The sequence below is a fragment of the Crinia signifera genome, chromosome 4, assembly GCF_055691185.1.
Source record: "Crinia signifera chromosome 4, ASM5569118v1, whole genome shotgun sequence".
In the NCBI taxonomy this organism is placed as follows: domain Eukaryota; kingdom Metazoa; phylum Chordata; class Amphibia; order Anura; family Myobatrachidae; genus Crinia; species Crinia signifera.
In genome coordinates, this window is record NC_139220.1 from 103,119,037 (window position 1) to 103,233,642 (window position 114,606).

The following is a 114,606-nucleotide window of genomic DNA, read 5'->3' on the forward strand; positions in this document are numbered from 1 at the left end:
TGGCTGGACATGCACTCAGCCTGTCACAGCTGAGCTTGCCCCGGCATTGAATATAATATACCCCAATATATATGTATAATATTATAAAGGTTAGCTGAGATTTTTATTTTAAAAAAAAATCTTCTTCACTGACACACTAGTAGTACTGTACTTTGTACCTTTAGTTTGGCTTTCAAATTATTCAGAAGCTTCAAGCTTGCTTGAGAGTGACTGATAAATATACTAGTAGCTGCTGTCTGTGCCTGGCCTGTCTGTGCTGGGGCTGGCTGTGCCTGGGACTCGGAGGTTGGCTGGTGGCCAGGCTGGGCTAGTGCCGAAATTGAACTGACCTGCGCCATGCCGATACAAAAAGTCACCGCGCCATCCAGACTTGGACATGCCTGCTGTAGGGCATGCAGTGGGGAGTGTACAGTGCATGTTCACTGCTGTGGGATATACTGTATATGAGAAGGTAAGCAGCATATTGCATGCAAAATTAGTCAACTTATATCTGAGAATATCAGGGGCAGGAAGTAATGTAAGTCCAGTGGTGGTATGGGATACTGGCCTAACTCTGAGTTTTTTGTTGTTGTTGTTTTAAAAGGACAGTCATTTAGAACAGTGGTTCTCAACCTTGGTCCTCAAGGACCCCCAACAGTGCACGTTTTCCAAGTCTCCACACAGAATCACAGGTGAATTAATTAGCTCCACCTGTGATCTTTTAAAATGTGTCAGTGAATAATGAGTGCACTTGTGCAACTGCCAGGAGACCTGGAAAACGTGCGGTGAGGGTGATTGAAGACTGGAAAACATTGAGGGTCCTTGAAGACTGAGGTTGAGAACCACTGATTTAGAAGACATGATCTTGCAACCCATTACTGACCTAATTCAGCAATGGAGTTAAACTCATTCCAACATATGTCATTATGTACATGGACATATATATGCACCAATTACATGGTCAGTATCCTCAACTAAAATGATTTCATAGATGTTCATGTATTTTCTGGAATGCCATTGTAGCCCTAAATGATATGGCAGAGTAAAACAAAAATATCAGAGCTAAGTGGGCACTAGATTGTACTGGGCACCAGAGGGGGGAAGAAAACCCAAAACATTACATTTAAAAGCATGGCCATGGAAGAATATACATTTACAAAGTCATACCATGGCCTACTCTATTTATTGTTTCCAACCAGAGAGGTGTTTCTGTAATTTCCCCTTTGACAATTTGTTATGGCTGTAATGCTGCAGCCAAGCACTGTATACATGCCTGACCCTGGCATTATCAGGGTGAATGGCTCAATAAACATCTGCTATATTAGGTCACCTAATATGTATAAAAACTGTAAGCCAAGAACTATTGTTTTAATAACTGTAGCAGAGCATATGGAATTGTATGATCAGTAGAAAACAACAAAACAAAATCCTGTCCGTAACATCTGCCCACCTCCCAAGCAGAATAGCCATGAAGCTACTTTCACCATTGCTCATGGATTGGATGATATTCATGATTACAGTGCCTGGGACTCGGAGGTTGGCTGGTGGCCAGGCTGGGCTAGTGCCGAAATTGAACTGACCTGCGCCATGCCGATACAAAAAGTCACCGCGCCATCCAGACTTGGACATGCCTGCTGTAGGGCATGCAGTGGGGAGTGTACAGTGCATGTTCACTGCTGTGGGATATACTGTATATGAGAAGGTAAGCAGCATATTGCATGCAAAATAAGTCAACTTATATCTGAGAATATCAGGGGCAGGAAGTAATGTAAGTCCAGTGGTGGTATGGGATACTGGCCTAACTCTGAGTTTTTTGTTGTTGTTGTTTTAAAAGGACAGTCATTTAGAACAGTGGTTCTCAACCTTGGTCCTCAAGGACCCCCAACAGTGCACGTTTTCCAAGTCTCCACACAGAATCACAGGTGAATTAATTAGCTCCACCTGTGATCTTTTAAAATGTGTCAGTGAATAATGAGTGCACTTGTGCAACTGCCAGGAGACCTGGAAAACGTGCGGTGAGGGTGATTGAAGACTGGAAAACATTGAGGGTCCTTGAAGACTGAGGTTGAGAACCACTGATTTAGAAGACATGATCTTGCAACCCATTACTGACCTAATTCAGCAATGGAGTTAAACTCATTCCAACATATGTCATTATGTACATGGACATATATATGCACCAATTACATGGTCAGTATCCTCAACTAAAATGATTTCATAGATGTTCATGTATTTTCTAGAATGCCATTGTAGCCCTAAATGATATGGCAGAGTAAAACAAAAATATCAGAGCTAAGTGGGCACTAGATTGTACTGGGCACCAGAGGGGGGAAGAAAACCCAAAACATTACATTTAAAAGCATGGCCATGGAAGAATATACATTTACAAAGTCATACCATGGCCTACTCTATTTATTGTTTCCAACCAGAGAGGTGTTTCTGTAATTGCCCCTTTGACAATTTGTTATGGCTGTAATGCTGCAGCCAAGCACTGTATACATGCCTGACCCTGGCATTATCAGGGTGAATGGCTCAATAAACATCTGCTATATTAGGTCACCTAATATGTATAAAAACTGTAAGCCAAGAACTATTGTTTTAATAACTGTAGCAGAGCATATGGAATTGTATGATCAGTAGAAAACAACAAAACAAAATCCTGTCCGTAACATCTGCCCACCTCCCAAGCAGAATAGCCATGAAGCTACTTTCACCATTGCTCATGGATTGGATGATATTCATGATTACAGTGGCCATGTTGACATTCATCATATCCGTATCACAGAAGTGCGGTGAGGTAAAAGGATGAAGAGGCACTATAGCTAGTACCAGAGACAGATTTAAAGGTCCTAATATACTACTACGAGGTATCGCCTTCCACAAATTCTGCCAAATCCTTGTGGTAGCCATTGCAGTCTTCAGATTTGATACGTACAGGACCTTGATCAGAACCAGAGGTGAAACACATGATAAATCATGTAAAAAGTACCTTATCAGCCTGATCGGTCAAAATCATGTGGAAAAAGGGCCATATTATATAACTGTATGGGCACCTTTACACTTAATATAGGAATCCAAGGGCTCATGTGGGAAAAACACAGGTGAGTTATGGATATGTGGTGAGTTTTGATCAGAGATGTGCAGAAAAAAGAAGCTACGTTTCCCCATTCTGGCTTTTTACCAGGGTCTGATCAACCAATAGGCTGATCAGGCTGCAGCATGGAGCACTGGGTCCTCGGGGGATGCAATAAGCTGTATCTACTACCGTGAGCCACTGCTGGCATGAGCCAGGTCTCTGTAGATTCCATGTGGGCGGCATGGAATCTTCAAATGTCAGCCACGTTCTAGGAGAGAACTAGAAATCCTACTAAACCTCTAGCTTCAATCAGGGAATGGCAATGCATCAATCACTACCTGGTAGTCCAGATGTGCTCTAAGCAGTAACACTTGGCTAGATTTGCTGCCAAAGGTACATCAACAAAGTATTGAGCAAAGGCTGTAAATACTTCTGTGCATGTGATTTTTTTCTATTTTTAATAAATTTGCAAAAATCTCCAATGTTCATGTTCTCCTTATGGGGTATTGTGTGTAGACTTTTGAAAAAAAAATTTTTTTATTTATTTCATTTTGGAATAAGGTGTAACATAACAAAATGTGGAAAAGTGAAGCGCTGGGAATACTTTCCAGACGCACTGTATATCTCACCTGTTCATAGTGGCTGCAGTAGCTCCAGTGCGGTCTTCTAGTTTGCAGCAGTTACCTGAAGGTCCGTTGCAGTGATAATATTTTAGCAGTGTCTTTCACCCACTAACCCAAACAGCACACCCACACTTCATAGCTCTAACCATCAGCAGCCTCAGACTGATGACATTTCACATGCCGCCAGTTCAGATGTCAACATTGTGAACATGTCAACATTCTGAGTATGTCCACATGGTGGTTGTTGACAGTATGTATCATGTCAATATTGTGGCGCTGACATTATGAATTTTTACATGGTTACTGCTGACCTTGAGACCAGACACCATCACCTACACTTACCTGTCAGGACACACACACACCTATCCTTGGAATTAAGTGAAGCAGTAATTTTCTGAAAAGCTAAGGAGGTACAACTTTCCATGGTGAAAAATAAAAAAATAAAAATCAGTGAACCCTTTCAGTTGAGATACAGTATAAGGTCAAAAGAAGAAAGTCTACTTTAGTGAATATTTAGCATATGCATTTCTAAGTACACTAATGCACAGAATATAATGAATGTGAGAGAGAGAGAGAGAGAGAGAGAGAGAGAGAGAGAGAGAGAGAGAGAGAGAGAGAGAGAGAGAGAGAGAGAGAGAGAGAGAGAGAGAGAGAGAGAGAGAGAGAGAGAGAGGTGTCACGTTTCAGATTAGTTCCATAAATGCAATGTCATGTATACAACATATTAAATGATGCCCATTTTCAGGGCAATTTGGTTGCCAAGACAACAATTCAGAGGGCCTGTTTCAGAGTTGGACATACATGTGCAGACACTTGTAGGTCCAAATCTGAAATTTCCCTCTTGCAAGGTTGGGTCAATATTTGGGTCAAAAGATGCATAGTCAGATGTTAGCAATATCTGATCTGCCATGGATTGCTATGAGAAGCCTTTTTGGGTCCACATTTGCTTTTAAATTGCCACCAATAAGGGCTGAACAATAGAAATGGCAGTATAAAAAGGCAATCTATAATTGTGGAACATCAGAGATATTTGTGAAAGTTTCTAGATTTTTAACTGTAACATGTTTTTCAGAGGGGATATTCAGCAGTAAATCTAAATATTACAAATAGGCTAGTTTTCTTAGAAAAAGTTTATTTAAAAAAAACAAAACCAAATAACCCAGTGCAGGTAGGTGAAAATCCCCCTTAAATATTTAAAACGTACATTGTTCCTGTGGACAAGTTAAATACCATTAGAAAAAAAAATAAAAAATAGACATGACTCCATTATACCTGTGTCCAAAATGTCATTTAATCTTTCTGAATGAAAGATTTTCACAGTATAAAAAGTAAATAAAAACACAGCAAAGCCAATATACACTTGGCGAACAGAACATTAATTAAATCAAATGTCGAATCCAGAGAATTGGACTGGTTTATCCACAAGGCCAGTCTCACGGTTTATTCGACCATAGCACCAGCTGTCAGATAAAAATACCATAAAAAAAAAAAAGAAACAAAATGCAACATTATTTCTGTCTCTCTACTATAGCCGGATACATTGTTTTGGTTGATTAAAAAACGCAAGGGAAAAATACACATTGCAGATGAAATGGGACTATTAAAAGAGTTAAAAATGATCAAATACCTCCCCACTGCACCTCATGGAGAGCTTCATATAAGATGCACAGTAGAGAAACAGGAGTGCTACAAGCACTGGAGACAAGATTTGTGGATATAGGAATATACTTAAGTCATTTGTGGCTTCTGTCCTTATAAAATTACAGAGAAACAGGACAGTCCGTTATATCTAACCAGTTAAATGCGGACAAGCTCTTTATGCATCAACTCATTTCATTGCACAAATAGTTCAACTTTTTGTTCTGAAAGGGTATATTATTATTATTAGTGAACTGTGGATTTTACAGGACTGAAGAAGCAGGCGAAGAATAAGTGAGCATTTTACACTCCACTGCTGTACTGTTTTTATGAAGCGATAAAGGGTAGCAGTATAATTTGTAACAGTTCTCAGTACACAGAATGTCCGCTGTGAGGATGGCCTTTTTAGTAAAAGTATGTGACTGTGTAGACATATCTACAAAATGTAAAAAGGAGGGAAAGACCATCTTAGACCAAAACACAGGAGGGGGGGGGGGATCATCTGGCTTCCATTTAAGAAAAAAACAAGTCCATATCAGCAACATCAAATATTTAGCAGTTAAATCCGTGGTCATGCCCGGTATTCAAAAGGTAGATTGGACATTTAGGAACTGATCACAAAATGCAGTCCTCTCAATGTTCGTGTCGAAACATTAAATTCCTTTTTTGTCCGTCATTTGTTCAGATAAAAGACTCCATGCGGTGACCTACTTTTTATGCTAGGTGAAAATAAAGTAACCCAAGGCAATCCAAACTTTTTTTTTTTCTGAGAGGACATGCAACGATCAACAGTGCCATGCCTAATCTGGAAAGTGATGCTGGAGGTTACTAAAATAACTTCAGCAGTGAGGGCCAGGTGGCAAGAGCTTTAAAAACATATTTTGTCATCATCTTTGCTTTAATGAAAATCAGTTTTGATGCAATGGTAAAACAACTTTGTGATTTTGCAAAATGGAGTAGAGGGTAACCAGAGTGCAGATGCATGGGATAAGGGGTAGGGGTCTGTGACTTAGAACAGGAGGGAAATGTAGTAAGAGTGGAGGCATCACGGTGATACACTGGAAGTGGTTTTCTTCAGGCTAAAGTTAGTCCAGTTTACAGCCACTTTCTGGCGTGTTTGCTTGGCAGAATCCAGGCAGAACCTTGGAAGGAAAAAAAAATGATATGGCTGTATACATACATACATATATTTATTTTTAAAGAAGGCTGCAGAACTCAGGAGTTTGGTTTCAGTAGATTATATGCAATTCAACGGTACATGTTGGTTAATACCGACGTTTCAATGCTATGGAAGCATTTTTCTCAAGGTGGACATGTACCCATACTGGCTGCTTTATTTTTACACTGCAATTCAATTTCAGTTTAAACACACCTCACCCAAATGTAACTCTTCTCTGCAACTCCCACCTGCAGTGCACATGGGGCCTTATTCAGGTTCACTCTCTGAGGCAATTTCCTTCTCAAATGGACAAAACCATGTGCACTTCAGGTGGGACAGATGTAACATGTGCAGGGAGAATTAGATTTGGGTGACTTATTTTGTTTCTGTGCAGGGAAAATACTGGCTGCTTTATTTTTACACTGCAATATAGATCTCACTTTGAAGTAAAACCCCCTAAATCTAATTCTCTCTGCACAAATTACATTTGCCCCACCTGCAGTGCACATGGTTTTGTCCATTTGAGAAGGAATTTGCCTCTGAGAGTGAACCAGAATAAGGCCCATGGTTTTGTCCACTAAAGGAGTTTGCTTTTGCAAACCAACCAGAATAAGGCCCTATGTCCCTTGGTTCACTACGATTGGTGAGGACAAATTGGTGAGAACACCTACTGTACACATAAGAATATTCCTTACCCCAAGAAACACGGTGAGAGATTGTTGATTTCAGTGCAAAACATCTATAACTATACTTGTTTTTTGTTGATTTCCATGTATAGATAGATAGCTGGCAGGCCTTGTGAAACGCACAAGATGGCATACACAGTATAGTGTAGTAAAAAGTACTGTATGTACCTTTTATAGCAGGGGTGGCCAAACCTGTCCTCAAGATCTACTAACGTTGCATATTTTCCAGGCAACCTGTGGATCTATAGAAGGAATGAATGCAGCAGGTTTGAAAATGTGACAGTTGGTAATGACTACAGCTGTGCACCAGCCAGGTAACCTGGAAAACGTGGACCGTTGGTAGATCTCGAGGACCGGTTTGGCCACCCCTGTTTTATAGAGTGTCCTTAGTGAAATCACATAAGGAGCACTACTACAGTGTAAACATAATGTGTAACGGACACTACTAAGTAATCTCTATAAAGGGTTATTACTGTGTGATGTGAAATAAATAAGGCACACTACTGTGTGGAGTAATGTGAATATGGGGCTCTACGGCTCTACTTTGCAGTGTAATGTGAATAATGTTTCACTACAATGCAGTATAATTTGAATCACGGGTACTATTGTGTGGCCACACACATTTCCAATTAGCTAATGCTGCATGGGGGGGGGGGGGGGGGTTGCACTGTCACTATTTAGAATATGTATGTATATTGTTGCACCTGGGCCCACCTCTCGCTAGTTTCACCATTGCTAACAAGGAAAGTAAACAGTGCATATTGCAATCTCACCTCTTGAAATACTCTACTTCTCGATCAGTCTCATCCATTTCCATGCTATCCACATCCTTTGGAAGGAACACATCATCTAGGAGATCAGAAAATGATAAGCTTACAAATAGCTAATAAAAAAAACCTTTTAACCCAAAACCAAATTTTATATACTACAATTAAAGAGAGATGGTACCATTTGAAGCATCTTCTGATACAGTAATCAGCATTGAGGCAATGTTGAAACTTACCAACAGAGATACTGGGTTTATCCATCTTGTTTCTACTTCTTCTGGATTTACCTTTAGCCCCACTACTGGCTTTTACATCAGTCCTCTGAAATCCTTCTGGTTCACTCTTAAGTTTATCTGGCCTTAAATGAACAGGATTCACAGTAACTGGTCCTTGTCTTGACAAATCCTCTGTTTTTTGAAGTAGTGGTCTCGACTGTGTTTTTGCTCCTTGCAGAGTTGTTTTGTCCACTGTAGCCTCTCCATACTTTTGTGTCTGGAGGATTTGCTTTTTGCTTTTCTTCGTACGACTTCCAACTACAGACTGTTCTTGAAGTCTCTGATTTTCAGAGCTGCACAAAATGTTGTCATCTGAGACAGTTGCAGAACTTTGCCCAGATTCTGAGTTCTTTTGAGATTGAACCCATATCATACGGGAAAGATTAGGAACAGCACTTAGCCTTTTAACACCACCATTTTCTGCAGATTGGGAATGAATATTGTTTTCATCTTCTGAAAAACTTGCATCCTGACTCTTTAAAACATCAAGCGTTAGAGGGGACAAATCAAGATCAATCTCTTGGAGATCAGAAGAACCATTAAGGTGGGATAGCAGATTTTTCTTCTCCAGCACAGCTGCTTTTTTGGGAAAGTCATTGACATCAAGGTTTAAATCATAGACACTAAAGCTGGCCCTAATGGAGTCTTTGATGGTATTCTTTATTTCTTCAAGTCGGCTGGTAAGAAAACTGTTCACCCGCTCCAGCTCAATTTGAGGCCATTGGAACAACTTTTCCCCAGAAGATGGAACTCTTGAGTCTTCAACAGATGAACCATAGACATCAGATAATTTCTGAGCACCAGCCTCCAGAAGGGCCTTCTACGAAGAAAAATATATATATTGTATTAAAATAGTATTAAGACTCATAGCAAACATGGGACAGCTGACACAATTATGTTTTGGAAATTAGATCTTGAGGCCCACGCTACACACATACCACATACATACAGATAGATCAGATAGAGGGGGGGGGGGGGAGAGATACACAATTCCAAAAGGAAAGAGGCACTTCTTTGATCTATATCACATCCATATTTACTAGTGTTTTTATCCAAATCAATTACGGTAAAGAGTCTTAACAGGGGTGGAGGCCTGTGTTCAGCCTCATAGGCCTAGCTACATAGAGGTTCTAGTTCATGGCACATACCTTCTTCTTAAGCTTGTGTCGTGCCCTCTTTGCAGCTTTGTTGCTACTGGTTGTCTTGGACTCTGTACTATTGATAAAGTCTAGGAGTTCATCTACATCACGGTGGTCCACTGCTTGTTCCCCGGAAGGGTGTCTTTTCTGCGGCACCTCCTCTTTCCTCTTGGTCAATCGTGATCTAAGTTTCTCACGCATCTCTGGATAATTCCGACTTGTAGGTGCTGGAGGCGGCTGAAGAGACAGGGTCTTTAATTGAAAGGCTGTTTTTTGCTACTATGATTATATATTACTGTGAGCTCTGAGCCCATTACATATTTAATAAAAAAGGGCCTTTATACAAGTGCGAAATTGACATTATACTTCAGTTGTTACAACTGAAACTTTTTTTCTTCTAACCTTTAGCAGCTTACTGCTCACCATTGTAGGTTATTCACTGTACTTGTTATGCTGACATTTCAGTAAGAGCTGAAACAATGGGGTGTTCTAAATCATATATATTGCACTACCAATAAGCTTATATTCCACACCACACACTAGGGCTCTCCAATAATGCAGGACGGATTGGATATCATGCATTGTAAGCGAAGGGGTAATTTGGCGCACTAGACACGGAGGAATGGGAGGTGTGGAGAAAGAAGGGGTTTTAAAAAGAGAGTGAAGAGAAAATGGTTACCCGCGAGTAGAAAACCCCTTAATAGTTACAAAGAGGTTTCAGAGCAAATGCAACAATGAAAGCTCTGGCCAAGTACAGTGGCTCCCAGTGTATTGACTGCACTACCTCATGCCTTTCTAAAAATGCACAACCCTGTGACAAATAGGAACAGGATTGCACATGCTCCAACCAAACCATGGGGTAAATGTATTAAGCAGTGATAAGGGAGCGTGCACATACTGAGATCTTTGCTTGTTTAGTCAGCAATCTAGACAAATTGCTTAGAAATTATGCACCAATACCTCCATGTGCACACCCCAAAGCGGTGGCGATGCACGTTCCCACACTTCGCTATCGCCAACTCATATCTTCTGTGCATGCACAATCTCACATCACTTAGCAGGGGTGTGTTGTTGTTTTTTTCCCCTTAGCACGCATTGCCTAACCTAAATTGCTTAGCACACATCACAAATCTCAACGTGTGTTGTGTATGAGTGGAAAAGTGAGCCAATGGAGAAGCTGCCCATGGCAACCAATCAGCTTCCCATGGCAACCAATTAGCTGCCCTGTATTAATTATAATATACAATATTATAAGTGTTACTTCAATGCTACTTGGTTACCACTGATTCATATATTTACTACTATATCCCCATTTGCAACATGATTTACTTATCAAGCATTAGTTTCATAGTAGGAACTTGTGCCTCACCGTGTTGTGGCCAAAGAACTCGCAGTAGCAGCAGTCACAGAACTTGCCATCTTTCTGGTTAGTGGAGGAAGACGTACATGAAGAACTACGCTCTGAGCTGCTGTCTTCATCTTCCCCCAGACCCTCATCACCCTCACAGGACTGTATGGCTGAGCAGCTGGAAACATTTGAAAATTTGCGTCCTCTACATGTTGAATCCCTAAGGTATTAAGATTAACAATTAGACATGGTAGTTGCCCAGCAACTTCTAGTTCCATATTTTAACTAGACAACAGAAGAGAAATACAGTAAATATGACCCAATAGACACTACACACCAAGCTGTACTTATGGGTAGTTCATTTAGCACTAGCTATGACTTAATTAACTAATATGAACTGCCTAAAAAAGAAATTTGGGACAGAAAAGTAGACTATAGTCAATGAAAACTTAGGGCATTTCACTCTTAACAAATTGGGTTTCTTTCAGTTACCTGGTAGTGGTCCCTGGAGTGCTTCCTCCCTGAAGTGCATTTGTTCCACTACAATGCCCATTACAAGGATGACTACAGGCAGAGAGCGGTGGGGGAGTTTGGTTGACTTTCAGAAGCGACTGGCAGGATGCTGCTGAATTGCTTCCTCTGTGAGCGCCAGAAGTGTGGCAAACCGTGGCTTTACATGGTGTGGTGTGAGGTGAAAGGCTTGTTGCCGAGTAAGGGGCTGGAATGTTAGAGGAGGAGAGATGTGGAGGTGGAGGGCTGTGAGGTGATGTAGACTGCTGTGAGGAGAGCCCTGTTGGACTGTTCGGAGGAGCACTTGGATCTGAATGGTGGTGATGCTCCAAAGAATAGGCTTCTATAAGAATAACATTTGTAAAATTTAGTCATGCAGGTTTTTGCAAAAAGGACACAACTCTTGTTATATCATGGGCAAAACCTTAACACTTACTACTCACCTGGAGATGATGGTCTATGGCACATGCTTTTGAACGGTTTGGGAGATTTACAGAAGTTGAGTGAGGTAGGGAGTGTTCCTGTGGTGGCTCCGGATGAACTATATGGACACACCTTTAAACTGGAGAGCTTGGAAGTCTTGCTACCATGTTCTGGTGACGCTGGAAGCCCACTGCCTTTCTCACCTGGGGAATAAATGGACTTTGTTCAGTGAGGTTAAAAACGTAATATGTTTTCATGATCAAGACGAAAAAACTAAATCTGCAATTCATCTGGCCATCAGGTAGATACTAGATATTAAGTAAAGGTCCAGCAAGTTATTTGAAGGGCCAAAAAACAATTATGGTAGACGATGGTTTTAGATTTTCTAAGACAACAGTCATGTCAATCCAATTTACTGCATTTAGGAAGAGCTAGATTCTTACACCAAGAAGGGAAGAAGTTGCACACATGGATTTGTTATTAGTGAGCGTATCTGTGAGCAATTTGTAATATAAAAGTTGTATGTTATGCACAATCTATGTAATGGACTAGTCTCAAACTGGACTATAAAAAAATAATAAGCAAATAACTGATGGGAAAATTCTCCAGCCCCCTAGTCAAACTATTCTTTCTTTTTTTAATAAAGATCAACTGCAGAGGCTTTAAAAATGGCACTGGGTAAAAAACAGAATGGTCTGGACTCTGGAACACCGGACCAGATTTCTGCAGCAATCTTGCCCACTGTGGATATAGTAGAGTGCTTTCCAGTCTGTTACTGGGGTGACAGGGAGAGATTACAGCCTCACTGTATGATCCCGAATATTACGGTATTTAACCACATTCCCCGGTTCATACAGAAAGGCAGTAAATAGGAGGTATTTATCTTATGAGACAGTTGGTACATAATAGATCTCCAATATACCAGTTTGGGAAAGTAGACGAATGTTCTACAAGGGGTGTTCATTCTAGCACCCGCTATCTTTGAAAATCCATGCAGTTACTCTTCCCTGCCTGGGGTGTCACTGTCTGCTGTAATGCTTCTAGCACAGTATGGTCTGTATATCAGCACTGATAAGCAAACCAGACCTGTGCTAGAAACACCACAGCAGACAGTGACACCCCAGGCAGGGAACAGGAACTGCATAGGTTTTCAAAGATAGCGGGGGCTAGAATGAACACTAAACAAAATATAGTGAGTGTAAAAACATAGCTCACACCTCTCGTCTGTTACTGAATAGCACTGTGCAGGTTGATCAGAAAAGAGACTTAACCTTGATGTGAAGACAACTTGTCCTAAGAAAGAATATATTCTAGTGCACTGTTGACCTAGAACTCCAAACATTTAATGATGGTGGATATAACCAGAGAAAACATGACCGGGTTTATTCCCCACTCCATCTTTCCCATCACTCTCTCCGGTATCACTGTGTGCCTGTTGACATTGTTTACATGAAAGACTATTATGACCTGGTCTAGATTCTCGAAGATGAAACGACTTACCAAAAAGTACAATTAACTTATTTTTAAACTGGTATAAAACAAATCTATGTCTTTTTATGCACCAAGGAGCTTCCCTGCTTGAACAGACCATCTGTTCCAATCAGTTGGCGTTAGTAACTTGCATACCTAGGTATGCAACACCTCTATCAGACATAAGGGCAGATGTGCTAAGCTTTGAAAAGCAATGAAGTGGAGAGAGAAATAATTCCAGCCAACCAGCTCCTAATTGCCATTTTTCAAATCATGTATATAACTTGACAGTTAGGAGCTAACATATTCCTTCTTTTTCTCTCTCCGAGGATTAGTACAGTTGCCCCATATTATATCCCCCACAAGCTGGATAGTAAGCTCTATACTGTGTTAGATACAATACAAAGTCTAGGATTTGTAAATGTTCAATACATTCCCTGCACTTTGTGATGTACTGAACTTCAACTCTATCTTACACCACAATATATGGAAAAAAACCAATACCAATAGAGAACATATTAACCTATATAACAAAAGGTTAATACTGCTCCTCTCCTCTATGGGGGGATTAATTCAAGTTTGCTCAATTCAGGAGTCCACAGCTGCCAACATTACAAGACACTGTACTGTTGTACCATCATTTTGATGGGCTGGTAATTAGTGGTTTATAAATTAATGTAGAATATTAATTAAAAATAAACCTATGATAAAAGGTGTTATTTGAAGTACAAATAGGGATCATCAGGCATCAAGACACAAACTCCATGGACTGTCATCAAGGTTTAATATAACAACTTCAAATTGAACTGAACAAGATTTATAGGTGGAATCTTTTCAGACATCAAAATATTCCCACATATACATCTCCCTATGACTTTGTTAATGTGTGATACATAGAAACATAACTGAAGTCTGCAGTATTTTATTGCAAGTGGGAACAAAGCCAATTGTACTGCTTATTAAACTTCTCTCTGTAAAAGATAGATATAATGGGCATACAAAAGGGCCAAAAGCAACAGCTTAACTAGCTGAGGAGTACCACACTACCAATTAAAGAACAGAAGATACAGGCAAATGACTGGGCTAGGAATCAGAGATGGTAAGACTGCAACGGTCTTGGTTGTTGTGTGGTAGTGTACAATACAGAAAGTAGAGTAGGTTGTCTCATTGGTTAATTCTGCCCGGCACATAGCTATGGACCTTCAAGGAGGTGTATGCAGGTAATAAAAAAATGGGGTGTTAAGCATGCTACGAGGAAGAATTCAACCCAACCTGCAAAGGAAACGAACTTCAACTAGTAGAATGGGTCGGATTCCGAGATATACGCAAAAATTTGCAAATGTAGCGGCTGCAAGGATTTGTATTGAGATGCCCACAGGTGGCTATTCATGCTGTTCTGCGCTCCCTTGTGTCCTAGACTCGGGCCTCTGCTCAGCAGTCTGCGCTGTGATTGACTGAGCAGCAGCCAGCTGGGAAATAGTGCACTGTGGGGGTCACTACCTAAGATGGGGAGAGTCGGGGGATCAGCACGAGCGGTAGTGGGCACTGGCAGCTCAAATAAATAGTGACACTACAGAAAGGAGGGGATGAGAGGGGAGAGGAGTTATGATAACACTTACACGGAGAAATTGGAGCCGACAAGTGGTTTTGAGGAAAGGGGACAGGGCTGGCACAGGTGGCTTTGAGAAAGGGGGACAGGGCTGGCACATAGCCTACCAACCATCTAGGTGCCCCCCCTCTTAATAATAATAATAATAATAATAATAATATACTATAAATCGCTAGAATCTTATTGGTTGCTATGGGAAACATTTCCAACTTTAAAAACATGCACCCGTTTAGTAAATACACCCCTAAGACTCTCTTATGGTACCGTCATTTACACGGCAAAATGTGCCTTGTAAATTATGGCTCCTTTAAAAAAAATACTCGGGAGTTCCGTCAGCATCCCACAGAGCTGCCAAACTCTGAGGCTATTACATTTGGCCGATGATGTTAAACATACATATTTACTAATACAACATGGTACCTGTGAGTTTCGTTTAGAAGATCCAGCGGTGCTTGGCCTCCTGTGGAGTAATATTGTTTAGTTTGATTTCTATGGGATAACAGACACTACTACTACAAAGCTCTGGGACTGCCTGGCCAACCGTCTCCTACTGCAAATGGCATTGTATGTGACCTTCTCTGCGGTGTTAGTTAGCGCTCAGGATCGAATAAATTAGAACGGTGTGCAGCCATTATGCAGGCCGCTTGGTTAAGATTTTGTTATAGGGAGAAGCAGGTAACACTTTTCTACTATTCTGTCCGTGTTTGCAATGACTTTAATGGTGTGTACACACGGTGAAATTTGCACTTCCATTTTGACTATATAGTCAAAATCGAGTCGGTATCACATGGACATCGAATTGAGGTTGAACATGTATTTAAGCTTTCAATGCTGATGCGTGCTCCAGTTTAGCCAAAATCGAATAGTCAGACAGAGCAGCCAAGATTTAAGATTAAGTACATACAGCCATGATCAATGGATCACAGAACACTATTACTGCAAGCTGCCCACTAGAACACTACTCTTATTTAAAAAAAAAAAAGTTTTACTGGTGCCCCAAAAGATTGCACACAAAAAACAGACATTTCCTGGGAATTTAGTTTAATGAAATAAGAAAATTTAATCATATTTTTAATTTAGTAGTCTGGATTTTCAATTGCATCAAATCTTATGCAAAAAAACGGGTGATGCACATAGGTTAACTTAAAAGCAGGCACTTTGTGTAGTATTACTAACTCGCTAAATGGTACCATAGGGAGGATCCTTCAAGGAAGAAGGACTAAGGGGCAATTTTAGTGCAATTTATAATAGAACCGTAAGAGAAATGCATAAAGGCAAGCAACTAAATGAGCTTACAGCTGTCCGTAAAATATACCACAGAAACAGCCAGATCATTGGAAGACATCCATGCAGGACCGTTTCATATGAAAAAGCCAAGAGCAAAAAGGACAAAGTGAAGCACTGGGATTATTTTCATCTGCAAGAATATGTAATAAGGCTAATAAGGTGAGGTATACAGTTTAGGATCAGGAGACATAACGCATAACTTTACAAATGGCTACACCTTTAGCGAAATTCATATAATAAGCCAGAATATTTAAAAAAATACCTTTAAAACACTGTAATTAAATTATTATCTACAGATTTCCTTCTGATGCATTTGAAGGACTGCTGTACTAATTATCCGCATTGTTTACTAATTAGCACAAAATCTGTACTATGTACCACATGTGGCTTCAAGAGTATCAGGACAGCCATCAAAAGGGTGGGGTGGGGGTGTGAAGGACTGACAGGACTGCACTTCTAGGGCTGGACACTTGGACAGAGAAGGTAGCCTGCCCACTGCTACTGGCACGCTCCAGCCCTACTGAAGTATTGCACCCTGGCGCATGATGTCACACTGAGCCACTGTGAGAGAGAGGAGGCACGGCGCAGGAGAAAGGAGAAGACAGAAGAATTATATGGTGCATCACACAGGGGCTGGTTAGATCAGGCAAAACTGGGCTGAAAAGATCCCGCAGGGCTGGAGAGACAGAGAGGTCAGATAGAGAGAACCTGGGGATTGCTGGAACATTACTAACTTCAGCTGTTTCCACTGTGCAGATAATGTGATTTGGCCTATTAGGAGAATTATTAACCTCAAACCTGATTGCCGAGATCTATATAAAGTCTGACGCAACAAATACATTCTCAGAACAAATATTGTTGGACATAACTGAGCGAACATCGGAGTTTCAATATGTAATCACTACTTTCACTTGTTTAGGTTATAAGAGATGTAACAAAGGACCTTATTCAGGTCTGTTCGCAAGGGTTTATGCGTTCGCACGAGGGCAATGCTTTTTGACTGCGCATGCGCTGGGTGCGTGCGCCCACCCATGATGTTTGCAGGGTGCATGCACCCATCCTTTCAGATGGAGGGCACGGAGGGGGAGGGGGCCTGGGGCGGCAGGCTGGCCACTTAGCATATGGGAACCCCCAACGTTTCATGGGGGTTCCCATGAGAACGCTTGTCGTTATCATGCTAATGCAGCCATGACAAGAGATGCGGGGGGTGGGCAGCTGACATCACCGGATGTCAGCTTCCCTCCCACTTCCTCCTGAACGTGCACGCATATGTAAGGTTTCTCAGAGCAACCTTACATAAGCATGCACCTGCCACATCTTTTGGTGATCAGCAACCATCGAAAGATGTGGGAGGTTCCCACTGGCATGCGAATGGATGTTTATGTGAGACATCCATTCGCATGCTGCGCGAACGTAAGAGAGAGAACCAACCAGCTCTTTTTTTTCAAATGCAGCCTGTATCATGACAGTTCAAAGCGGATTGGTGATTGGCTGGTACTTTTTTCCTCTCTCCACATTATAATTCTCCAAGCATTGATTTTTGAGAGATATAGATATATATTTATTTTTTTATATTTTACACTAAAGAATCAGTACCTATATTTGGAATAATGTACTCATTTGTTCACCTTGTCCTTACAGTATTATGCTGCATACCAAAAAGTATTCACTAACCCAGTGGTTCCCAAACTGTGTGCCGTGGCACCCTGGGGTGCCTTGGGGGACTTGCAGGGGTGCCCTGGGTTGATGGTCCAGGACCAACTCAAGTTCTTTATATCCAATATAATAGTAAAATTATGGACAAACAGAAGTACATTTTGTCCATTACAACATAACTAATCCTAAGGATGAGATATAAACACAATTTATTTAATTTAATATTTGTTTCTGACTTTCTCAATGAGAAACCTTTAGCCTAGGGGTGCTGAGAAAAAATTTCTGATGCTTCAGGGTGCCGTGAGTCAAAAAAGTTTGGGAACCCCTGCACTAACCAATATATAGAATAAATCATTCATCCTCCTCCATTGGGTTTGACCTAAAAGCATGTATCTTCGACGTGTCATTTATGTGCACATTTTATGTACAAAATAGAACCTTTATTATACTCTGGTCACTTGATATTTATAGCAAATTAGTGAGGTGTTCTTTTATCATTTGATATATATGTCAGTATACAGCCTGCACATTCACCAGCCACTTACCTGCAGACCCAGCACCTAGGCTCCCATTAGAGTGCTGTGAGTTCCAGAGCCCGGACAGTTTGTGAGCAGACAGAAAGGAGCTGGGGTCCCAGTCCCCAGAGTTGCCATGGCAAGAAGAAGACGAGGAAGATGAGGAAGAGGAAGAAGTGGAGGAGGAAGATGAGGATGAAGAGGACGATGAGGAGTGAGAACCACCACCACAGGACTGGGACTTGCAGGATGTGTGTGACAAGGACACCTGTTAGAAAAGAAGAGTAAATAAATTAAGTGGATTGTGCGGCAACAGAAAAGGATTTGGAATTGAAGCCAATATATAAACTTTCCAAGAAAATAAAAATGACTAGATGAAGGGCCGGATTCAGATTTACACACAATGCAAAATGTACACAACGGGGAGAAGCCATGTTGTTCTGTAGGTGGGGCAAATGTAACGAGCAGAGAGATTTAGACTTGGGTGTGTTCAAACTGAAATCTAAATTGCGGTGTAAAAATAAAGCGTTCTAATATCTGCGAGATATTAGACAGCAGACAGTATTTACCCTGCACAGAAACAATATAAATGCGTCGCTCCCCATGTACCGCAACATGGAGTGTTCAGACACAAAATGACTTGCTTTTTCGCTTCACTGAATCTGGCCCTAAATCCACAATGCATATTCAAATGTGTAGTCCAGGTCCTGTCACGCACTACCTCACTGGGCACACATATTGTGTAATGTGCACCCAGCTTAAGAGAAAAAAGTAGTTTAAAATACACATAACTATTCTTGGTTGTCATAAGAATCATAAATGTGCAAACAATTAAATATTCCTAGCAGTTCTATATTCTTCTTTGACACTTACAATTAGTAACGTATTTTCAAGCCGGTAAAACAGCTGGCAGCGCCTAAGATGGGCAATTACTTTTTCTTCCCTATTTGCATGTTTTAACTTTAATCCTTTACAATTCCCAAAACAATTCTCATTATGGCTAGCTAAAAATTGTAGTCGGCAGTAAGAAGCTTGCGAGCAGGGCCTTCATACCTTTGACTGTCTGTAAATATCCTGTTTGTTGTATCACAGTCTCCTATTGTAGAGCACAATGGAATATGCTGCGCTATATAAGAAACTGTGGTACTTATGTAATATCTGGACTCCCGTTTTTCTTATGAGACTGCGTCCCCTCGAGGGGGTCGCTGCGCTCACCACGCTTCGGGCACGGTGGCTCGCTGCGCTCGCTATATAAAATCAACTCCATGCGTAGTTGGATAGTAGGGGTATGAAAAAATGGGGTGCATTTAACATGGGAGTCCAGATAATACATAAGTACCGAAACTGTTAATAAATAAATAAATAAATAAAAACTCCACAACTGCCTGTAAACAGCCATGCTGAAGTCACATGAGTGTCCTGGTTTCTTTCTTATGCAGATATGGGGGTGGGGTTGATGGACATCTTACTAACTGCATTATTATTGGGAAACCACATTTTGGCCATGGGATGCAATTTGTCAGTCTACATATTTCACAGTTGGAACCAGGCACAGACGTATAGGCTTCCATTGGTCTCAGACCCAAACTTCATGAACACCATGATATATCAATGGGGCTGATATATTAAGCCTTAACAAGAGATAAATGCAAGGGTGATAAGGAGAGATAAAAGCCCAGCCAATCACCTGCTAACTGCCATGTTACAGCCTGTGTTTGAAAAAAGTTAGTAAGGAGCTAATTGGCTGGACGTTTATCTCTCTTTGGGGCAGATGTACTAACCCCCCTTTAGTGCTTCTCAAATAAGGGGTCCCGCTTCTCCTGCATAACGAGGAGAAGCAGGCACTCGTTATTTACTAATGCATTAACCCCCTGCAAGCCGATAAGGAGAGCCGTTATGCCCAGCGTTAACGGCTCTCCTTATCGGCTCCCCCGCGCATGCTCAGTGCGCTCCCCCCCAATGGGAATACGCCAGAGCTCTCGCAAAAAAACGCGAGATCTCCTGCGCAGCCCGAGCCAGAAGCAGGGCTAGTGTTGTTCCCGCAGTGGGGGAAAGGACAACGCTAGCCCTGAGCTAAACACTGGGGGGGATTGCAGGGGACGGCACCACCGAGCGTAACTCGGTGGGCTGTCACTAGCGCATGTTAGGTGCGCTAGTAATAAATTAGGAAAATCGTAATCCCCCCAGTTAACCAGCGTTAAGTGCATCTGCCCCTTTATCACCGTTGCATTTATCTCTTGTTAAGGCTTAAAATACATCTGCCCCTATATTACTTGCTTCCAAGAATTAGAAATTGCAGCTAGACCATGGATACTGAATTGGTAAAGATCCTGGGGTAAATTTACTAAGATGGGAGTTATATTGAAGATGGGATGTTGCCCATAGCAACCAATCAGAGATTCTACTTCTTTAGCACCTTCTAGAATATAAAATATGGAACCATTGGAAAAAAAAAAAAAAATTGAGCAAGCAGAATGTGATAAGTGTGTGAGTAAATAATAGAACACTGATATTTAATAAATAAAATAGGACGACAGGCAGCACAAGCTGGCAGCGGCCCAGAAGAAGCTCTTTAAGAAGCGTATGCTACACAAAACACTTTGGTGCTTAAGTGGACCAGAAAACCCTGTAATACGAAACCCACCGGCAGAGAAAAAGCCAAATGCCGGGAGTAAATTGACGTCACTGGCCACGAAGCTGCACGGAAATCTACGATTGGCAACAAGGTCAGTGCGCATGGGATATTCATTTGACATGCCATCTAAAAAGGGCATTAAACATACATGTGACATTCCCTGAAAGGGCTTTATTTAATAAATAAAACCATAAAAAATGCATAATCAATGTTATATTATTTATTTACAGACTTGTTACATTCAGAGCGCTCTATTATTATTTTTCCAATTGTGTGTGTGCGCGCGAGCTATATACACACACAAACAAATAAATTATATTAAAAACTTCCTCCGAGTGCCGCGGTTTGTTTTTTTTTGCTACTATCTACAGTCTCCAGAAGGCACCGGGGGTATTCTGTACCCAGGTGGGAGAGTGCCGGGCTGCTACCAGGATATTATATATTTTAAAAAGAGCTGCTTAACACACACAAGCATGGCTAGATCTATAAAGGTGTGCCCAAATGAAAAGGAGACGTGTGCTGTAGCTGCGTTGTATCTAATCGCAGTGGGTTAATGTGTTTGCCGACAGATGGCGTGTCGTTTTCCCCAGTTGCGCATGTAGTGAACGGCTTCACCTCAGTTTCTTAATTCATGGAAAGTTGTTTTGCACAGTCAGATACATGATGGATTCCTCAAGATCAGCGCAAAGAGCGGTTATCCAATTTCTTCTCGCAGAAGGCGAGCATGTTTCAGATAAATGCAGTGTACGGAATGCAGCGCCTCACACGGTGCACCATAATCCGGTGGTGTTAGCATTATGAAGCGGTATGTGAAAGAATCAAGGACTTGCCATGGCCTGGGGCAGGCGAATGTTGTCACCAACCCTGCCATGATTTCACCTGTGGAGAATCTCATTCATTATCCTCCATAAAGCCTCAATATCTCCCCATGTGATTTCCATATCTTCGGCCCCTTAACCCTTTTAAGTCCCATGTCTAGTCAGGCTCAACAGCTCTAGCGCTAGCAGCAGATACAATGGTGAGCCACTTTAAAATAAGAACATTAACATTGTTAGGGGATTAACATTCAGGGGATATTCAATCACCAGCGAGCATCTCCCGACGGGGGGAGATGGCCGCCAGGCCCTATTCAATGTGGTCTTCCTCTACAGCATTGAGCAGGGGATCTCGCAGAACGAGCCTGACTTCACAAGCAGTTGGGCTTGTTCCGCCAGGAATTGGCGAGTTCACGGCCGCAGCGCGACTATTCCCAGTCTCGTGGCCACACCCCCTTCTCGCCCTCCGTGGCAGGCGGGACATTGAATCTCGCCTGCTTGTTCTCGGTCGAGCGGACTGAGAACGGGACTGGGTCACTGCTGTGGAGCCAGCTCGACAGCTGTGACCCCCAAATTGAATACCCCCCTCAATGTAGACCATTTTTGAATAATAATAAAAAAATTACAATAAAAATTTAAACCAGACTGTTTGAATTGCAAAAAAAAAATTTGGACAGCAAAAGGTTAAAAATACAAAACAAACGAAAGGGTACTGCTTTCCTAGCACGGCGCCCAAGATCTAGATTGTATGTGTGGGGCTGATATCTCAAGCATCTCATGCATCCTATGTGTTTGTGCGGCATAAGATGCATGAGAGGATGCAATTTTTACATTGGAATCAATGTAAAAAGGCCCCAAAACCCCAATTTTAATTGCTAACCCCCCCTCATGGGTGAAATGCCCCCCCCCCCCATTGTTAACGCCACCCCACTATTGACGCTAACCCGAAGCGTGGCGAGCACAGCGAGCCCTGCGAGGGGACGCGGAGTACACGACGTGGATAGTGGGGGTATGAAAAGGTCGGAGGACGCGTACCGCTGCGCTCGCCACGCTTCGGGTTGGCGTTGATAGTGCTGGTGGCGTTAACTATGGTTATTGGGGGCTCACTATTTTTGATCTCATGGATCTCATGCATCTTATGGATGCATAAGATCCATGAGATTAAAAAAAAAATCGGGTCCATCGCGTTGATTGTATGCCTTAAGTACCTTAAGCTTAAGGCATACAATCAATGAGACGGGCGCCGTGCTAGGAAAGCAGTACCAACGAAAGGCCAATGGTTCACCTGTGACAAGGAAGTGCAGGACACCGTGGAAACTGGATCAGTCAGCAATCTAGGAGTTACTACACTGAAGCCATCCACTCCCTTCCTACAAGCTGAAATCAGTGCATCAATGTCAATTATGTGTAGTTGTAATGTTACACATAAACTGTAATTAAATATTCTTTACATACAACTGTAGTCTCCTTTTCATTTGAGCACACCTTATATATTTAATAGATTCAACCAAATCAGACTCTATTATCTACTAGAAGGTGCTCAATAATAAAATCTTCAAAACAACTCTCATTAGTAAATGTTCCCCTATCCTTTCTGTTAATGTGAAAACCAGTTCTTAAAATTAATAGGGAGTTATGCATATGTAATAGTTACTGATTTTGGCCAATATTTCTGACAGATGGAAATATTGAACGTTTCTGACAAGATTAGGTCGAAATTTGAACTTTTTAATGTCAGGTCTGTTTTTCCGACATTTGAAGAGTCCGTAAATTAGCAAAAAAACAGACGCAAATAGACTAAAATGGCCACGAATACGACAACCCAGTGGGCATATTCGACAATGCAGATTACACTTTAAACGAAGATAAATCTGCACAGCCGAGTCCCGGACGAAAATGGCCGCTATTGAATAATCATGGCTGATATTTCCAGCTAACGGAAATATTGGCCAAGTTCGAATGAGTTTTAATTCTTGAAAATGAGGGATGGAGGTGGTTGTGAATATTTCTTGCAAATGGGGGGTGGGATTTTTTTTTGGTACTTGTGAGTTATCCGGGCTGCCGATTTTTTCATCGCGCCCGAAATCGTGGGCATCGCGTCGGTCGTGGCCGTTATAAGGAGCCGCGACGCGATGCCCGTGATTTCCCATAGACAGTAATGTTAAAGACACGATGGACCCGATTTCCCATAGACAGTAATGTTAAAAGACGCGATGGACCCGATTTCCCATAAACAGTAATGTTAAAAGACGCGATGGACCCGATTTCTTATAGACAGCAATGTTAAAATAAAATGACAATGTGAAATGGGCCAATATGGCCATTTCACATTGGATATGTTTAAAAAAAAAATGTTTCATGGCCCCCCACCACCGTTAACGCCACCCCGCTATTGACGCGAACCCGAAGCGTGGCGAGCGCAGCGAGCCCGCGTGGGGCGGCGGTACGCGTCCTCTGACCTTTTCATACCCCTACTATCCACGTCGGCGTGGAGTTGAGAATAGAATAGTGTGGCGAGTGCAGCGAGCCCGAAGCGTGGCGAGCGCAGCGAGCCCCGCGAGGGGACGCAGACACCTGTGAAGGTATCCGCTGCGCTCGCCACGCTTCGGGCTCGGTGGCTCGCTACGCTCGCCACACTATTCTATTCTCAACTCCACGCCGACGTGGATAGTAGGGGTATGAAAAGGTCGAAGGACGCGTACCGCTGCGCTCGCCACGCTTCGGGTTGGCGTCAATAGCGGGGTGGCGTTAACGGTGGTGGGGGGCCATGAAACTTTTTTTTTTTTTAAAACATATCCAATGTGAAATGGCCATATTGGCCAATTTCACATTGTCATTTTATTTTAACATTACTGTCTATGGGAAATCGGGTCCATCGTGTCTTTTAACATTACTGTCTATGGGAAATCGCGGGCATCGCGTCGCGGCCCCTTATAACGGCCACGACCGACGCGATGCCCCCAATTTGGGGCTAAATCGCGGGCATCGCGTCGGTCAGGTGTCCTTAAGTTAACTAAACTTAAGGACAAAATCGGCAGCCCGGATAATTCACAAGTACCTTTTTTTTTTTTTTTTTTTTTGCTTATTCATTTCAGCTACAAATGCAGAGTAATCACTGTTAGGGCAATCAATGTGTTATGGAATGATAAGCAGGCTGAGAATGAGAGCACTGGATTACAGGTTACCATTAAGTTCTGTAGCAGAGGCAGACATACATGAATATTCTCATCTTTTAGGATGCCAACGATAAGAGTATGTTCTAATCAGATCTCTTTAATAAAGAAAGCTATGAGATATGTATATAGAGAGAATATTGTGAGTGAGCCACACGGATCTATGAAACGGTTAGCATCAGGCATATTTTTGCCAAAGATATATCCTATTCGACCAGAATAAAGGATGCACGGGCAGACTCTGCTGATTAAAAATTGTAATAGAACTCTAAAGTGTTTTCCAGTAAAACACTGTAGTGTTGCATTATGTATGCAGATATAACCACAGTCACATACATAATATAGGCATACCCCATATTTTAATCAACATGAGCTGCTTGTGCTTCCTTTTTGAGTTTTACAAAGAATGTGCTTTTCAATGGAAAATGTTGCACGAAAAGCTGGCTGACGTCATATGCCCGCCCCTGGCACACTTGTCCCGTCCACATTCCCATGGGCAACACCCACCCCCGCAGCCATTCACTCCTGGCCAGTCCCAATCCCTGCGAACGGCTCCCCGACTATGCAAGTCATCGAATCGGTTCTCAAGGGGGAGCTGCACATGCACATAAAAGACCATGCACATGCGCAGTCCCCCAACGATCGGAACTGGGACGAATTTGCCCCATTCCCAGGGGATTACAAATCGCCCCCTAGATTTCTTGTATGAACACAAGGAGACTTCAGTGCTGTATGGTCAAATATGATAACCGATCATTTTTCTCCATTTTTTTTTTTTTTTTTTAATCAACCAATGGTCATGATCGGACTATACAATTTAAACCTTTTTTTTTGGGAGGGAATGTCCTGTTTTCAAGTAATAACACATGGGATCAGGGATAAGTATCTGTATCCCATGTGTTATCGCAACTCTTAGGGCTACTTATCGGGGATTATACTGCATGTGCCTGAGGCACCAGATGCATAATCCAGAATAAATGCTGAGTATCGTGGTTAACAATAACCATCGGTGACTCAATTAGCTACAGTAAAAACTTTAAGCTTCCAGTAATGTTTACAATATATGCAATGGTAGTAAAAACTGGATATATTGACTCTAAGGAAAGTTAAAACAGGGAAGAGGCATTTAAAGATTTACTCAGTGAAAATAAATCAGGTAATCTATAAAGGAGGGAACTAATAAAGCACATTTTCCATACAAGTGGCAATAAGTAATCCAGCCCACGAGCCTGATAGAAAATAGCATTGTTTTAGAAGGCATTGTGGCCATTTTAAATTAGGAATAGATCCCATCATTTCCTATATCATTATTTGTGAGGTCGTTCACTCCATGCATCATTAGAATGAATAGAAACCCTGATATTATTGATACATTATTTGACAAGGAGATCAGGAGGTTAACATGGGAACGTCCACGTACGTAGACACAGGATCTAATGTCATCAAATCTGCTGCAACGTTGCAATAAAAAACTCCCACAATATAAAACATTATACTAGGCCATTTAGGGATTCAAAGGAATCCGAGTGAATGTAATGTAAGGCTCAGTCTAACACCTGCAAAGGGTAGTGATATGTTAATATTCCAGAAGAATATGGAAGTCTGGAAAAAAAACAAAAAACTAGCAAATATGACTGTAGATGCCAGCGTGATATTTTACAAGCTGGCTGGACAATATAGTGAACCAATAAATGCCTGATGGGTTGTATGAAGTCAAAGGCCAACCACAAAGTGTTGGTTCCTTGTTATACAGTTATGTGGTTTGCACACAGAGCATCCAATCAGATTTGTTTTGCTTGTTCAAATTATAATCTGACCATTCACAGTGAGTGTTTTGTTGACCACATGCTAAGCAGACTTATGTGTCTAGCCAGTTTCTCATCACATATTCCAAGAGAACTTTAAGACCACATAGAACAGACAACAAAATCATAATATGTACGAATTGAGGAAACAGATATGAAAAAAAGGTATGGAAAATAGTGTGTTGTAGGTCAGGACATTTGTGAAAGACAGGAACCTCACCGCTAATGTTTGTTCTGCCAGTGTCTGACTCTCTTCTTCCTCCACACTTTTCCGGCAGCTCTGACAGATCCACAACGGCATTTCCCCGAGAAGGTTCTGTGCCAGTGAGGGCATAAAGGAGGCTGGAATCTCATCCATGGGAGACAGCAACCCATTGTTAGAAGCAGAACCCAGCCAATCTTTCCTCTCCCGATGGCACAACAAGCAGCATGTCTGTACATATTCACTTGATGAAGGCAGTACCTAAAACAGAGCACATTTCATTCAATGTGGCAAAAATAAACAGAATAGGCTGAAGTTACAATATGGTTCATCATTGCAGCAGTCAATGAGGTACTGGAGATAGTTAATATTCTTTACAGGTTCCAATTAGCAATGAAGTAGCACAAGTAATGGGAGCATAAAGCTGCCACTATACAGACATTTCTCAGCACATATGAACTATAATAACATACATAACCGATACAGATTCCAAGGTACCTAACAATTTCAAAATAAGGGGCAGATGTATTAAGCCTGGTGAAGTGAGAGTGGAATGTGATAAAGCACCAGCCTATCAGCTATGTTTGAAAAATGACAGCTAGGAGTTGATTGGCTGATGCATTATCAGCTTTCACTGACTGAATACATCTGCCGGGATGCGGTCAATTTGCCGGCGGTCGGGATCCCGGCGTTCAGAATCCCGACACTGGAATCCCGAAACTTTCTCCCTCCGTGGGTGTCCACGACACCCATAGAGGGAGAATAAAATAGCGTGCCGAGCGTAGCGAGGCACCGGGCCCGCTGTGTGGCGAGCGCAGCGAGCCCGCAAGGGGGGGCGATCCACGTCCCCCCCATGTCGGGATTTCGGCGGTCGGGATTCCAGTGTCGGGATTCCGACCGCCGGCATTACGTATCGGATCCCATCTGCCCCTAGGTTCTTTTCCCATGATGTAACTCTGTAAAAATTTAAATTTTCTCTGAGTTTTCAAAAGGAAAATCCTGTATTCCTTTAGGTCTTTTTATCTATTTATATGTCAATATCATATAATAAAAAACATGTTACATGGAGCTAGCTCACAAGATTCTTACAAGAGATTGTGTAGACAAGTCCCCTATAGGTGGTGATAAATTACAACCTGATCACTCAATCTTCTTCCTTTTGTTATTAAAATGTTTTTTTTTATTGAAGCAACATGTGCCTGGTCCACAAACAGTTCATCAAATAATACAAAAGAACAGTGGTTGGAAGACAGAGTTTACACAATCAATAACATTAATTATTAGAGTTCACGCTATCTTTGAAAACCCATGCAGTTCCTTTTCCCTGCCTGGGGTGTCGCTGTATGCTGTGGTGCTTCTAGCACAGTGTGGTCTGTATATCAGCACTGAACTGCAAACCAGACCTGTTCTAGAAACACCACAGCAGACAGCAACACCCCAGGCAGGAAAGAGGAACTGAATGGGTTTGATGGCGGGTGCTAGAATGGACACTAAATTATTATCTTTATGCAGAACAAGATTTACAAATAATAATACAGCAAATCAAATTACATAAAAGTGTATATCCGATAGCTTAAAATACGTCAAGTTTTAAATAGTTTGGTGCCTCGCCTTCCACCCGCCACAACCCTCATGATCATCAACCTTTAAAACTTTAACGGATAGTTAAAGAATCATTATGCGATTGCAATGACATCTACCATCAGAACTATGGGGCAGATGCATTAACTTGCCCTTAACGTTTGTCAAATAACAGGTCCTGCTTCTCCTGCAGAAGAAGCGAGCACCCATTACTGCCGAATGTATTAAACCCCCCCCCCCTGATAAGAAGAGCAGTTATGCCCTGTGTCAATAGCTCTCCCTATCGGCACCCCAGACATGCACATTTTAAAAAACTATTCTTCCCCCCCCTTCCTGGTGCTTGATGATTTCAGCACCTACCTCTGCCGCCGTCACCCGCCAAGCATTATGCCGGGTGGGGATGCTGTGTAAAAGGGGTTGTACCTGGGTCCAAAAACCCAGCATCTTGGTGTAATAAGGGAATAGGCTAGGAGCACTTTTAGTTTTTATTATGTATAGGATGCAATATAAATATGACTAGTAAGATGTTTATACAACACGAGTTATGTATGTGGCACAAACAGGGTCTCTGAAAGATATTAGTGAGCCTATTATTACTTGCCATGTTATGTTAGCATCGGTGTTATCCAGTTTCCATTACTAGGAAATATAATGGTAAGCTCCCTTTTTCCTCTAATAAACCTGACCAAAGTAATGGGCACAATGCAAAAAGTAAAGTTTTGCTCATTTTAGCTCGTCCCCTCAGGCGGGTAGTAAGCTGAATGCCAGGACACCTCTGAACAGAGAAACATTTGAATAGCTCCATTGGACACCAATAACTGGCTACCGACACACACACACACACACACACACACACACACACACACACACACACACACACACACACACACACACACACATATATATATTTGAATTCAACCGTTAGTAATATAGAGGTCAAGTTGCAAATAATTTACTAGCAGACTAGTAAAACGTAAACAAAGACCATAATAAGTATGTGCTATAGAATTAAGACAAATGATCAAGTTTATTATTCCAGGAGCCCTGTAGCTCACTGTTATGCTGGAGAATGTTAGATCTCAATGGTGTTTAGTCAAGAGATTGTGTGCCGGACGGCTCCCCGACAGTCGGGATTCGACAGTCAATACTACGAGGCCGGAATCCCGACTGCTCCCTCGTGGTGGTCCACGACCCCCATAGAGGGAGAATAAAATAGGTGGTGAGCGCAGCTCGCCACCACGCCCACAGCGTGGCAAGCCCGCAAGGGACTTCATTGCGCTCCCCCCGCTGTGCAGTCGGGATTCCGACGTCTGAGTAATGACTGTCGGAATCCCGACTGTTCGGGTAATTATACCACACCCACGAGAACTAGTATTCTCCAACTTAACTTTTAGGTGGGGGGGGGGGGGGGGGGGCAGGGGGGTCATGGCCGTTGTTAATGAGGACCACCCTCGTCTGTACATGCCAAGCAAAGAAGGGGTCATTAATGTGTGGAGCCATTTGTTTTAACAGTATCTTTTTTTCTTGTGTCCTAGCATAGAACAATAATTACCGGTATTTTAATTACAGGTAGAATAACCTGTAGTATTTACACATATGTAGAATGCCCTAAGGCAGTGTGACGAAATGGCACCGCTCCAAAACAGTAGGAAGTACATGATTAGTGTGAGGATGTTAGTCAAGGGGGTGTGTAACGCATCCAGCACATGTTGTGAGGGTGAGAGCCGAGGTAACAGTGGATAGTAATGGGGTGTGTGCCACAAGAGTGTTTGGTGCAAGCAGTTGAAAGAAGGGTTGTAGAGAATTTTTTTTTTTTTAAAGCAAAAAATAAATATATCAAATATATATTTATTATGTATTTGTAGGAGAACCAACTAATAGTGTGTACACACGGTAAGATTTGGCTTCCAATGTTCCCAATATAGGGAACATCGGAAGCCAAATCGCATGTTTTTTAGGGCTTGCGAGCCCAATGCGCAATCCGCAGCCAGATAGAGAGGGCAGGCAACACTATATAGTGCAGATATGCACTATATAGTGTAAATTGTGCCCCTCTAGCATGCCGTAAGATGCGAGTCCCGATGCGAACTGAATGCATCGGGACTCGCGTCTCACGGCATATCCTGCTGTGTGTACACACCTTAAGTCTGCAGGTGGACTACTAACACCAGCATCTAGAGACACTGTATTATATACAGAAATAATGTAGGGATATTCTGAATTGTTTTAACGTTAATTCATGTATTACATGTATTTTATATACAGACATCATCTCTTCCTTGATTAGAATATAGAAGAGTTTAGAATGATGCTTTTAAACAAGGTATCCTACACATCACGCTGCCAAGCAACAAATGACCACAAACAAATCTGACCAAGCACCTGCAGCCTGTGAGGACTAGAAAGGTATGAGCGGTATGTAGAGGAGCTGCAGTATGGCAGAGGGATGGTAGACAGAGATGCTTGGCATGGGGCAACCAACCCTATGCCAACCATCTCTGTCTACATAGGAATGGCAGGCAGAGAGATGGTTGGAAGATAGTTGGCATGAACCAGATGGATGATTGGCATGGGTTCAGAGGGATGGTACTGCAGAGAGATGGCAGCAGGTATGCATAACCTGAATGTAGGACCGGTGTCACGTGTACTGCACTATGCAGCATGTATGGAACCAAAGAGTACATGCTATTAGGAGGGCAGGTAGGAGGGAGGGGGTGTGGCAGCTTACCTGTCCACCTTTGCCCATCTCTTCCAGACTCTCTCCTGGATCTGTCTCTGGTCCATCACAGGCAGGAGATTCTTTCCCCGGCCTCTGCTGACCCACTCCTCGTTCTCTCCGTATGCTGCTCTGCTTGTTCCGCCGCCTAGTCATTGCTCGCTCCTCCACACAAGTCCCTCTATACACAAAGTGCACTCCGACGCCAAATATAATTCCCAAAGACAAAAATACACAGACCTGTACACCTTGGACAGGACAACAGCCAATATGGCGGCGTGCTGGGGACAATTACCACGCCCCTTGCCAGCAGGGTAAAGGTTAAAGGGCCGCTGGCATCCAGTATGAACTTGATGTTGTAGTCGCCATCTTTTGTACTGGCAAGCTACCATGGTTCAATTACGAATAAGCAGGGCAGAGACGAGCACCACCATCTTTGTTGTGGGAAAAGATATCTTCGTTATACAAAAAAAAAAGAGCAGGGCGGGGAAAATTAGAGTTGCTTTGAGAATAGATGACAGTCATACAGAACACATTTTTGAGACATGCTTAGCTGAAGGAGCTGGTAGAGTAATGTTGTGGGTTGGCAAACTTATTTAAGCCAGTTCAACACCAAACTAGTAATTTGTCCATTTTGCTCGGAAAAGTTATTTGTTCTTCTTGAACTGCAAAAAAATAAAATAGAGTTAACACACATTGCAGTGTGTAGAGGTCTAAATCATGATCTATTAGTTACCAGCATAGAAAATAAAATAAGTTTCCAAATGATAAAAAAAAATTTCAACTATAAGTTATTTTACTTTGGTGGCAAAGATTTAAATCAGATCACATATTTGGGTCAGCAACTAGGTTTGTGAACACAGGTTTTTTTTTTTCCCTTTTATTTAAGTGTAGCTGTCAAGAAATAAAATGTTTTATGTACCTGTTCATAATGAAAAATAAAATGTATGCTGGGGATATACTTGCCAGCTCAGGTACTAAGAAAAAACCAAGACCCGGACACAACAAGCTTTGGAATGCAGAGTTTGATGTCCGGTCCGGCATTCAGGGGAGATGCGTGTGATGGCTTTCACCAGGGACATGGGGAAGGGGAGATTACAGCCTCTCCGTATGGGCTAGACCAGGGCTGGGCAACACCGGCCCTCCAGATGTTGATGAACTACACATCCCAGGATGCTTCGCATTAGTTTTGCTATGTGGCCATGCTGAAACTGATGCAAGGCATGCTGGGATGTGTAGTTCATCAACATCTGGAGGGCCGGTGTTACCCAGCCCTGCTCTGGTTTTTATTACATCCCCGGACCATGCAGGGAGGCTGTATTCTCCCTCTTCTCCTCTCCCTGGTGATCGGTGTTACAGCAGCCCCACCGGACAGGACACCCCCAGACCAGAGACTACAAGTTCCAGCATGACCGATATTGATGCATGGTGCCTGTCCAGTCTGGTTTTTACCCATACCCATCTGCTCACCAATTCTACTCCTTCCTTACCTCACTAAGGGGATGATTCAGCTTCATTCACTATTAAGCGAATATAGCCGCGTGCCAATGTTTTGGGGACTGCGCATGTGCGATTATGCACATGTGCAGCCACTTCGGCGATTATCACACTCATCGAGGCATTTGCATGGGAAGGGGAGGGAGGGGGGGGTGCGGCATCAGGGAAACAGCCAGAGTTTTATGGGTGTTTCCATAAAAACACTGGTCGTTCCCCTTGGAATTGCCTGTGTGCGCATGTAGGTACGCCAATAGATTGAAATCATGAAATCTCTTAAATCACAAGGCCTACAGTCTTGAAACTTGGAAAGTAGCTTCTCCTTAGGTCCTAGGTGCTTGCTAAGAACCGGTTTTACAAATGTCACTGTCCATCCGCAGAAATCGCAAAATAAAACTCAAATCATAAATTTGCCATTTTCTCTCTCATTATACAGCCCGAAAAAGACAAGTGACACCATCTTCCTTCAGTGTGCAATCCCTGTGCAGGTGCGAGCACAGTAATGATAATCAGTGGGGATAATAATCACCAGTGACAGCTCTATGACGTACGACAGTGGAATCCACAACCAGAGATAAAATGCAGTTATCCCAGGTGCCATAAAGCTGGTACTACCATGGTAGACCCACGCACGCAGCCAACATGCTCCTCCACTGACACTTTCCATGCCAGGTAGTCACCCGTACCCAGCGGTTGTTCCTCCACTGGATCATAAGCAGACACGTCTTAAGTCACAGCTATCCCCACACTTCCCCATTGGCTGAACAGAGGAGCCTGCTCCGGATTGGAGAGAATGTTTCTCGGAATTCTGCTGTATGGGTGGAGGGGAAGGTGTGTGCGGGCATCCGCCCCCTCCATTCAGGGGTTACTGTCACACGCCCTGTGCTGTGCATCACACACCTGCACTAGCCCACATGAGCGGTGTCACTGCTGGGGGGATGCCAGGGGACCATGTGCCATGTTCTCTTCACATGTAGACGTTACATACATGCCCCTGGAAACAGGTCCTCTGATCTCTATAGCATTAACTGCCAACCATGCCATGACTGCATCATTGCTCACTGTCCACAGGTTGGTCTCAAGTGCCTACTTTAGTTCAACTTGCCACAACGGGTGATATATATATATATATATATATTGTGAGCACTTAATTATATCAACTAGGCATAATTATATCTATATTAATCCCCTTAATACTTTGCATTTCTGTATATACACTACATCACGGGTGTCTGCGGCGTATTTGCTTAAGCCACTGAAGGGGGACACACCAGTTTATCTTGCCTCTGGGCAACTGGAATGAATTTATGCCCCTATTCCCATCACTTTGTTGCCCCTTGTATCGAGGATTAGCTGCCAGCTATTGTTGAACTATGGCCTTTAATCGGCCATAGTATATCAATGCTTTTGTCTGTGCATGTGCCTGATCCGCAGAGCTTCCCAATTTTGTTTGCAATTTAAATAAAAGATATTAGCAATTTATGGGTTATCCTAGGCCTGGGGTAGCCAACCCTAGTCCTCGAGAGCTACCAACAGTGCATGTTTTGCAGGTCTCCTGACAGAATCACAAGTGAGCTAATTAGAGTGCAGCTGTGCAGCAGCTAGGTTGTCTGGAAAATGTGAACTGTTGGTAGCTCTCGAGGGCTAGGGTTGGCTACCACTGTCCTAGGCAGTGACTAGGAGGTAACAGAGCGATAGCTGAAGTGTGGCACGGTGACATTGTGTTTTATGTGTCAGGTGCATGTCGGGGGCATGTCTCTGGCGTATACGGGATAGCGGCTCTGAATAAATAGACAGAGTAGCTCACATAGGGGCTTATAAAGATGCATCTATCGGTATTTTATCATCTACAGATTCTAGCAATGGGCATCTCAGGCCTGAACAGTACAAATCTCTTAGGGAAGGAATTAGCATGAAAATACAGAGATGAATGCAGAAAAAAACAAAGTTTCGACCGCTTCTATGCCTTACATAGAACCAAGCCAGGGCCGTAACTAGGGGGGGGCTAGGGGGTCACGCGCACCGGGCGCTGGAGGGTGGGGGCGCAAGTGTGAGGTCACGGGGATGGGCAGCGGGGGTCCAGGGACTGGTGGGTTAACTCCGGCTCCTACTGGCGCTGCCGGGCGGTAAGCAGGTTTTGAAAAGACTTGCCGGACGCTGATTGGCTGAATTCAGCCAATCAGCGTCCGAGAAGTCTTTTCAAAATCTGCTTCCCACCCACCGCCCGGCAGCGCTAGGAGCCGGAGTTAACCTTCTCCAGTCCCCGGACCCCCACTGCCTGTCCCCAAGGCAGTAATTTGGTGTGGGGTTTTTTTTTTGGGGGGGGGGGGGGGGGGCGCGACCAAGTGACTGCCGACCCGGGCGCCGAAACACCTAGTTTCGGCCCTGACCAAGCACCAGCATTCCATTCCATTCACCAACTGGCAATGCATTCTGGAACATGAAATTCCTAACCGCAAACAAAACAAATTAAAGTTTAATTGAATAAACCCATGTTCATCACTTTATTAAAAGATTAAATACAGGTTGAGTATCCGGGACCATGAGCATTTTGGATAAGGAATTTTTGCTGATCTTGTAATAATTTCTTTTTCATACTTACCTGGTCTCCCGGCGGCCTTCGGAATCCTCCTCACCTCCCAAGGATGTATTGTGCAAGTGCACCGGTGACGTCACAGATTCGCCTGCACAATGCATCCTTGGGACTTGGAATGCCGCTGAAGAGGACTCCAATGTCCGCTGTGGACACCGGGGGATGAGGTAGGTATGAAAAAAGAGGCGTGGGGGTGTAAACGAAAAAAAAAAAATATTCAGAAAAACAATGGTTTTTGGAATATTTAGTTTTTTCAAATATACAGATAAAGGATTAATTCATGCCAATCAACTGTAATGCAGTTTTTTTTCTATAAACAAAATTGTGCAGTAACAGCTATATTAATACTGATTGTAATCAATTAATTTGCGGAAGGCTCTAGGAATAAGGACCCTGCATGTCAGTACCTTTTTCTCCAGAATAAAAAATCTCTAAATAAAAAAAAATATTTTCCTCTTGCTAATGCGTTACCACTGTACATACAATATTTTAAAGATTATACAGGAATATTTTACATTGTCATTTTCTTGTGTTTTGCATTTTGTGAGCATTATGTTGTCCTATATGTGCATTTTGGCACACATGCCTAGTCTATAAAATCTTGTGTATCAGTGACTTCATGCTAAGGTTAAATGGGAATTTGGGTTTAGAAATGAAATCCCCATTGTCTGTTAATTTGTATCATTGTTGGTCTCCTACCCAGGGAGCTCTTTGCAGGCATTTCAATGTTCTTCCTTGTTTGAGCGGTTTACTGCAGGCATCCAAAGACAGAAAATTATCCTTTCTGCATAACAAATATGACCATTCTGCATAACAAATATTTCTGCAGGTGGAAATAGTGGGTGCCGCCTATTCAATGCGGCCATTTCTGACGTTATTGAAGGCAGGTTCCAACAAACCAGATCCGACTTTAAATCAGATTGGAACTGTTTCGTCAGAAACGGCCTCGGATTGTCAAATTCATAACCGTTTTTCGACAACCTGTGGTTGTTTTCGCCGACACGCCCACTTTCCGACACTTAACAGTCGGAACATTGAATTCCGCTGTCAAGCTGAATGAAGAAGGGTCGGGATTCCAACACTCATAATCCTGGGTTGAATATCGCCCTAAGGGCTGTTTCACACAGTACGGTTCCTGCCGCACGGTGAAATCCCGTACGGTCAGGGAGCCGCGCCGCACTCAGAATTTTATAATGGCAGGGATGGCCACAGCCCGGCAGCCGTCCCTTCCAGTGGGGGGATCCGGCTGCAGCCGTGCGGCCGGGCCGTGGCCGTCCCGTGTGAATGGACACAATAGTGTCCATTCACAACTGCTGAGTGCGGCACGGCTCCCTGGCCGTACGGGATTTCACCGTGCGGCAGGAACCGTACTGTGTGAAACAGCCCTTAGGGCTGTTTCACACAGTACGGTTCCTGCCGCACGGTGAAATCCCGTACGGCCAGGGAGCCGTGCCGCACTCAGCAGTTGTGAATGGACACTATTGTGTCCATTCACACGGGACGGCCACGGCCCGGCCGCACGGCTGCAGCCGGATCCCCCCACTGGAAGGGACGGCTGCCGGGCTGTGGCAATCCCTGCCATTATAAAATTCTGAGTGCGGCGCGGCTCCCTGACCGTACGGGATTTCACCGTGCGGCAGGAACCGTACTGTGTGAAACAGCCCTCAATGTTCGATGTTTAATAAAGAAAGGCTTACAGCAACACTTCAGTAAAAAAACAAAAAATAACTCTTGTGGTAAATATACAACATAGCTGTATTTATACATCAAAAAAATAAACAATTGTCTGTACTTTATTAAACTATGTACACATGAGAGCACTCTCCATTTGGAGACAAAATAGAAGAGTCACATACATTGGGGCATAGTCAATTGAGAACAATTTTGAAAACCCTGCAACGTAGAGTTTTTCCTTTTCGATTATGAGAGAACATGGTATGCAAAAACATTCCAATTAGGGGGGGGGGGGGGGGGTGTGTGTACACAACAGGGAAATCTACAACTCTATCAACTACCTCAGTGGAACGATGGAGGGAAGATGACCTGGAGCTGCAGAGATCACCACGCCAGTAAGCAACATTGAGTTTAAAGACTTTTATTTGGGGTTCTGGTTCTGTTCCAAAATATTGTGATGTTGTTATTCTTGATACCCTTTGAGGACGTATGGTTATAGGTTTTGTTTGATATAATAATCTTGACACTGTGATATGTTGTAAATGGAGGTTGCGGTCTTGATCTATAGATACCTTTTTAGTATGGTTAGCCAACAATTTTGGTTCTAACAGAGTTAAAATATTCAGACACATTTTAACCAATGAAAGATACAGATAGGGTGCACTGCGCTCACCTTTTTGTCAGTTGTGTTTAGGCGCTGCTTTGTCTTTAGGGTAACCCAAACCCTTTTTGTTCATATTTAGGGGGGTATTCAATCTTCGGGTCACGGCAGACGAGCTTGCTCGCCTGCCGTGACCCAGTCCCGTTCTCGGTCAGCTCGACCGAGAACATGCAGGCGGGATTCAATGTCCCGCCTGCAGCGGGACGAGAAGGGGGCATGGCCGCGAGTTGCGGCCGGGAAGTGACGAGATGCAGCCGGCAGCTCGTCACTTCCCGGCTGTTCTCGGCAGAACGAGCCCGACAGCTAGAGATGTCGGGCTCGTTCTGCCAGGAAACCCTGTTCAATGCTGTCGGGGAAGACAGCATTGAATAGGGCCCGTCGAGCATCTCCCCCACGGGAGATGCTCGACGGCGATTGAATATCCCCCATAATGTTTGGAGAATGGACGCAAGCGCTGCCTGTATTCAAATGAAAATTTATTTTGTGTGTGTGGTGGTAAAATTATGAGACTGAGGGTAAGTATCACTTTAAATTCCACTTTACTAATTTGGGCAAAAAATAAAATAAAAAGTAAAAGAAAAAGTGTGGAAAAATTGGTAATGGGGGTGTTGGAAAGTTGGGAAAAGTGAGCTGTTATAATGGTCTGCTCTGGGAGGTTTGATGGTTCCTCTTAATTGGTGTTTTATTCACGCCTATATGGGGTTCCCCTTAGGGAAATTTTTGTCACAGTATCACTGTGGGGTTTTTGAATACGATGGCAATTCTGCTGCAGTCAATGCTGGGGGCGAGCTGTGAAAGCGAGCAGGGCTGCCTGCTCGCTATCACAGCTCGCTCTGAGTATTCCACTAACCCCCTGCATACTCCGATTCCCCCTTGCTCCGTTTTTGGTGCGAGGGTGAATCGGCGTATGTGGCCGCAGAAACAGCGAGACTCGCGGCTAAATGCAGCGGGCTCCCTGCATTAGCCGCGAGCCTCACTGTTTGGGGGAATCCTCGCCATCCTGTGACAGCGAGGATTTCCCTGGAACATAGAATAGGGTCAGCGGCCAGCGAGGGTGTTAAACAGCAAGGATCACCGGTTTTCTGCAATCCCTGCCATTTAACCCCTCGTCGCCAGCCGCATTGAATAAGGGCCACTGCCTTCGTCTGCACTTGATGACACTGGAAGTGAATAACTAATTTGCTGGTGCATAGAAAGAATTACTGGCCAGTAGGTCAACCTTATGACCTTCAAGCCAAGTGTCAGAATACAGATGTAAGTATGCAGTGCAATAATGGTCTCTGCTCATGAGAAAGTGGAAAATGGGCACAACTTATTACAGGAAATTTTCTCTGCCTGAAAAAAATCTATTGAGCACATTAGGAATGCTGTAAAAGATGTAGCACTGGGTAATGATTTTGCATTGCGACCATATGGTGGAGGTATCATTTTTTATGTAGTCAAATTCCAAGTGTCTGTGCCCTTCTTTCCAGTACAAGGTTTATGTTCTTCATTAGGAACATACATAGTCCGATGTATCAGTTCACGAACAGCAGAGACATCATTCACATCTGCAATACCAGACAAGAAATAGGTCAATTAAATAAATAGTACATTAATGGATGTGATTTGCACCCAGGGGCGTAACTATAGCACGCAGCCCCCGCCACCGCGGGGGGGGAGCTGTGCATGTGGGGGCGCCGGGGGCTGCGGTGCTATAGTAACCCCCCCCCCCCCCCCAATCCCCCGCAGACTTACGTATCTTGCTGGTCCCGGCGGCTCCGTTCTTCTGATGAGGACCACAACAAAATGGCCGCCCCCACATAGCAAACAGTTCTCTGAAACTGTCTGCTGTACGGGGGCGCCATTTTGTGGTCATCCTCAGCAGATGAACGGACGGAGCCGCCGGGACCAGCGCGATAGGTAAGACTGCGGGGGAGGGGGTTAGCATAGGCGACGGGGGTGCTCGACGGGGCGGCGGCAGGGGGTGGGTATGGGCGCCCTCCCCCCCTAACGGCGGGGGGGCGCCCAAAACGTAGCTACGCCACTGTTTGCACCTGTAATTAGTAAAAGCACTATTAAGATGAGGCTAAGTTACTACAATTATACCAGGCTACACAATTACCAGAACATAAAGTGGAGGTCATTATTAAACACTGATAAATGCATTGGGTGTTTTCACAAGCCTGACGCAAGATGAAAAATGCATTTCTTAAACCTTCGGCCCTCCAGTGGTTGTTGAACTACACATCCCAGCACGCCCTGCTACAGTTTTGCTATTTGGCCATGCTAAATCTGTTGCAGGCCATGCTGGGATGTGTAGTTCAACAACAGCTGGAGGGCCGAAGGTTCCCCAACCCTGTCTTAAAGCAATGGAGACATCCACGTTAACATACAGTAGATCAACCAGGTAAAAGGCTTTATGTAAACTTTTATTGTCTATTTTAGATCTGAAAACAAAAAACAATCATTTTAAAGTTACATTGTAATTTTAATAAAACTATTACAAATACACATTTGTGTACTCAGCATGCTCATGAATATTTCTGTTTTCATTGGTTAACATTATTAATAGAATCAGGTTTATCAAGTACCTATGGGGGAACTTTATTCTAGCATTCCCTTCATGGAGACCAGAACCTCCAACACATATCCCTCTGGAGGAATGGTGCCTGCTGAGCTGATACTTGCCACCTGCTCACCTAGATGAGCCTCTCATTGACAACCGTGTTAACCCCCAACATCAACTCTCTCCATTGTTCCCACCATTCCTCTTACTCGCTGGCCTATTTACGCCATCACTATTGCTCTCCAGATTTTATGCCAGCCCCTGCTTCTGTCAGCCCCTGCTGCGCTGTCAGTGTGAGGAACTTCTCAAGGAAGCCTCACACTGTTTCTGCCTAATTAAGATATACAATTAATAAAAAAAATAAACACCCTAGCTCAGTGGTTCCCAAACTGTGCGCCTAGGCTCCCTGGGGTGCCTTGGAGCACTTGCAGGGGTGCCTCAGGTTGGTGGTCCAGAACAATTCAAGTTATGTATGGCCAATGAAATAGGGAAAATCAGTGCTTGTTGCTTCCAATTAAGAATATGTGGGTAAACAGAAGTGAATCATGTTTCTCACCACATAAGTGGACCTAAGGAAAACATTTAAATCACAACTAATTTAATGTTTTTCCTGAAATCAGTAACCAACATTTGGCCTAGGGGTGCTGCGAATAATATTCTGATACTTTAGAGTGCCGTGATTCAAAAAGTTTGGGAACCACTGCCCTAGCTACTCTATCTCCTGGCTGCAGCAGCAGCCCTTCAGCATAGCACCCACTCCGGTGGGCACCTAACACGAACTGAGGAGTCAGGGATGCAGAAGGGAGGAGCCTGCCTCTCAAAGCTTTAGCATAGGTGCCTGGCTCCTTCGGACCCTCCTACATGGTTGAGCTGTGTCACCAGGATAGATGAAAGAGAAAATACTATAAAAAGAATAAAGACTCTAGAAGCCCAATCCCCCCCCCCCCCCCCCCATAGTCATATGAGATTAGGAATGAGTGGTCATCACAAAAAGTGCAAGAAAATCATTAAAGTACACCTGCACAACAAAGATGAAATTGTTTAAATATTTCTAAAATAAATGGTTCCCTTACCCACATGCAGTTCACTGAGAAGTGATGTCAATTGTTCATTTTCCTCCAAGACTCGCAAAAGGTTTGATGACTCAATCCTCTCTAGTATCACAGACCAATATACGTAAATCTTCTGGTTGAAACCCACATAAACCAGACAAGGACTATTCTGACCTTCTCTGCAGGCGTAAAGTCCTAGTGTGAACAGGATTAGAACCATAAGAAGACAAACATTTGCAGAAATTCACTTATATACAATGGCTGAGAGTTTACTAACCTGCACAAAAAGCACTGACATTCTCCTCCACCTGGAAGCGCAAGACTGTGCGGTTGTGATCAATGATATAAGTTTGTCCATCCCAGGCACAGGCAACAACTTCCTCTTGTCCATTTCCCTGCAAGGAGAGTCACAAACAATGGTGACACCAAGGAGTTTGTCTTTGGATTACATCTAGGGAATAGAACAGAGCACAGAGAAGCTAGGTGACTGAGAATTTCTATGCGGAGAGCTGAAATACAAATACTACTAAACATAGTAAATTAGTCCTCTATCAGAGCACAGCAAGAGATACACCAAATTCCTGTTACATTTCTGTGTTCATGTAATCCTCAGTGCCATCTTTCAGGATCAGGATTACCTTTTGCATATTATAATATATCTATTTAATGCTGAATAACTTTATCCGCTCAATAATTTATTGTGCAACCAGGTCCCCAATGTATAGTTGTTAAGTAAAATTTTCCCGAGACCTAACTTCTTTGAAAGATTTCATTTAGGATATCTATAGAAAAGAGCATTTGGGTGAGGCAACAGCTAGAAATGAAACAAGTTATCCAAAGAAGCCACTTGCAGCCATCATAATGGATGGATGCATAAACCACAGACCCATATGACTGGTCCCACTATAGGAGCTAGACAGGGAGCACCTAGTGAGAACGCCATGCACGGTTACAAGATAGTGAAAGTGAATGCAAAAATGTTAAGAGATGCAAAAATCAGTCTAAAGCAGCCCATACACGCTGCGATCCGGGCTGTGCGTTCTGTGCTTTGAGGTGCGCGCTCCCGCGGCACCTCATCGCACAGTACAAAAAGTATGTGCTTGCACATACTTTTTGTACTTTAGTTCTCATCACATTGCATCGCATTGCATGCACAGGCAATGCAATGTGATGTGATCCCTGCTATTTAAGCCCACAACGCAAGCCCGCATCGGGGCGTGTATGGGCAGCTTAAGGCCGGTATGGCCAAACCAGCCCTTGCGATCTACCAAAGGCCCACGTTTTCCAGGTCACCTAGCTGCTGCACTGCTGTAGTCATTACTAACTGTCACATTTTCAAACATGCTGCATTCATTCCTAATATAGATCCACAGGCTGCTGACCAATATGAACTGATGGTAGATCTTGAGGACATGTTTGGCCATCAAATTACACATCTGACATAAATAGGGATTCGGTACTGGGAATCATGGCCGCAGATATGCTGTTACATTTAGCAAAAATCTCAGATCTAATCACTCCTGCCAATATAAATATTACACTGAAAGATATAAATCACAGCTTTAACAAATGTACTTTTAATATTATCCATCCCTCAGTAATAGACTAAAGCGGAAGAGGAAGCAACCTCTGGTGGCTGAAACCATGGCTATCTAGTATCTGCAATTTTACTCCAGACCCTGCAGAATCTCCCCGACTTTGTAGCTTATTTTTAAATTCGATAATTTTTATTGAAAATTTTTACATATTACAACTTATACAATGCAATAACAAGAAAAATTGGAAAAATAGAAGATGAAAGAGAGGGAGAAGAAGAAAAAAGAAAAAAAAAAAAAATGAAGGCAGAAGACAAAATAACATCTGGCAGTGTGCAGCACGGCCCACCCTTTAGTGCCATCATCATTTACATACATTCTTTAGGTTTTTTATTTTTTACCATCTAGTCTGGAGATACCTTGGACAAACATATTATCAAGGAACAATAAACGCATTTATTTCCCAGAACCATGTAATGTATTATAGGATTTGGATTGTTGAATAAAGTATGACAGCCCATCTTGTGTGTTTATAGAGTGTCTACTTGTGTATTGTTAGTCAGAAACATGTGATTACATGTTCCCACTCAGCCCGTGCCCCATGTAGTGTTACCTTACCAAATATACGTTCACAATGCTCGATAGAGCCTAGTCAGACTGACGCATGAGGGGCGAGTCAGCCCATCGGTCCCATATTTTGTGATAAGTTTTTTTGGAGCCCCTGGCAGCATATACAAATTTTTCATGTCTGATCACCAGGTTAGTCAAACCCGTCCACTCTCGCAAGGTAGGACCCTCTGATGCGAGCCATTTTCTAGCCACACATACCTTGGCAAGTGCACATAGGTTGGTCACATATCTTAGCATATATTTATCTGGCCCGTCCACCTCTAATAGTGCCAGAATACATAGTCGTGGGGTGAGAATGTCACGGGGAACACCCGTGGAGACAATAGAGGAAATTATTTCCTGCCAGAAGGATGTGATTATTGGACAGCTCCACAGCAGGTGCCAAAACGTGCCGCCTGGGGAGCTGCACTTAGGGCATCTGGAGTCAGTCCTACCCCCCATCCTGCACAACCTAATGGGAGTCAAATAAACCCTATGCATCACATATAATTGCACCTGCTGGTATCTAGAGGATGTGGTGGAGATGCGCGGGCTGCTCAGTGCTGTCTCCCAGTCCTCATCAGTAATGGGGCCCAGATCCTGCTCCCACGCCTCCTTAATGGAGGGCAGGCCAGGGGCATGGTGCGCCGCAAGCAGGGCCGCATAGAATCTGGAGACAGCCCCAGGGGGCCCCGTCGACGCCAGCAGACTCCTAACAGGCGAGCCGCTGAACGCCGGGGGGTCACCAGGGAACTGTGTCTGACAGGCATGTCGAAGCTGGAGGTAGCGGAAAAAGTGTATATTTGGCACCTGGTATTCGTCTTTAATTTGTTGGAAAGATTTAAGTATGTTATTTGAATAAATTTGGCCAATCGAGGTGATGCCCCATGTGCCCCAGAACTCCCTAATCTGAAGGCCCTGTAATTCCGGGAATGCTCTAGCGCCATCCAGGGGGGTGTCAGGGTCATGTCCCTTTGTCGACAGGAGTCGACCGGATTGTCGCCACACCAGGATCGCTTGTTTAATTATTGGCATCTTTATTAGCTGTACGTTGTCGCTTAGCAACAACTGCAATGGAGACATACCTGGCAACCTATTTGAAATGAGTACTGTGGGCAGCAGGTCCGCCACGTCCTCGCCGACCCAATCCACCAGCTGCGCCAATTGCGCTGCGATATAGTAGAGACGGAAGGAGGGGACAGCCATGCCGCCACATTCGCGTGTCATTGTAAGGGTATTAAGCTTAATACGTGCCCTCTTGCCGGCCCAAATAATAGAAGAGAGCAGGCTCTCTATCTTCCTGAATATCTGGAGGGGTATATATATCGGGGAGTGTTGCAATATATATAGGAGCTTAGGCTGGGCCGTCATCTTAATAAGGCTTATTCTCCCTGAAACGGTTAGGGGCAGCTTCCCCCAGACTGCGATCCTAGAGTGCAGGTAGGCCAGTTGGGGTTGAACATTAAGGGAGACGTACTGGGACGGTGTATTAGAGATGCGGATCCCCAGGTATTTAAAAGAGTTAACCCACTGGAGGGGAAGCTGGATTGCGGGATTTGCTGGGACGTCCCCTGAGAATGGTAGAACACAGGACTTATCCCAATTAATTTTTAGGCCAGAATAAGAGCCGAACGTGTCAATTATTTCTAACAAGGGAGGCATAGAGGCAGCGTAACTGGAGATGAATAGCAAAATGTCATCCGCATATAGCGCAATTTTTTCCTCCAGTCGTCCCACCCTAAACCCCTTGACCGCTGGTGACATACGTATCAGGCAGGCCAGGGGTTCCACCGCGATAGCAAACAGAGTGGGCGATAGGGGGCATCCCTGGCGTGTTCCCCTCTCTAGATTGAATGAGGAGGACACAAACCCATTTACAGAAACCCTAGCTCGCGGGGAGGCATACAACATACGAACCCATCTAATATATGTAGGGCCAATCCCCACTTTTGTCAGGGTATGCCAAAGGAATTCCCACTCAATTGAGTCAAATGCCTTGGCTGCGTCTAGTGAGACCACAATTGAAGTGTCCGCATCCCCGCGTGGGTTCTGCAAATGGGTATAAAGCCTACGTACGTTGATCATGGTGGACTTGCCTGGCATAAAGCCAGTCTGGTCGCTGTGGATAATTTTGGAGATCACCGTGTTGAGGCGAAGTGAGAGTATTTTGGCAAGAATTTTTATGTCTGTGGGGATCAGGGAGATGGGCCTGTATGACTCCACTAAGCATGGATTCTTATCCGGCTTCAACAGTACCACTATATTTGCTTCGAGCATGGATTGAGGCAGGGAGCCGTGTGTAAACACCTCATTATATAAGTTCAATAAAATAGGGGCATAGAACGAAATATGTTTTTTGTAGAGGTCTATAGGAAGGCCGTCAAGGCCTGGGGCCTTGCCAGCTGGGAATGATCTGATGGCTATCTCCACCTCCTCCACCCGGAGGGGCATATCAAGAGCCTCCCTGTCCTCCGATGTCAGTGAGGGCATATCAATTTGATCTAAGTAGTCCTGTATAGCCTGGGCATCGTAGATCAACTTGGAGCTGTATAGGGTTTGGTAATAGTCTACAAATTGACCCACAATATCCTGGGTGTTTGTGTACGAGACTCCCTGGGGGGACAAGATCCTGCACACGGTGTTACTAGATCTTTCTGAGTTAGCCAGCCGCGCCAGGTAGCTGCCGGGCCTGTCCCCAAATGCATATTGAGAGTGTCTAGTGTAAAGCAGTTTATATTTGGCTTTTTCCTCAAGGCACTCCACCCACGCCTCCTGTGCAAGTAGCCACTGGCGCCTGGACGAATCCAGGCCATCCTTCAGGTATTGTTCCTCCCTATGTTGGCATGTGGATTCTAATTCCATTTCTCTCTGTTTATATGATTTTTTAAGGGCAGCTTTTTTCTGTATCAGTGAGCCTCTGGTGTGGGCCTTGAAGGCATCCCACACCACTGCTACCGATGCCGTGTCTCTGTTTAGTTCCAGGAACTCCCCCCAAGCACCCACCAGGTCTTCTCCAGTGCCTAGACCCTCCAACCAGAACTTGTTAAGTTTCCAAAATGACTGGCCTCTGTCGCCTCCCAGCTGAACATCAAGGGTCAGGGGCGAGTGATCGGATATGCCTCTGGGTTCATAGCCGACAGAGTGGACACCGGGGAGGAGGGATCGAGACACCAAGGCCAGGTCAATTCTAGAGAAGGTGGAGTGCGTGGAGGAGAAACACGAGAACTGTTTGGCAGTGGGATGTCTATGTCGCCATGCATCCTCCAGACCCATGCCCTCCACCATTGCCCTGAACTGTTTGTGTCCAGACCTCACCAGCACTCTGGAGGCGTGGTGTACATCTAGTGTCGGGTCTAAGATATTGTTATAGTCCCCCACGCTAATGATGGGTGTGTCAGGGCAGTCTGCAACAAATTCTGCGGCCTGTTTAAGTACTTCGGCCGAATAAGGGGGGGGTACATATATGGCAAGCAGCAACAGGGGGATGGAGTGTACAGCGCACAGCAAAAACACATATCTGCCCCACTTGTCAGTCTTAACCTTCTCCACACTAAAAGGAACATTTTTGCGAATCAGGACTGCCACTCCCCGGGAGGAGGAAGTATGGGACGAGTGGTATACCCCGCCAATCCATGGCTTCTTAAGTGACATAACCTTGGTGCCCATCAGGTGTGTTTCCATCAGACATATTATATCAGCTTTATATTTACGAATTTGGTTAAACACCAAGGAACGTTTAATTTTGTCATTGAGACCACGGACGTTCCATGAGGTGATCCTAACTACGTTGGGAGCCATAGAACAGTTCTAAGGTCAGAATCGTAGTCTAGCAGCACATTGAATCTGGTTCTCCACAGACTCCAGTGTATGCATAGTAATATTAACATTGGGTTACCGCATGCACATAACATAATAAAAGAAAAGAAAAATAGAAAGAAAGAAAAGGACAAAGACAAAATACTCAAAGAGGACCAGCTTACAATCTGAGTTATCCTACAACTACCCCAACATCCCCCCACCCTGCATGTCTCCCGGAACTTTGACATACTTGGATCCCTGAACTATTAAGTCCCTTGGGGAAAGGAAAAAAAACCCTTTCCTCTCTTAAGCAGTAACAGTTAACTAAACATTTCTAATAAACCGTGGGCAAAGAATATAATGACTATCAGGGGCAGGTTGCAGACCTAGCCCACCTACATTTATACATACGCTCTTTCAACACAGGATTAAATCTGTCGCAGCACAGATGGTGGAGTCCACAATGTTATGTAGTGACAGTCAGATGTTTAGGCCCAGCAGCAACTTCTTAGTAGTATAACGGGTAGTAGAAAGCCAACACACTCAGGCATCATCCAGCACGGCCCGTCTGGCCGGTCTTGTGGTGTCCAGCCATACTGATGCCTCCTTTGGGGTAGCAAAAAACTTTGACTCGCCGTCCACGATGACCCTCAGCCTTGATGGAAACAGCATGGAATAGGATAGATTGAGATCTCTCAGGCGTCTCTTGACTTGAGCATATTGAGCCCGACTTTTCTGCACCTCCACCGCAAAGTCTGGGAATATCGATACCCGTTGACCATTCCAAGTTAGTGGACCTTTGGTGCGGTTTACTTTCAAGACCATATCTCTGTCTCTGTAATGGAGGAGCTTAGCAATGAGGGTACGGGGGGGGGCACCCGGTGGAAGGGGGCGCATAGGAACGCGATGAGCTCTTTCCACAGAGAAAAAGGGAGAGAAAGTATCCGTGCCATAAGTATCCCGGAGCCATTTCTCAACAAAGGCCTCAGGGTGTATACCCTCCTCCTTCTCCGGAAGACCCACTATTCGGATATTGCTTCTCCGTAGTCGCCCCTCCATGTCCAGCAGCTTGGTCTGAATGGAGGCAACTTGCGAGGATATGTCAGAGACCCTGTCGGTAAGAGGCGAGAATCTATCTTCCAATGTGGACGTACGAGCCTCCACTTCGCCCATTCTCTCCCGGACCCTCTGTAGGTCATGATGGATGATGGACAGGTCCGACTGAACCTGGCCCATCTTTTCTGTCAGCCTCTTTTCGCTGGAGGTCACGGCCTCCAATACTTTTTGCAGGGCATCTTCAGGACCCTCAGCTACCGGAGGTATTGAGTGCTGTGGGGAGGGTGCACGGGAGGAGGACTGATGTGACTCATCCGTGTCTGGTGCCTCTGAAGCTGTACGTGGGATTCTTGCGAATTTTTCCAGCTGGGCGGCCGCCGAGCTGCGGTTAGTCTTCCCCATGCTGTCAATTGAGGGCAGGAGACTCCGCGGTCCCGCGAGCTGTGATCGTAAGGGGCCTAGTAAATGAATATACTGGCGTGGGCTGTGGTTGCCTAGGAAGGCTATATGTGTGTGGATGACAGGCACACAGGAGAAAGGAGGATATTCAGTCTGTCGTGTGCAGTGTAGCCTGTACTTTGATGGCAGATGGGCTGACTGAAGCGCAGAAGCACAGGAGTACAGGAGGCCCAGGCCAAATGGATGGTGTGTAGCTAGGCCTCTGGGGCACGCTTTGCAGCGCAGTTATTACTCACTGTGCTCTCCTGTGCCTGTCTCCCCCGCTTCTGTGTGTTGCTGCTGGGAGCGCCCGGCAGCACTGACTCTGCCTCTCCCAAGATGGCGCCCGGGTCACAGCGCCGGGCCTGGAGGGTCCCTCACTCAACCCCGCTGTCTGTGGGCTGCTGTCCGCTGATGCCAGGCGGCCAGGCAGGGGGGGCCGCGCCGTCACACGATGTTAGAGACGGGCGCCGCGACCTCTCCCCCTCCCAGCGCGATCCAAGATGGCGCCCGGACCCGGCCGCCGATGACTGGCAGGGAGCTGCGGGGAGCAGACAGTGGTGCCTCGAGGTAGCCGGCGGGTGATATAGGGCTCCGGAGTGCCGGGGGGACTCTATCCACCTCCTCCTTCTTCCACCGCCAGACACTCCAAGCCGGGGATAGCGGGTAGCAGCTCGCCTACCTCCTCACCAAGATGGCGCCCAGACCCAGATCCAGCGCCGGGGGGAGAGCGCTATGTATCTCCAGGGGTCGGCGGGCGGACACTGCGGGATCTTCAGGGGTGTCAGGAGAGCCTGCTGCCTTCTCCACCTCGACTGCCAGGTATTTTTAACAGTTTTAGAGCGGTGCCAGGATCTTTTTAGGATTTTCAGGGCAGGAGCTGCAGAAGCACACAGCCGCTCACATGCCCAGCGAAGCCACGCCCCCCGACTTTGTAGCTTATTACACAGCTCTCTGTGCATCCTTACTGATGAAAGTATGTGACTGTGTGGATTCATTCTGTGGATTAGCGAACCACCTGGGGTAGGATACACAGTCCCAGGATTACGCAGAGTAAAGCTGGCCATACATCAGAACCATATCTGGCCGAATGCACGATTTTGACAGGTCCTGCAATTGATTGTTTGTACATCATGAGGTATATTGGTGCGATGCGCAGACCCCATTGTCGATGAATCGCTCCACTGAGCACACGTACTGCGCGTATGATCAGTTGGGATGACTTGCGGTCAAAAGCAGATCATATGTGTTTTATAGCACATACGATCGATCTTTTGATCGGGATATGGTCATTTGGTCTACAGTATGTTGGTCGACACAATTAGGTCGACAGGTCATTAGGACACGAGCATTAGGTCGACAGTCAAAAGGTCGACATGGGGTTTTTCACTGTATTGAGCCAACATGTGCCGACAGGTGGTATTTCATGCCCTACCATCCACTAAAGCATGGTGGGAGAATAAAACAGTGTGCTGAGCGCAGCAAAGCTCTGTGCCGAAGCATTGCGAGCGAAGCAAGGGGATGCTGTGCACTTCAAACTGTGTCCATGTCGACATTCGGGTCAAAAGAACAGTGAAAGTTCCCATGTCGATCTTTTTGACTGTCGACCTAATGCTTGTGTCAACCAAATGTCCTGTCGACCTAAACCCATGTCGACCTAATGGTGTCAACCAACATACCAAACGATCCCAACCCCTTTTGATCAATCATATGACATGCATCATATGCAGGTCATCCTGATGTATGGCCAGCTTATGGGGTAAATTTAATTCTCTGATAGCAAGCTTTGAGCAGATCTGAAAGCTTGCCATCAGGGTATTCTACGGCCTTCCTTTCTCTCACGATTTCCACCTCGCTGGTTCTTTTCAGCGAGGTGGGGAAACAGCGAGTGCGCTCATCAAAATGGCGGGGCTTGCCACAAAATACAGTGGACTCAATGCAATTGAGGCAAACCTCGCCGTTTAAGGGGATCCACGCCGTCCTCTGACACCGAGGATTCAGAGGACTGCGAGGATGGCTTTTCCTCGCCGTACAAAGCGCCTCGCTGCCGCATTAAATTCACCCCACAGAGTCTGCATAGTTTCTAGCAGAAGTAAAAAAAAAAAGGGAGAAAAACTACTCTTCACTAAAAAAATCAGAGAATATTTGTAAAGCGCAACAGAATCTGCTGCATTATATAAGAACTGTAAACAAAACAAATAAAAAAAGATGACAGGTAGGAATTATGCAACTCACATATATGATGGGAAATGTTGGTCATCCTTAACATCACCATCAAAATTTAGATCCATGTAATAACTGTTCACAGTTTACAATTAGACAAAGTAATGCGTATCACAAACGAAACAGAAATGTCATCTGTCTCACCGTCACATCTAGTTTCTCCAGAGCAAAGAGCTGATGATCAACTTGAACTGACCATAGGAGCCTGTCGGAGCCTTGCATAAGCTTCAGGGTGCCTAGAGGAGATGTAATTGAAGAAAAATATGCTGTTGTACATCGACCAGAAGAAAAACACTTCTTTTATAACAGAATATAAAATTATTTTAGACACCCTGCCTGATACACATGTCATTTTAGCAAGAGATACACTAATTAACTCTTTGGGCAGTATTCAATGAGAAAAGTTCTCCGTGTTTTGTGGAGAATTTGTGCTTTTTTCGCCTTGGACGGAGCATTTTGCTCTCCAAAAGCGAGCAACCCTATTCAATGTGAAATGTTCTCCGTCTTTCTAAGTGATTTTCGCCGTCTCTCTCCGTGTAGAAATTCTCCATCTTTTGATGGAGAGCTGGAATGTGAACTTTTAATCTAAAAGGGTTTTGTATTTAATTTTGGTGTAAAAAAATCAGGTTTTTTTTTCTGTGAAGGGGCATGTTATTTTTATTCATGTGCTTATAGCACATGATTATATATTTAATAAAAAAATATATATTTTTTTTTTTTTTTTTTTTTTACACAGTGCAGCCAGCAGGGGGCCGGAGCGCTCGAGCCGCTCATTAGATATTCATATATTCACTGCACCCGTATGCACGTTCGGGTGCAGTGAATACTGGGTCCCCCGCTGGCTATAGGGGGGGGCAGCCTGTGCTGCCTGGGTCCCAGGGGGGCCCCCTACCCTCACATATGTTCTGGGGCATCCAGGGAGACTTTAATCTCCCTGGATGCCACGTCCCACGGCTCCCTGTCAGCTCCCTGCCGCGGACGCTCGTCCGCTGCAGGGGTTAAGACTCGCCGCGAGTGGCGGCGAGTCTTAAATACGTTGAATAGTGGGAGCAGGAGGCTCCGGAACACGGAGAGTGCATGGCGAGAGAAAAAATCTCTCGCCATGCACGGAGAATTTTCTACGTTGAATACTGCCCTTTGAGTGCCAAAATCTGTGAGAAATGTTAAAAACATCTGCTAAAAATGCCAGCGTAGCTCACATTTGTTATATAAATTTAAAATAAAAATGTTGTGTAAAAAGAGTAGAATTATACTCACCGATAATTCCTTTTTCTTCCTAGAGATCCCATGACAGCCACACATTGGGATATTCCCTTCCCCCACTAGAACAGACAGGATTGGTTTCTCTTGGGACCGCCCACCTTGGGTATAATGGACCCCTCCTCCACTTCCCCTGCATCTTTTGAGTGTCTCCGTCTCTTGGTCCCTAGAGAAAACACATCAGAAACACAAGGGAGGGTAATCAGTGGCTGCCATGGGATCTCTAGGAAGAAAAAGTATTATCGGTGAGTATAATTCGACTCTTTCTTCTACGATCCCCATGGCAGCCATACATTGGGACATACCCAAGACAATAAACGGGAGGGTAATATGCATGTAAAATAATCTTTTATTATAAAGAGGCATTCAGGAAACCGCCTCTTGGAGTACATGCTTCCCAAAGTGGGCTAGAGAAACGTCAAGAGCATAGTGATTCACAAAGGTGTGTACGGACGACCAGGTAGCCGCTTTACATATCTCCGTCACCGACGCTTTGGCCTTATTTGCCCAGGAAGTAGATACTGCCCGCGTTGAATGTACCTGTACAATAGGAGGTACCTTCTTGCCTTCTTGTTTGTAGGCTGTAACAATAGTCTCTCTTATCCATCTGGATCTAGGCCCTTATTCTGGTTCACTTGCAGAGGCAAATTCCTTCTCAAATGGGCAGAACCATGTGCACTGAAGGTGGGGCAGATGTAACATGTGCAGAGAGAGTTAGATTTGGGGGAGTTATTTTGTTTCTGTGCAGGGTAAATACTGGCTGCTTTAGTTTTACACTGCAATATAGATCTCAATTTGAAGTAAAACCCCACCCAAATCTAATTCTCTCTGCACAAGTTACATCTGCCCCACCTGCAGTGCACATGGTTTTGTCCATTTGAGAAGGAATTTGCCTCTGCGAGTGAACTAGAATAAGGCCCATAGTCTGCTTTCCAGGTTCTTTTCCTTTCCTGACACCTTCTGGAATAACGAACAGATGTTTGGTTGCTCTAAAGACCTTAGTTCTTTCCAGATAAATAGATATCACTCGGACAAGATCCAAGGTATGCCAGGCTTGTTGTTCCTCATTTTCAGGTTTAGGATAGAAACTGGGCAGAGTGATTTCCTGATTGAGGTGAAAGACTGACACCACCTTGGGCACAAATTCTGGGTGAGTCCTTAACACAACTCTGTCAGGGAAGATAACCAGATAGGGTTCTTCGATCCATAGAGCTTGCAGCTCACTCACTCTTCAAGCAGAGGTAACTGCTACTAAAAATACTGTTTTCCAAGTTAAGAGTCTCAAAGAACATTCCATTAGGGGTTCAAACGGACATCTAGTTAGGACCGAAAGCATCAGGTTTAGATCCCACGGTGCCACTATAGCCTTGACTGGTGGCTGAATCCATTTCATAGCCCTGTTAAATCTCTTTATAAGTTTTTCTTCCGCTAAAGATCTATCTAACAGTACCCCCAGTGCTGATATCTGTGATTTAATTGTGGCAGGAGCAAGGCCCATCTGGAAACCTTCGTAAAGAAACTGTAGCACCCTATCTGTAGTTATGGAGGAAAAGTCACCTCTGAAATGACCCCAATCAATAAATTTGATCCATGTCTTGTAGTACGCTAGAGACGATATGTCCTTTCTAGCCTTCAGCATCATTTCCATAACCTGGGGGGACAGGTTATGTCGTTTCAGTATCTTCCGTTCAATCTCCATGCCTTTAGTGATAATGTCATGGGCTTTGGATGATAAACCGGACCCTGGTGTAGCAGATCCACTCTGTCGGGTAGAGGCCAAGGTTCTTGTACTGCCAACTTCAGAACATTGACGAACCACGGTCTTCTTGGCCAGTAAGGTAGTATTGCTATCACCTCTACCTGGTCTTCTCTCATCTTCTTCAGGACCTTTCCAATCATAGGGAAGGGAGGGAATATGTATCCCAGTTTGAAGTTCCACTTCACTGAAAGAGAATCTATTGCTAGGGCCTGCGGATGAAATGATTTTGAAAAGAAGCTGTTCACCTTCTTGTTCCCAAAGCTTGCCATCAGGTCTATTTCTGGGATGCCAAATCTTCTTTCTATTTGGGAGAATACTTCCTGGTTCAACTGCCACTCTCCTGGGGACACTACTTCCCGACTCAGGAAGTCTGCCAGGGTATTCCTTCTTCCTGGAATATACACCGCTGTCATAGATTTTAGGTTGTGTTCTGCCCAACACATTATCTTCTCTGACATGCGCATCAGTTTTATACTCCTTGTGCCCCCCTGATGGTTTATGTGGGAAACCACAGTAACATTGTCCGACATAATTCTTAGATGGGAATTGCTGATTTCTTCTTTCAGACAGCCTATTGTTTCCCATACCGCTTGCAACTCCCTCATGTTCGATGAGTTCTTTGCCTCTTCTATTGTCCATATACCCTGGACTGATCTCCCTTCGATATGGGGCCCCATCCGAAGAGACTGGCGTCTGTGGTTACTATTCGAAACACAGGTTCCTTTAGGCTGGTTTTCCTGTATTCTAGCCCTTGTAGCCACCATATTAGATCCTTCTTTACTTACTGCTGTAATGAGATCAGGTGTTGATAGCCATACCCTCTCTTTTGTAGAGGAATGAGTAGCCATTGGGGTTTCCTCATTCTCCATTGCACCCAAGGCACGATTTTGATGCAAGACGCCATCATACCCAGTAATTGGGTGGCCATAATCAGAGGAAATCTCTCCTTTTGTAGTAATATGTTGACTAAGTCTTGTATCTTTCTGCATCTCTCTGGAGAAAGGGAAATTGAGAACTGCTGAGTGTCTATCATAGCTCCCAAAAACTGTATTCTCTGTACAGGTAGCAGCTGACTCTTCTCTTTGTTTATGACCCAACCTAGATACTGCAACAGGTCTATGGTCATATTCACATTGGTCTCTGTCTCTGTTAACGACTCTCCTGCGATGAGTAGGTCGTCCAAGTAGGGCCATACTTGAATCTTCTGCATCCCTAATGCTGCAATCACTGTCACTAACACTTTGGTAAAAACTCTTGGTGAAGTTTTCAGCCCAAATGGTAGACAAGTAAATTGAAAATGGTGATTGGCCACTGAAAACCTCAGGAATTTTCTGTACCATCGATATCGGAATATGGTAATAAGCATCCTTTAGATCTATCGATGCGAGGTAGTCTTCCCTCTTTATCCCCATCACAATAGAACTCAAGGTCTCCATCTTGAACTTTATCTGTTTTATATACACATTCAACTCCCTTAAATCTAGAATCGTTCTGAATGACCCATTCGGTTTCCGTACCAGGAATAGATTTGAATAGAAACCTTTTCTGCGTTCCTTCTCTGGTACTATCTCTATGGCCCCCGTCTGTAGGAGTTGATCTATCTTTAAGAACAGCGCTTTTCTCTCTTCTGAAAGTTCTGAAAGTTCTGGTATCCTTGATTTCATGAATCTGTGACAGGTGGGGATTTTCGCGAATTCTATGCAGTAGCCTTGTTGAATTATGTTTAACACCCAGGTGTCCTTTATCATCCTTTTCCAACTTTCTGTGAACAGCATTAGTCTGGCCCCAATCTTCTTCACGTGAAGATAGTCATAACTTTCCCTTTTGGCCCCAATCTTTCGCTGGTTGATATCGGCCACGAAAATTCTGTCGAAAGGACTGCCTGGAGGTATTAGCATTCCCTCTTTTGTAATAAGTCTTGCCAGGGCGGTAGGTCTTCGCCTCTCTATAGGCCTGTTTAGATGAGGCAGGAAAATTGAAGCGATTCCTTTTTTCTTGCGGTAACCGAACTGATTTTCCCCCTGAAATCCTCTGTATCATAGTGTCTAATCTGGAGCCGAAGAGGAATTTGCCTTCAAAGGGTAAGTTTGTGAGCTTATTCTTCGAATTAGCATCCGCGTTCCAAGGCTTAAGCCACAGAGCTCTTCGTCCCGTTACACCTGCTGCCATAGCCTTGGCTGCAAAGGACACACCGTCTAGTGAGGCTTCGCACATATAATCGATGGCTTTCTGCATAACTTCTAAATTCTTTAGAAGGTATTGTTTTGATATCTTCTCCTCCACATCCGTTCTCAGGTTGGAGGCCCAAAGTCGAACAGCCCTAGCTACAGAGGCCATTGCCACGTTTGTTTTCAGGGAGCCTGCGGAAGCTGAGTGTACTTTACGGAAAGAATTTTAAATTTTTCTATCCATGGCATCTTTGAATGCCGCAGCATCCTCAACCGGTATAGTAGATTTTGATATGATTTCCGCCACTGCTGCATCTACCTTGGGCATGGTGCACCACCCAAGTGGCTCTTCATCTTTAAACGGGTACATTTTTTCTACCCTATTCCCCAAGGTAAACCTCTTATCGATATTGGTCCACTCCTTGTTTATCATGTCTCTAACCATCTTGTTAACCGGAAAGGTTCTCCCTTTTTTATCTCTATCTTCATATAAGGGGTCTCTGGTTTCCGAGGTGGAGGCCGCTTCCTTGAAATTCATGGCTTTGTATATATTTTTCAGCAGGTTTTCTACAAGCTCTAAATTAAATGATCTGACATCTTCTAGTTCACCAGACTCTTCTGACGACTCCTTAGCTTCACATTCAAACTCATCAGATGAATCTTCCTCCGGCGTAAACTCGGCTTGCACTCTAGACCTTTTAGTCGATTGACTCTGTGCAAATTCATTCTTAGAGACAAAATTCTGTTTCATCCATGCCATTAACTCCTTAAGCATTTCCGACTGTTATGGCTTCATAGCCACTTTAGACTGTGCCATTTCACACAATTCACACACTGATTTCTTCTGACTTGAAGCAAAGGTCTGATCACATGTCATGCACACTGCTTCTATAAACTTTTTCTTTGCTGTCCTCTTCTTGTGTACAGGAGAGACAGGCACACTAAAATGCAGAGAAACGGGGGGAGGTGGCCTAGCGGGCTTGCTGAGTGCACGCATCTTAGCACAGCTCCCGTTGCCCAGCTTTCCCAAAAGCCCTAAAAAGCCTTTTTTGACGCTACATACCCCGATTCTTCCCTACACCCGGTCTGCAGACTCACCCGTCCCAGCTCCGGTCACGAGATCTGACGGCTGCATAGTCGGGACGCACCGCTGAACGCTCCCACAGGCTGAGGCCTGGGGACTGTGCTGAAGCCGGGGGCTAAAGTTCCGACCCCACCGCCGGAGGCGTACATCGCGGAAGATCCTCTGTGCCGCCCTACTCACAGAGAGGCTTGCCACCTCCTGCCCTGCCACAGATTACCCCCGCAGACATACCTTAAGGCTCGCCACCCGCCACTGACGGCTGAAGGACTGTGCCCCGGCGAGCGGAGGGGAGACGCGGCTGGAGTCTGGCCTGAAGCGCCAGCCAGGTGAGGAGGGAGCCAAATAAGGGGTGGAGGGCTGAAAGTGACCCCACAGGGAGGCTGAGACGTCCGGGTGAGACTGTGCCCGCCGGACCCCACAAACATAACGGCGCGCCCGCCATTTTATGCCTCTCCATCGGCAGGCCCTGTGCTGCCCTATAAGAACTAAGCGGGCCCTATTCCCCAGGTCTGTAAGAGGCACTAACAAGCGAACTGGGACATTACAGAAGAGGGGACCACAGCACAGCTGAGGGGAGGTGCCCCAAAGACACAGGGGTCACCTCACCTGAGATTAAGATCCTACATAACAGGGGATTGTAAAAGAAGGACATTCTGCTCTGCTTCCACGGGCATCCCCATTACTTAGGCTATCCTGGATCGCCATCTAGTGGGGAAAGTGAATACAACACCCTGATATATTCTTGCTTTGAATCATCCCATACCTCTTTATACAGAACTTGCTTGCAGACCAATTGTGTATTGGATAATTCTGCTTCTCAAGGAGGATACCCCTCAATAGACCCTTACTCACACAGACATACTTTACAGGAGTGCCCCTGAGTGGAGCCTTCAGCCCACTGTCGACAAAACCATCTTAGCAATAATGATCTGACAACAACAGAGACCCGCAGGCCATGACCCCCTAAGCACCCATACAATATGGGGTGGTGCAGTCGCTAGTCTACCACCAGGCTAATCATACATCACAGCTCCTCCAATGGTACAGTACATTGACAAGGCTATCCACACGTCCACCTTCTTCTAAATATCCAGTCCACTTATGGGGAAAACCAAAAGAAGCTCGCAGGCACCGGTGTCTAAAAACCAGAACGACAGTCAAGCTCAACCCAATATCTTCCGATATCTCACGCAGGGTTCTGGGACCACTACCGACGAGACCCAAGCGCCATCAGGCCGCTCGCAGTCACCACAAGACCCCCTTCAGATGGATTCCCTAACGAATCCTTCCGCTTCACAGAACGCAGAGGTCACGCTGACAGAAGTCCTAACATACCTCCGCACCCTACCAACCAAAGCAGACCTCCCATCCAAGAAAGATTTTCTTGACTTAGAACAGTCATTACGCGAATCAATTAAAATAGAAGTCTCGACAATCCAAACCGACCTGAGGCAGACGACGCAACGAGTCTCAGACCTGGAAGATCAAACCGAAGACATTGCCAACTATCAGGACAAACTCTACGAAATCGCCGCCACGCATGCCCAAGAACTGGCAACGGCGTTTAGATGATATCGATAACAGAGGGAGGAGAAACAACTTACGGATAAGAGGCCTTACAGAGGATATTCAGGGCCCGGGCATCGTAGACGCGCTCACGAAAATCTTCAATGAGATAACTGGCGCCATACCAGATAATCCCATCATTTTTGACCGAGCTCACAGAGCCCTGAGACCCCGTGGGCTGCAACCCGATAAACCCAGAGATGTCATCTGTCGGCTACACTACCACAGAGAGCGAGAAGACATCCTAAATAAGGCCAGAAAATTAGAATCCATTGAATTTAACGGCGACAGAATCCAAATATTTCCTGACCTCTCATGGAGTACCCTCCAACAGCGACGCCTTCTCAAACCCCTTACTGATCTACTTAAACAGAAGAACGTCAGATTTCGCTGGGGCTTCCCACTGAGTATTCAGGCATCTCACGAAGGTAAACTGGTGACTTTACAAACTCCAGAGGACTTGGACTCATTCTGTAGAGCTCTGGGTATCTCCAGACCACACCTCTCCGAATGGATACAACTAACAAAACGGCTGGACCCCCCCCACCCTCCGCCCGGTCGCACGCACTGGCATAAGGTGGGCGAGAATGCCGGTGCAGCTATACCTATTGGACTGACCCAGCCTGACGCAGTGCCTTGAAAACGCACGGAGATATAACCAATGAAAGAGAGTTGAGTTGTCTTATTTAACTGTTGCGTTCCTAGTTATAAGTTCAACCTATTGAAAGGGTCTCTGACCTCCTTTGTTACTGTTAATGTTAGGACACCTTGGTCCCTTCAAAATACTCATAGGATGTACTAGGTGATTAGGGGAAACTTCAAATAAATCATTAGCAGTATGACGGTACTTAAACCGTTCAAACCCCCCTAGACCGCGACACCTAGGCCCTCTTTCCCCCCCCCCCCCAACGGTACAGGAGAGGTTTCCCTGTTTGAATCTCCCTGTAGTAAAAATTCAGGTTTTCCCCCGATCCCACTAACTAAGGAATTACCGGGCACCGTCTTAACCAACACCACCAGTTCCCCTCCTCCGCCTCCACCACGCTCTAATGAGCTGTGTCTCGTAAACTGAAAGGGGAAAATTAATAAGTGAACCCAGCCCCGAAGATCTCCTTTCCCTAGTGGGAAAACACACTTACTAGAAATGGATAGCCCTTAGTTAGAATATTCTGTGTACCAATAAGTGCTATAATGTTAATTATTTGATATAAGGTTTTTTTTTTGTTTTTTTTGCTCTACCCACGCCTGGTGGAGACTGCGGGCACTTACCCCAGTTCGGGTGAGCCACATTTTCCTTGGACTATGATGCCCGACGCTGGCATCACCAGTTCCAACAGTGGTTTAACACTTTTCTTGTTGAAAATTTGTAAATTTCTAACTTTTTCAAATGTCTCTTTTTTCATTCCCCTCTCTTTCTCCCCCCTCTCTTCCTCCCCCCCTTCTCTCCCTACACCCAGGGACCGCTCCACCTCAAAACATCTTGGTAGGATCTGGACAAGGTATGTAAACCAGTGCGCTAAATAACCTTAACATGCCGCAACCCAACACAGTGTCACTTAACTTTTGTTCCCTAAATGTGAAGGGGCTTAATGTGCCAGAGAAAAGGTCTTCTTTAGTTAGAGAACTCAGAGCCAAAAAAATTGATGTGGCTTTTCTACAAGAAACGCATTTTAAATTGGGTTCCTCACCTAGATTGACCAGCCACCACTACCCCCTAGTATACTCTAGCAGTAACTCCATGGGGAAGTCCCTGGGGGTCTCCCTGTTACTATCTCGCAGAATACGGCCCACTGACATCACACACCACACCTTAATAGAGGGACGTTGCCAAATACTGAAATGCTCAATATCCTCACAAAAATATACATTTGTGAATGTGTACTTTCCCAATACAAGACAAAGACAATTCTTTGGTAGGATCCTACGTCTTATTGAGCCATTCAGAGAAGGTTGCCTCATGATAGGTGGGGATTTCAACTGGTCATTAGACCCTCTGTTAGATTGCAACCCAACCCCTAGTTCCCTGCGTATACGGGACCATCGAAAAATTAAGCAACTTTTACACGATCATCAATTGATAGACGCGTGGAGGATTCTCAACCCCTCAGCTAGGGACTACACTTTTTTCTCGTCCCCTCACTCTGTTTATTCTCGCTTAGATTATTTTTTGGTAGATCATCAGTTCCTCCAATATTTTACATGTAGTGAAATTGGCCCGATCACCTGGTCAGACCATGCCCCTATCTACATCACAATGAAAACCCCATCCCCTTCCCCCCGCCCTTGGACCTGGCGATTTAATGAACTCTTCCTCTCCGACGTTAGATTCAAAACGGAACTAGCCACAGCAATCGCTGAGTATATCACCAACAATGATAATGACCTAACATCCCCAATAACGATAGGGGAAGCACATAAATGTGTGATCAGGGGAAAGTGTATACAGCTGGGGTCCTTAATGAAGAAGGAGAGGGAGGCAAGGAAGGTGAAACTAATCGAACAAATTAAATCCTTAGAGACTTCCCATAAATCCACACTCTCTCCAGACACGTTAAAAGAACTAACCGAAGCCAGATCAATGCTCAACCAATTAATACGAGATAGAACTAAACTTGAGCTGCGCAAGTGCAGGCATAAATACTACCTCTGGGGGAACAAACCCAGCTCCATGCTAGCGAGGGCCCTAAGAGACCAAAGAGCTCAGGCTTACGTACAGAGTGTAACAGACGCGGAGGGGAAGAGGGTCCACACCTTCTCCCAGATAGCAAAAGCTTTTGAGGAATATTACACTCGGCTGTATAATTTAAAAAGCGACCCCTCTCCATCAGACAAACTCTTACTTAAACAAAAGATCAACAAATATTTAGCATCTGTACAATTTCCAAAACTCTCTGATGCAGATCTGACCTTACTGGAGAGACCATTTACTATAGAAGAGGTAGAACAGGCCCTGTCCAACACCCCCTCTGGAAAAAGTCCAGGCCCAGACGGGTTCCCGATAATTTACTACAAATCTTTCAGTTCGTCACTGATGCCCCTCTTCCTAAAGGCTTGTAATGCCATTTCAGGAGAGAAGTTTTTCTCCCCGCAAAGAGGCCCATATCTCTATCATCCCAAAAGAGGGAAAGGACCCAGCTCAGTGCTCGAGTTATAGGCCCATCTCACTTTTAAATACGGACCTGAAATTATTTGCCAAACTTCTTGCCTTAAGGCTTGGACCCCTTCTCCCGGAGGTGGTACACGGGGACCAGGTGGGCTTTGTTGCAGGTAGGGAAGCAAAGGATAACACAACCAAGGTGATTGACTTAATACACTTTGCGAAGCTTGGGGAAGCTCACGTGGTCCTCCTGTCCACTGACGCTGAGAAGGCGTTTGATAGGATAGACTGGACCTTCATGGAAGCCCTCCTGGAACACATGGGAGTGGGCCCGAGCTGTCTCCATCGTATAATGGCCTTATATAGCACCCCCACGGCACGGGTCCGGGTCAATGGAGCCCTATCGAACCCAGTCAGGATTCGGAATGGCACCCGCCAGGGCTGCCCCTTATCTCCCCTAATCTTTGTATTATGTATGGAGGCCCTGGCGCGTGCGATTCGGATGAATGATGACATTAAAGGTGTTCGGGTCGGCAGACACGAGCATAAACTGGCGCTATATGCGGATGACCTACTGGCATCCATCTCGAATCCAACCACATCGCTGCCGTCGCTGATGTTGGAATTCGAGAAATTCGCACTTCTATCCAATTTCAAAATCAATTTTGCCAAGTCTGTAGCCCTGAATATATCAGCCCCAGATGGCACAGTGGAAGGTCTAAAAAAGGCCTTCCCCTTTCACTGGCATCCAACGCACATCAAATACCTAGGGGTTTTGTTGTCCAAAGACAATTCAAACCTGTACCAGCTCAACTTTGTGCCCCTGCTCGCCAGCTTGAAAACCTCAATTTTAAAATGGTCAACACTTAAACTATCCTGGCTGGGCCGAATTAACACAATAAAAATGAACATCCTCCCAAAAATACTATTTCTGCTACAAGCCCTCCCAATTACAATACCCCCCTCCTACTTTAGGGAACTACAAACTATCGTAAGTAAATTCATTTGGGCGAATCGCAGGCCTAGGATATCCCAAAAAGTTCTAGTCCAAAGTCGCGAAAGAGGTGGCCTACAACTCCTTGTGGAAATGTCCAGACCTATACCATCTAAACAGTGGCCGGCTATTGAAGGTCACTCAGTAGGGGTATCCCCAAAGGTTCTCCCGTGGCTACGGAAGATCCCACTGGTAAAGCACCCCACCCTGACCCCTACACTCTCCTGCTGGGGCAGGTATAGGTATCTGCACTATTTTGACCCAGGCGTGACGCTCCTTACTCCGTTAATTAATAATCCTGAATTCCCTCCGGGATTCAATTTACGGAATCTCTATAATCGCTTTTCAGTGGAGATGTCCCACCTGGGTCAATTAGTAGATAGGTCTGGCCTTCGTTCCTTTGAGGACTTGCGTAGAGATTTTGACCTCCCGACAGGTCTCTTTTGGTTCTACCTCCAGATCAGACATTATATCTCCTCCCTCCCTAAACGAAAGCAAGGCTGGGAACCAACTCCCTTTGAGTCGCTAATACTGTCCAGGGAGACCCCAAAACACTTGATCTCTAAATTTTATCAAATATGTCTTAGCAACCTGCCAGACCCAATGCCTGCGTATACAGGGGCATGGCACAAGGAGCTGGGCCGAGAGCTGTCGGGGGACCAATGGAGTAAAATATTCCAATTTGTTTCCGCATCCTCCTCTTCTACCCAAACACTAGAAACCCAGTATAAGATACTTTCTCGCTGGTACAGATGCCCTTCCATACTACATAAAATGAATAATGCCCTCTCGGAGCTCTGCTGGAGGTGCGACCAACACACTGGTACTCCCCTGCATATTTGGTGGACTTGCCCAGTTATCCAAGAATACTGGCATCAGATCCATACCGTCTCAGAAAAGATCATTAATCTCTCCCTCCCTTTCAGCCCCGAATTCTGGTTATTCAATTTTATGGATATGCCCATCTCCCAATACAAAAAATCCCTAATTAGGCATCTAATGAATGCGGCTAGAGCGGTCATTCCCTGCCACTGGAGATCCAACAGGGCCCCTCCCATTATGCACTGGTTTCGTAGAATAGATCTATATATGTCAATGGAGGACATGTCGTCCTTCCTGAAAGGTACACCCCAGACATTTACTGCTACTTGGTTGAGCTGGCTCACCTATAAAGAATCTGCAGACTACTCCCACCATACCACACAAAGTCAGATCGCCGAGACGTAAAGTCCCCTGGGTACAACCCCTCCTCCCCCCACACCTGACCTCCCTCATCCTCCCTTCTCCCCCCCTTTCTCTCCTCTTTTCTCCACTCTCTCTTTGATACCCTTATTTTCTTTATAATCTGAACATCTTATTTTAAGGACTAATTACATTGCCAATACTTATTTGCTGACTATGTCTATATTGTCTATTGCAAAGCTAATACATTTATTTTTGTAACTGTCTTTAATGTTTACATGGCATTGTTGCATTACTAAGATGTACTATGATTTTCTTTAATAAAACTGATTGCACAAAAAAAAAAAAATGCAGAGAAACTACACTCAATATCTAACTCAAAACAAACAATACTGATGCCCAAAACCAAAGGGCTTACCTCACTGGGGCATCATCTGGCTTCTGAGGAGAAGGTGCTTCCATGGTAAATACTGCAGCGTTTCCAAACAGCATGCAAACACACCAACAAAACTGACGCCATCACAAGAGCCATTGCCGGCTATTTAACTGTTCCCTGTAGGTCCTATGAACTTCAGGACGGTTAAGCGGAACCAAAATCACTGCCCAGTGTTTCCGGTGGGACTGAATTCAGAGACGCAACTCCGGCGTCTGTGAGCGGAAGTGACGCGTTACCGGCACTTCCGCCCCTTCTGCCTTAACTTCTAGCGCGTGTAGCCGCGGCTTTCCAGCGGGGCTGCCGCACTGTCTCCCAAGCAGACCCGTTTCTTCCGGACACCATTCAGCTGTGCCTTGATGTTAGACCAGGTAACTGCCATGGCAGGATACAGCGTGCAAGGAGACGAATACCGCTGGCCTCCTGCACCTTCTTCTCCCCGGGGAGCCACCCCATTCAGCTCCGTGCTGATCCGAGGTAACCCTGTTTAAACAAAAATAAATCTGTCCTACTCTGTCTACTTCTAAACGGAGACAGGAAAAAAGATGCAGGGGAAGTGGAGGAGGGGTCCATTATACCCAAGGTGGGCGGTCCCAAGAGAAACCAATCCTGTCTGTTCTAGTGGGGGAAGGGAATATCCCAATGTATGGCTGCCATGGGGATCGTAGAAGAAAAGATTATATTTCCTATATAAGGTAAACATTACAAGTCATTATCATGAATACAAATGTTTGCGTGCCAATTTTCACACCTATTTTGTCAAACTCACTTGACACTCAAAAAGAGGATTTTGGTACTCACCGATAAATCCATTTCTCTGAATCAGCAGGAGACACTGGAGATTACATCGGGTTTAGAGCTGGGAATGCTGGGAGCTAGGCACTACTAAATTTGTTTCAGGGCAGGCTGGCTCCTCCCCTCTAAGACCCATCATACCCCCAGTTAGGAAATTGTCCTACTCGAGGAGATGGTAACAAAAAAACATAATTATACACTTGAATATAACAACTTGCATACAACAGTCATATTTAACTTTTAATGAACAGACCGGGCCTGAACTGGCCCCATAACCAACAGGATCAAGAGCTGGGAGGGCGTCCAGTGTCTCCTGCTGATTCAGAGAAATGGATTTATCGGTGAGTACCAAAATCCTCTTTTCTCTCTCATGCAGCAGGAGACACTGGAGATTACATCGGGGAGGTACCAAAGACCGTTCCCCGGGCGGGTGAGCTCTGTGGATCCTGCAACACCAACCGACCAAAGTTTGTCGCCGGTGCTGCAAACGTGTCAAATTGGTAAAAGCGAACGAACGTGTTCACTGATGACCATGTGGCTGCCCTACAAAGCTGAGATGCTGAAGCCCCTCGCCTGGCAGCCCATGATGTGCTTACTGACCTGGTTGAATGTGCTGTCAGCACTGACGGCGGAGTCTTTCCTGCATGAATGTATGCTTGCCGAATGGTCAGCCGAATCCATCTGGCCAATGTTTGCTTAGACGCTGGCCATCCTCTGCGGAAAGCATCGTATAGGACGAACAAACAATCCAATTTCCGGATCTGTGCGGTTCTTTTGACATAAATCTTTAGAGCTCTAACTACGTCCAGGGAGGATTGAGACGTAGGAGCACCCTGAAAAGAAGGGACCACGATTGGCTGATTTATGTGGTAAGAGGACACTACCTTAGGTAGAAAAGACGGGTGAGTCCTCAGTTCTGCCCTGTCTTCGTGGAATACTAAATACGGCGCTTTGCAGGATAGTGCACTCAGCTCGGACACACGCCGTGCTGATGCTAGGGCGAGCAAGAGTACTGTTTTCCAGACCAGAGATTTTAAAGGAACTTCTTCCAGAGGTTCGAACATCTCTGATTGTAGGAATGCCAGGACTAAATTTAAGTCCCACGGCGGAGCCGGTGGAACGAAGGGCGGTTGTATCCTAAGAACCCCCTGTAAGAAAGTTTGAATTTCCGGAATGAGGGCCAACCTCTTTTGGAATAGTATCGACAGTGCAGAGATCTGTACCTTAAGTGAACCTAGGCGGAGGCCACCGTCTAGGCCTCTTTGAAGGAATAGTAAGAGCCTGGATAATTTGAATATCCGAAACGGCCACCTCTTGCTTGTGCACCACTCAGCATACGATCTCCAAATGCGATGGTAGTGAGCAGCTGAAGATGGTTTACGCGCCTTCAACAAAGTGGGGATGACTGCCCTTGGAATCCCTTTTTCCTTCAGGACCTCGGATTCAATAGCCACGCCGTCAAATGGAGGGAGGCTAGGTGTTGATGATGGAATGGTCCTTGTAGCAGTAGGTCGTGTCTCTGCGGTAGAGGGTATGGTTGGTCGGCCAGCAGCTGTTGGATGTCCGAGAACCAACTTCTCCGTGGCCAAAACGGAGCGATTAGAATTGCCTGTGTTCTTTCCCTTTTCAACTTCTTTAGCACCTGTCCCAGTAAGGGCAGAGGTGGAAATAGATACACCAGGCTGAACGTCCACGGAATTGCCAATGCGTCAGTTGCTATGGCCCTTGGATCTCTTGTTCTTGCTACGTACCTTGGCAGGAGGTGATTTTTCCTTGACGCCATTAGGTCGACTTTGGGAGTTCCCCATCTCTCTGTGAGTTCCAGAAACACTTCGGGGTGTAGTGACCACTCCCCCGGGTGTAGATCCTCCCTGCTGAGAAAATCTGCTTCGAGATTTTCCACCCCCGGAATGAATATGGCTATCAGATGTACCTGCCAATTCTCCGCCCACTGGAGGATTCTGGTGACCTCTGTCATTGCTTGTCGGCTCTTTGTGCCGCCTTGTCGATTTACGTACGCTACTGCTGTTGCGTTGTCTGATTGGATCTTTACAGACTTCCCTTGAAGGAGATCCTGTGCTGCTATTAGAGCGTTGTAGATTGCCCTTAGTTCTAGAACGTTGATCGACAATAGACTCTCTTCTGCACTCCATCGCCCTTGAAGTCGAAGGTGGAGTACCACTGCGCCCCACCCTCGGAGACTGGCATCCGTTGTCAATAGGGTCCAATCCCATATTGCAAATCTGCACCCCTGCCTGAGATGGTCGGAGTGGAGCCACCTCAATAGGGCGTGGTGGGCTCGAGTGGATAATTGGATCTGTCTGTGTAGAAACAGATGTGATCCCGCTCCTTTCCTCAGTAGGTCTAACTGGAAAGGCCTTGAGTGGAAGCGCCCCCACGTTATAGCGGGAAAGGCTGCCACCATCTTCCCTAGAAGCTTTACACACAAGTGTAGTTGTACCCGACGGTGACTCAAAGTCTGTCGAATGAGCCTCTGTATGTCGCTGATCTTGTCGTTTCGGCAGAAATACTCTCCGCTCTCTTAAGTCCAGCCAGAGTCCCAGGAACAGGATCCTCTGTGTTGGTCGGAGCGATGACTTCTTGAAGTTGATGATCCAGCCCAATCTGGTAAGGGTCTGGACCGTCAACAGAGCATGATGTTTCAGCACTGCTGGAGATGGTGCCTTGACGAGTAAATCGTCTAAATACAGTATTATAGTGACCCCTTGGTTCCGGAGGTACGCTATAATGATCGACAGTGTCTTTGTGAAGACCTTGGGTGCCGATGATAAGCCGAACGGCAGGGCCCTGAACTGAAAATGTTCCTTTCCTATAGCAAATCGCAGATATGCTTGATGAGGCTTCCATATTGGTATATGTAGATAGGCATCCTTGATGTCCAGCGAGAGCATGTACTCGTTGTGTTCCAAGGATGCTATGACGGAGTGAATAGACTCCATCTTAAAGGGTTGGTAAGCCACCATCAGATTGAGAGATTTGAGATTTAAGATGGGTCGTACTGACCCATCCGGCTTGGGCACTACAAAGAGATTGGAGTAGTATCCCTTGCTCCTTTGAGTAGAAGGCACTGGGATGATTACCTGTGCAGCAAGTAAGGTGTCTACTGCACTCTGGAGTGCCATCCTTTTGTCTTGCGCAATGGGGAGAGCTGTAGTGAAGAATCGAGTGGGGGGAGGAAAATCGAATTGAATCCGATAACCCTCTGAAATTAGGCTGCGAATCCAAGGGTCCTCCGTTAGAGAGAACCACTGGGTTCTGAAGTCCAGTAGCCTTGCCCCCACTATAGACTCTCCTAAGAAAGCTGGCAAATTGTCATGCCACTGGTTTTTGAGTCTGCTTGGGCTCTGTACGGGTGACAGTGGCCTGAGGTCTACTTCTGGCACGAGTACCTCTTGTGGAGTGGAAACCTCGCCCCCTTCCTCGAAAGGAATTCTGTGGGCGAAAGGAATTAAATGACTGAAAAGACGGCCCTGTGTATTGGCGTCTAGCAGGTGGAGGTGCTGTTGGCAGGAAGGCAGATTTTCCACCTGTTGCTTGGGCTATCCATTTGTCCAATTCTGGGCCAAAGAGGACCTCTCCCGTAAACGGGAGACCCTCTACTGCCCTTTTAGATTCAGCATCTGCCTGCCATGAGCGGAGCCATAAAGCTCTTCTGGCGGATATTGCGTTTGCTGAAATGCGTGCGGATATCAAAGAAATATCCCGCTTCCCCTAAATAGTTAGCTGACTCTTTTATATGTTCCGCCAGTTGTCTTATTTCTTCTGGAGGTATGCCTGAGTCTAGTCCTTCTATAATCATGTCCGCCCACTTGGCATTGGCCTTGTTTACCCAGGCGGAGACAATAGCTGGTCTGAGTTGAGCCCCAGCTGCCATGTAAATAGTTTTAAGGGTGGACTCTAACTTACGGTCTGACGGGTCCTTTAAGGAGCATGCGCCTGGGACCGGTAGAGTAGCCTTTTTTGATAATCTGGACACCGATGTGTCCACTGGAGGCGGGGTCTCCCATTTTCCTAGGGCAGAAACTTCAAAAGGATAGACTACTGGAAAACGTTTCGGAATTTGGAAACGTTTGTCAGGCTGTTTCCATGCTGCTAACAATTTATCCTGGTTTGGACAGGGGAAAACTATGGAGGATTTCTTTGTTTGTCCAAAAAGGTCAAACTCCTGTGGTTCTGGAGCTGGATCGTCTGGTAATTTTAACACCTGTTTTACCGCCACAATAGGAGCTTCCACTCCCATGTGTGTGGGTTCAGGCTCAGGTTCTGGAAGAACCTCCTGTACCTCTTCTTATTCTCCTTCCTCCATTTCATTATAAGGAGCATGATCCTCCTCTGAATCACCCTCCCCTTCAGAGTACACAACCTGTAGAGGACGCTTTTGTCTCACAGGTGCTGTTCTCTGGGGATTTTGCATGGATGTAGCCAGGGTGTCTACAGATCTAGCCAGAGTAGCCACCCATGGAGGTTCTGCACTACGGTTTTCTGCTAATTCAGCAGATAACCTTTCCATAGTACCTGACAAGAGAGCTACCCATTGTGGTGTGGGTGCCTCCCCTGAATCACCTGCTTGGGAAGAAGGTGGAGAAACAGTGCAGGCTTTACATATATTTGTCTTTCCATCAGCAGAGTGCTGTGTAAATCTAGCATTACACAAAGTACAAATATATAGCTTCTGTGAAGCCTTGGTGCTTGATTTGCTGGAAAAAGAGGGGGAGGAAATAGTAGAGAAAAAATATGGGTGCACACTGCAGATAGCTTTAATTGACGTCCAACTGATGCTTACACGTTTAAAAATTAACCTTTATTTGACATAATGTTTAAAAAAGAAGTGTACTAATTACACCTTCTTATTAGAATAATAGAAAAGAAAGTGCAAAAAAAGTTTTGAAAAAGTGCTTAAAAAATCGTGATAAGGATGCTCTATTCTATTGTAGCTGACCCCTTATGTCTCCTCTCTCTTTTATTTTGAGGGGAGGATGCTATTTAGTGTGTGTTTACTAATTTAATCTCTGACCTTAGTGTCCTATCTGTCTGCTTCTACTATATTTGTCCGTTTTCCAGCAGACTATCTGATGCTGCTGTGTGAGCAGTGTCCCGTTACAATGTTGCCCTTTTGTGTGTAGGGAAACCTTGTAAGGGATGTTTGGATACAATTAAATGTTGCTCCTGGTCAGGATGTAAGTGGTATTTTTATATTCTTCACTTTCCACTGCTGGTTCTTTATTGACAGTGCTTATAGATATCGCAGTTTCTCTGATTTCATGTGGTAATTATACCAATTCTTATGGGGATTGAGCCTGTATGTTACACTTCTAGTTCGTTTTATTACAGCAATATTTTACAGTATCAAATAGCACCAAGAAAGGGAGTTATTATTTTATGGGCAATCTGTATAGGTATCAATATATGATTCTCAATTATCCCACAGCAGCGTCTCTGCAGCTGCTGGGGAGAGCAGGTGTACTTATTCTCTTCTGCCAAGTTATTGGTTCATATCTGAAGCCCCCCTAGGTGTTCTATTCTGGAGGTGTCCTATCGTGGCTGATTTTGCCAGGGTAGTCACTCGTTTTATTGTTTGCCGTTTCTTCTATTTTATTTGCTCTGAACGAGCAGGCTCTCTTGTTCCCTCTAATGTTTTATAGTTTGTGCAGATCGATCTCTTTAACTGTGGATTATCTGTTTTAATATTTGGATGTTAATTATAAGCACTGTTGGTACACACTATCCAATCTCTGCTTATACAATATTCATATACCTCCTGTCATATTGCTGCAATGCATTTACTTTGCTTTTATGTAATAAATTTGGTGGCAATCTCTGCTTTTATGTAATATATTGGTGGCAATCTCTATACTGTGTCACTCTATGCTGTGGATGATTTATGTTATACACATCCGATCTTTAATTGGTGACACACACTACCCGATCTCCCGTTCATACAGCTTGTGTCTGCCCCTTCTTGAATTTTGCGGTGCACTCGTTTTACATTTGGTGTGTTCACGGGTTAGTGGTGATCCTTATATAATGTCACTCAGTGTTTTAGGTATTTAGTAGTACACACGCTTCACTCTTTTCTCTGCAGTTTATGTATAGTCACTTTTAAGTATTTAGCGATGCATTAATGGTACACACTAACCAATCTTTATTCATGCAATTTATTCACTTCAAGATTCTATGGTGCACTCACTTTACTTTCAGTGTATATGCGGGTTGGTGATAACTTTCCTATTGTATTACTCAGCCCTGTCACAATTTAACAATGTGAAGTCTGAGAACGATTTATCCCTTTCTTCATAACTTGTTTTATTAGCAGACTGGCTTCATTGAACTCTGTTCATTATTGGTATACACCTTTCAGCCCCGTTTTATACCATAAACTGTGCAATCGCTATTGGTTATTTGGCAGTGCGTGTTCCTAGTTTTATTTATAGTGACTTATATGTGTAGTCTTCTATTGTGCTGTATGTCTACACAGCTATAAACAGTTAGAGATTGCTGCGGTATATGTTTAACACTGCAGCCGCTCCACACGTGCAGTGTATGAACGCTGACTGTTTTTTCCGATGCTGACAATGCAGTACCAGCGTGCCAGTACGATTCCAGACAGTAGCTTTATTCAACACACATAAGGGGTAAATTAAACATTCTCAGCATTATTCAGGTAATATTCCTGTATTTAGAGCTATCCTATATCACGCGCCTATGCGCATTTCACCGGTCGTGCCGGCTTCCTCAGGGCAAAGGAGGAAGCCGGCACGACCGGTGAAATGCGCATAGGCGCGTGATATAGGATAGCTCTAAATACAGGAATATTACCTGAATAATGCTGAGAATGTTTAATTTACCCCTTATGTGTGTTGAATAAAGCTACTGTCTGGAATCGTACTGGCACGCTGGTACTGCATTGTCAGCATCGGAAAAAAGGGATTTTTGTAAGAACTTACCGTTCGAATCCCTTTCTCTGATATGGTCCTGGTGACACAGCTCAACACTGGGATGTAGGAGGGTCCGAAGGAGCCAGGCACCTATCCTAAAGCTTTAGAGGGTAGGCTCCTCCCCTACTGCATCCCTGGACTCTTCAGTTCAACTTTCAAAGCCACTGGAATACATTAACTCAGTACAAACACCTGCACATTATCTGCACATTTTATAACAGAAACTGTTAACTTTTAACCATTTTAACATGAACATCATGAAATTCTGGCATACTTACTGAGCGTAAGGGAGGGATCGCTGTGTCACCAGGACCATATCAGAGAAAGGGATTCGAACGGTAAGTTCTTACAAAAATCCCTTTTTCTCTTTCAATGGTCCTGGTGACACAGCTCAACACTGGGACGTTCCAGAGCCGGTCCTTTGGGAGGGTACGCTCAGGTCTGCAGCTCTCAGCACTGCTCGCCCGAATGATGCGTCCTCCGACGCGAACTCATGGAATCTATAGAATTTGGCAAATGTGTGAACAGATGACCAAGTGGCAGCTCTGCAAACCTGCTCTGCTGTGGCCCCATGTCGAACCGCCCAAGAGGTGGCAACTGACCTGGTGGTATGCGCATTTATTTTGGCCGGTACTGGTCTACCCACTTTGGTGTAAGCAAAGGCTATCATAGACCGCAACCACCTAGCAATAGTCTGCTTAGATGCAGGCCAACCAATTTTGTGTACGTCATACAATACCAACAATGTGTCAGTCTTCCTGACACTCTTCACTCTGTCCACATATATGCGTAAGGCACGCACAACATCCAAAGTTCTCAATTTGTCCCTTTTCTTAGAACCCTCTGGGGGTTGAAACACAGGTAGAACAATCTCCTGATTTAAATGGAAGGTAGATACCACCTTCGGTAAAAACTGAGGCACTGTTCTTAAAACAGCCCTGTCATCATGAAAAATTAAGAAGGGAGATTTACATGATAAAGCTCCCAACTCTGAAACTCTTTTAGCAGATGCTACTGCTAACAAAAATACTAGCTTCCACGTAAGAAACTTAAAGTCAGCCGACCTTAAAGGTTCAAAAGGTGCCTTTTGAAGGCATTCCAAAACCAGTGATAGATCCCAAGGAGCTACTGGTTGCTTGTATGGAGGCTTCAACCTGGATACTCCTTGTAAAAAAGTTTGAATTTCCGGCAAAATGGCTATCTTTTTCTGGAAATAGATGGACAAGGCCGAGATCTGCACCTTCAGTGACTGAAGGCTTAGGCCCGATGAAAAACCATCTTGTAAGAATTCCATCATTCTTGATAGCTTAAAATGAGATGTATGAGCTTTTCTTCTCTCACACCATCGAATGTAAGTCTTCCAGACTCTATAATAATTTGCCGAAGATACAGCTTTTCTGGCCTTTATCATCGTCTGTACTACTGCGTCAGAAAACCCTTTTCTTTTTAAAATGATGGTTTCAATAGCCAGGCCGTCAAAATCAATCGATCTGAATCCAGGTGATTGAATGGGCCTTGTCTTAGAAGGTCTGGTCTCAGAGGTAGACGCCATGAGTCCACAGACAACCTCTGAAGCCTCGAGTACCAGGATCTCCTTGGCCAATCTGGGGCCACTAAGATCACTGGAACCTTCTGCCCTTGTATTTTCTTTAGAAGTCTCGGTAACATTGGTACAGGTGGGAATGCATAAAGGAGATCTCCCTGCCAGTGAATAGTCATGGCATCCACTGCCTCCGCTAGTGGATCCCTTGTTCTGGCATAGAACCTGGGCACTTGACGGTTGATCCTGGATGCCATCAGGTCCACATCCGGAGTTCCCCACCTCGAAGTGATTTGGTGAAACACCTGAGGGTGTAAGCTCCATTCCCCTTCCTTGAGCTCCTCCCTGCTCAGGAAGTCGGCTTCTATATTCTCTATCCCCGGGATGAATATAGCCGATACAGCTGGAACATTCTGTTCCGCCCATAGGAAGATTCTGGACACCTCCCACATGGCCAATCTGCTGCGTGTACCTCCCTGGTGATTCAGATACGCCACAGCTGTGGCATTGTCGGTCTGAATCCTCAAAGGGAGGTTCTGTAACCTGTCTCCCGCCAAGGAAATCACTTTCCAGACAGCTCTCAGCTCCAAGATGTTGATTGGTAACGCTGATTCCTCTGCCGTCCACAGGCCCTGAAGCCTGAGATCCAGGACTACTGCCCCCCAGCCCCTGAGACTGGCGTCGGTAGTTACTATCAACCAGTCCCAGGTCTGTAATGACCGACCCCACTGAAGTGAATCTATTTCTGTCCACCACTTCAAGGATTCTCGGGTGTCCGAAGACAGCACTATCATCTCGGATTTCATGGTCAAAGTGTTTCCTGACCAGGCTGACAAGATGTTCCATTGGAACCTCCGAGAGTGGAACCTGGCAAATTGAAGCGTCTCGAATGACGCCACCATCTTCCCCAGAAGCTTGAGGCACCTCCATACTGAAATGCTCTGAGCCCTGAGAATCTCCTGGACTAGGGTGACCAGATCCCTGGCCTTTACCTCCGTGAGGAATACCCGATGAAGATGGGTGTCTAGTATGACTCCCAGGAATTGGAGCCTTTGCGACGGTACCAACTGAGATTTTTGCAAATTTAAAATCCAGCCGTGAGCCTGCAAAAAACTGATGGCCTCTGCCAAATGACTCTGCAGCAAGACTGCTGACTCTGCTTTGAACAGGAGATCGTCCAAATAGGGTATGACTGTGATTCCCCTGAGCCTCAGCACCGCCGCCATTACTGACATTATCTTTGTGAATACCCTTGGCGCGGTTGCTAGCCCAAAGGGTAACGCCCGGAATTGTAAATGCAGGTCTCCTATGGCAAACCTCAATAAGGTCTGATGCTCCGGGTGTATAGGAACGTGCAAATATGCGTCCTGGACATCCATGGACGCCAAAAATTCTCCCTGGTCCAGACTCAGGAGTACTGACCGTAGGGACTCCATTTTGAAATGGTCTACCCATAAATGAACATTTAGGGATTTCAAATTTAGTATTGGTCTGAAAGACCCGTCTGGTTTGGGCACCAGGAACAGCGTGGAGTAAAAGCCTTTCTTCCACTCTGCCCTGGGGACTGGTGTAACCACCCCTTTCTCCAAAAGGGAGTGAGCTGCTCTCACAAGAGCTGTACGAAGCCGTGCCTCCTTTGGTAAGGATGTGGGGATGAACCTCTTCGGAGGCGGCCCTCTGTAAGGGATTTTGTAACCCTGTGTTATAATATCTAACACCCAGGCATCCTGGCCTAAAGCAGTCCAAGCGTCCCTGAAGAGTGTGAGACGCCCCCCCACTTTTGTCACTGTCGGGCGAAGCCCCTGACAGTCATGCAGAGGGTTTATCCTCTCCCTTTGTGGCTGGCTTCTTGTGAAAAGAGCCAAATTTTGACTTCTGTGTCTTGCCTCTAGAGGACTGAAACCTTCCCCTGAAAGACTGTCCTCGAAAGGACGCACCACCTCTAGGGGAGGGCCGAAAGGACGGCTTAAAAGCAGAAAATCTTGACATCTGCTTTGCTGAGGAGGCCGGCAGGAATGTACTTTTGCCGCCCGTGGCCTGTTTTATAATCTCCTCTAGCTCGGTACCAAAGAGTACCTTTCCTTTGAAGGCTAATGTTTCCAGAGCCTTCTTGGACTCATTATCTGCTTCCCAGGCTTTAAGCCAAAGCACTCTCCTGGCATTAATGGAGACTGTGGACACTCTGGTAGCCATTTTAATAGCTTCCTCCTCTGCTTCCACTGCATATTCTGCTGCTGCCTTAATCTTTTCTGCAAGCAGTAATGCACCAGGGTCAGCCTGCAGCACGGTGCATAATTCACCAGCCCACTCTATCATGGCCTTAGAGACCCAGGCTGAAGCAATAAGGGGCCTTAAGGTAAACCCCACCCCTTCAAAGATAGCTTTGAGGTTTCCCTCCAGCTTTTTATCCACAGAATCTTTGAAAGCTGCACCGCCCTGTACTGGTAATACAGTAGCCTTGGACAAACGTGCCACTGAAGCATCCACCACTGGGACCTTTTCCCAGAGCTCCGCATGAGACTCTGGCATGGGGTACAGACTAAGGAATCGCTTAGGCATCTGAAGCCTCTTATCAGGAGTTTTCCAAGCTCCTTCTAATAATTCCTGTAACCCCTCATCTGAAGGAAAAGTAACAGCCTCCTTCCGCTGTCGCTTAAAAACACCCTTAACAGGAGTCTTATCCTCCACAGTCAGCTTTAAAGCCTGCTTCACAGCTACAATGAGATCCTCTATACCAGCAGCAGAGTTCTCTTCCAAATCATCACCCTGATCCCAGGGGATGTCATTATACTCTCCTTCCTCTTCATCTACCACAGTAGTTAAAGCATAAGACCTTCTAGGGGTCCCTGCCACATCATCCATTTTGTCCAGCATTTCACTGAACCTGTTAATCCCTTTTGCAGTATCCTGCATCACCTGAATCAGTGCAGGATCTGCCTGGGTAAGAGGCAAGGAGCCAGACGACTGCTGAGATGATGGCATAGGTCTCTGTGATTCTACCAGCCCATCACTCTGCCTGTCCAAAAGCTGCACCAAAGCGTTTACTGACCTGCCTAGGGCCCTGGCCCACGCAGGTTCCATATGCTCTGCCCTATGGGGATCGCTGCCCATGGGTCTCACATCAGCGCAAGTAATACATAAGCCCCCCTTGGCCATCTGCTCAGGGACAAACTTTTGTGTGCAAACATTGCACGCGCTCAGTGCATTAAGGGCTCCCTCCCCCAAAACCACAGCCTGATGCTCAGACATGATGCAAGTGATAATTGTATATCTAACAGTATACACAGTGCAAACAATTGTACAAGCGCTTATACAAAGTCAATGCACCCAGTCACTTAGCTGTCTGTAGGTTTCTCTGCGGGGAAGCGATGCCCAGGAAATCCAAGTCACTCTGCCAGGATCAATTCGCCAGCTCAGCTCCGCTGCAAGCGTTCTGAAAGGCGCCAAAGTCAGAGTGAAGGAAGAGACCAAAGTCCCTGCTGCTGCGGGGTCCGTGACCTTTTGGCGCCAACCACCCCCAGCTAGCCGCTCCTTAGGTAGGATTTCCTTGTTCCAGTGTCTCCCCCTCAAATGGGGACCACTTGGAACATGCCTGTCACAGCGCTGCTGTCCTCTCAGTCAGGAGCTCAGCGTGTAAGCTCCGCATAAAATGGCCGCCGCCATCACGGAGCGCCTGTCCCCCATGATCCCCACCTAACTGTGGAGCCGGTTTCAGGCAGCTCCGGAGCCCAGGCAGCCTCTTAATAGAGGCTATGAGCGCAGCACAGGGAGACCAGACAGCGTCTACCCTGTGCACAGATAGCTGACAGGACGCGCTTCTGTCAGCTCCTGCCGCGCTAGCAGTGTGAGGATTCACTATGAAAATCCTCACACTGTGCCTACCTAGCTAGGGTAATAGTTAATAAAATAATAAAAATCCCCTAACTACTCTAATTCTTCGGCTGCTCCTGCAGCCCTTTAGAATAGCACCCACTCCAGTGGGCACCTAACACGAACTGAAGAGTCCAGGGATGCAGTAGGGGAGGAGCCTACCCTCTAAAGCTTTAGGATAGGTGCCTGGCTCCTTCGGACCCTCCTACATCCCAGTGTTGAGCTGTGTCACCAGGACCATTGAAAGAGAAAAACAGTCAGCGTTCATACACTGCACGTGTGGAGCGGCTGCAGTGTTAAACATATACCGCAGCAATCTCTAACTGTTTATAGCTGTGTAGACATACAGCACAATAGAAGACTACACATATAAGTCACTATAAATAAAACTAGGAACACGCACTGCCAAATAACCAATAGCGATTGCACAGTTTATGGTATAAAACGGGGCTGAAAGGTGTATACCAATAATGAACAGAGTTCAATGAAGCCAGTCTGCTAATAAAACAAGTTATGAAGAAAGGGATAAATCGTTCTCAGACTTCACATTGTTAAATTGTGACAGGGCTGAGTAATACAATAGGAAAGTTATCACCAACCCGCATATACACTGAAAGTAAAGTGAGTGCACCATAGAATCTTGAAGTGAATAAATTGCATGAATAAAGATTGGTTAGTGTGTACCATTAATGCATCGCTAAATACTTAAAAGTGACTATACATAAACTGCAGAGAAAAGAGTGAAGCGTGTGTACTACTAAATACCTAAAACACTGAGTGACATTATATAAGGATCACCACTAACCCGTGAACACACCAAATGTAAAACGAGTGCACCGCAAAATTCAAGAAGGGGCAGACACAAGCTGTATGAACGGGAGATCGGGTAGTGTGTGTCACCAATTAAAGATCGGATGTGTATAACATAAATCATCCACAGCATAGAGTGACACAGTATAGAGATTGCCACCAATATATTACATAAAAGCAGAGATTGCCACCAAATTTATTACATAAAAGCAAAGTAAATGCATTGCAGCAATATGACAGGAGGTATATGAATATTGTATAAGCAGAGATTGGATAGTGTGTACCAACAGTGCTTATAATTAACATCCAAATATTAAAACAGATAATCCACAGTTAAAGAGATCGATCTGCACAAACTATAAAACATTAGAGGGAACAAGAGAGCCTGCTCGTTCAGAGCAAATAAAATAGAAGAAACGGCAAACAATAAAACGAGTGACTACCCTGGCAAAATCAGCCACGATAGGACACCTCCAGAATAGAACACCTAGGGGGGCTTCAGATATGAACCAATAACTTGGCAGAAGAGAATAAGTACACCTGCTCTCCCCAGCAGCTGCAGAGACGCTGCTGTGGGATAATTGAGAATCATATATTGATACCTATACAGATTGCCCATAAAATAATAACTCCCTTTCTTGGTGCTATTTGATACTGTAAAATATTGCTGTAATAAAACGAACTAGAAGTGTAACATACAGGCTCAATCCCCATAAGAATTGGTATAATTACCACATGAAATCAGAGAAACTGCGATATCTATAAGCACTGTCAATAAAGAACCAGCAGTGGAAAGTGAAGAATATAAAAATACCACTTACATCCTGACCAGGAGCAACATTTAATTGTATCCAAACATCCCTTACAAGGTTTCCCTACACACAAAAGGGCAACATTGTAACGGGACACTGCTCACACAGCAGCATCAGATAGTCTGCTGGAAAACGGACAAATATAGTAGAAGCAGACAGATAGGACACTAAGGTCAGAGATTAAATTAGTAAACACACACTAAATAGCATCCTCCCCTCAAAATAAAAGAGAGAGGAGACATAAGGGGTCAGCTACAATAGAATAGAGCATCCTTATCACGATTTTTTAAGCACTTTTTCAAAACTTTTTTTGCACTTTCTTTTCTATCATTCTAATAAGAAGGTGTAATTAGTACACTTCTTTTTTAAACATTATGTCAAATAAAGGTTAATTTTTAAACGTGTAAGCATCAGTTGGACGTCAATTAAAGCTATCTGCAGTGTGCACCCATATTTTTTCTCTACTATTTCCTCCCCCTCTTTTTCCTATATACATATATTAGAGAAGGGTAGCACCACTCCTCTTTTTTCAATAGATTGGAAAACTAAAACTTTAAAGAAATTAAGTATAAAATAATAAAGAGATAGCAGATAAAGCTTATAAAGACGAACAAAAAGACTTTCAGTGCGGAATAAATCCCTCTTTCCCCCCTTCCCCTCACTCTTTTGCTTGATTTGCTGGTCATGATTGCAGCACAAACCCGGTCTGTGAATTATATTCACTGATACCTGCACGCACAGACACACACAACACAGACTTTGGGGTGTTGGGTCCTGGAGGTTAGAAACTACCACCTATTTGCCCTGTACTGTCCTCACGAGGACAAAGAATTTTCCCCACACTACTGTGCTGTGTAGCCAAATGCTGCTGAACACCTATAGGGAGAAGCAGACATTAACAAGGCTTTAGCGTGTGTGTTCTGGCCGCGCCATGCCGCTTACAAACAGCCTCAGGCTTCTTCCCGCCTGCACCCTCACCCAAAATGGCGGCTTCCCGCGCTCCCTCCGACGCGCTGTTCTGGGTTCCAGCCGCGCACCTGTCCCTAAGCCTCCGACAAGCACTCCTGCGTGCACCGCCGGAGACCGGGGGAGCGCGGCTCTGACCCCCCGCTGTCTGAGGGATAGCGCGCGGTCGCGATGCAGTTTGCGGTACTCACTGTGTCTGTGTCTGACGGTCCCTTCGTAGGCGGCCGCAGGAACACTGGAAAGTCTGGCAGACGCCTTTAGTGAGGCTCTGACAGGCTGCTTGGTAGAACCAAGGGCGCAGGACACCCGGACCCACACTTTTAAAAGAAGCAGGGAAGGGTTCCTTTCCTTTAAATATCTTCCGCTTTTGGAGCAGTGTAAAAACTGTGACCAGCTCCCGTGGCACAATTTTCTAACTGGGGGTATGATGGGTCTCAGAGGGGAGGAGCCAGCCTGCCCTGAAACAAATTTAGTAGTGCCTAGCTCCCAGCATTCCCAGCTCTAAACCCGATGTAATCTCCAGTGTCTCCTGCTGCATGAGAGAGAAAGGTTAATTATCTAATACTGATGACTGCCTGCATCACTACACAGAGAATACTCACCATCCAGTGTGCAGAGTGCAAACAGACCAGCCTCTCCGTTTCCCACACCAGGTTCTAAACAGAGATAACAGATCTGATCACAGGAGGAATAGTATAATAGGCTAGTATAATTAATAGGAAGGTCACAATTATAATGGTGTAATTACAGATACATTATACAATTGTGCAATGTTTAAAGACTGGAAAAATAACTTAAGTAAATCTCATCAATAGCTAACAGAGCGCAGTGTACAAACAGATGCTTGTATCTTGAAAGCCTGAATTATGCAGGAATGCGAGTTCCATCAACAAGGTTCCCCACCAATGTCCCTTTATTTATGGCATACTTACTCAATTAGTGTTTCCCAAACGCTCATGGCCCGCTCAGTCAAGGTGCTAAGGATCAGAATATATAAGAGGTAAGTGCGTATCGCCAGGTGCTCCTGGGTAGAGGTGGAATTTCTATTCTAAAATAAAATAAAGTATAAAAATATAATCGAAAACAAGGTAAATATTACATCCCTATGAGGCACTGGTCTCTATTGCTCCAGACGATGTTCATTGGTCGCAACGGTGAATATGTGGAGAGAAGAGGCAACAAAATTTGTGTAGTGACGTCGTGGGCAAAGAATAAATGGGGGAAATCAGCAGGATAGCGTACCCCGACTTACAGGACAGGGGAATTCAAGCATATAAAGGTTTCTTTAGCAGATAATGGGGGATGCTACAAAGTCAAGTAGCCTTGATAAAGAGAAAAACCATGTCTCGAATCATGTTGGCCTAAAGAAGTCCGTCTGTTTTCATGTTACCCATTTGGACTTTATTTTATTGTTTTTGGACACTTTTGGACTCTTATTTTTCATGCAGGTTAGTTTTCACCCACACTTTACTGTGCAGCAACCCATCCGGACGGGAGAAAGGAAAAAACATCTGTGATCTCCAACACCTCATAATGAGGTAATATTTCCCTTTTTTTCTATTATATTTTACATAGAAATTCCCCCTCTATGCAACATAGGAGTGCCTGGTGACACACACTTACCTCTCATATTTTCTGATTCAACTTTCACGTGTGTAAGGGAACAGACCTCTGGTTTGAGCCTAAGGCAGGTCCTAGAAGTGCTCAGCCCCTCAAACCATCTTCTTGACACCAAGGTACTAAGGATATTTATGCAAGAGCACAGAGGCTTAATTAATACCCCAGTCCGTTTGATTTACCCACCTGTGCTGAGGGAATATCACTGTAGTGTAAAGACAATGGCGTTATATATCCATGTACTCAAGACTTTGTAGCTGACACTTAGAAAGCATATTTATGCCTGCACTTGTGTATTTCCACAGCATTTTTCAAATGACATCTTATATCATATCAGGTTTTAGGTATTGGCACAAGGCTGAACAAATTTATTTATGAATTGCAATTAATTAACAGACGTCTGGACTCCGGGAAATGCTCATTGAGGCTCCCGCATATGGTCATCAGTGACATAAGTTGAGAAATCTCAAATTATTTTAAGGATAGGAAAGTGGTTGTTCCCTCTAAAAGGTCCATATTTTGCCCATCTGAAAAACCCTTTTCGTCCCTTTTCATCAATTTACCCTGGGGAAGCCATCCACTTCCTCGCTATACCAACAGATGCGCGGCCTGGGCAGTGATGATGTGGGAGCGCGCATCAGCACTCACCATTGCCCCGTACACACAGGGCGGTTTTCAAGCTGAAAGTCGCTCAAACGAGTAAACTGAGAGTCTTTCAGCTGAAAGTCGGCCAGTGTGCACAGGGCTTAATTAATCTGTACTTAGTTTTTCTCTGGATAGCTCAACACTTAGTCATTTTAATTGATTATTAATGGTGCATATTACTTTACACCAAGAAGCTAACATTAATTAAAATCAATCACACCTGCAGCAAATGTTACACCACTGCATCCATTTATCTGACCATCTATAGGCTGAAAAATCACACAAAAGTAAAAAGTTCTCAAATCATTTACAAACCTGAAGTAAGACTTCAAACTTCTAATCAGAATATTCGGTACTTATGTAGTAACTGGGCTGCCGATTTTTTGATTGTATGCCTTAAGTTAAGGCATACAATCAGATGCGATGCGATGCGATATCGCATCGCATCGCATCCGATATCGCATCCGATATCGGATGCGATGACCCGATTTTTCCATAGGAATCAATGTTAAAATGATTCCTATGGAAAAATGGGTCCTTTTCATACCCCTACTATCCAAGTGGGCATGGAGTTGGATATAAACCTGTGGCGAGCGTAGCGAGCCACCGAGCCCGAAGCGTGGCGAGCGAAGCGTGGCGAGCGAAGCGAGCCCCGCGAGGGGACGGTATTCGTCCCCTCGCGGGGCTCGCTTCGCTCGCCACGCTTCGGGCTCGGTGGCTCGCTACGCTCGCCACAGGTTTATATCCAACTCCATGCCCACTTGGATAGTAGGGGTATGAAAAGGACCCATTTTTCCCATTGAATTCCATGTTAAAATGGACTCAGTCCATTTTAACATTGATTCCTATGGAAAAATCGGGTCATCGCATCGCATCGCATCGCATGGTCGCATGCGATGCGATGCGATCTCCCGATCCGACCCGATTTAGAAATCGGCAGCCCAGTTACTACATAAGTACCGAATATTCTTCACAAAGCAAAAGATCAGACATATCCAGGGAGTTCAATCCCACATTGGTATATTTGCTAGCAACCTGGTCCATTCCAATACGAGGGTTTGCTGCCCTTTGTTTAGGCGTGCCAAGCCTGGAACCCAGCTGGCAATAATAGTTTGAAGCCCCTTGTAAAGGGCTGTTACGTTAAAGAAATATTTTTGTCAATACTAGTTAAAAGCCTGTCAAATGATGGCTTAGTCCCCATCTGCTCCTACCTCCAATGTCTGTCTTCACAGCTCCCTCTCTCTATATCTAGGAATTTTGAAACAGATCATTTTGCTTTCACTTTCTGTTAAGGATTAATTTGATCCATCGAGTGGCCTCTAGTGGTCACTGGAGGTACTTCACCTCAGAGGAGAGGAGTATTTAGCTATATATACAGTGTGTGTGTGTGGATAAATCATCTATATCTATATATAGAAGTCAATAGTATGCTGGCACTCAAAAACAAATAACTGTAGGTGCCTTTCCCTGAAAATCAATACAAGGTCCAACTGGTGGGAGGCACCCAAAAAAGATTACTCAAAGTCAATGTAAGAAAAACATGCCCCAATGCACATGTTTTTCCTACATTGGCTTTAATTAATCTTTTTTGAGTGCCTCCCACCAGCTGGACTTTGTTTATCTATCTATCTATCTACACACACACACACACACACACACACAAGCTACGCCAGCTCGATGTAAAAGCTTTGAAACCTAGTCTGCTACCTTGTGATTGCCTTTATGTTTCTGTATGTATGATTGCTTCTATGTTTTTGTATGTGTAAAAGAGAAAGATGTAGTTTCACTCACTGCCAGCAGATGGCAGTGTTTCGGTTACACACAGACACTAGACATAACAAGGGGTAAAGACTTGCACTCATCAATGTATACCATTCTGCACTCGCACTGTTACTTTTTGTCCGTCCTGATTAAAAGGCTTAATGGCTTGAAATGACAACGCTATGGACACTTTTATGCATTCAATTCACCAATACAAGTAAGTCCGGTGAGTGCCGCCTCATCCTTCCTCATCCCTACAAGGTGAAGTCGTTACCCCTTGTTGTATCCATTCCAAGGAAGGCACCACAGCAGTTGTTGTTTCATCTAAAGTGCCAAACCATGCAGCATATAGACATATATATCCGTGTGTCTCCGAAACACTGCTATCTGCTGGCAGCGAGTGAAACATCTCTTTCAAATATACATACACATACAGGCAATCACACATACAGAAACACAGAGGCAATCACAAGGTACCAGACTAGCTTTCAAAGCTTTTGCTTCGAATAGGTTTAGCTATTATTTTTTAGTGTTGTTTTAGTAATAAGATATCCCTTTAACCAATGAAAGATAATTCAATGGCTTTGTAAGTTCAAATTGAAATATGCCTGGTATTGGCAACAAATGTTGAAGAATACGGCAAGATCATTTTAATCTTTCTAGAGGTATTTTTAGATTAAGAGAGCACTTTTCTAGAGATAAAAAAGGTATATTCTGTCAACTACTACTATATAAAATGGGTAACAGATACATCATCAATGTGCATACCTAGGTACAAGCACCTCCATCCAGATCTGTACTTTCAGGCATCTTAATGTAATATAAAACATTGGCCTACAATAGACTAGACAGCAAGCAATTCAGCACACAAGCACTCACCTTGCTTTATACTTCCAATGAGATGCGTAGAAACATTTTTGTTATGGATCCGCCCAGAAGTTTGGTGCAGAACGACATCTCGTGCAGAGGTCTCCCTGTAACACACAGAAACAGATACTAATGTGGGAAGGGTGGCTGCCTAGATAAACACATGCTTTGCTTTTCCATTGGGAATTACATTCACGAATTTCGCTAGTAAACCGTTGACCATATTTTATAGAAGAGGCATCTTTCTTTTGTAGCTAACCCCGTAGTATGGGCACATGTGGTTCCCCTCATTCAGCTTCAGCAGATTCTAAGTCTCCTCACCTTGCCTCAGCAACTCCAGACTCATCAGGTCCCAAGTTAGATTCATCTCCCCACGTACACCGCAGAATTGCATAGCCACAGCCTGGCTGTGACACCATTAGCTCAGGCGAGCCATCCACACCTGGGTTTACAGACAGGCTGTCCACCTTCAATGAAAGCAGGGACAAAATAAAATAAGTGCAAATCATTTAATGTAGTCACAGTTGTTCACATTGCCCCAAACTCTTGGTTTGCAGAAGCATCTGTCGCCACCATCAACATACATAGACCATGGATTCCAAAACTATAATGGTCTTAGACTGTATCAGACAATGAAAATGATTACAGGATGCCAGCAAGTTACCGCAGAATGGTCACATGTGAGGTCAGCAGACCGCACATGCATGGCAGCACTGTGGAGGCACAAAATGATGCATTAACAGACAATTCAACAGATTTTTTAGACTTCTTGGATCTAGAAGATAATATATCTTGGTAATAACTGATAATCTAAATGGTTGCTATGGGCAACATTCCGTTGTCAATAAAACTCCCATCTTAGTAAATTTACCCCACTGACTGAGCGATAAGTCATTAGCCTGACGGTCAGCAACATGAAGTCGTGACCCCCTGCTGAGATGGTCGCACCCACTTTGGCATCTTGACTCACAGTTTGAGAACTGCTGAACTAGACAACCACTTTCTTTGGTTAAGAGATCTGTACAAAACCAGATGGATTTCAGCATACAGCAAACTCAGCATAGACCCACAATGTTTGCATCACATACAGTGCAAACAAACAGCTGGTTGCCATACAGTTACACACAAGTGGAGATGCAATGGACGTGCCTAGATCTCTTAATTGCCTGTAGTTACTGATATCTGTGTATGCTGCTAACGCTGGACAAATGCCCAGTGTAAAAGAAAAAAACAAACAGATCAATTTGCAAAGTAGACTTGCATGTGACTTAGAACAACCCCATACAGTATGATCGTCTAACATTCTAAAGACCGGACTTCACGCAATGCTGAAGAACAATGGGATAACTAGCTGTTAATAACTAGAAGTCTACCATCCGCATGTTTTCACAACTTACTTGTCCCTCTAACAACCATTTCTTCAATGGCACAAGCTGACCACATGCCACATCAGCATCTGGATGACTCTCCCAGCGGAAAGCTCGGACCACGCGGTCAGTGTATCCCAACACTAACTCATATCGGCCATCTCCGTCTAAGGGAGAAATACACATACATGCCAACCATTAGGGATGAAATCTCATAGTATGTCTGAAACATTCAACTAGGATTTTAAAGATCACTGGTACAAAGGACATACCCAAACTCAATATGCAGTTAAGAACCACCCACATATAGGCAGACACCAGAAGACCTATATCTCACATAGATTGTGCAAAAAAGCAAGCTTGGCAGCCTCACACACTCACCACAAGATGAAGTGTGAAGAGGATGCATCATGCCTTTGGGCGGGATGTTCTAACATCCGCTGCCCTGTATCGCCCCCTTCCGCCGGGTACCATATTCCAAATAATCGCATATGCTCTAACATATGCAATTATTAATGCAAAGGACAGCTGTACTTTGCGATCCTACTCCGGTGATGGACTTCCAGTTCTGAGACCCAGGAGTCCGTCACTGATCCCTCACACAGCACTGCGGTAAGAATCCCACAGGCTGCGATTCCCTCCGCATCGCTGACCCAGCGGAAAGGGATTAGCGCAGAACGGGTTTTTTACCGCATTTCTGTTTTAGAGCATCTCGCCCAATGCCCCTGTTTGCAAAGTGAGCCTGTGTGAAAAATATGGTGTTGATAAGGATGGTATAAAGAAATAGCTATCATATATGACCATACTCCTGAAGGTGCCCATACACGGTACAATTGCTGGGTGCGATGCGATGCGAGTTCCCGTGCACAGCTCATCGCACAGCTCATCGCACAGCTCATCGCACAGCTCAAAAAGTATGTGCTACACATACTTTTTGTACTAGATCTCATCTCATTGCATTGCAAAACCTATGCAATGCGAAGAGATATTGTATACAATAATTGTACCGTGTATGGGCACCTTGATATTCATTCTTTCAGCACACTGCACAATTGGTAGTAGTTGTGGAAAATAAAAACATAGGTCAGAAAAGTCTGTTCTACACAGTTTTTGCCAAATGTCCCAGATTCGCAGCCAATGTCTCCACAGAGAAGCTTACACTTGAGGTGTCAACAATTATTATACGGTAACTGGGTATTCCCTGGTGGTCTCCCATCCACGTACTAGCCCGGCATAACACCGCTTAGCTTCCAAGTTCTGAAGCATTTGGGCATGCCCAGTGTGATAAGACCATATTAGTGTTGTGACCTCCGGTATTGCATCGGTACCATATGTGGTGCTAGTGCTGCGATCATAGGTACAGGTGTTCAGCTGGCAAGAGTTCCAGAATAGTTTTTGTCTCAGGTGGGTGATAATAAATAAATAGGTATGACCTAAATGTTCACCTCTATTGATAATTAAAGGCCAGCAGTAGATAAACAATAATTCAGTATCAATTTCAGAGCCTTATAATCACATATATACAGTAAGCCAAAAAGCACATATATAATATAAAGCGGTGTCTCCAAGGTTCCTGAATTTTCTAGGAGACACTACACCTGTGTTTGAGGTATATTATAAGCACCTTTAGTATACATGTATTTAGCAGTAGATATTAATCCATATACTGACATGAGTTTGCAGGAAATACACAGAAATCAACCCGTACTGTGGCGATATTGGACGTAGAATGAGAGAATGGTAGAGCAGGTGACAGGCATGAAAGAAGTAGAGTAAGAGGTCTCAAGCAGGTCACTTCAGTGAAAAAGGTGCCCTGTTGCAGTGCATTGCAGGGCACATCTTACTGGGATGTGCAGGGCACATCTTACTGGGATGTGCAGGGCACATCTTACTGGGTCATCCCACATACTGGGAGACTGTGATTTACTGTGAAAGTAAATAGAGCGACAGGAGCAAAATAATGCTACATTACCAATGCTAGAGTGCTACCCACCGAATAAATACAGAATTTGAACACTTTTCTATGAAAAGTGCAGAGGTATGATAAACAATGGTATCGGAAAGGTTAAGGATTAACTATCACCATTTATTAACACTGAAGCAAAAGGGTCTATTACTGATGAACATACATATATATGCCGGGCTTGATGGCGTCACTAGACGGCGCCTCTTCCGGGGTCAGGAGCCGGTGGGACGGTCCTTTTTCCACCGTGGGGATATAAGGTGAGATTATATTGTTGTAATTTGTGCATGCTGAGCATTCTATTCCAAATGAAACGTTGACAGACCTTTGAGAGTCATTGTTTTTGTTTAACTGCAAGTGCCATGCTACTTTGAATTCTACATACCCTTATCCTAAGGGGGGCGCCAGGTGCAGTATTTCTCTATTTCAGAAAAGCCCCACACTAAAGATCACTAAATTCAACAGGTTTTGTAGTCCCATAAACATGGTCCATACAGTATATATATTATGCTCAACTGTGGGAAAAAAAAAATAAAAAAAACAGAGACCAAGAAAAAAACTAATCTTGGAATGAAAACATAGTTTTCATGTTTTCATTCCAATATTAATTATTTTTCTTTAAGAAGGTGGTGTGCTGGTCTCCGTTAATCAGTGGATCCTGAAGAAGAATTTACTTGCGCATAACACATTTTCAGTTTGCTCTTACCAATGTCACTTATAAGGACGAGCTTAGTGTTGGCGGGTAGATGCTGTGTGTAAGTGGCTTTTAGGTCCTCTCCCATTGTAAGGTCACTTGCTGCCTCCAGTTTTGAACTCAGGTCAAACAGATGAAACCAGCCTTCAGCACTAACTGCCACCACAAAATTCTATATATATATATAAAAAAAAAAAAAAGTACTGCTTACATACATTCACGTCATCACTTGCATACAGGTATCAAACTGAAAATCAAATCCAAACTGCATAGAATCGCACAGTAAGAAAAGCGCAAGACACTAATATCTACTGCAGTAATATCAGACCAGAACAAATCACCAAAACATTTAAAAAGGCAACTGGAGCAGAGCCACATGGTATGTCTGTACATGCTAAATGCCTGGAACACTTTCCTGCAAGAAAAACAGGTTTTAACATTACTGGTCAGAGACTACAGAAAACTCAAATACAATAATAATTGGGCTTTTCATCATAAACTGGGATAAGCTTTGGCCATGCTAACATGGCAAAACAGTTATAATGCCAAATGCTGGGAGTAATGTCAGGAACGAATTGCTCTGGGCAATTATATTGAGGCAGAGAAGGAAACCATGCTGTTTTAATTTTAATTTCTATGAACTGAGACCCCAGACCGGTTACGGATTGTGTGGGAGAACACAGGGTTTTGTGCAGGCACAGACTAACATCATAAAAATGGAACTAAAAAGCAAGATGGGAAACTACCCAAAGTATACAGACTTCAATTTTCTCTCTCATCATTCATTTGACACAAGAAAACAAGTATTGTAAAGCTGGGAAGTTTTAGTATGGAGGGACCAAGGGCCTTATTTTACTTTACTCTTTCTGACAAAATCCTTCTTAGATGGACAAAACCATGTGCACTGCAGGGGGGAGATGTAAAATGTGCAGAGAGAATTAGATTTGGGTGAATTATTTTGTTTCTGTGCAGGGTAAATACTGGCTGCTTTATTTTTACACTGCAATATAGATCTCACTTTGAAGTAAAACTCCACCCAAATCTAATTCTCTCTGTACAAGTTATATCTGCCCCTCCTGCAGTGCACATGGTTTTGTCCATCCAAGAAAGATTTGGTCAGAAAGACTGAACTAGAATAAGGCCCACAATCCCTAAAAATATATTACACACGTAATTGAGAAACACTCCTAAAATAATTACTGGAAAACTGCAAATAAAACCCATTGATAACATCAGATTAGAACTAACATACATACCATGCCTGTATGGAGGATGAAGATGCCAAAATCTAGCACGGTATTTAATTAACACAACATACTAAAAAAATCATCCCATTAATGACAGTATCCTCTCACCTTACCTTTCCCTTATTGCAGACATCACCTACACCAACACAGGTCAGCTAAATAATAAAGAAAAAAGGTGTTAATCTCTGCAGTGATATCAGCAATATAAAATGCAACAGCAGCTGTGGAGAGACCCAAACACAATGGGCAATATTGGCAACAGAGACCCGGCATTGGCAAGTGCATACACTTGCTGATGTAAACGATCCACTACTACCTCGTCTGTACATGCATAGACGGCGGAGGTCATTAAGCGGGAGGGCACTTCTTGGAGGCAAACACACTGGGTGATATAATGAATGATATCGCTCAGATTTATTTACAGTTTCTTATATAGAGCAGCATATTCCATTGCGCTTTACAATTGGAAACAATAGGGATTAAACAAACTGGGTAGAAATAAACCGACATGGAGGTAGGAGGGCCCTGCTCACAAGCTTACAGTCTATAGACAGGCCAAAAATGATAGATATCGCTCATTATATCACCCAGTGTGTATGGGGCTTAATCCCTTCGTGGTGTTTTTTATTTTTATTTTTTTAGGGAGCACTCCCCACTGGGCAAGTTTTTTTTAGGGGGGAGCACTCCCTAAAAAAAAAACCCACGGCATTTCCCGGATGTGTGCGGCATGACCTTAGCAAGGTCACGCCGCACGCAGCTGGGGGAAGGAGGCAAGGCCGGGCAGCAGGAGCTGGGCAGTGGCTGAAGCTGATCTCAGTGCTCAGCAGTGCTGCCGGGCAGGAGGGAGCGCAGGCAGCGGCACTCCCAAGAATTTTCTGGGTTTGCCAGTCTGCGCACTGGAGCCTAACCCAGAAAATTCTCGGGAGTACCAGTGAAGGGGTTAAGGGGCTCATTTATTAATAAATACATATTCATTGCGATAAAAATGGGATTTTAGCACCCAGGACTGCATTGCAATATATGATCACTTCCGGTTGAATGTTTTAGTAAGCACCATTTGCCAAGGCTGCTATGCATGCGCATTCCCACTGCCCGCACATGCACAGCAGGGGAACCTCTGGAACTACTTATGGCTAATGAATTATTACGAATATACATAACTTGTTCAGTATACTTTTGTAATTTACACAAGAGTATTGCATATAAGACACTAGTTCTTTAGCATCTTAATATATTTCTACCTTTTATTATAATGTTGTATAGTTTTTTTATTATGTTAGAATAGCAACATATAGGTTGCCTCTATGTTCATGTGCGCTATGGGACTTTCTGTTCAGTTCCTATTTGGCTTATGGTCCTAAGCTCCACTAGGGCAGGGACTGATGTGAAGGGTCAAGTTTTCTCTATAAAGCGCTGCGGAATACGTGCACACTATACAAATAACTGGTAATAAGTGTTGACCTTGATTTCTTTATATATATATATATATATATATATATATATATATATATATATATATATATATATATATATATATATATATACACACACATACATACATATACATATATATATATATACACACATACATACATATACACACACAAACACACACACATGGGCAGAGCCATAACTAGCTGTGTGTGGGTAGTGCCCCTCATAGCGTAAAGCTATGTGGGGCACCACCGTTGCTGTCCCTCTAGAAGTGGTGCCGCCAATAACAAACCTCCCCCTTTCTCCCACTGCCACATGGGTGCAACGATTTGCAGGTAGTTAGACCAGACTTAACGCCAAGAAGTGCCTGACCCTTTCATAGTCCCCTGGAGCTGCGAGAGTCAGGTAGTGCTTGTCCCCCACCTTTCTCCGTCTCGCTCTCGTCTTCTCCTGGCGTAGTGTAACAAAGGTTCTTCCTTACAGGATCTGCCTGGTGTAGCATGGGGGTTCTATTTTGTGTAGCGTGTTATGGGTTCTATGCCTGGTGTAATATGTATAAGGGCTCTAACTGGCATAACAGGGACTCTGTAATGTGTAACAAGGACTCTGCCTGGCATAATATGTAGAGGGGGCTTTGCCTTGCGTAAGGTGTAACTGGGTTCTGCTTGGTGTAACATCTAACTGACACTGTCTGGCGTTACATCCAACTAGGAATTTTGCACATTGTAATGGGTGTAACATGTGCGCGTCTTAAAAAAAAAGGGGGGGGGTGGGGGGGTTTACCAAGGTAGATCAGGTGAGAACATGGGGAGTGTTGTCTAGCTGCTACTCAAGTTAAGATCAGTTACTAATGCATGTATTCGAGAGTGGAAGGTTGAAGTAGTGCTAATAAATATATATCGTTGAATCAATTGGCTTAGATATACCAAATTGTGTACTCATAAATTAGGTAGATCTAAGCCAATTGATCCAACTTTATATATTTATTAGCACTACTCCAACTTTCCACTCTCATAACAGGGGCTCTACCTGGGGCAATGTGTGCAACAGGGCCTCTAAGGGGCACTCTTGCATGGTGTAATGTGAATAACAGACACTACTGTGTGGTATGATATGAATTGGTACTTATGCGTCCATGCCCCCTCCCATGAAGCCACACCTCTAAAAAGATATTACACACACCTCCGGCACGTACTGTCCCCTTTATTTTGCTATGGGAGCGGTTTCCTTTCTGGCAGAGTAATTAAATGTCTAGTTGGAGCACTGTATATGGGTCATTCCATTAAATAAATATATATGATATAATACATGTAAACTAGATTAAACATAGCTAGTAACATTTTAGTATTTAGTTTTATGCTGGTAAAAGTTACCCATGCATTTACCTTTCTTTTTCTGCTTCTAAGACTATCTACCCCACAGTGCCCAGCACTAGAGTTTAAAAAGAATAATTTGTCATAAACAAAGTTTTAATTCCTCTTGAAGCAAAGTAGAGGTGAAGTAGTGCGACCAACGCTGCAGACATCTGAGGTCTCACCAGGCATTTTCGGTTAGTCCCAGGACCCACAATTACTGATGGCAGCCCTGCCCCATACGTTAGTCATTTTCAAAATGTTGAATTTCAGCTTTATTTGTGTGTGGTGCATTTAACCTTCTAAAAATGAACATGAAATGTAACGAGTCACATGGAATAACCCAGATGTATTTACTGATGTTATACACTGCATATCTTTATTATTATGTTACTGCAGCCCTTCTGCAATGAATTACTTGCGTTGCAGCGGCTGTCGGGTATATCGTTTAAGTAGTTTCTCACTCCTAGTGGGCTAAATAACCTTTCACACCGGGGGGGAGGGGGGAGAAGAGTAAGGTCGGTGGCTTTGCAGTTCAACTATCCCAGGGCTGGGCAATTGCGGCCCTCCAGATGTTGATAAACTACACATCCCAGCATGCCTTGCATCAGTTTCAGCATGTCCACATAGCAAAACTAATGCAAAGCATCCTGGGATGTGTAGTTCATCAACATCTGGAGGGCCGCAATTGCCCAGCCCTGAACTATCCATACCACCACCTGTTGCCCTTAGTAACCAAGAGGCAAGTGAAGCGAGCCCGCAAGTGTCCATTTGGACCGCACTTCTTCCCCTGTTACGGGACAGTCCTTTCTATGACTAGGAAATAGACCAAACCATAATTATTAGTTATCAGGTCTGCTCAGTACTAGGGATGGCTATCGACTAATACTAGTCAATGGTTTATGACTGATGAAAAATAGTTGCTTCAGTTTCCTATAATCGATGGTGCAGCATAACTGAATAGATTTTTTTTTGTTTTCCCCAAGGTGCCAGGAGACTGAGCATAGCTCCACCCCAACACCCATGAAGTCATGCCCCCAAGTTCTGATTGTCCCACAGACGAGTCAGTCAAAGAAAAGCAACAACCATCAATAGGCAAAACCATTGATAGTCATACATCGAATCAATGACCATTTGCACTATCACCATAGATGGCACAGATCTATGGCGATTCCACCAATGGCCATGCCTATTCAGTATCACCTTGGTTATAGGTCACTGTTTGGGAAAACCACACCGTCTGGACAGACACAACGTGTGAAATCACCATTTGGTTACGGTTTTAAACAAATTTGACCCTCTTGAGGTGCACCTGCGGCACCCCCTTATTCTAGGAATGGCCATCTTTGCCATTCCCATTGATGGCAATAATGCAACTGGTCATCAATAGTATTAGACTACTCAATGGATGATAATCTATGTTTTTACCTATTGATGGGCATCCATTTTTTTTTGACTGAGTAGCCTGTTGGCCAGTCAAAACACAGGGGCTTCACAGGTGTCGGCGCTATGCTCCATGTCCCGGAACTTTGAAAAAACAAACAAAAGCAAAACATCAATTCTCCACCATCGATGGCAAAAGTATTGAACATCGGCCATAAACCATTGATGATTTAGAAACATTGATGGTCAACGGCCATCCCTAGCCTATACAGATGTGTGTGGGAATGGAATGCCGGACACAGACATCCATTCACCTTCTGCCAGCCTCTGCTGCTGTCTGCATAGTACCGCAGACAGCAGCGGAGGCTGTACACGGACCCTGCCCAACCTCCGAACTGACCGCAGGACGCTGCGGTCCGATGGTACGGGCTCCACTATTGGTGGAAATAGGTCCCCAAGTCGGATGACCTGGGTTACCCATTTGCATGGCCCCTGACTCCGGGTCTAACCCTGAGCATTTGGTAGGTCGGACACCCGGGGAATAGTGTTCTGTGCCAGGGGGGTCGGCAGCAGTTGGGAGACCCCCCCCCAGACTGAAGGGAATAAAACTGTCTATTCAGCGATGCAGAGGGGCAAAAAACGGGGGTGTGACCTAAGTACATGACATCCACAAGGAAATCCCCTTTCTACAGACTACGCATGCGCCGCGCAAGTTTCCCGATTAGCGAGACAGACAGATATTGGGGAGGTAATGGTGTGGGGAGTGCAGCGGTTAGCCGGCCCCGCCGTATGGAGCAGCGATGTGCAACAAGGGCCGGGTCTCACCATGCCGGAGCAGCAGCGGATCAGCCAGGGCTTGCTGTGGTCGCTCCGGTACACGTGCAGCCTGCCACTGGTGTCTCCCAGCACCAGCTCGTTGAGCTGCAGAGAGAGAGAGAGAGAAGAGCAAAGGGGGCGGCATTAGTAGATGTCGGTCAGGGAGCCCGGTGTCCCGGGCACACCATTGTCCCCTCCTTCCCCAGGTTACCGAGTCGTTGTCCGCGTCCCCCAGACACAACGCGTGCGGGAAGAGAGAGCCGCTGAACTCCAGCACCGCGCGCTGCACGTAGCTAAGCGAACGCATGGCCACCGGTGTCCTCTCACTCGCAAGCACCGGGCGGTCACTGACTCACTACGGTAGAAAGATACGTGGGACGCTGCCGGCGCTTTATAGTGATGTAGCCTACCTAAAGCCGACGCTACCCTGCTACGGATTGCGATTGGTCGCATCTTTTGATCACGTGATTTGGAGCGCTGTCACCCATCACGTGATCATTTAGTTTTTCTTTGTAACATGATTGGACCCCATGCTTCTCTGCTATACTGTGGGCGCTGACTGAGTAACACGAATCACACTTTTTAAGGGGGACAGTAGCGCTCGGGATGTCCATCGGTGGTTTACCGTTCGATGTTACCGTGGATGGGTAACTCGATGGTATAAAAATAACATTCGATGGTCACTCCTGCTTTGCAATACAGAAGCTTGTGGGTGGGCCAGTAGGAGCCTTGGGGGGAAACTTTGCAGGAGTGTCAAGGGCGGAGCTAAGCTCCGTGTCCCGGTACTGGTACTGTAATGTAAATAAACGTAATTCTTGCTTCTGTTCTGTATAATCGATGGTGGGAAACCCTCTGGCTCTCCCCCATCATTGCCAACAATATTCATCATTGGTCATAGACCATCGATTGATTTTCAATAATCGCTGGCCAATGGCCATCACAAGTAGCAGCCAGATTCCAAATGTGCATACACATGGTGCAATTTTGACTTTGGTTAATTATGACTATATGATTTCCCTCGAACTTCCCGAAGCCCAGAACCACCAATTTTGGTTATACTAGAACAATAGTTTGTATATATGGTCAAAATTGACTTGCCTGCACAGTTTATTTTTAGGTGTTGCGCATTGGTATCGCAAGCTGTATAGACCCTGTACGACATGTACTAACTTTTTTCCAATTTTGACTATATAGTCAAAATGGAAAGTACATATGACACCGTGTGTATGTACCTCAGTGGCGGCTCCTGCTATAGGCCTCTCCAGTTAAAATCACAACACCAGAGACACAGACAGCACCAGAGCTCTGGTGCCTACCACTGTAGCTCCTAAGCGTCTCTCACACAGCACTTGTGCCCTTTTCATACCCCCACCATCCACGTCAGCGTGGAGTCGATTTTATATAGAGGCGCTCACTAGGCTTCACAGGAGCTTAGGAGTACCAGTGCTGGGCTGCCTTGGAGGAGTCAGCGTAGGATGCTGATAATGTACAGGCAGCTGGCGAGCCGTGAAACTAAACAAGTACCTAGATTTCTATTGAAAGCTGCTACTGCTCATCATACACAGAGCTGACAACTCCTCCCCCTCTTGGGCTGCCAGTACCTTCCTAGAGCAATGACAGCAATAGCTTCCAACAGGAAGCCATTCTGTGCAACCCGCCAGAGCTACAGTGCTTCTGTGGGCTGCTGCCTGTGCAGCCCAGAAGCAATTTTCTGTAGTCAGCATGACCAGACTTCAGTGAGTCACTCAGTGTGATGGAAGCATGGAAGTTTATTTTATTTTAATAATATTTGTGAGTAGATCTTTATTAATAGTATCATTTTGTGTATTTTAATTAATATTAAAGTTATTAAAAGTGTGTATTTCTTCTCTGATCCCCAATGGCAGCCATGACAGTGGGATATTCCCCTCCTCCTACCAGATTAGACAGGACTTTTTTCAGGGACCGGACACCTTGGTTATAATAGCTTGCTCCTCCCTTCTCCCTGTGTCTTTTTCTCCTGTCTCCGTCTAGATAGGACAGGCAGATGCAATGGAAAGAAAAAATTAAAACTCTCTTAGAAAATTACATCAAGCATCTGCTTTGTCCCTTAGAAACATAGAGACATAGAATTTGACGGCAGATAAGAACCACTTGGCCCATCTAGTCTGCCCCTTTTTTTAAACATGTTACCTCAAACCATATTTGATCCTTATTTTTTTGTAAGGATATCAATATGCTTATCCCAAGCATGTTTAAATTGTACTACTGTATTTGCGTCTACCACCTCTGTTGGGAGGCTATTCCACTTATCTACTACTCTTTCTGTGAAAAAATTCTTCCTCACATTTCCCCTGAATCTTCCTCCCTCTAGTTTCAGTGCATGTCCTCGTGTTCTGTTGCTCCTCTTCCTGTGAAGAATGTCTCCCACCTGTACCTTGTTAAAGCCCTTGATATATTTGAAAGTTTCTATCATGTCCCCCCTTTCCCTTCTCTGCTCTAAAGTATACATATTAAGATCTTTTAGTCTTTCCTGGTACGTTTTGTGATGTAGGCCATGCACCATTTTAGTTGCTCTTCTTTGTACAGTCTCTAATGTATTTATATCCTTCTGGAGATATGGCCTCCAGAACTGAACACAATACTCTAGGTGAGGTCGTACCAATGACCTATACAGTGGCATTATTACTTCTTTCTTTCTACTGCTGATACCTCTCCCTATGCAACCAAGCATCTGACTTGCCTTCTTCATTGCTTTGTTACATTGCCTACCTGCTTTTAAGTCCCCTGAAATAGTGACACCTAGATCCCTCTCTTCCTCAGTAGTTTCCATTATAGTGCCATTTATACTATACTGAGTCTTTGGATTTCTGAGACCCAAGTGCATGATTTTGCATTTTTTGGCATTAAACTGTAGTTGCCATTCTCTTGACCATTTCTCTAATCTGCCTAGATCCTCAATCATTTGTTTTACCCCTCCTGGTGTGTCTACCCTGTTGCATACCTTTGTGTCATCTGCAAAAAGGCTCATTTTACCCTCAATTCCATTTGCAATATCACCAATAAAGATATTAAAAAGCACCGGTCCAAGTACAGATCCCTGGGGTACTCCACTTGTAACCTTTCCCTCCTTTGACTGTATTCCGTTTACTACAACTCTCTGTTTTCTGTCCTGCAACCACGCTCTTATCCATTCAACTATCTTATGTAGGGTACACACCAGGACGACCCGCTCACGATGTGCACCGTGAGCGGGTCCGATCCGATGGCGACCCGCACCCGACTGTATGGTCATCATTGAGATCCTACCTGCAGCAGGTAGGATCTCAATAACGACCGACCCACGGGACCGCGCATCGGATCGGTATCGGTCCACAGCAGGTCAGAAAAGGGCCCAATCAGCACACAATCTACATCCAATTGATCGGAATTGGATCGAGATTGTGGGGATCGGGCCCTAGTTGTCCTGGTGTGTACCCAGCATAAGAATCCAATCCCAAGCTTTCAAGTTTATTTAACAGTCTGCGATGTGGGACAGTGTCAAAAGCTTTACTAAAGTCTAGATAAGCTACATCTACAGCCCCACCTTGATCTAGTACTTTATTCACCCAGTCAAAAAAGTCAATAAGATTTGTTTGACATGATCTTTCCCCAGCAGTGGCAAACGCAGGATTTCAGAAGGGGGTTTCCAGAGGGGCAGAGCAAAGCACGGAAATGGACACTTAGGTGACCCAGTATATGCCGGGTCAGTTAAAGTATTATAGATAGACCAAATGTATATAAATAATAAAAACAAATATATATATATATATATATTCATACATATACACATACATATATATATATATATATATATATATATATATATATATATACATATATACATACAGGGGCATCAACAGCAGTGTAGGCCCCTGGGCATAGCAATGTATTGGGGCCCCTACCGATCCTCCAGCGGTAGGGGTGGGGGGAGCTTTGATGCCCATGTCACACCAGGGGTCTGAGTCGACGAGACTGAGACCTCTGGTGGGGACCTGGACCGGTACCTGAACCGGGGAGGTTGGAGAGGACCCTTGCGCATGGAATGCGCGACAGTGCACCCGGAGCCAATGAGTAGTCAGGAGTAAAATACAACCGAGTTTATTTAGCAGATGGTTGCAAACAGACAGGCAGTAAAGTATGCAGGAGTTATGATACAGTCTATGCAGATAGCAATACTTTACAGATGACTGATGATATGTATCGATGGTGGAACATCGGATCCGGAATATCGGATGTGGAAACTGTGGGTCCGGAATGACGGACGGAAGCTTGGAAGCAGGAGATCCGGAGTATCGGATTTACAGGTGATGACGGAACATCGATGGTGAGCGATGGTAGAACATCGGAAGAACCAGAGTCCCAGGGCTAGGCTTGAGTGCTGGGCTGTAGATGCAGGATCACAGGAGATGGAATAACCTGGACTTCACAGGAGATGGAATAACCTGGAATACACTGCAGCATAGGAGACAACACCAGCAGGAAATACACTTGCACGGAGACAAGGACAGCTGACCATACACTGGAGACAACTGAAGCACTAGCAAAGGTTCTGAGAGCTCCCAGCATACTTATACCCACTGAGTGGCCAGGATTGGCCGGGCAGGTATGACTGGGAGATCAGAACCCTCAGGATTGGACAGAGCAAACATGTGACTGGGAAGAACATGGCAGCCCCCATGTCTGCTATGGCGGGAAAGTGTGTTTGTGCACGCCATGCTTGTGGCTGGGAGCAATGGCGGTGGACAGACGGATTGCCGTGCACTGGGTACTGTCACTGGGAGTCAGGATAGCGGTGCGCCGCGCAGCCGCGGACTCAGCAGCGTTGAGAGGACTGGAAGATGGCAGCAATGATGGCGCATGGCAGACAGGACGCCGGCAAGGATGACACTTGGACCGCAAGCTGAACCTGCGGAGGCACTTAGCCGGTAAGAAAGTCTGTCTGACAGCTCGAATCGTGACAGCACCCCCCCCCCCCTTTAAGGGTGGCCCCAGGACACCTTTTAGGCTTGCAGGGAAACTTGGAGTGGAACGCCCGGATGAGTCTGGGGGCATGGACATCGATGGCATTGGTCCATGATCGTTCTTCGGGGCCGTAGCCCTTCCAATCGATCAAATACTGCAGACGACCATATCGGATGCGAGAGTCCAAGATTTTACTGACCTCATATTCTGTTCCACGCTGGGTGCAAACCTTAGGAGCCTTGGGGAGCTTGGAATGAAAGCGATTCAGAACCAGCGGCTTGAGCAGCGAAATATGGAATGTAGCTGGTACTTTTAAATAAGGCGGCAACTTGAGCTTGTAAGCCACAGGATTGACGACTCGCTCAACTGGAAATGGACCAATATATCGGGGAGCGAACTTCATAGATGGCACTCTCAAACGAAGATTCTTGGTTGACAACCAGACACGATCTCCTGGACGGAGGGCTGGCACAGCTCTGCGTTTCCTGTCGGCAAATTTTTTGTACCTGCTTGAAGCTTTCAGGAGTGAAGAACGAATGAGCTTCCAGGATTTGATGAATTGCCGGATGGTTGTGTCGACCGCTGGAACAGAGGACACAGGTTGCAGAGTGAAGTCAGGAACTCAAGGATGAAACCCATAGTTGGCAAGAAATGGAGTGACACTTGATGAAGAATGATATTGGTTATTATGGCAGAATTCTGCCCATGGAAGGAGTTGAGCCCAGTCATCTTGGGAGGAAGAGACATATGTGCGGAGAAATGCTTCAAGGTCCTGATTCACCCTCTCCGTTTGGCCATTTGTTTGAGGGTGATAGGCTGTGGAGAACTTTAACTTGATTTGAAGCAGGGAGCACAGGCTTCGCCAGAATTTGGCTACGAATTGGACCCCTCTATCGGAGATAATTTCGAGAGGCAGCCCATGAAGCTTGAATATCTCTTTAATGAAGAGCTGGGACAGCTTGAAAGCTGACGGAAGACCGGTGAGGGGAACGAAGTGAGCCATCTTGGTGAACCGGTCAACAATCACCCAGATGGTGGTGAACTTGTCAGACTCTGGAAGATCAGTTACAAAGTCCATAGATATATGCGTCCAAGGACGATGTGGCACTGACAGTGGCATCAATTGCCCAGGAGGAGACTGACGACTGGTCTTGTGCTGAGCACATTTAGCACAAGAGGAGACAAAGTCCTGTACATCCTGTTTGAGGGACGGCCACCAGTAGGACCTGGTGATAAACTCGTAAGTTTTCTGAATGCCTGCATGGCCAGCAAATTTTGAAGAATGCGCCCAACAAAGCAACTTCTTTCTTAGGGCTGGCTTTACATATCTTTTCCCTGTAGGGGGCGTGAGATTTGAAACTCCCGTTGCGGAGAAGGCCACTGGATCAATAATAAAATGTTGATGTGTGGACTTTGACTCACCATCTTGCTCCCATGAGCGGGAAAGGGCATCAGCTTTTCGGTTTTGTGTCCCTGGACAGAATGACAGCTTGAAACGGAACCTGGAAAAGAAAAGTGTCCATCTGGCTTGACGGGGGTTTAAACATTGAGCAGACTTGAGATACAGAAGATTCTTGTGGTCTGTGATAATTGTGATCTCATGGACAGCGCCCTCTAGAAGATATCTCCATTCTTCTAATGCCAGCTTGATGGCGAGGAGCTCTTGATCGCCGATGGCATAGTTACGCTCTGCAGGCAGGAACTTATGAGAGAAAAACCCACAGGGATGAAGACGTCCATCGGGCGCTTTCTGCGAGAGGACTGCCCCAACACCCACGGAGGAGGCGTCGACCTCGAGAACAAAGGGCAAGGTGGTGTCAGGCTGTCTTAAGACAGGAGCTGAAGTGAACCTCTGCTTCAACAGATGGAAGGCTTCGATGGCTTCTGCCGGCCACTTCGCTGGATTAGACCCTTTTTTTGTGAGGGCAGTGATGGGTGCCACAATAGAAGAGAAGTTACGGATGAATTTTCTGTAATAACACAAAAAGAATACCGACAGTTTTTCAGGCGATCCTTTACACACTCTTCTCCCAATGTATCACTGAGGATTGCTCATGTAACATGCAAGAAGAAAGACAAACAATATAGTGTAATAACGTTTAAAAACACTAAGTAATATTGCGGGGTCACTTTAAGGTAGGAATCGTACCCTCTTGATTGTCCACTAAAATAGTAGACAAAAGTCGCTTTTTTGATAATAGGTCTGGAAGAATAGGTCCTCAGGTGGATCCTTCAGGTTTATCCTTGTGTGTTCACCATGTAAAACATTGAACAAAATGCCTCCAATGGTGAAACACCGTTTTATTTTACACGAATCCAATTAAAAAGAAGTACGATGTACATAAAATGGGTATAAAAGGTGGACTCTCACCAGAACATTTTGTCCACAAAAGTAGACATAAGCAGCTTAGTTGTTAACCACAGGCGTCCTTGGATGCTGGTCGATGTCCTGGAGGTCCGTCCACAGTTTATCAGCCCCTTCCGCCAACGCGTTTCAGACACAATGTCCTTTATCAAGGCATAGAGACCTTATCCCATGTCTGGGTATTTATACCCAAACACTCAATCACACAAAACAAACCTATTTCCAGACATAGATTCCTAACTTCTATTGCATCCTATACAATTTAATACATGTCGCCGGATTTCTTCTCCTGTTTTTACAGGAGATTCCTTCACTCGCTGGCGCCAGCTCTCCGGAGCTCAGCGCGTGTAACAGGAACTTCCTTGCATTCCAGCGTGTACCGGAAGTCGGAGGTCGCGTGCGTTCCACCGCTACTTCCTGTATCACGCTGGTGCGCTGTACACAAAGATTCAGGTGTCCTCTTTTCTGTTCATGGGTTCCGCTTGTTTTTCATTCATATTGCGGTCCCATGATGTCAGTGTCTTATGTGCTTTGCGTTCCAGCGCCATTTTAGGAAGCGGATTTCATTGGTGACATGTAATCCACCAACCAATATTATACAGAGAGAAAAAAACGTACATTAGTATCAATAAATATGCATAATAAAGCGGAATAAATTAATAAATAAATATATAAATACAGATGTATAATATATATATATAGTATAAAAACGGAGAGAGTAAAAACATAGATAAAACCTGATATAAAAATATAAAAAATTCATAAAAACCACTTCAATTCGAAGTCTTTGTTTAACCCGTTTGGAATCAGTGTTTTATATTGGTAGATCATACTCATCTCGCATTTAGCCAATTTAGTTGCAATATTCCCCCCCCCCCCCCCCCCCTTTCTCCCACACTGATTTTTTTAAGGGCTGCAAAGTTCTTTATACATTTGGGGTCACAACCATGTTCTTCCTTGAAGTGTAAGGAGAGCGCATGTACTTCAAGCCCCTTTTTGATGTTTCGTATGTGTTCCCCCACCCTAATTTTTAGGGATCTGCTGGTGCGGCCAATATAGAATTTCTCACATGTACACTCAACAATGTAAACAATATTCACAGAGTGGCATGTGAGGAAATCTTTTATATTGCACTTCTGCCCGTTGATGAGTAGCTCTGTGAGCTTACTACCAAATTTGTTAGTAACACATTTGCACCCCAGACAGGACCCGCATCTGAAAAAGCCTTTACTAACAAATTTGGTAAATGCTGACCAACTTGTAGAGAAACTGGAAGTACACAATCGGTTGCTGATGGAGAGGACTTAATTACTCCTAGCCTACCCTCTCCTTGATGGGCTAGGAGGAGGAGTTTTCCTGACGCTTTGGGCATGCAGAAATTTGATGTGCAGGATCGGCACAATACAGACAGAGCTGTGCCAACCGACGACGTCGTCGTTCTCCTGGAGACAAACGGAAGCGGTTTATCTCCATTGGTTCTTCTTTGGAATGGACCGCTGGAGCAGTAGGTAAAGAAGGCGGAGGAGTTGGCACTTTAACTGGAGCGCTCTTGTGACGTTCTACAGCCCTTTCTCGGAAGCGTAGGTCTACTTTGATACATAACGATATAAGGTCACTTAGACCTGAGGGTAAGTCTCTGGTAGCGAGTTCATCCTTAATGCGGTCGGATAGACCATGCCAGAAAGCTGCGTATAAGGCCCCATCACACCAGGAGAGTTCAGACGCCAGAATCTGGAATTGGACCAGATATTGCCCGACGGAGCGGGATCCCTGTCTGAGACGGAGGAGTTCAGTGGAGGCAGAAGCTGATCGCCCAGTCTCATCGAAGATGCGCCGGAATGTTGACACAAAGTTCTTGTAGTTAGACAAGATGGCATCAGATCTTTCCCATAAAGGAGACGCCCATTCTAACGCTGCTCCACACAGGAGGGAGATGATGTAGGCGACTGACCCTTTCAGTAGGGAAGTTGCTGGGTTGCAGCTCAAAGTGAATATCTCACTGATTGAGAAAACCTCGTCAGGTCTTGGGGTTCCCATCATACTTAGTGGGGACAGACAGATGAAGGCGAGGTGCAGCAGCCATTACAGGAGGATGAACTGGACTTGGAAGTTCACTGACAGGCTCAGGGCCACTGAGAGTGGTCTGTAGTTTATCCAGCCGGGAAGACAGATCTTGCAGACAATGAATCACTTGGCTCTGCGCAGCCTCTTGCTGATCCAAGCGAACAGCCAGTTGCTGTACAGGGCTGGATGGTGATGCTTGGCTTGCGGCTGGATCCATTTGGCTAGTGCTTACTGTCACACCAGGGGTCTGAGTCGACGAGACTGAGACCTCTGGTGGGGACCTGGACCGGTACCTGAACCGGGGAGGTTGGAGCATGGAATGCGCGACAGTGCACCCGGAGCCAATGAGTAGTCAGGAGTAAAATACAACCGAGTTTATTTAGCAGATGGTTGCAAACAGACAGGCAGTAAAGTATGCAGGAGTTATGATACAGTCTATGCAGATAGCAATACTTTACAGATGACTGATGATATGTATCGATGGTGGAACATCGGATCCGGAATATCGGATGTGGAAACTGTGGGTCCGGAATGACGGACGGAAGCTTGGAAGCAGGAGATCCGGAGTATCGGATTTACAGGTGATGAAGGAACATCGATGGTGAGCGATGGCAGAACATCGGAAGAACCAGAGTCCCAGAGCTAGGCTTGAGTGCTGGGCTGTAGATGCAGGATCACAGGAGATGGAATAACCTGGACTTCACAGGAGATGGAATAACCTGGAATACACTGCAGCATAGGAGACAACACCAGCAGGAAATACACTTGCACGGAGACAAGGACAGCTGACCATACACTGGAGACAACTGAAGCACTAGCAAAGGTTCTGAGAGCTCCCAGCATACTTATACCCACTGAGTGGCCAGGATTGGCCGGGCAGGTATGACTGGGAGATCAGAACCCTCAGGATTGGACAGAGCAAACATGTGACTGGGAAGAACATGGCAGCCCCCATGTCTGCTATGGCGGGAAAGTGTGTTTGTGCACGCCATGCTTGTGGCTGGGAGCAATGGCGGCGGACAGACGGATTGCCGTGCACTGGGTACTGTCACTGGGAGTCAGGATAGCGGTGCGCTGCGCAGCCGCGGACTCAGCAGCGCTGAGAGGACTGGAAGATGGCAGCAATGATGGCGCATGGTAGACAGGACGCCGGCAAGGATGACACTTGGACCGTAAGCTGAACCTGCGGAGGCACTTAGCCGGTAAGAAAGTCTGTCTGACAGCTCGGATCATGACCGCCCACAGGTGGTAGGGGGTATTATATCAACCGCTCAGCATCTAGGGCCTGGATCAGAAATTTCCACTAATTACCCCTTTACTGCACAGATGGGGTGGGAGAAGGGGGCATTGGGCTCTATCACCTACATAACTTCCAGGGTGATAGAGGATGTTTAATATGCAGAGGAGGGTGTATAGTGGAGTGGGCTTATTATTCATAATTTCAGGTGGGAGGACAGCTTGCTTGACTGCAGATATCTCCAGTTCTCGGAAATAGATTTCTTCGATTTCAATGGAATTGAAAACTAGAGAATCCCACCTACCAAATGGTACTGGGGTCTAGGGGATCAGTGTTCAGGAGGCAGAGCAATCTGTCAACAAGTATATAATACTACATACCAGGTGTGTGAAGCTGGAGCAGTAACCAGCTGCTGGAAGGATGATATCTCTGGTTCTGGAAACAGTAGAGACAAGCTTCTAGTGCCCATCAAAGTGGGGGGGAGAGTCCCAGATTTTGGAATATACCCTCAGAAAAACTCTAAGTCAGACAGAGCCTGAAAGATCTGACTGGGAAGAGCAATTAACAGGCTTGGATGGGGACCACTGCTTTGAAGTCAGATATCTCCGGTTCCCAAGGGCCGATTTTTAAAATTCTTGTACCCATGGAAAGAGGGGACCCTCAGATTTCAGCCTAGGGCCCTTAGACTTCTAGGGGGGGGTTCTGTGTACTCGGAAACCCCCCTGCGTGCGCTACTGCCCAGTAAACCCATGCTGTTTTGGATTCTGTAAATTGCTGGTTTTGAGATATTCTACAACTCTTTGTTTTAAGAGTGTTTCCATCAATTTCCCTACTACTGATGTAAGGCTCACTGGTCGATAGTTGCTTACCTCTTCCTTGCTTCCACTTTTGTGCAGTGGGACTACATTCGCTGTTTTCCAGTCCTCTGGGATTACTCCAGTAGCTAGTGACTGGTTGAATAATTCTGTTATTGGTTTTACCAGCTCCCCTTTAAGCTCTTTTAGTATCCTTGGATGTATCCCATCTGGCCCCATTGATTTATTCACTTTCAGTTTTGAGAGTTCTGTGAGGACTTTCTCCTCTGTAAATGTACTTGTCTCTCCCTCAGTTTTCTGACTATACTTGCAACTTAACTGTGGCCCCTTCCCCTCTCTTTCAGCAGTGAATACTGAGCAGAAATAATTATTAATATAATCTGCTATTACATTGTCCCCCTCAAGAAAACTTCCACTCTCTGTCTTCAGTCTAATTATTCCACTTTTTGTTTTTCTCCTTTCACTTATATACCTAAAAAAAGTTTCCCTCCCTTTACCCACTGACTGGGCCATTTTCTCTTCAGCCTGTGCTTTTGCACATCTGATTAACTTCTTAGCCTCCTTCTGTCTAACAAGATACACCTTGCTTTCACAATACTTGCTACTTCTTTTGCAAACCACAATGGCTTTCTTTTTCTTGTGTTTTTCCTAACTCTTTTGACACAAAGTTCTGTTGCTTTTAGAATTGCACTTTTTAATTTTTCCCACTTATCCTGCACTCCTTCCAAGTTCTTCCACTCTGCCAAAGAATCCCTTACAGAGTTTCCCATCTCTACAAAATCAGCCTTCCTAAAATCTAACACCTTTGTTTTTGTATGCGATGAGTCAGTCTCTGTCTTTATTTTGAACCATACTGCTTGATGGTCACTGGATCCCAGATTTTCACCCACATTTATGTCAGATATTCTGTCACCATTTGTAAGTATTAAGTCTAATATTGCGTCCTTACGAGTGGGCTCCCTCACCAATTGCTGGAGGGATGCTCCTTGCAAGGAATTCAGCATGTCCCTACTTCTGGTGGAACTTGCAACAGGCAGCTCCCAGTTTACATCAGGTAGATTAAAGTCTCCCATGATTATCACCTCTCCTTTTAATGCCATTTTATTGATGTCCTGCAAAAGGCTCTTGTCTAGTTCCTCTTCCTGACCTGGTGGTCTGTAGATCACCCCTATACGAAGTCTAGTGTAGCGATTGCTTCGGTATCTAGAGCCCTTAAGTCTAGTGTAGCGATTGCTTCGGTATCTAGAGCCCTAAGATTGTGGTCTTCCGACCTTCACACGGATATCAACGATACAATTTCTAAGCAGTATCTGTTGAGAAGCCTTTAAATAATGCAGAAAGCCATAGAATACCTGTGTGAGTCTTCTCTTGATGCAGTGTCCTTCTCAGCAAAGGCCATGGCAGCAGGAGTCACTGCTAGAAGGGCACTCTGGCTCAAACCCTGGAGCGCTGACGCCAACTCCAAGAACAGATTGACTACCTTACCATTCAATTTAAATTTCCTATTTGGTTCAAAGATAGACTCAATGATCCAGAGGATTTCAGGGGGGAATTGGTTCGATTACCTCAGGATAAAACAAATCGATTTCCCATACCTACTTCTAACAAACAATCATAACAGTGATGGAGAAGATTATGTCTTGGGCAGTGAAAAATCTTCTATCAATCTCAGCTGTTTATATTCAAGGGCCGGAGAATACGATCGCAGACTTTTTGAGTCGCAAGAAAATTCCGTACTTGTGTATTATCTGGGCGCCCGATTTAATGTAAATCGCATATGATATCGCATACGATTTATCTGCCGTTTTTCTGGCGATTTTCGGCTAATTCGATCCGCGATGCGATTAAGCGGCCGATTTTTGGCCAATTCCTGCCGATTTGCATGTTTTCCATCCTTGCACACCCCCAGGTACTTGTTTCCTAGCACGGCGCCCATCGCATACCATGGCATAACGTATGCGATGCGATTTTCGGGAAAATGCCCCTGATTGTACAACTAAATATTGCATAGCATCGCATGCCAGCAAGTGGCATGTGATGCGATTCGATTTTTAATTGTAGAAGCTCGCTGATGGGTGTTTACAATGTTTAATGCACCCCCATTGTCAACGCCACCCCCACTATTATCGCCAACCCGAAGCGTGGCAAGGGGCGGCGGTACGCATCCTCTGACCTTTTCATACCCCCACTATCCATGTCGGCGTGGAGTTGATTTTAGATAGAGTGGCGAGCGCAGCGAGCCACTGAGCCCGAAGCGTGGCGAGCTGCCACGGATTACTTTACATGTATTTTGCGTCCGCTCGCCACGCTTCGGGCTCGGTGGCTCGCTGCGCTCGCCACACTATCTAAAATCAGCTCCACGCCGACGTGGATAGTGGGGGTATGAAAAGGTCGGAGGACGCGTACCGCCGCCCCTCGTGGGCTCGCTGCGCGTGGGGGTGGCGTTGACAATGGGGGTGCATTTAACATTTTAAGCACCCATTAGGGTGCTTGTAGAATTTAAAATTGCATCGCATGCAGCTATATTGCATGCGATGCACTATGATGGAAATCGGGGGCGCCATGCTAGGAAACAAGTACCCACCCCCATTATCCAAGTCAGCCCAAAGCGTGGCGAGTGGACGTGGAAAACGATCCCGAAGCGATTCATTCGACATGATAGTGACCAGGTTTGGCAGACCAGAGATATACCTGATGGCCTCATATGCCAACAAGAAGGTGAACAGATTTTACTCAAAATTCTATTATCCCCGGGCTTCTGTTCTGGGCACCTTCTCAGTGAAGTGGGAATTCACTCTAGGTTACATCTGTCATGACTATGAGTTTTGTGAACCCGGCGTATGTGTGATGTCTGTGTAAGAGGGTGGCAACAGATGAAGACAGAGAGCAATCCCTGACCCTGGAATCAAACCCGGACTTCAGCAGAGAGCTGTATCCTGACCACTGGATCACCAGGGCTTTGTTAGCAGGATGAAAAAAGTAAAGCTGAATGTCTGAGGTTATCAGGTCGCTGTGGAGAAGATTGTTTTGATGCTATTAACCGGAGCTGGATACTGAATACTACAGGAGCAGACTAAGTTCTGGGTGCTACTGATGTAGACTGGATGCAGGATACGACAGGATACAAGATGTGACTGAATACCAGATATGGATGTACTGGTCTGTACTGGCAGATACTGGAAGCAAATGCTGTAGACTGGATACTGAAGCTGGGCTGGTCTCCGCCGACGGACACTGGAACCGGACTGCACCAGTGGACTCTGAGGCTGGGCCAGACTGCGTCGGCAGACACTGGACCGGACTACACCGGCGGACACTGGATCGGACTGCACCGGCGGACACTGGAGCTGGATACCAGATAGTGGCTTTTGAACAGCTAGATAACCAAAGCAGGAATTCACAGGAGCTAGGGTAGCCAGTATATTCTCCTAGAAGGTCAGATGCTAAGCTCACACTTATCTGTGTGACTAGAGGAACTGACAGCCTTGGAGTCCCAAGTCTCTCTATTTATACCTATGTGATTGAGGACTGGAGACAGGTGATTCTGAGAGACCCAGGCTGAAACAGGATTGGATGACTCATGGTCAGAAGTTCATACCCTGTGATGTCAGTACTTCAGGCAGGCTTGAATTGGAGAGAGGCCTAGTAGGCCGTAAAGGGTTGGGATCATTCGTCAGAATGATTCTAGGTCTACAGTCATTAGGTCGACCCCACTAGGTCGACTGGCAGGAAGGTCGACCTGACTTAAGGTCGACATGGGCCAAGGTCGACATGACTTAAGGTCGAATTTGCATAAAGGTCGACATGAGGAAGGTCGACTGGTCATAAGGTCGACATGGGTTTTTCACTGTTTTTTTATCCGAATGTCGACACAGTCGACATGAACACAGTTGGCAATGAGAATCGGACCCTCGCATCGCTCGCTTCGCTCGCTATGCTTCGGGCACGGTGCCTCGCTGCGCTCGGCACACTATTTTATTCTCCCACCACGCCCTAGTGGATGGTAGGGCATGAAATACCGCCTGTCGGCACATGTCGGCTCAAAAAACAGTGAAAAACCCATGTCGACCTTATGACCAGTCGACCTTCCTCATGTCGACCTTTATGCAAATTCGACCTTAAGTCATGTCGACCTTGGCCCATGTCGACCTTAAGTCAGGTCGACCTTCCTGCCAGTCGACCTAGTGGGGTCGACCTAATGACTGTAGACCTAAATGCATTCTGACGAATGACCGCATCCCGCCGTAAAACACTGAAGCCTAACTCCTAGCATACAGAGGGAATGCTGGCTTTCAGATCTGGATACTAAGTGCTAATTTGCAGAGGTTTATCAAGGGCTGCACCAAGGCTGTAGTAATTAGAGAGGAATTCCATGAGAGTTCAGATGGAGAAATGCTAACTACTGCTTGCAGGGAACTAAGGGGTTACAGCTGTCAGAACCTGGGCTAGAGAAGTCTCACAGGTGTGTAATTAAGGAGAGCTGACCATAGTTCCACACACAGTGATTGCAGCCTAGGTGCAGACTGAATGAATCCAGGCAGAATACACTGAAATACCTTGTAGAAACTGGAGAATGGAAGAACAAACACCCAGGTTCGTGACAGTACCCCCCTCTTCAAGGGTGGACCCCGGACACCCACCTTGAATCTTAGAGGAGCTTGGAAGTCTCATGCAGACTCAAGACCTTCATCAACACCTCTTCTTTTTACGAGAACTTCTTGATTTGGGCAAAGAACTTGGGATCTTCAGTGAGGAGGAGACTTCATCACTAAACATGGGATCTCTTTCAGGGTGGACAGGACACCTAAAGAAAACTCAGGAATAGTCACAATTCAGTCTTTGGAACAAGTAGACCAAGGGTCTTCAACATAAACGATATTCTTCCTGGTTTTGAGAGATGGACGAGCCCTTGAAGCCAACACTCCACTAGGACTAAGATTCCATCTACTGTGATAACGAGGACGCTTGGGAGCAAGGCTAATGGAATTTACTCACAGGTTTTCTGGAGAAAAAACATGGCTAGGAAGGACTGGAGCTCCAACAAAGGGGGTTGAGTCATAGTCCTCATCGAAGTCTGAGTCAGAATCCATTTCTAAGCTTAATATTGGGCTCATCTTCTTTGAGGTAGACCATACCGCAACAGACTTAATATTTTCTCTAGGGCTTGAAGAGCCAGAGCATTGAGATATGGAGTTTGAAGAATTGGTATACTTGGAAGATTTCCCAGAAGAAGCGGACAGCGATAGACACCCAACTCTAATGGCCAATGCTTCAGACTTTGGAGGATTATCCTTCTGAATACTTTTGGATGGTTTGCCATCCTGGGTAGCTGATAGAGGACATAAGGGCTGAGTAAATTATGGGCTTTTGGCTGAAGAAGTAGATGGTTTAAATGATCTCTTATGTACAGTCTTTGAGCCAAATCGTTTAATTACTGCTTCAGAGAAAACCAAAAGGTTCTGGAAGATAGAACCGTTGGACTCAAAGCTTCTCCTCTGAAAGCCATAAACCAAACCCAAGTTATATTGTCTAGAGTGATACCAGATGAAGGATCAGTTTTCATTAAAGTCAGATATTGGTCGACTAGAGCTTGATATTAAAAAATAGTCCCATCAAAGTAGATAGGTGATGAAGCATCGAATGGACTCTCAGAGGTTGAAGCTTTGACACTTGCTTCTGCAACTAAAGCTGATGACTGGACTGAGGAAACATCAGTATTCATTTCAGAAATTTTAGCCTGAAGTCCTTCATGAAAATCAACAGGTGGAACAGTAGATTGCTCAGGAAAACTTAGGGAAAAAGCTGAGAAAACTGCATTTTTTTTGTCTTGTTTTTATGTAATTTCGTAATTTTAAGGGTTGTAACTAAGTTTGAGTTAAAAATAGAAATTCCAGTGTTCTGAAAAGTGTCACAATGTTCTCTGCAAAATTTGTAAAGCTGAATATTTCGTTCTATGTACATATGTATGTTTCTATTGATACTCTTGAACACTGTAAGCTGTATATTAAATGTTAAATTGAATAAAATATATTGATAAAAAAAAACTGCATTTGAATTGGAGACCAGCTCTGTAGTACTTGAATGCTCAACAGTCACTGAATGAGAAACTGTACTTGGATTGGCTGAAAGTAGTGGAACCTCTGGATCAATTGATTGAAGTGAGTGGCGTCCGGAAGAACTTGAAGTGGCTGGAACTGTAGAAGGTTTTATACCTACGGATGGAACTGGATTAGGTCTTGAGGCTGTATGCTTGACTGGAATTGGAACAAACTGACCAGGCTGAATCTGGAAAATCACTGGGACCAGGGGAGACTGAACCGGACATATGGATGAGACCAGATTGTGTCCGGGTGGACTTGAAACAGCTGGAACTGGTGGATTCTTTGGACCTTTGGATGGGACTGGATTGGATCCAGAGACAGTGCAATCGTCTGGGACTGAAGGAATCCCCAGATGGATGGATGGAACCGGATTGGATCTGAAGACAATTGAACCGGCTGGAACCGGTGGAGACTGAACCGGACATATGGATGGAACCAGATTGTGTCCGGATGAACTTTAACAGGCAGGAACTAAATCTGAAAGTTCAGACAGCCCATCTTGGACCTGGGTCATGCTGACTACCAACATGGTAACTCTCTCAGAAGGTAGTGAGCAGAAGTTTGTGTCTTCATCTGTGGCTTTAAGCATCTTTTCAGGAAACGTGGCCCTGGATACCTCCCTTGAGGCTAACTTTTCCATAGTGGGGATAGTGGGGGTATGAAAAGGTCGGAGGACACGCGTAGGCTTCGGGCTCGTGGCTCGCTGCGCTCGCCACACTATCTTATAGGGGGAACATTTAACATTGAAAACACCCATTAGGGTGCTTATACAATTTAAAATCGTATACCATTGTATATGCAATACAATTCGATGGTATACAATTTAAAATTGTATAACATCGGCTAACATTGCATCGCATCGCATACCATGGTATGCGATGCGATGGGCGCCGTGCTAGGAAACAAGTACCAATAATTTATATATTATACAGCCAGATTCCATAGAACAAAAATATCTTTATCAACATTTATCTGTGCATCATTTCTCAACCTGAGGCTCCGGATGAGAAAAGATGCACAGAGAACTGTTGATAAAGATATTTTTGGACCTGAGTCCTAACTGAGCACTGCAGTGAGCAGATATTTATCGCCCGGCCTGACAGGAGTGGACTCACTTACTTTAGTTAGATGCTGGCCTCAGGGACTGGTCTGGGACAGGGACGGGGTAAGCTGCTGCCTGCCTCCTCCTCGCACTGTAGGTGGCCGGGCCCGGTCGCGCTGTGTGATGGCGTACAGAGGAGAGGGAGGGGGCGGTTGGCGATGGCGCCAGGCGGCTCCGGGTGAGCGTGACGCAGCAGGACGTGTAAGACAGAGTGCGCGGCCAGGGCGTAGACTGCAGGCAGGGCGGAAGTACAGTAGAACGGCCGCAGCGTGGGTATGATTTGATTCAGCACTGCTGCACCCTGCAGTCTACCTATGGCGGCCCAGCAGCGGCCAGAGGGATTCAGGGGGCGGCCAGTTGGTGCTCATGAATTTCCGTGGGTGCTCAAGCCCTTGAGCACCCACAGAATCGGTACCTATGATTGTAGGTGATATTGAGGTTCTGTTGTGACTGAGGGCGTTTGGCAAACTGGGAGATTCCAGTTCTTTTGAAAGCAAAAGAGCAAGGGGGGTGAGTCAAGGGGTATGGGTCATTGGGTCGACCACAGAAAGTCGAGATGAGCTAGGTTGACATGGCTATGGTCGACAGGGTTGGAAGCATGACCTAATATGTGTCGACCTAACGACCGTATACCGAGGCAAGAACAGCATTGCTGGACACTTTTACTTATTTTACTAGGGGATCAGTGATGCTAAAAAATAGATAAATAAATAAAAACCGCAATTGAGGACAC

General features: G+C 45.0%; 2 protein-coding genes across 3 annotated transcripts; both read right to left on the reverse strand.

Annotated features, from left to right (window-relative positions):
• Positions 1–4,790: 4,790 nt before the first annotated feature.
• FAM193B (family with sequence similarity 193 member B) lies at positions 4,791–31,391 on the reverse strand. Its single transcript, XM_083182098.1, has 10 exons — positions 31,100–31,391; positions 26,809–27,051; positions 18,191–18,428; positions 11,644–11,826; positions 11,183–11,543; positions 10,712–10,910; positions 9,352–9,579; positions 8,165–9,023; positions 7,935–8,010; positions 4,791–6,458 (listed from the first exon to the last, which is right to left on the reverse strand). The coding sequence occupies exons 1-10, from the start codon at positions 31,241–31,243 to the stop codon at positions 6,362–6,364; spliced, it is 2,628 nt and encodes an 875-aa protein (XP_083038224.1). The 5' UTR covers positions 31,244–31,391; the 3' UTR covers positions 4,791–6,361.
• Positions 31,392–36,903: 5,512 nt separating this feature from the next.
• Positions 36,904–95,629, reverse strand: ITFG2 (integrin alpha FG-GAP repeat containing 2). Of its 2 annotated transcripts, none has more exons than XM_083182100.1 (12): positions 95,418–95,629; positions 95,216–95,311; positions 90,335–90,376; positions 88,987–89,146; positions 86,348–86,484; positions 85,272–85,417; positions 84,963–85,057; positions 80,663–80,716; positions 50,913–51,004; positions 41,387–41,504; positions 41,135–41,304; positions 36,904–39,059 (listed from the first exon to the last, which is right to left on the reverse strand). In XM_083182100.1, the coding sequence occupies exons 1-12, from the start codon at positions 95,511–95,513 to the stop codon at positions 39,054–39,056; spliced, it is 1,212 nt and encodes a 403-aa protein (XP_083038226.1). In that variant the 5' UTR covers positions 95,514–95,629; the 3' UTR covers positions 36,904–39,053. The 2 variants fall into 2 exon arrangements, with proteins under 2 accessions (XP_083038226.1, XP_083038225.1); XM_083182099.1 differs by having other exon boundaries at positions 41,131–41,304; positions 95,418–95,628.
• Between the last annotated feature and the right edge of the window lie 18,977 nt (positions 95,630–114,606).

Bases quoted from the DNA above. Each gene is read 5' to 3' on its own strand.
- FAM193B (XM_083182098.1), bottom strand. From the start codon at position 31,243: ATGACTAGGCGGCGGAACAAGCAGAGCAGCATACGGAGAGAACGAGGA. The intron at 11,827-18,190 runs GTAAGTGGCTGG...TTTATTCCCCAG, and splicing joins CCTAGGTGCTGGGTCTGCAG to GTGAGAAAGGCAGTGGGCTT. The intron at 9,024-9,351 runs GTATGTGCCATG...TTTTCTTCGTAG, and splicing joins GACACAAGCTTAAGAAGAAG to AAGGCCCTTCTGGAGGCTGG.
- ITFG2 (XM_083182099.1), bottom strand. From the start codon at position 95,513: ATGCGTTCGCTTAGCTACGTGCAGCGCGCGGTGCTGGAGTTCAGCGGC. The intron at 95,312-95,417 runs GTAACCTGGGGA...CTCTCTCTGCAG, and splicing joins GGGACGCGGACAACGACTCG to CTCAACGAGCTGGTGCTGGG. The intron at 85,058-85,271 runs GTGAGGAGACTT...TGTGTGTTACAG, and splicing joins TCTGGAGTTGCTGAGGCAAG to GGAGACCTCTGCACGAGATG.